The 125,506-nt window shown below is 42.7% G+C and overlaps 2 protein-coding genes across 4 annotated transcripts; one reads left to right on the top strand and one right to left on the bottom strand.

The window, feature by feature from the left end:
- The first annotated feature begins 46,634 nt into the window (after positions 1-46,634).
- Positions 46,635-54,951, top strand: SOD1 (superoxide dismutase 1). The gene is made up of 5 exons (XM_055421508.2): positions 46,635-46,804; positions 50,200-50,290; positions 52,061-52,130; positions 52,957-53,074; positions 54,523-54,951. The coding sequence occupies exons 1-5, from the start codon at positions 46,733-46,735 to the stop codon at positions 54,628-54,630; spliced, it is 459 nt and encodes a 152-aa protein (XP_055277483.1). The 5' UTR covers positions 46,635-46,732; the 3' UTR covers positions 54,631-54,951.
- Positions 54,952-57,391: 2,440 nt separating this feature from the next.
- Positions 57,392-122,406, bottom strand: SCAF4 (SR-related CTD associated factor 4). 3 transcript variants are annotated; one of them, XM_055421475.2, is made up of 20 exons: positions 121,939-122,405; positions 97,627-97,710; positions 96,733-96,777; positions 95,360-95,521; positions 92,702-92,837; positions 92,234-92,373; positions 91,452-91,628; positions 86,667-86,851; positions 86,192-86,300; positions 81,838-82,002; positions 81,124-81,209; positions 80,227-80,417; positions 78,973-79,073; positions 78,433-78,546; positions 77,458-77,614; positions 76,221-76,378; positions 74,713-74,878; positions 74,537-74,623; positions 74,187-74,378; positions 57,392-58,696 (listed from the first exon to the last, which is right to left on the bottom strand). In XM_055421475.2, exons 1-20 carry the CDS (start codon positions 121,966-121,968, stop codon positions 57,759-57,761), a joined length of 3,423 nt encoding a protein of 1,140 aa, XP_055277450.2. In that variant the 5' UTR covers positions 121,969-122,405; the 3' UTR covers positions 57,392-57,758. The 3 variants fall into 3 exon arrangements, with proteins under 3 accessions (XP_055277450.2, XP_055277459.2, XP_055277469.2); XM_055421484.2 differs by having other exon boundaries at positions 74,187-74,312; XM_055421494.2 differs by lacking the exon at positions 91,452-91,628 and having other exon boundaries at positions 121,939-122,406.
- Positions 122,407-125,506: the final 3,100 nt, after the last annotated feature.

Here is a 125,506-nt window from a genome sequence, read left to right as displayed (position 1 = left end):
TAACAGTTGACCTCTTTGTGAACAGAAGCCCTACCATACCACCTTGTATGTGACTTCCCAGTGGCTCAGTAGTAAAGAATCCACCTTCTAACATAGGAGACATGAGTTCAATCCCTGGGTTGGGAAGATCCCCTGGATGAGGATATGGCAACCTACTCCAGTATCCTTGCCTGGAAACTCCCATGGACAGAGGAGCCTGGCAGGCTATAGTCCATGGGGTCACAAAGAGTCAGACAAGCCTGAGCACACACACATATATACTTCATATACTACTGAAAAATCACAAATGTAAGTGACTTTTAGCATAAAGAATGTCAATGTCTGTAGGGATGAAAAAGTAGTTATGCTTGTATTAAAAAATAATATCCTTAATGTTTCTTTTCATAATACTGGCAAAAGAGTTTGGCCACGATTTCTAACAGCCACCTAGTTTTCTGGTATGTGTATCTCACATGAGACGTAAAATATACAGACAATACATGTATTAACTGGGAAGAGGCAGTTTCATTCTTCTTAGCTTCTCTCATTTCTGAATCTGAAGAAAATTTCAAGTGCAGTTCTGTGCATACCAAAAGAGATTGGAAACTTCTGATAAATGTCCTGTTAGTTTTCTTCTCAGATCTTTTTGTATGAAGCTAATTTTTCTTTTTTTTTGAGTAGTTCTGGAGTTATCATCAGAGGTCTAGTTTAACTCTGATAACGTCTTCATATTATAGGAATATGAAGCTGGTAGCCAGCTTCATAAGATGGGCTCTCTCTATGAATCCTTCACTTCTGGTGTCCACACATTTGTGTAGTCCCTTCTACCCTGGGCCAACCTATGTGATCAACAGACGACCGTGAACATGGTAGTATGTGGCTTCCAGGTCTGGATCATAAGCTATACTGCAGCCCTGCTCTGCTCTCCTGGATCACTGGCTCTAGGGGAGCCAGCTGCCACGCTCTGAGGATACGCTCAAGCAGCCCTTGTAAAGGCTCAAGCACAGAAGAGTGGAGACTGCCAACCTGCAGCCACGTCAGAAGCCACGACGGAAGCCCATCCTGTAACTCTGGTCAAGGCGTAACTCAAGCCCCATTTTAAGAGGAACTTTAATCCAGAAGTGCACGGCCAAGCCACTCTTGAAATCTTGAGAGATCATAAATCATCATTATTGCTGTTTTAAGCCATTTCTTACGTAAGAGGTGATTTGTCAGAACTGAGAAGGATAAAGGGCTCCCTGCCAGATCAGTAAACAAAGCTCGCTGCAACCATGAAGCCACCCGGACAGTGAGCCCTGAGGGACCTGAAGATGGAGACTAAACACTGCCAAGTCCCCCGTCACTGCGGCCACTCCAACCGTGTGCCCGAGGGGACTCAGAACAGGGCGTCCTGGGAAACAACAGGATGCTGGCCCTGGGTAGCTAAGGTGCAGATCTGAGGAATGATTTCAGTGAGCACAGACTCTTGCATCTTCCCATACACAGAAAAGCATCAAATTTTTTGAGATACCTGGTTTCCTTTAACTAACAATCATCTTTTGCTTTTCACTGTGACATCCTGGTCTTGGTCGCATAAACCGTTATATATCCCAGCTCCTCCCTTACCTCTTCCGAGCAGTCCCTCAGAGTGATCTGAGAGGCTTGAGGGCCTGAGAAAATCCACCAAATAAAACAGGATTCTCAACTTTTAGGTGGTGCGTTTTTTTCAGTTGACAGCAGGAATACATAACTAACACAGAGATAACATCAATCATGATTTTATTTTTAAAATTAGTTTTATGGTGGCAAAAGGATGAAACGAGCCATGTCTGGTGTCAGTTCCTGTGATGTGTGACTGATACACTTCTGCACTCTTACTCTGTAAGTTGTCATACCTGTTGCTCAGTCGTTAAGTCGCGTCTGACCCCATGAACTGCAGCACACCAGGCTCCCCTGTCCTCCACTACCTCCCTGAGTTTGCTCAGATTCATATGCATTGAGTCAGTGATGCCATCCATCTGATCCTCAGCTACCCCTTTCTCGTCTTGCCCGCAATCTTTTCCAGCATCAGGGTCTTCTTTAATGAATCGGCTCTTCGCATCAGCAAGCTAAAGTATTAGAGCTTCAGCTTCAGCATCAGTCTTTCCAATGAACATTCAGGGTTGATCTCCTTTCGGATGGACTGGTTGGATCTCCTTGCAGTCCAAGGGGCTCTCAAGAGGCTTCTCCAACACCACAGTCCAAAAGCCTCAATTCTTTGGCACTTAGCCTTCTTTATGGTCCAACTCTCACATCCACACGTGACGGCTAGAAAAACCATAGCTTTGACTAGACAGACCTTCACTGGCAAAGTGAAGTCTTTGCTTTTTAATACGCAGTCTAGGTTTGTCATAACTATTCTTCCAAGGAGCAAGCGTCTTTAAATTTCGTGCCCAGATATGTTTCTAGATATTGAAGACTGTGTACAATTACAAAAACATTTTTCAGTCTAAGATTTGAATTTAGGAATTACTAACACCTATATATGTATGCCAGCAAATTTGGAAAACTCAGCAGTGGCCACAGGACTGGAAGAGGTCAGTCTTCATTCCAATCCCAAAGAAAGGCAATGCCAAAGAATGCTCAAACTACCGCACAACTGCACTCATCTCACACGCTAGTAAAGTCATGCTCAAAATTCTCCAAGCCAGGCTTCAGCAATATGTGAACCGTGAACTCCCAGATGTTCAAGCAGGTTTTACAAAAGGCAGAGGCACCAGAGATTAAATTGCCAACATCCGCTGGATCATGGAGAAAGCAAGAGAGTTCCAGAAAAACATCTATTTCTGCTTCATTGACTATGCCAAAGCCTTTGACTGTGTGGATCACAATAAACTGTGGAAAATTCTGAAAGAGATGGGAATACCAGACCACATGACCTGCCTCTTGAGAACCCTGTATGCAGGTCAGGAAGCAACAGTTAGAACTGGACATGGAACAACACACTGGTTCCAAATAGGAAAAGGAGTACGTCAAGGTTGAATATTGTCACCCTGCTTATTGAACTTATACGCAGAGTACATCATGAGGAACGCTGGGCTGGAAGAAGCACAAGCTGGAATCAAGATTGCTGGGAGAAATATCAATAACCTCAGATATGCAGATGATACCACCCTTATGGCAGAAAGTGAAGAGGAACTCAACGGCCTCTTGATGAAAGTGAAAGAGGAGAGTGAAAAGATTGGCTTGAAGCTCAACATTCAGAAAACAAAGATCATGGCATCTGGTCCCATCACTTCATGTGAAATAGATGGGGAAACAGTGGAAACAGTGTCAGACTTTATTTTGGGGGGCTCCAAAATCACTGCAGATGCTGATTGCAGCCAGGAAATTAAAAGATGTTTGCTCCTTGGAAGGAAAGTTATGACCAACCTAGATAGTATATTAAAAAGCAGAGACATTACTTTGCCAACAAAGGTCCATCTAGTCAAGGCTAAGGTTTTTTCAGTGGTCATGTATGGATGTGAGAGTTGGACTGTGAAGAAAGCTGATTGCCAAAGAATTGATGCTTTTGAACTGTGGTGCTGGAGAAGACTCTTGAGAGTCCCTTGGACTGCAAGGAGATCCAACCAGTCCGTTCTAAAGGAGATCAATCCTGGGTGTTCATTGGAGGGACTGATGCTGAAGCTGAAACTCCAATACTTTGGCCACCTCATGTGACGAGTTGACTCACTGGAAAAGAGTCTGATGCTGGGAGGGATTGGGGGCGGAAAGAGAAGGGGATGACAGGAATGAGATGGCTGGATGGCATTGCCCACTGGATGGACATGAGTTTGAGTGAACTCCGGGAGTTGGTGATGGACAGGGAGGGCTGGCGTGCTGTGATTCATGGGGTTGCAAAGAGTTGGACACGACTGAGCGACTGAACTGAACTGAATATATATTACTGATAGTATAACATAATACTGATAATAATAAGTTACTAACGTCTGTAGTCTTATTAGATGACTGGTTTATTATGAAAGGATATATAACTCAGGAACAGCCAGATGGAAGAGCTGCAGAGGGCAAAACATGTAGGAAGGGCCGTGGACTCCATCCCTTCTCTGGGTGCATCACTCTCCTGGCTTCTCCACGTGTTCACTGACTCAGAAGCTTTTCAAACGCCATCCTTCTGAGGCTTTATGGAGGCTTCATTACACAGGTGTGACTGATTAAACCACTGGCCACTGGTGATCGATTTGACCTTTAACCTCCCTCGCCTCCCAGGAGGTCAGGGAGGTAGGACTTGACAGTTACAACCTCCCAACAGGTGGTTGGTTCCCCTGGCATCCAGCCCGCATCTTGGGGGCTTTCCAAATGTCACCTCGTTAACTCAGTCAGGGTTGAAATGGGTTTGTTATGAACAGCAAGACACCTTTGTCCCTCTGGGTGCTTCCCTGGTGGCTCAGAGTGTAAAGCGTCAGCCTCCAATGTGGGAGGCCCAGGTTCCATCCCTGGGTCAGGAAGATCCCCTGGAGCAGGAAACAGCAATCCACTCCAGGATTCTCACCTGGAGAATCCCATGCACGGAGGAGCCTGGTGGGCTACAGTCCACAGGGTCGCAAAGAGTCGGACACGACCGAGCGACTTCACTTTCTTTTCTTTCTCTCATCACTCTTATCACTTAGGAAATTCCAAGGGCTTCAGGAGGTTTGTCCCAGGGATGAGGACAGACACCAAACATACGTCTCTTATCATGAAGCGCAGTGTTGCGGAGACGTTCGAGGAGCAGCTGTGGCGTGACCCCAGAGCAAAGAGCGACGAGAAGGAGCTTGAGGTGGGAGGGAGATGACGAGGCTGAGGAGCAGCACAAAGCCCCTGGCTGGGAGCAGGAGAGAGCGGCCAGAGGGTAGGAGGAGGGTGGGGCAGAGGGCAGGCCCGAGGGAAGGCGAGGGTGGGACACGCGGACTCCTGCGGACTTCCTGCTGGGGGAGGCAGGAAGCCTTAAGGCCGCGGGCAGAGAAGGGGCGCTGTAAATTTAAAACCTGAAAATGAAGCGTCAGTGAGGACGTATAGAATCAAGACTCTCGTGCACCAACTTCATCCAGTCTAGAGGCGAGTGCCTCAGAACACTGGAAAGTTCAGTGTGCAGGTACCTGATCACGTATCAGGTTCGTTTCGGAGAAAGGCACAACGTAATATGTATGAGAAGGTACACCCTGGTTAGTGAAGAGTTCGCCAGAGAAGCGGAACCAACGCACATGCAGGACCCTGGTTGCAGGACCTCCCACAGATACGGAAATCCAAGGATGCTCAAATCAGTTACACAAAACGGAGTAGTAGTTGCATATAAACTCCCCACATCCTCCTATATACTTTAAATCATCTTTAGATCGGGCTTCCCTGGTGGCTCAGATGGTAAAGCACCTGTCTGCAATGCAGAAGACCCAGGTTTGATTCCCGGGTTGGGAAGATCCCCTGGAGAAAGAAATGGCAACCCATTCCAGTACTCTTGCCTGGAAAATCCCATCCTGGTAGGCTACAGTCCATGGGGTTGAAAAGAGTCTGACAGGATTGAGAGACTTCACTTTCACTTTAGATCACTTATAAAACTTAATACAATGTAAACACTATGTAAATAGTTGTAAGTACAAGGTAAATGCTAGTTGCTGTTGCACAGCAAATGGAAGTTTTGATTTTTGGAATTTTCTGGAATTTTCTTTCCTTTGGAATATTTTTGATCCATGGTTATTTGAATCCACAAATGCAGAACTCAAGGATACAGAGGCCAACTGTCATCCTATTTTTATTTGAGACCCTAGAATGAGACCTAAAATAATTGCCTTCCCAAACCATGAACTCACTATGATATTCAATCAAAAGAGGAAGTCGCCCTCCCTGCCCTCCAGAAGGGTCCAGCTCCATACTCTGAAAATTGATCATTGAAGGGAAATAATTGAACATTTATCTTGCCTTCACTTTAGGAACTATATTTCAGAGTGACCAAATAGGCCTGAATGATAACAGGCCAGTTAATAAATGAAGAAAAATCACAGTATTAAAATCACCATTTTGCAAACTCTAATAAAATAATCGATTCAGGCAACATTCATCATTAGATGAGAAAAACTTTGGGTGAAAGACTGATGGGAACAGAGTGTCAAGCGCCATGCCACAGATTACCTGCTGGTTGAAAGAGGGAAACAGTTCTTTCATGAGGAATCAGGCTTTCATCACCAGAACTCATCAAATCTTGGCACCATATTAGTAATGGGGCAGCCAGATATTTTCAGCATTTTGACATGTTGAAACACAAAGCACAAGACATCATCTTTGAAGCACCCTTACCAAAACTGTTTAATCTTTTTGTTAAGCCTGAGCAGGATTTTATGTGTAAATTACAGGTGACAAGAAGTAGCGCTGTGTGCTATGTGCGTGCCAAATCACTTCAGTTGTGTCTGACTCTGTGTGACCCCATGGACTGCAGCCCGCCAGGCTCCTCTGTCCATGGGATGCTCCAGGCAAGAATACTGGAGTGGGGTGCTATTTCCTCCTCCAGGGGATCTTCCTGACCCAGGGATGGAACTGTCTTTTATGTCTCCTGCATTGGCAGGTGGGTTCTTTACCATTAGCACCGCCTGGGAAGCCCAAGAAGTAGAGGGGACAGGCTAAATGACTCCATGAGGGAGCAACCAACTGAGTCTAGGATGTGGGACATTTCACAGAAAGACTGACTCGGCTGTCTCAATAAAACACTGGCATTTAACGAAGAAAAAGCAAGGGATTGTTCTACATGAACTCAAATCAACTGTAGTAAAGTGTTTTTTTAAGGATAATTAAGAAAATTCAAATAGAGGCTGTGTGTAAAATGGTATTAGGGAATTAATTTTCATATGTGTGACAAAAGAATTATGGTTCTGAAAGATGCTGTCCTTTTTATTTATGTTTGAGACTCTATGATGTTTGTAATTTACTTTAAAATGTTTCAGGAAATTATGTAAAACAAAATGAGAAGCAAAAAGAGGGCAAACGATCCTCAGTGAATCTAAGTGATGGATTCATTAAGCAATTCTTTGTACTTTTCTGAATATTTAAAAATCTTCTTATACAAAAGTTAAAAGCGGTCCATGGGGCTCCTAGGAAGAATAAATTCAGAGGTTTCAGGAATCATTTAACATTTGAGAAGTCACATTCAAACAGAAATTGATGGATATAATAGTTACTAATATACTTAACTTTGCAATAAGCCTGTCTCAGAAAGACTGTTTATCCAATCAAAAAAAAAAAAAATCCACCACCACCAACAAAAACTTAACAGCTGTTTGAGAGAAATTCAGGGTCATGATAGCAAACTGGTCAGGCCCTTGGTGCTCAAGAGCGGATCAGACCAGGGACCAGAAGCCTTGAGTTCTAGCCCTGGGGCTGCCAACTGCTGTTTCTTCTAACCTGAGCCAGACCTTGTTCCAAAGCAGGGAATCTGCATCTATTCAACTCTGGGAATGTTTCTTAGCCATGAACAGTGTTCCAGCACTGGGTTAGGTGCTGCTGAGGTGAAGAAAGATCCTATGAGGCTTCTCATTTGTAGAAAAAACAGAAAAGGCAGTGGGAAAGACAGACAGGGAATTTCCTGATGGTCTAGTGGTTCAGTTCAGTTCAGTCGCTCAGTTGCGTCCAACTCTTTGCGACCCCATGACTGCAGTACGCCAGGCCTCCCTGTCCATCACCAACTCCCGGAGTTCACGCAAACTCATCTCCACAGAGTCGGTGATGCCATCCGACCATCTCATCCTCTGTCATCCCCTTCTCCTCCCGCCCCCAATCCTTCCCAGCATCAGGGTCTTTTCCAGTGAGTCAGCTCTTCGCATGAGGTGGCCAAAGGATTGGAGTTTCAGCTTTAGCATCAGTCCTTCCAATGAACACCCAGGACTGATCTCCTTTAGAATGGACTGGTTGGATCTCCTTGCAGTCCAAGGGACTCTCAAGAGTCTTCTCCAACACCACAGTTCAAAAGCATCAATTCTTCGGTGCTCAGCTTTCTTTATAGTCCAACTCTCGCATCCATTCATGACCACTGGAAAAACCATAGCTTTGACTAGATGGACCTTTGTTGGCAAAGTAACATCCCTGCTTTTTAATATGCTGTCTATGTTGGTTGGTCATAACTTTTCTTCTAAGGAGCAAGCGTCTTTTAATTTCATGGCTGCAGTCACCATCTGCAGTGATTTTGGAGCCCAAAAAAACAAAGTCTGACACTGTTTCCACTGTTTTTCCATCTATTTCCCATGAAGTGATGGGACCAGATGCCATGATCTTTGTTTTCTGAATGTTGAGCTTCAAGCCAACCTTTTCACTCTCCTCTTTCACTTTCATCAAGAGGCTTTTGAGTTCCTCTTCACTTGCTGCCATAAGAGGCTCTTTAGTTCTTCCTCACTTTCTGCCATAAGTGTGGTGTCATCTGCATATCTGAGTTTATTGATATTTCTCCCGGCAATCTTGATTCCAGCTTGTGCTTCCTCCAGCCCAGCGTTTCTCATGATGTACTCTGCATATAAGTTAAATTAGCAGGGTGACAATATACAGCCTTGATATACTCCTTTCCCAATTTGGAACCAGTCTGTTGTTCCAGGTCCAGTTCTAACTGCTGCCCAACCCCCCCGAATTCTATGCAAAGACCCATTGAAGACACCAGTTAAGAATGTCTGAGCGTGAAGCTGTCCTGCTTACCCTGAAAATAGGTACAGCACTAATGGATGTATTGTTACAATCTTGCTGAGTTCAGGGAGAACTCAGATCTGAGTTTACTTGCTTATTCTTTTACGTGAATTAGTTTTGGAGCAGGAGATTCACACAGGCTCCCCCAGAATCTCCCTACAGCACAGCTATCAATCATACAGAGGAAAAAGTTTCTTTATAGCAGGCATCTATCCAAGATATCACAATGTAAACAACCACTGCAAGTGTGCAACGTTCAAAACATTAGCAGTAGGACGTACGAATATGAGATCATGTCACTCCAGACCCAAAATGCATAACCAGAATGATCTCAAGTAAATAATCAGATAAGTCCAAATTGAGGGACCCTGTATGCAACTAGGCACCTCTTCTCTTCAAAAGCATTCACACCATGACAAAGAAAGGCTGAGGAACTATCTCAGATTATAGGAGATTAAAGCGGTTGGCTATTAAATGTCTTTCTTAACCTGGGACTGGAGCCCAGCTTGAAAACAAAGGTTTATAAAGGATATTAAGTAGACAACTGAAAAAATACAAACATGGAAAATATATTACACAATAAGGCTGTATGAATATCAATTTCTTGAATTTGATGATTTTCCTGAGATTATGTAAAAGAATGTCTTTGTTCTTAGTGGATATACCCTGGATTATTTGGCTGAAAAGGGGACATATTAGACTTAACAGTTCAGCAAAAATAAGTCTCTCTGTATATGAGATACAAGGTATCAATATCAGATGCATATGCACACACATAGACATATATATCTGTACATACACAGATATATATATCCATACACACAGACATATATATCCATACACACACAGACAGATATATCCATACACACACAGACAGATATATCCATACACACACAGACAGATATATCCATACACACACAGACAGATATATCCATACACACACAGACAGATATATCCATACACACAGACATACATATCCATACACACAGACATACCATACACACACAGACATACATATCCATACACACAGACATATATATCCATACACACACAGACATACATATCCATACACACAGACATACATATCCATACACACACAGACATACATATCCATATACACAGACATATATATATCCATACACACAAAGACATACATATCCATACACACAGACATATATATCCATACACACACAGACAGGTATATCTATATACACGCAGACATATATATCCATACACACACAGACAGGTATATCTATACACACGCAGACATATATATCCATACACACACAGTCATATATATCTACACACACACATATACATATACATATTTGGAGGGAGAGAGAGAGTTTGTGAGCAAATGAGACAAAAATGTAAACAAATGGTGCATCTGGATAAAAGGTATAAAGAAGTTCACTGTCCTACAGCTGCAACCTCTTTGTGGGCTTGACTTTCTTCCAAAACATAAAGTTTAAGAGAAATTTAAAAACCCACCGTCCAGAGGCAGCTATTACAATCACTTCAGCTACTGTGACTACTGATCAACACCAGGCGCTCTGTAATTAGCTAATTGCATATTAAAAATGAGTTTCATTGTGTAATCATGGTGTTCAGAAGTGGGGATTAGCTGGAGTTACAGTGCAGCGCCCCCCCAAGTTCGAGCAGGGGATAAGAAGCCGGCCAGTCCCGTGGCCTGAACCCCTTTGAACCATCCCCCAGTGCAGGGGCTCACTGGAGGCGTTTGTTCCTGAAACTGGAGAAATGACACTGGAATTATAATCAGTGTCTACCCTGAGTGAACCTTTCAGAAAAGGAAGATTTGGAGGCTAAAGTCTTACAGCCTGGACTACATGGAACGTCGGAGGGTTGCTGGGTCAGCTTGCTTGTGAGTCTATGTGGCAGAATTCAGCCAGAGTGTGTTTTTGTCAAGACTTTCTCTTTTTTATTATTATTTTACAGCTTTCTGGAGGTGTACCTTACACATACCTCCCACTTTTAGTGAATTTTGTAAGTACACAGTCCACTGTATTCGTTTTTTTTATTTGCCCTCCCGGGTCTTATTTGCAGCACACGGCATCTTCCATCTTCACAGCGGCGTGCAGGGTCTTTAGTTTCAGCTTGCAGGATCTAGTCCCCGACTAGGGATGGAAGTGAAAGAGAAAGTAGCTCAGTGTGTCCGACTCTGTGCGACCCCATGGACCATACAGTCTATGGAATTCTCTGGGCCAGAATACTGGAGTGGGTAGCTTCTCCCTTCTCCAGGGGATCTTCCCAACCCAGGGAGTGAACCCAGGTCTCCCTCATTGCAGGCAGATTCTTAACCAGCTGAGCCACAGGGAAGCAAACAATTTCTTACATATGGACATTTAGGTTGTTTGAATATTCTGAGTTACAAATTATTCTATAATAAATAACCGTTGCAATTTTTTTGTATTGTTAGAGGTAATTGAGGATAGTACCCAGAAGTGCTATTTCTCCATCAAAGGGTAAATGCTGTGTAAATTCCTTTGGTCCTGGTCAGTTCCCCTCACAGAGGTTGGACCATTTTGTATGCCCATCAGTCATGTTGTTTGAGTACCCATTGCCTCCCAGCCTCACCACAGAGCAGTCTGTCAAGAGTTTGAGTTCTGCCCTTCAGACAAGCGACAGGTGAATTGTCACTTAGGTTGGTCTCATCGTGTGCACAGAGCTTGCAACCTTCCACCAATGAAGAGGCTCCTAAGACCTTATTTTAGAGAAATGGCTTCGACTCGGGCTCCAGGGGCTTCGTCTTTGGCCCCAACCCCTCTTTCCTCCCTGTCAACGCAGATGAGGTCAGTCAGGCTGTAGGAAATGGGACCCTCACTGCCATCACCGTCATCGTCAAAGGTGCCTAAATGTGGGAGGGCACTCCGTCCCCTGGTGACTCGTGGGGGCATTTATGAGGAGCTGGACAACCTGCCCAGCCCCTCACTTCCCCCTCAGCCCACAGCAACCTCCTCCAGGTACAGATCACCCTCCTCGTTAAGTGCCGAGAGATGAAGCTCACCCAGCAGTGAGAGGACAGTCCAGTCCAGAGACCACACGTTCAGAGCCTCAGTCCATGCCTGCAAAGAGAGGGAGCGGTCCCCAAGATGACTCACTTCTGACACCAATGGCCAGTCCAGGGGTTCATACAACCACTGTCGATAAGTCACTAGAAGGACCCTCAGAACTGGCTATTATACAGACAGTTACGGTTTATTACATCAGTCAATCAGTTCAGTCGCTCAGTCGTGTCTGACTCTTTGCGACCCCGTGGACTGCCGCACTCCAGGCCTCCCTGTCCATCACCAACTCCTAGAGTTCACTCAAACTCACGTCCATTGAGTTGGTGATGCCATCCAACCATCTCATCCTCTGTCGTCCCCTTCTCCTCCTGCCCCCAATCCCTCCCAGCATCAGGGTCTTTTCCAATGAGTCAACTCTTCGCATGAGGTGGCCAAAGTACTGGAGCTTCAGCTTCAGCATTGGTCCTTCCAATGAACACCCAGGACTGATCTCCTTTAAATGTAGATCTATATTACATTCAGATAAAGGTTAAACTCAGCCAAGAGAAGAGACACACAGGGTGGAGTCGAGAGAGGTCCCTACTTGGCGTCCAGGGAAACAAACCTAACGGAGCAGGACTCAGTGGGGCTTTCCGGGGACCCCTCCCTCCATGCCCTCTGCTTTAGCTCCTCTCCGAAGCACTAAGATAACATTGTTTGACACACATTTCTGGAGTTGTTTTTACAGATGTGAAAACCCCCCACCAAACGGACTATGTTAACTACTTGATGACCATGAGCACTTAGCCCCCAGACCTGCCCACACCTAACAGCTGGTGATGTCACCACCACCACCTGCTCTGGGGCACTGCCCCGTTACCAAGCAACCAAGCAGAGGATCCTGCATGAGCTGACTACAGACCTGTAACTCCCCTCCCTCACGTGGCCTTTGAAAATGCCTCCCTGAAAACTAGAATTGAAAGAGACACGTGTACCCCGATGTTCATCACAGCACTGTTTACAATAGCCAGGACATGGAAGCCACCTAGATGTCCATCTGCAGACGAATGTATAAGAAATCTGTGGTACATATACACAATGGAGTATTACTCAGCCATTAAAAAGAATGCATTTGCATCAGTTCTAATGAGGTGGATGAAACTGGAACCTATTATACAGTGAAGTAAGCCAGAAAGAAAAACACCAATACAGTATACTAACGCATGTATATGGAATTTAGAAAGATGGTAATGACGACCCTATACACAAGACAGCAAAAGAGACACAGATGTAAAGAACAGTCTTTTGGACTCTGTGGGAGAGGGCGAGGGTGGGATGATTTGGGAGAATAGCATTGAAACATGTATATTATCATATGTGAAATGGATCGCCAGTCCAGGTTCGATGTGTGAGACAGGGCGCTCAGGGCTGGTGCACTGGGATGACTCTGAGGGATGGGATAGGGAGGGAGGTGGGAGGGGGGTTCAGGACGGGGGACACATGTACACCCGTGGCTGATTCATGTCAATGTATGGCAAAACCAATACAATATTGTAAAGTAATTAGCCTCCAATTAAAATGAATAATTTTTTAAAAAATGCCTCCCTGAGTTGGAGTATTTTGCGTATTCGCTGCCCTGGACTCCTTGTTTGGCACCTTATGATAAATACTGAACTCCTTCATGGCAAGTGGGGTCAGTAGATTGGCTTTACTGACTGTGGGTTAATTTGCACAAAGAGTCTAACGGCTTAGAGACCACCTCTGGGGGGCTGAAGGCAAAAACCAGATCTCTCTTTGGACAAGGATAAATTCTTTTTTATACAAGGCCCTTTCCCTGTGATACATTCATACCTGCTCATGACCTTGGAGAAAGAGCCCAGCCTCTGTGCTCACGTAACCGGCATGAAGAGGAATCCCACTTGACTAGACAGCAGGATTGGGAAACAGACACGGACAGCCAGTCTGCAACAAAATGTGCAACAGACTCTGGTTATTGAGAAACCACCCCAGAGTTTTTCTCTGCTCATCCAGTATGGAAGAGAAATGTCAGTCTGACCCCACGCGGCTCCTGCGTCAGGCCCGGTCGGCCTCATTTCTGATTTGGTTGCATTCAGAACCCATAGTCGGCATCGGTTTTCAATTGGAGCACAAATCACTTTTTCTTAAAAAGGAGGCAGGGGGGGAATCCCAAAGATTAACAAGCTTCTGGCCTCGATCAGATTACCTTTCCCAGCGAGGTAGTGTTACCATGGAGACTGCCTTGCAGTCTGTACAAAAGCAGGAGTCCACATCTTTATTTGTTCCGGGACCTTGTTGACACGTGAAAAAGTCTTCCGCTTGCACCACGGACAAAGTTCAATAGATGGGGGGCCGCCTGCTGCTGCTGCTGCTGCTGCTCAGTCGCTTCAGTCGTGTCTGACTCTGTGCGACCCCAGAGACGGCAGCCCACCAGGTTCCCCCGTCCCTGGGATTCTCCAGGCAAGAGTGCTGGAGTGGGTTGCCATCTCCTTCTCCAATGCATGAAAGTGAAAAGTGAGAGTGAAGTCGCTCAGTCGTGTCCCGCTCTTCCCGACCCCATGGACTGTAGCCCACCAGGCTCCTCCGTCCATGGGATTCTCCAGGCAAGAGTACTGGAGTGGGGTGCCATTGCCTTCTCCAGCCTTACTAGTTATGGATGGAGGAGGGGAGAGGAGAGGAAGACAACTTTGGGCCTGAGGGTGCAGGGGATGGGAGGAGGGGTGGGAAGGGGACTAGGAGGGAGGAGAATACCTTTTCACTTGACCTCATAAGCTTTCTCTCCACCCTGGGCTATCCCGAGGGAGGAGGGGAGAGTCTCTTTTCTCTGGAGGTCCTCCAGCCCCCCAGTGTCCTTCTCAGGATTTCCATTCTCCTCCAGCTTTCCTCCGATAAGAAGTCAGGGCCACAGACAGATGCTTTATTCCTTCATAACATGGACAAGCAGCAAAAAACACACCCAAACCCAAAGGCCTGGATGACCAAAGCCTCGGTGTGGGCTTATTATAGGGACAAGAGTGGATTTTTACTCCTCCCCTCCACCCCACTTTCCCTCCTGTGCCTCGTGCCTACAGAGAACCCAGAGGGTTCCTCCTGGGGATAGTTTAATTATTTACTAACATGTACTTATTAATACTGAGCATCCATTACTGCCAAGCATTGGTGGGAGTGATGACGGAGAGACACAGCTGATAAAAATAAACAAGGAGTAAAAGAGTGTTGGAATGACTGGGTGAATGATTTTCGAGTGCACAGGAACCGTGTATTTAAGAAAGTGATGTTGAAAAAAAAGAAAAAGAAGGTGATATTGAGGAACTTCCCTGGTGGTCCAGTGGCTAAGACTCTGTGCTCCCAATGCAGGGAGCCAGGGTTCGATCCCTGGTCAGGGAACTAGATCCCACGTGTCACAACTCAAGATCCTGTATGCCACAGTAAAGACCCAGTGCAGGCAAATAAATAAATTAAAAAAAAACACCACACACCAAAGGACTTCCCTGGCAGGTTAAGACCTCACCTTCCAATGAAAGGGTTGCATGTTTGATCCCTGCTCGGGGAAACTAAGATCCCACATGCCTTGGGGACAAAAAACCAAAACATAAAACTGAAGCAATATTGTAACAAATTCAATAAAGACTTTAAACACACACACACACACCAATAAAAGAAGGAGCAAGCAAAGCTAAGAAGGAAGAGGGAATAAAACCTTGATTGGACTATGTAAGCCTTGAACTGAACTGGCTGAGATGTCGCTTCTACACCTTATGGTATGAGTGTTCAAAGCAGAAATTAAGTTCAATCACAGGAAAATTAATAGAGCTACAATCTTCTCTGTGCTTCCCAGGTGGCGCAGTGGTAAAGAATCCACCTGCCAATGCAAGAGACACAGGAGATGCCCGTTTGATCCCCGAGTTGAAATGGAGTGGGGGAAATGGCAACCTGCTCCAGTATTCTTTTTTTTTTTTTAAGGAGGAACTAAAAACATTTTATCTGTGTATTCAGAATCACACGCAAGTTACCTTTACAGTTCAATTTACTACATAGAAATCATTGGGGTTTTATATTTTCAGTTAAATTCTGAACTTACAGTACTGGTTTTTTTAAAAAAAGACTTACATTAATTCAGTACTTTTTTTAGCACACCAAATTGAAATACATTAAGTTCAAACTTCAGATGTATGGGAAACAGTCTTCAAATACAACACAAACATTTTGTAAAGTTACCATATCATTCACATGAGGTACTTGGAACTCTGAGTTGTTATACACAGAATAGCTCTCCTTTAAATACGGCAAAACTGACATGCCATGAAGCTCAAAGTTGTACAGTGAAGCTAAGGACTCAAAGTTGTACCATCTCTTGAAAGATTTGGCATTTCTGAACCAAAAAGCACAACATGTAAAGAAGGTTAGGAACAATTCTTCCTCCTCATTGCAGTTAAAAAACGTTGCATGGTAGCTTGGAATTTTGTACAAGACCCCACATTATACCTTGGAAAATTCCAAGGGTAATTAGATGACATATGACTGGGGTCCTTTTTCCCGCTCCAGTATTCTTGCCTGGAGAATCCCATAGACAGAGGAGTCTGTCAGGCTACAGTCCATAGGGTCGCAAAGAGTTGGACATGACTGAGCACGCATGCATGCACGCGCAATCCTTATCACGGAAGGCGAAGGCTGGGAAAGAACCATGCGTTGGGTTGAATGCTCCAGGGGTTTCCTCCAAGGCTAACTAACCCTTGTGGTGACCCACATCAGGTTGAGCATGGTGGGCTGGTGACAATGGGGACTCCAGAGTCAGAGGGACACAGCTTTGAATTCTAGGTGTGTGATTTCAAGGCAAATACTTGATGCATTGAAGCCTCGGTTTCCTCATCTGTAAAAGGGGTCTAACGAACCCTCCCATTGAGGTCAGGAGGGCCAGATGTGATGGCCAGTGGAGGCCGTTGTCACAGAGTCAGGCACAAAGGACCACAGAGGGTGGGGACAAACACACAGCAAAGGTCTTTGGTGGCCCAGGGGACAGACAGCTCAGTGGGATAAACAGGGTTCCCTTGGGTGTTCCCAGGCCTCAGAAAGGAGGAAATGCCTTTACTACCTTAAGGGCTCTTTTCTAGCACGCTCTTTTTGGCAAAAGAAAAACATCACGTTCTCGGACTACGGTTACATAATTGCTTATGTAACTGCTTAAGGGAAGCATAGCTCTACTGAAGTCTGAGATTTAACAGGATCATCTGTGATTGCTCTAAAATAAACCATTTCCAGACTTCCCTGGAGGTCCAGTGGCTAAGACTCCACACTGCAGGGGGCCCAGGTTCGATCCACGGTCAGGAAACTAGATCCCACATGCTGCATGGTGCAGCCAAAATAATAACAATAATAGTTAAAAAATAATAAAATAAACCATTTCCCCACACCAACAGGGAAAGAGCAAACCTAACAGACAGTGCAGGTGGCTCCCCACCACCTACGAGGCTCTGATTAATGGTGGCAGTTAAGGTAAACTGAAAGTGAAAGGCAAGAGTAAGCCCATCTTCTCTGGGAAGGCAGGCGATCAGAATTCTAGTCCTGGTTGGGGAGGCTTGCACAAGTCACTCACCCCTTGCTACTCAAAGTGTGGTCCACGCATTAGCAGTCTGGGCACTGGGGAGCTTGTTGGAAACGCAGAGTTTCAGCCACACCCCAGATTTACTGCATCAGAGTCTACATCGTTAACCAGATCTCCAGGGGATTTTATGCATGTTGAAGCTTGAGAAGCATTGACTTAATATTCTGAGACTTTCTCTCTTAAATGAGGGACCAGAGTGGCATTTAAACAAATTGAATATAAGGTTGACTGGCTTTTTAGAAGATAAGAAATATATATTCATAAAGAAACACATTAAGCCAGACAGTGAAAGTGAAAAGCAAAGTCTTTTTTCAGCCCAGAACTCCCTTTCAATCCACAACACTCCCCAGCTCCTGCCTTCCAGTAACCATTCTCTAAAGGTCTTCAAGCTCAACCTCATGTTCAGCCTTTCTTTCTTCCTGGCAGACTATCCACACTCCAGTCAGGCCTCTCTCTCTCTCTTTTTGTTTCATGGAAAGGCATTTAATTTTAAATATAACAGTGTGTACATGTCAGTCTCAAACTTCCAATCTAACCCCCCCTTTCCCCTATAACCATAAATTCATTCTCTAACTCTGTGAGTCTGTTTCTGTTTTGTAAATATGTTCATTTGTATCTTTTTTTAAAAAAAATTCTGCATATAAGTGATGTAATAATATGATTTATCTTTCCCTGACTTATTTCACTTAGAATGATCATCTCCAGGTTCATCCACGCTGCTGCAAATGGCATTATTTCATTCTTTTTAATGGCTGAATAATATTCCATTGTTCATAGCACCGTATCTTCTTTATCCAGTCACCTGTTAATGGATCTTTAGGTTGCTTCCATGTCCGAGCTATTGTTAACAGGACTACAACAGACATCGGGGTACATATAGCCTTTCGAAGCTAGGCAGGCTTCTCTTGAAGCCCTGTTATTTGCCTTGAGTTTGGGGGGTGGGAGTAGAAAACACCGTTTCTCCCCAAGCCAACCATGCTCTTCAAAGAAACGCTCACTCTGATCTGGCTGACAGATTCTTCACTCTCTCTTATGTTGTTTACAGGAGCATTCCAGGTCAAAAGATTGGTCCAGCTGCCTCTTAGCAAATTATGAGGGGATATACTTACATCTGTCTTTAGAATGTCAGGGACTAGTCAGCCATCATTCATATTCATGACCTGGGGCTTCAGCTGACGTTCCCAGATGGAGGTCTGCTACAGTCTTCCAAACCTGAAGGTCTGTGGATTGATTGCAGACACCTGATTTGTTCACCCACCATTTCATGGCGGTCTCTTTCTCTATTTCTTCAGTGTAATTGTGACTCAGTCAAAATATGATTTCCTTTCATGTGGGCTATTCTGGCCTCCCTGAAGGGGCTCTCCCAACATCTTGAGCTTCTAGGACTCCAGTTAGATACTTTCCATCTTTCTCCAGATTTAAGCGTCAGGGCACCTTGCGTGCATTTGTGCTCAGTCACATCCAACTCTTTTGCGACCCCATGGACTGTAGCCCACCATCCATGGAATTTCCCAGGCAAGGATGCTGGAGTGGGTCGCCATTTCCTCCTCCAGGGGATCTTCCTGACCCAGGGATCAAAACCGAGCTTCCTATGTCTCCTGCATTGGCAGGCAGATTCTTTACCGGCTGAGCCATCAGGGAAGTCAGGCTTAAGGCCAGTTTATCATCTGTGCTTCTGACCAATCAGCTGCAGATTGATTCCAACAACCCTCTTCCTTGGGTTTGATTAATCTACTAGGATGGCTAACCCTAGTGGCTTAGGGTGGGCTTCCCTTGTGGCTCAGCTGGTAAAGAATCCACCTACAATGCGGGAGACCTGGGTTGGATCCCTGGGTTGGGAAGATCCCCTGGAGAAGGGAATGGCTACCCACTCCAGTATTCTGGCCTGGAGAATTCCATGGACACAGTCCATGGGTTCCCAAAAAGTCGGACACACTGAGTGACTTTCACTTTCAGGGTGGATAACAGAACTCAGAGAAACACTGAACTCACTAGATTATCAGTGTATTATAAAAGGAAAGGGCTTCCCAGGTGGTACCAGTGGTAAAGAACCCGCCTGCCAATGCAGGAGACATAAGAGACATGGGTTTGATCCCTGGGTTGGGAAGATCCCCTGGGAGAGGGCAAGGCAACCCACTCCAGTATTCTTGCCTGGAGAATCCTATGGACAGAGGAGCCTGGCAGGCTACAGCCCATAGGGTGTCTGGCCAGAGTCGGACACGCTTGAAGCAATTTAGCGCGCACACATAAGTTGAAGCAACTTGGCACACACGCCTAAAAGGATATGAACAGCCAGATGGAAGGAAAGGCATGGGGAAGGGATGTGGAGCTTCCTTTCTAGGCATCCTTATCCTCCCCCACCTCCATGTGTTCACCAGTTCAGAACCTCTCCACATCCTATCTTTTGGAGGTTTCCTGGAGGCTTCCTTACTGAGCAGGGTTCTTGGTCTTCCCCAGTCAATAGAAACTGACTAGAGGCCAGACAAGAAATTTCGGTAAGCCGTACTGGGGCCCCTGCTGTGGCAGTGAGGAGTGAAAACAAAGAGCAGGCTCCCTTGCTTGCTAGCTCCCAGACTGGGGGCAGCCGGGATTGGGGTGGGGAGCAGGCTTGTTTCTTGTATGGGGTGAGGGTAGGGGTGTGTCTATGGGTCAGGCCAGCAGGGTGGCTCAGGCGGTCTGCCCACCCCTTAGGTGGTGCTGAGCGCAGGGGGCATGCACAGTCCCCTGCTTTGGCCCCCAGCACCAGGCTTTTGCTCTTGTTCACTGTCGTGTCCGGCTGGCTCTTTGCCGGCACCGCAGGCTTCCCTGTCCTTCACTGTCTCCCAGAGTAGGCTCCTCAAAAGTGGCAGTGGGATTTTTGGTCTCTTTGCATCTTTGGAGTCCAGAATTTGCTCCAAACCGGTCTGCTCATGCACGCAGTTATTTTTAGTCCCACATAGTTTCTTTGTATTTTGTTGCTTGAAGCAAGTTGTGTCCAGGTGCAAGCATTGCCACTCTGTAGCAGAGTCCCAGGTCTCAGCCTATCTCAGCTTCATTATATAGGCATCATTGATTAAATCATCATTGGTGACTGATTCAATCTCCAGTCCCTCTCCCGGAGGGGTCAACCTCTGATCAGTTTCTCCTGGTAACCAACTCTCATCCTTGCTGCTGCTGCTAAGTCGCTTCAACTCTCATCCTTAGGTGGAACCAAAAGTCATCTCGTTAACATAAAAAAAGACACCTTGGACTTTCCTGGTGGTCCAGCAGTTACGGATTTGCCTGCCAATGCAGGGACATGGGTTCGAAGCTTGGTCCAGGGAGATTCCACATGCTGCAGGGCAACTAAGCCCGTGGGCCACAACTTCTGAGCCAAAGCGCCAAGGGCCCGTGCTCCACAACAAGAGAAACCACTGCAATGAAAAGCCCACACACCGCAACCAAAGAGTAGCCCCCACTCCCGGCGATTAGAGAAAGCCTCGCACAGCAGTGAAGACCAAGCACAGCCAAAGATAGATAAAAAAATTTTAAATACAGTTATTAGAAAAGGACATCTTTACCTCTCTAGTCACCTAGGAAATAGGAAGGATTTTAGGAGCTCTGTGCTGGAAATGGACGAGGACCAAATATTTATTTCATTACGTTATCATACTGAACCCGTGTACAAGGCCCTGTGTCCTTGTCTTCTGAAGTAAAATGCTGACTTAAGAGTTAATTAGGTTCCCCCGGTGGCACTAGTGCTAAAGAACCCACCTGCCAACACAGAAGACATAAGAGATGCAGGTTTGGTCCCCAGGTCGGGAAGATCCCCTGGAGGATGGCATAACAACCCACTCCAGTATTCTTGCCTGGAGAATCCCATGGACAGAGGAGCCTGGCGGGCTACAGTTCATAGGGTCACAAAGAGTTGGGCATGACTGAAGCAACTTAGCAGGCACACAAGAGTTAATGATTGGGAAATATAACGATGTACTAACAAAGAATAGCTGTTGGGCTATGGAACTGGTAACAATTTAGATGACAATTCTGCAACGTAACAGAATTGCCAACTGCCAGTTCCCTGAAAGACACAGACAAAAGTCTGACACACATTCTTAAAGAGTTTTTATAGGAAGCAGACCGCCCTCCACATGAAAACTGCTGATCACAAGAACACAGACCCTAGACTGGTTGAAACCAGAAGGTTAATGACACTTGAAACCTCACTTTGATGCCAACCCATCTAAGAACTGTCCACAACTTGATCACAGTCTGCTCCTTGAGCACTATGAAACTCTTCACTACCGCCTCCAGGGTAGGTCATAGGGTCTCCAGGGTATTAGCCCACTGTGGCCCTCTTTGCCTGGAAAAGCAAGTAAAGCTACTCTTTTCTACTTTACCCAAAACTCTGTCTCCGAGTTTCTATTTGGCACTGATGAACAGAGGCCAAGTTGAGGCAACGCTGCTGTGACACAAACATACTTTCTTTAGGAAAATGCAGAATTCGGGAACCTAAGCAGCCTGTATTTTGTTTTGACACCAGTTGATTTACTTATAAAATATTTAAGGGTTTACTTTGTGTCTGGGCTTAAAGCTCAACATTCAGAAAACTGAGATCGTGGCATCCGGTCCCATCACTTCATGGGAAATAGATGGGGAAACAGTGGAGACAGTGGCTGACTTTATTTTTCTGGGCTCCAAAGTCACTGCAGATGGTGATTGCAGCCAGGAAATTAAAAGACGCTTACCCCTTGGAAGGAAAGTTATGACCAACCTAGGTAGCATATTAAAAAGCAGCGACATTACTTTGCCAACAAAGGTCCGTCTAGTCAAGGCTATGGTTTTTCTAGTGGTCATGTATGGATGTGAGAGTTGGACTGTGAAGAAAGCTGAGCGCCAAAGAATTGATGCTTTTGAACTGTGGTGCTGGAGAAGACTCTTGAGAGTCCCTTGGACTGCGAGACGATCCAACCAGTCCATCCTAAAGAGATCTGGGTGTTCACTGAAAGGACTGATGTTGAAGCTGAAACTCCAATACTTCGCCACCTCATGCGAAGAACTGACTCATTTGAAAAGACTCTGATGCTGGGAGGGATTGGGGGCAGAAGGAGGAGGGGACAACAGAGGATGAGATGGCTGGATGGCATCACCGACTCGATGGACATGGGTTTGGGTGGATTCCAGGAGTTGGTGACGGACAGGGGGGACTGGTGTGCTATGGTTCATGGGGTCGCAAAGAGTCGGACAGGACTGAGCTGAACTGAACTGAACTTGTGTCCAGGCACTAGACTGGCACCGGAGGCTTGCTGATGAGAAAAGGAGGCAAGGTCAGAGGTGAAGAAAGGCACCACACTCTGAGGTGACGTCCCATTATTTTCAATCCTGGGAGGAAAAAACTCTGAGAACTGAAAGCCTTACCTCAGTCTTGTCAAAAGATAAACTGAGGTATGTTAAATGTTTTAAGAGTTTATTTGAGCAAAGAGTAATTTGAGTCGGTCAGCATCCAATCTAAGAAACAGAAAGCATCTCTGAGGGGCCGTACAAAATGAGAGTCCTAAAGGCAGAAGGGAGCAGAAACAAGGAGGTAGTGAGGCAGGCTAGGACTTGGGACCCTTTGTGGCAGTGCTTGTACCTGGACACACCTCTCCTCTAGCAACACGTTTCAATACAAAGTAACTGTATGGGACTAAAAATAAAAATAACTGCTTGCATGAGCAGTTGGGGCAAATTTTGGAGAAAAGATTCAAAGAGACAAAAAAAAAAAAAAAAAAAACCAACTGCCATTTTTAAAGCTGTTGTTGCTGTTTAGTTGCTAAGTCAAGTTGATAATTTGGGTCTGACCCTTTGTGACCCCATGGACCTCAGCACACCAGGCTCCTCTCTCCTGGACTATCTATCCCGGAGTCAGCTCAAATCCATGTCCATTGAGGCAGTGATGCTATCTATCTCATCCTCTGCCATCTTCTCCTGCCATCAGTCTTTCCCAGCAAGAGGATCATTTCCAGTGAGTCGGCTCTTCGCAGCAAGTGGCCAAAGCACTGAAGCTTTAGCTTCAGCATCAGTCCTTCTAGTGAATATTCAGAACTGATTTCCTTTATGATTGACTGGTTTGATCTCCTGGCAGTCCAAGGGACTCTCAAGAGTCTTCTCTAGTATCACAATTCGAAAGCATCAGTTCAACACTCAGCCTTCTTTATGGTCCAACTCTCACATCTGCACACGACTGCTGGAAAAACCATAGCTTTGGCTGCAGCAAAAGCAGGGTACTGCACCGGCCCTCTGCACACAGCACTGGTGCTACCCTAACCCGTGCAGGAATCTGACAATTCCTGATTGACTAGTTAGAGATTCCATTTCCAGGAGAGCTGAAACTGTAATTAAATTACAGCTTGGTAACATGGGGCTTAACACAAGCGATTCCACTGGGGGCCTGTTGTCCACTGGGGGCCTGTTGTCTTGTTTTTAACAGCCTCAGCCAGAGGTGTACAATTTATCTTATTAGTATTTTAATAGCTAACCATTTAAAGATATAGGTAATAAAATATTTTTGGAAAATACACGAGCATGGTAAATTCAAATGGCCCAAAAGGGTGAGCAGGTAAGTCAGCACCTCCCTTCCCCAGAGCTGATAGGGGAAGTTTTGGTTTAGGGCCTGGGTGGGGGAAGGGCGGCTCCTGGTAAGCTCTCCTTTCTTCTCAGGCCTGTTCTAGATCCTTGGACCAGAGGGCTCTGGCTTGCTGGCCAGAGAAGGTGGTGGCGGGGATGAGATGAGTCCCCAGTCCCCAAGAAATGCCTTGGATTCACATATCTAACCAGCTGTTTAGGTAGGGCTGGAAGTCACTCATTGTCAAATGCTCCTGAGTGTGACACTGATCCAGACATTTGGGGTAGGGCATCTTGGAGGGGAAGAGCTAGGAAGGGGTGGGTGGGTGAGTCCCTGACGTGAGAAACAGGGCAAAAGTCTACCCCCTCCCCCACCACTCTTAACTGCAGATCAAACATTCCTGGAACATTTCAAAAAAAAAAAGATTTGCTCTTTGAAAAATCCAGCTTGTTAGCATATCTGGAACATTGTATCTCAAAAACAAAAGTAAACAGTAAGGACATTCCCCAGTCACTCTCAAACCGACTTATTAAGAACCACTTCTTCAGAACTTGCCTATTGTTCGCCACAGTGTGCTTGCCCTAAACTGAACTGTTAATTTCCCTGCTATTACCCAAACAAACTCGTTTTCCTGGTAAAATAACTAGTTCCTAACAAAACCAGACTGAAGCACTCTTCCACCAGCTGAGCTGGTGGTGTGACTTGTCTTCCTGGTAAAATTGGACTAAATTTCTCACTTCAAACCAGTTGAGTTTTTATTCCCACGCAAATGAAGAGCTTTACGAGAAAAAATATACATATACCATGCTGGTTCATGCACAACTAATTGCATATGTAGCAGGACTGCTATTAAATGCCTGATCATCTCTGGAATTATTGTGATTCTGAGTCCTGTTATATACAGCACTAAAAGTAAACTCAAAACACGCTTGTAAGAAAACCGTAAGGGGAAAAACAGTCCTGATAAAGTGGCATTTGAAGGAAAATTACTATTATTTTGAGTAATAGAAAACCAAACAGATTTTAGAGACCTTAGGTACTTAGGTACTTAGTGTGAGTTTTGTTTGAATCAAGACATGTGAGAGTCTTACAGCGATTAATCACTTTAATCAGGCTTAACCTGCAAAATTAGAATAACCAAGTGAGGATAACGATAAGACATCATTTTAGACTTTAAAACAAATTTCATGGTGTGGTTCCAAGACTGCTGGCCTGGAATGGACCCTGGTTCTAGTCCGGGTTTTGCCATTTCTAGGCTGTGATCACCTCCGGGTGTTAATTCTCAGTCTGTAATTTGGGGATATGATACTTGCCTGGCCTCCTAACACGTGCTTGTGAGTACAAAGCGGAACAGGAAGTGTGAGAGCAATTCATGGACTTGACGCTCCGTGCCAAGGACAGTTTTGTGTAGGAGGGAGGAGCTCCGGGTAGACAGATGATAAGGCTGTTGGCACGGATACCCTCACAGTGTGAAATGCCAGCCCTCTCTAGCAAAGAAAAAGTACATACCTATGACAAAACAAGCAGCTGCAAGCTCAAGTTCATAACCAAGTCAGCTCCTCGCAGTGGAGATGGGCCGGCTGCTTGTACTGGCTTGACATTGCTAGTGGCCACCTGGGCATCTTCATTCCCACCCTGAACGTTCTGTGGTGTTCTCAGGATGACTGTCTCTCCTTCCTTTGTGTACCAGTTAGGATGCTTTAACAGGCAAGTGAAGAAAACGCTTCTCAGAATGGGTTAACTGGTCACAGAGCACATTATCTTGCAGAAGAGATCCAGAAAACGGAGGGGCTCCAGTTAGTTAACTAATGGGCTAGAAAATGCTATTTTTCAGCTTGACCAGCCTTAGCTTGTTTTTACCCACATCATGTTTGCAGGATGGTTGCCCTACGACATTCAGGAGGAAAAGCCAAATTCTTTTCATACATCTTTTTTTTTTTTTAATAAAGTCATTTCTTTTTTAAAAAAAAAATATTTATTTATTTATTTCGCTGTGTTGGGTCTTAGTTGTGTTATGTGGGATCTTTGGTTGCAGCGCACGTAATCTCTAGGTATAGCATGCAGGCTTGGGAACGTGTAGGTTCCGTAATTGTGGCAATTGGGTTAGTCGCCCTGCAGCATAACACTATTAGTTCCATGTTCTATCTTAGTTCCACGACCAGGAATTGAACCTGCGTCCCCTGCATTGCAAGGCAGATTCTTAACCACTGGACCACCAAGGGAAGTCCTGGTCACAATTAAGTTCATGATATCTCTTGGATATCTAAAGATAAGAAAGGTAACAATGGACTTTCCCTTTCAACTTCAAATTCACAGCATTTCACACTGTGAGGGTATCTGTGCCAATAGCCTTATCATCTCCTGTCTACCAGTGAATCTTTTTTAAAGAAAGAAAACATTCCCCAGAGTCCCTAAATGACTGCCCCCCTCCCCACCATGTCTCACTGACCAGAACTGAGTGTCAGACTTACGGTTCTACCTCCCAGTAACATGCAGAATGGGGTGACCTGGTTGGTTTAGACAGTGTTTTCACCAGTCACACAGCTGAGGTCAGACACTGGAACAAACTCTAAGCTCTGCCAGTCTGGATGGAGAAAAGAAAACAGGGCAGTCAGGCAGGCATGCAACAGCACCCGCTGGAACTGGAAAATAACCTTTATAGTTTGGTTCAACTCTGTGTAGAGTTGAAAGGGAAGGTCCATTGTTTCCTTTCTTATCTCAGATATCCAAGTGACATCACAAACTTTACTGTGACCAAAATGAAACTACTGATCTTTCCTTTGCCTCACAAAGAAAACCCGCTCCACCCACAGTCTTCCAGTCTTCCCAACTGTCGTAAATAACAACAATCTCACGCATTGAATCGAAACCCTGGAATCGTCCTGGACTTCTCTCCTCCTGCACCCAGTATTCCAACCATCAAGCAACTCCTACTGGCCTTGCCTTCAAAACATATCCACCTTGGGGCCCAGGAAACAAAGAGTGGCTGGGAGTTGAGAGGCCACGCTCTGGTACCAGAGGGAGCATCTAGAGGCAGCATCCTGCCGTGGAACTGGGGGCCCTTGTGACGGGAAGCTGCAGAAGCGAAACTGCTCCAGGTGGCTCTGGGGACCATGGAGGGGAGCAAGAAACCAGAGCAGAAGAGGAAGGACACGGCCTCGTGGGGGCTGCAGCTGACATTCTGGTTTGTGGGCACCTGTGAGCTGCTACTCGGGGCATACCCAGAAATAGCTAAGGACACCAGGGGATGGAGAAGAGGGCTGATGCCCAACAGAGCTGGTGGCGCTTGTGCCTGGAAGGAAGTGCAAACAGCCTTTATTTCGTGGCTGAAGGATAGTCAGGCTCTTTGCTGCTATAGGTGCATGCTTTGTGGCTCGGTCATGTCCGACTCTGCGACCCCCATGGACTGTATAGCCCACCAGTCTGTCCATGGGATTCTCCAGGTAAGAGTACTGGAGTGGGTAGCCATTCTCTTCTCCAGGGGCTCTTCCCGATCCAGGGATTGAACCTGAGTCTTGTGTCTCCTGCATTGCAGGCATATTCTTTACCGCTGGGTCACCTTGGTTTTACAGGTGGGAAACTCAAATGAATACAATCAGGATGATGTTTTGAAGATATTAAACCTCTATATTTTTGTTTCCCTCTTAAATCACATTCCCTGGAAGCCTTCCAACTCCAAGTATGAGCCACCAGCCTCTTTGTCCCAGGAAAGTCCGTTTACTCCTGGAACAAGGAAGTCATGGCTTTGAGTCCAAAGACGGTTTTCTTGAGCTTTAGCACGGGGCAAACAGGCATCCTGGTTTGCCCAGGGCAGTCCCAATGACTCTCGTGATCTGGGCATTATTCTTATTAATATTAATGCATCTAACCATTAAAGGTACCCCTGTTTGGACAAATTAATTATAGTCACCCCCACCTTACAGGACAATAGTTTGAAAGATTTTTGTTGAGAAAAAGGATTTTCTAAGTTCCTTTAGCATCGATTAACAAATCACGTATCAAGTCTTCTGAAAAGATTCTAGAATTTCCCTTTAAATTGAGGGGAACAAGAAATCAGGGTAGAAGGTAGAGCAGTGGTTCTTACAGTCTGGTTAGAAGACCAGTAGCAACAGCATCACCAGGAAGCCGGTAACAAATGCACATTCTTGGGCTTCCCTGGTGGCTAAGTGGTAGAGAATCCACCGGCTAGTGCAGGAGACACGGGTTCAATCCCTGATCTGGGAAGATGCCACGTGCCTCAAAGCAACTAAGCCCATGCGCCACAACTACTGAGCCCTCGATCTAGAGCCCAGGAGCTGCAACTACTGAGCTCACATGCCACAACTCCTGATGTCTGTGCTCCACAACAGAGAAGCCACTCAAGGAGAGGCCTGTGTCCCCCAGTGAAGAGCAGCCCCCCTTCACCACAACCAGAGAAAAGCCCTTGCAGCAGCAAAGACCCAGTATAGCTAAAAAATAATAAATAAAATAAATACATGAAATTTAAGAAAAAAATGCACATTTTCGTAACTTCCCTGGTTGTCCAGTGGTTAAGACCCCGTGCTCCCAATGCAGGAGGACCTGGTTCAATCCCCGGTTGGGGAACTAGATCCCATTTGCCGTGATCCGGTGCAGCCAAATAAATAAATAAGAATTAAATAAGAAATATTAAAAAATAAAAGACGTGCACCTTCTCAGGCCCCATCTCAGAGCTGCTGAATCAGAAGCCCTGGGGATGGAGTTGAGTCATTTGTGCTTTCACAAGTCCTTCAAGGGATTCTGATGTAGCTCACGTCAGAGATCCTCTGAGGCGGAGAAAGTAAAACATGCTGTCCTTCACACGATGGGAAGAAACGGAAAGGAGAGAGGGTCATAGGCGAAGCAGCGGCATGAGCCACTCGGGTCCTCACTGCCTCTCTCCCTGTGAGTGCTGAGGTAGAAACACCTAGATGAAATGGAAGATCCTGAGAACTTTACGAACCCTAGCGGCATTCATATCACAGTGGATGGAGGAGGAATAAAGCTTTAGGAGAGGGTCCATGTGGAGACCTTCCAACAGGGCGCCAGGGCGGGCAGTGGGCGCAGAGGGTCCATGTGGAGACCTTCCAACAGGGCGCCAGGGCGGGCAGTGGGCGCAGAGGGTCCATGTGGAGACCTTCCAACAGGGCGCCAGGGCGGGCAGTGGGCGCAGAGGGTCCATGTGGAGACCTTCCAACAGGGCGCCAGGGGGGGCAGTGGGCGCAGAGGGTCCATGTGGAGACCTTCCAACAGGGCGCCAGGGGGGGCAGTGGGCGCATAGGGTCCATGTGGAGACCTTCCAACAGGGCGCCAGGGCGGGCAGTGGGCGCAGAGGGTCCAAGTGGAGACCTTCCAACAGGGCGCCAGGGGGGGCAGTGGGCGCAGAGGGTCCATGTGGAGACCTTCCAACAGGGCGCCAGGGCGGGCAGTGGGCGCAGAGGGTCCATGTGGAGACCTTCCAACAGGGCGCCAGGGCGGGCAGTGGGCGCAGAGGGTCCATGTGGAGACCTTCCAACAGGGCGCCAGGGCGGGCAGTGGGCGCAGAGGGTCCATGTGGAGACCTTCCAACAGGGCGCCAGGGCGGGCAGTGGGCGCAGAGGGTCCATGTGGAGACCTTCCAACAGGGCGCCAGGGGGGGCAGTGGGCACAGAGGGTCCATGTGGAGACCTTCCAACAGGGCGCCAGGGGGGGCAGTGGGCGCATAGGGTCCATGTGGAGACCTTCCAACAGGGCGCCAGGGCGGGCAGTGGGCGCAGAGGGTCCAAGTGGAGACCTTCCAACAGGGCGCCAGGGGGGGCAGTGGGCGCAGAGGGTCCATGTGGAGACCTTCCAACAGGGCGCCAGGGCGGGCAGTGGGCGCAGAGGGTCCATGTGGAGACCTTCCAACAGGGCGCCAGGGCGGGCAGTGGGCGCAGAGGGTCCATGTGGAGACCTTCCAACAGGGCGCCAGGGGGGGCAGTGGGCGCAGAGGGTCCATGTGGAGACCTTCCAACAGGGCGCCAGGGGGGGCAGTGGGCGCAGAGGGTCCATGTGGAGACCTTCCAACAGGGCGCCAGGGCGGGCAGTGGGCGCAGAGGGTCCATGTGGAGACCTTCCAACAGGGCGCCAGGGCGGGCAGTGGGCGCAGAGGGTCCATGTGGAGACCTTCCAACAGGGCGCCAGGGCGGGCAGTGGGCGCAGAGGGTCCATGTGGAGACCTTCCAACAGGGCGCCAGGGCGGGCAGTGGGCGCAGAGGGTCCATGTGGAGACCTTCCAACAGGGCGCCAGGGCGGGCAGTGGGCGCAGAGGGTCCATGTGGAGACCTTCCAACAGGGCGCCAGGGGGGGCAGTGGGCACAGAGGGTCCATGTGGAGACCTTCCAACAGGGCGCCAGGGGGGGCAGTGGGCGCATAGGGTCCATGTGGAGACCTTCCAACAGGGCGCCAGGGCGGGCAGTGGGCGCAGAGGGTCCAAGTGGAGACCTTCCAACAGGGCGCCAGGGGGGGCAGTGGGCGCAGAGGGTCCATGTGGAGACCTTCCAACAGGGCGCCAGGGCGGGCAGTGGGCGCAGAGGGTCCATGTGGAGACCTTCCAACAGGGCGCCAGGGCGGGCAGTGGGCGCAGAGGGTCCATGTGGAGACCTTCCAACAGGGCGCCAGGGGGGGCAGTGGGCGCAGAGGGTCCATGTGGAGACCTTCCAACAGGGCGCCAGGGGGGGCAGTGGGCGCAGAGGGTCCATGTGGAGACCTTCCAACAGGGCGCCAGGGGGGGCAGTGGGCGCAGAGGGTCCATGTGGAGACCTTCCAACAGGGCGCCAGGGGGGGCAGTGGGCGCAGAGGGTCCATGTGGAGACCTTCCAACAGGGCGCCAGGGCGGGCAGTGGGCGCAGAGGGTCCATGTGGAGACCTTCCAACAGGGCGCCAGGGCGGGCAGTGGGCGCAGAGGGTCCATGTGGAGACCTTCCAACAGGGCGCCAGGGGGGGCAGTGGGCGCATAGGGTCCATGTGGAGACCTTCCAACAGGGCGCCAGTGGGGGCAGTGGGCGCAGAGGGTCCATGTGGAGACCTTCCAACAGGGCGCCAGGGCGGGCAGTGGGCGCAGAGGGTCCATGTGGAGACATTCCAACACGGCGCCAGGGGGGGCAGTGGGCGCAGAGGGAGCTGTCAGGATAGAGAAGTCGGAGCAGTGAAATGTAGCCTCTGCTTGGTACCTGGAGCCCCTGATGTTCCTGTGGGCCCCACTGCTGGAATATGAAAAGGCTGAGTTGACCAGTGGACCAGCGGAAGACTGGGGCAAAAGGAAAGAAGAGGGGATTTGGTAAGAAGTTGGCCATAGTCAGAACCACAGATGACAGTGGCAGGACCAGTCACGCTGCAGCTGTCACCGGTCCAGAACCAGACTGGACCAGCTGCTGTGCGGCAGAAACCAACGAGGACCCTGATGAAACCACGTGGACACGAAGTGCCGCCTCTACTGCTGCCTGACCTCTGCCAACTAGATGCCTGGCATGTCTCCTAGGGCACAGCAGCAGGAAAGGGGGGAAACTGGATTTACTCAGGTGAGAGAGCACTTCCACTCTCTGAGCAAGGCAGCCTGGAGAAGACAGGAGGGGCTTGGGATAATCAACAGCCTCCCGGGGAAAGTGTCCGGCACTCATGATAAAATAATTGAGCAATTTTCTTACGGACTTTGATGAGATTAAGAGCCCTTATGGGCTGTTAGATTTACTTGAACGGTCTTGTTATGAATCACCCGAATTGCTGACCAGCAGGCTTGTGCTGAACAGACAAGCCTTTCTTGAACCTAATGTTAACAGCATTATCTAGTCACCTTTACTGTGGTTGAAAGTTTCTATAAAACAGAAATATCTGAACTGATTTTATTGGATGCCTTGATCCCCTGCAGCAAGTTTAAAATACAATTTCATGTGTGCTCATAATGAATTCATACTTGAGAAAGTTGTTTTCACATCAAAAAGAGATTGATTTAACCTAAAGCAGTAGGTTTCAAAGTGTGGGCCCTGGGCCAGCAGCATTAGTATTACCTGAGAACTCATTAAAATTTAAAATTCCTAGCTACAGCTCAGGGTTAATGAATCAGAAACACAGCGGGGAGGAAACCGACTTCTGGGTAGGGCCAAGTGAAATGGTTAGCAAATCCTTTTCCCAGAAAGCAACTATAAAGCTAGATAAAATTGACATGAACAACATTAAGGGCTCTAGAAAGTGAACAAACAGGTACAGTAGTCTGAGACATGTTTATGTTTGAAAACTGCTGAACTTTGGGTAAGTCTAGTGGATACCTGAGGCGTGCCTGTGAGGACTGCTTCCATCCCCTCCAGCCCACTGGGTGTGGAGGCCCTGCCAAGTGCTGGCCAGGCCATGAGGACTGGCACGGTGCTATTATTAAAGGGGACTCGGCTGATTTGATGTAGTGGGTAATGCCCACTTCCAGAGGCACTGTTAATAGAAGGGATGACAGCCTTTCCTTTCAAGAAATACTACAGAAACCCCTTCAGATTGAAAGTTAGTGACAACAGATCACAATTTGAATGCACAGGAAGAAATGAAAAGTACTGAAAATGGTAAATGTGTGGGTAAATATAAAAGACTATATATTTTCCTCACTTCTACTGATGTCTTTAAAAGACATAAAATTGTATAAAGCAATACTTGTCACACTATATTGCTGGGTTTATACCACATATAAATGTATATTATATGTAACTGTAATAACACAAAGGTGAGGGGAGAGAACGGAGCTACCCTGGAGCAAGGTTTCTGTATTTTACCAGAATTAGATCAGTATTCATCACAACTGGATTTTGGTAAGTTAAGATGTTGCAGTCTACAGAGTAACCATTAATAAAATAAATTTTAAAATAGTAAAAAAAAAAAAAATTAACAGAATGCTATACTAAATTTTTTTAACACAAAAGAAAGCAGTAAAAGAAGGCCAGAGAAACAGAGAAAATAGGAGACACAGAGGAAATGAATGGCAAATGTAAATTCAAACAGATATAATTACATTAAATGTGAATGGTCCACGATCCAATCAAAGAGCAGGGATAAACAAAATACAAGAGAAAAGCAGGAGTCAGTTATGTGCTGTCTGCGAGGGAACACCTTAGACTGAGACACAAACACACTGCAGCAAAAATGGCGGAGAAAGATATGCCGTGAAAACAGTGACCATAAGAGAGCTGAAGTAGCTCCATGCACAGCAGCTAAAACAGACGTTACAGCAAAAACCTACCCAGATAAACAGAGGTGTTCTAAAGTGATAAAAGAATGACTACAGCAGGAAAGCGTAACGGTTATAAATGCACAAGCCTCTACTGCCAGAGCCTCAGAAGCATGAGACAAAAGGGACAGGATCAAAAGGAGATGTCGACACAAATCGTAAGTGTGGTGAGGGTGTGAAGGGAAGGGAGCCCCCCTGCACTGTGGGTGGGAACGTGAAACGCTGCAGCCACTAGGGAGAAAAGCAAGGAGGTTCCTTAAAAAACTAAAAACAGAGTTACCATATGATCCAGCAATCCACCCCTGGGCCTATGTCCAGAGAAAACTCCAGTTTGAAAAAGATAAATGCACCTCACTGTTCACGGAAGCACTGTTTGCAATACCTAAGACATGGCACCTCCGTCCAGAGTTCATCAGGCACTCTGTCAGATCTAGTCCCTTAAATCTATTTCTCACTTCCACTGTATAGTCATAAGGGATTTGATTTAGGTCATATCTGAATGGTCAAGTGGTTTTCCCTACTTTCTTCAATTTAAGTCTGAATTTGGCAATAAGGAGCTCATGATCTGAGCCACAGTCAGCTCCTGGTCTTGATTTTGCTCACTGTATAGAGCTTCTCCACCTTTGGCTGCAAAGAATATAATCAATCTGATTTCGGTGTTGACCATCTGGTGATGAGGGTGTTTGCTATGACCAGTGCGTTCTCTTGGCAAAACTCTATTAGCCTTTGCCCTGCTTCATTCTGTGCTCCAAGGCCAAATTTGCCTGTTACTCCAGGTGTTTCTTGACTTCCTACTTTTGCATTCCAGTACCCTATAATGAAAAGGACATCTTTTTTGGGTGTTAATTCTAAAAGGTCTTGTAGGTCTTCATAGAACCGTTCAACTTCGGCTTCTTCAGTGTTACTGGTTGGGGCATAGGCTTGGATTACTGTAATATTGAATGGTTTGCCTTGGAAATGAACAGAAATCATTCTGTCATTTTTGAGATTGCATCCAAGTACTGAATTTTGGACTCTTTTGTTGACCATGATGGCTACTCCATTTCTTCTAAGGGATTCCTGCCCACAGTCATCTGAGTTAAATTCACCCATTCCAGTCCATTTTAGTTCACTGATTCCTAGAATGTCGACGTTCACCCTTGCCATCTCCTGTTTGACCAATTGTAATTTGCCTTGATTCATGGACCTAACATTCCAGGTTCCTATGCAACATTGCTCTTTACAGCCTCGGACCTTGCTTCTATCACCAGGCACATCCACAATTGGGTATTGTTTTTGCTTTGGCTTCATCCCTTCATCAGCAATACGTGAACCGTGAACTTCCAGATGTTCAAGCAGGTTTTACAAAGGGCAGAGGCACCAGAGATCAAATTGCCACCATTCGCTGGATCATGGAAAAAGCAAAAGAGTTCCAGAAAAACATCTATTTCTGCTTCATTGACTATGCCAAAGCCTTTGACTGTGTGGATCACAACAAACTGTGGAAAATTCTGAAAGAGATGGGAATACTAGACCACCTGACCTGCCTCTTGAGAAACCTGTATGCAGGTCAGGAAGCAACAGTTAGAACTGGACATGGAACAACAGACTGGTTCTAAATAGGAAAAGGATTACCTCAAGGCTGTATATTGTCACCCTGCTTATTTAACTTATATGCACAGTACATCATGAGAAACGCTGGGCTGGAAGAAGCACAAGTTAGAATCAAGATTGCTGGGAGAAATATCAATAACCTCAGATATGCAGATGATACCACCCTTATGGCAGAAAGTGAAGAGGAACCAAAAAGCCTCTTGATGAAAGTGAAAAAGTTGGCTTAAGATCAACATTCAGAAAACTAAGATCATGGCATCTGGTCCCATCACTTCATGGGAAATAGATGGGGAAACAGTGGCAGACTTTATTTTTGGGGGCTCCAAAATCACTGCGGATGCGGATTGCAGCCATGAAATTAAAAGACGCTTACTCCTTGGAAGGAAAGTTATGACCAACCTAGATAGCACATTAAACAGCAGAGATATTACTTTGCCAACAAAGGTCCATCTAGTCAAGGCTATGGTTTTTCCCATGGTCATGTATGGATGTGAGAGTTGGACTGTGAGGAAAGCTGATCACCGAAGAATTGATGCTTTGGAACTGTGGTGCTGGAGAAGACTCTTGAGAGTCCCTTGGACTACAAGGAATCCAACCAGTCCATTCTAAAGGAGATCAGTCCTGGCTGTTCACTGGAGGGACTGATGCTGAAGCTGAAGCTTTGGCCACCTCATGCTAAGAGCTGACTCATTGGAAAAGACCCTGATGCTGGGGGGTATTGGGGGCAGGAGGAGAAGGGACGACAGAGAATGAGATGGCTGGATGGCATCACCACCTTGATGGACATGAGTTTGAGTGAACTCAGGGAGTTGGTGATGGACAGGGAGGCCTGGCGTGTTGCAGTTCATGGGGTCACAAAGAGTCAGACACGACTGAGCGATAGAACTGAACTGACTGAATATTTGAAAGGCAAGCACTATACTTTAAAGTAATGCGTGAATGAAAAAAGAAGTCATGGGAACAATTAGAGAATATTTCAAACTAAATGAAAATAAAAATGTGACATACCACGTTATGGGTATAGCTAATGCAAAGTTTAGAGGGAAATTTATGGTTTTAAATATCTATACTAGAAAGAACAAAGATCTCAAATCAATAAACAATGCTTTCACCTTAAGAAATTAGACAAAAGAAAAGCAAAATAAAGCCAAGGTAAGCAGAAGGACAAACGTAACAAAGATTAGATTGGAAATCACTGAGACAGAAAACAGATGAACAATGGAGAAAATGAATGCAACCACAAGTTGGCCCTTTGAGGGGGGAGTTCCCTGGCAGTCCAGTGTGATCCCTGCTGGGGGGTCTAAGAGCCCCTAAGCCCTGTGACACAGCCAAGAGACAAAGCAAAGTCAGAAGCTGGTTCTTTCAAAATGAGTTAACAAAGCTGACAACTGCTTAGTCAGACTGAAAAAGAAAATTAGAACAACAGATAAATAGCCAAAATCAGTAATGAAAGAGAGGACACTATTACTAACCCTATAGAAATTTAAAATTTATAAGAAAATATCATGAGAAACTCTGTATTAAAAAATTACACAATTTAGATGAAGTGGACAAATTCCTTGGAAGACACAAATGACCAAAACTGAATCAGGAGAAATAGAAAATCTTATGTGAATTCTAATAAGAACCCGAATTAGTAATTAATAATCTTCCCACAAAGAAGATGGTTTCTCATCTCATTCAATGACACCAGTATTATCCTGATATCAAATAAAGACAGCACAAGAAAATAACATTATAAACATTAACAAATCAAATTCAGCAACATATACAAAGGATTGTACACTCCATTCAAATGGGATTTATTACAGGAATACACAGTCAATTAAGCATCTGAAACTCTATCAACGTACTACATTAGATACACAGAACAAAGGACACAGACCACATGATGGTTTTAACAGGTGCAGGAACACCATCTGACGAAAGCTAACGTCCTTCATGTCAACTAACTAGAAATAGACGGGAACTTCCTCAACCTGGGTAAAGGGTTTGTATGAAAAGCCTACAGCTAATATCACACGTGAGGGCGGAAGACTGAACTGTCCCCCACTACTGAGAACAACCCAAAGATCTCCGACTGTGACCACTTCTGCAACATTGTACTGGAGGTTCCAACCAGTGTTATAAGGCCAAAAATGGGAAAAGACTCGCAGAGACGTTGCATCAGAGAAGATACATAAACAGCTAAGCACACGAAAAGATGCTCAACATCATTAGCTGTTAGGGAAATGCAGATTAAAACCACAATAAGATACCACATACTCACTGGAATGGCTATAATAAAAAAATAAACAACAGCAAGAGTTGGCAAGGATGTGGAGAAAGTGAAATCTTTGCGTCGCTGATGTAGCCCACTGAAATATTGTCTAGTACTTCTTTTGAGCCAAAGTTAAAAAGCAAATCAAAGAGAAATGAAATTGTATGTCCACACAGATGTGCATACCAATATTCTTAGCAGCGTTATTTATAACATTCAAAACTCAGAAATAGTCTTATATTGGTTTGCCTGGGCTTTTGTAACAAAGTAGCTTAAATAACAGAAATTGATTGGCTTGCAGTTCTGGAGACCTGAAGCCTGAAATGAAGGTGTCAGCAGGATTGGTTCCTTCTGGGCTTTGAGAGGGAACTTGTCCCATGCCCCTCCCCTAGCTTCTGGCATGTTGGGTCCTCCTTGGCTTCGTAGAAGCACCGTCCAATCCCTGCCTTCATCTTCACACGGTGCTCTCTCTGCCTGTGTCCTAATTTCCTTTTCATAACGGCACTGATCGCATTGGATAAGGGGTTCACCCTATTCCAGTATTATCTTATATTAACTAATTTCACTTCCAAAATCCTATTTTCAAACTAGCTGACATTTCATGGGGGTTAGGACTTCAACATGTATTTTGGAAGTTCACAATTCAACAATACATAACAAATTCAAATGTCCACCAACTTGTGACTGTAAAACAATTTACGTTGTTTCCATGCCATGGAATGCTCTTTAGACAAAAAAGGAACAAGCCACCAATGATCAGCTCTGAAACACTATGCTGATAAGCCAGAAGCAAAAGACTAAATACTGTTTCCATTTATAAGAAATGTTCAGAAAAAGTAAATTTACACGGTAAAAAGCAGATTAGTAGTTGCCTAGGGCTTGGAGTGCGAGAAGGGCTTAAGCAAAAACCAGCATGAGGAAACTTGCTGGACTGATGGAAATGTTCTAAACTGCATTTTGGGAAGGGTTGTTAATTACAAAAATTTACTAAAAATACTGCTGAAGTGTATACTTACAATGGGTGAATTTTTTATAGTACGTGAATTATATAGTAATAAGGCTACTTTGGCCACCTCATGCGACGAGTTGACTCACTGGAAAAGACTCTGATGCTGGGAGGGATTGGGGGTGGGAGGAGAAGGGGACGACAGAAAATGAGATGGCTGGATGGCATCACCGACTCTGTGGACATGAGTTTGAGTGAACTCCGGGAGTTGGTGATGGACAGGGAGGCCTGGCGTGCTGTGATTCATGGGGTCGCAAAGAGTCGGACACGACTGAGTGACTGAACCGAACTGAACTGAACTGAAGGCTACTTTTTTTTTTAAAGTTAAAAAACCCCAACAAACCTCTGCGGGTGGACCAGCAATCTGAATTTTAACAAGCCTTCTAGCCAACTCTAAAGCATATTAACATCTGAGGGACTTCCCTGGCAGTATAGCCGTTAAGACACCAGGCTTTCCAAGCAGGGGGCACAAGTCCATCTCTGGTTGTGGAACTAAGATCCCACATGTCCTGCGGCACAGCCAAAAAAACAAACAAACAGGATATTAACATTTGAGAATCACTGCTCTAAAGAATCTGTTTTAACCAGATGAACTTGAGACAATGTCAGTGGTGCCTGTGTGTGTACGTATGTGTGTGCTCGGTCCTGTCCAACTCTTTGTGACCCCCATGGACTGTAGCTGAACAGGTTCCTCTGCCCATGGGATTCTCCAGGCAAGAATACTGGAGTGGGTTGCCATTCCTTCTCCAGGGGATCTTCCCGACTCAGGAACTGAACCTGAGTCTCCTGCATTTGTAGGAAGATTCTTTACCACTGAGCCACCTGGGAAGCTTAAGCCTCACCAGTTTCCTACCCAGTGTGGTAGAGAATCATGATGACAATTATATCCCCTATGCAGGTCAGGAAGCAACAGTTAGAACTGGACATGGAACATCAGACTGGTTCCAAATAGGAAAAGGAGTACGTCAAGGCTGTATATTGTCACCCTGCTTATTTAACTTATCTGCAGAGTACATCATGAGAAACACTGGGCTGGAAGAAGCACAAGCTGGAGTCAAGATTGCAGGGAGAAATATCAATAACCTCAGATATGCAGATGACACCACCCTTATGGCAGAAAGTGAAGAGGAACTAAAAAGCCTCTTGATGAAAATGAAAGAGGAGAGTGAAAAAGTTGGCTTAAAGCTCAACATTCAGAAAACTAAGATCATGGCATCTGGTCCCATCACTTCATGGGAAATAGATGGGGAAACAGTGGAAATCGTGTCAGACTTTATTTTTTTGGGCTCCAAAATCACTGCAGATGCTGATTGCAGCGATGAAATTAAAAGACACTTACTCCTTGGAAGGAAAGTTATGACCAACGTAGATAGCATATTAAAAAGCAGAGACATTTACTTTGCCAACAAAGGTCCATCTAGTCAAGGCTATGGTTTTTTCAGTGGTCATGTATGGATGTGAGAGTTGGACTGTGAAGAAAGCTGATTGCCGAAGAATTGATGCTTTTGAACTGTGGTGCTGGAGAAGACTCTTGAGAGTCCCTTGGACTGCAAGGAGATCCAACAGGTCCATTCTAAAGGAGATCAATCCTGGGTGTTCACTGGAAGGACTGACGCTAAAGCTGAAACTCCAATACTTTGGCCACCTCACGCGACGGGTTGACTCACTGGAAAAGACTCTGATGCTGGGAGGGATTGGGGGCAGGAGGAGAAGGGGATGACAGAGAATGAGATGGCTGGATGGCATCACCGACTTGATGGACGTGAGTTTGAGTGAACTCCGGGAGTTGGTGATGGACAGGGAGGCCTGGTATGCTGATTCATAGGGTCGCAAAGAGTCGGACACGACTGAGCGACTGAACTGAACTGAACTGAAAGGGAATAAATGGGCTTCCCCAATGTCTTTGCTGGTAAAGAATCTGCCTGCCAATGCAGGAGACACGAAAGACACAACCCCTGGGTCAGGAAGATCCCCTGGAGAAGGAAATGGCAACCCACTCCAGTATTCTTGTCTGGAGAATTCCACGGACAGAGAAGCCCGGCGGGCTATGGTCCATGGTGTCGCAAAGAGTCGGACACGACTGAGTGTGCGCACACAAAGGGAGTAAGTAACTACATTTTCGGTACAAACCTGAATAGCACGTGTACTGGGTCTGATACAGAGCCCACACTTTGGGTGACCCTGAGGTTCAACAGTTCAGTTCAGTTCAGTCGCTCTGTCGTGTCAAACTCTTTGCAACCCCATGGACTGCAGCACACCAGGCCTCCCTGTCCATCACCAACTCCCGGAGTTTACTCAAACTCATGTCCATTGAGTCGGTGATCCAGTAGGACCCTGGGCACTGGAGCGGATACCCCACGTCCAGGGGCAAAGGAGAAGCCCCAGCTAGATGGTAGAAGGGGCAAATTCACATTTAGAATCAAACCCCATTCCCGCCAGAGACGCACAGAAGGCTCAAACAAACCTTGCCCGCATCAGGACCCAGGGACCCCACAGAGAATGAGACAGAACTGGGTTTGAGCGTCTCCTGTGGAGGGACAGGTCGGCGGTGGTCTGCCGCAGGGACAGGGCTCTGGGTGCAGAGACTTGGGTATGGCATAACCTTCATGGAGGAGATCGCCATTAAACCCACCATAGAGCTGCCAGAACTTACACAGGACTGGGAAACGGACTCTGGGAGGGCACAAACAGAACTCTGTGCACCTGGTCCCAGGAGAAAGGAGCAGTGACCCCACAGGAGACTGTCCTGGACGTGCCTGTGGGTGTCTGGGAGTCTCTGGTGGAGGCATGGGTTGGTGGTGGCCTGCTGCAAGGTTAGGGGCACTGAGTGTAGCAGTGCACGCCTGGGCTCCTTCGAGGGAGGTCGCCATTATCTTCATTACCTCCACCACAGTTTGGCCCCAAGTAAACAGCAGGGTGGAAACACAGCTCAACCCATCAATAGCAAGTTGGATTAAACATTTACTGAGCATGGCCCCGCCCATCAGAACAAGACCCAGTACCCCCCTCAGTCAGTCTCTCCCATCAGGAAGCTTCCATAAGCCTCTTTTCCTTCTCCATCAGAGGGCTGCTGCTGCTAAGTCGCCTCAGTCGTGTCCGACTCTGTGCGACCCCATGGACTGCAGCCACCAGGCTCCCCCGTCCCTGGGATTCTCCAGGCAAGAACACTGGAGTGGGGTGCCATTTCCTTCTCCAGTGTGTGAAAGTGAAGTTGCTCAATTGTGTCCGACTCTTAGCGACCCCATGGACTGCAGCCACCAGGCTCCTCCATCCATGGGATTTTCCAGGCAAGGGTACTGGAGTGGGGTGCCATCGCCTTCTCCAAGCAGACAGACTGAAAACCACAATCACAGAAAACTAACCAATCTAATCACATGGACCACAGCCTGTCTAACTCAGTGAAACTATGAGCCACGCCGTGTAGGGCCACTCTGAGGTTCACATTTGTGTTCAAAAGGATGCATCCCTCTCAGTGTTTCCAGGTTCCTCAGGCACCCAGATGCACCCTTGTCCTGAATGAAGGTCTTAATAAGTGGCAGCTCTATCCTCCACTCTGGCACCCGAGCCCCAAATCTGGGAGCCACCCTTTGCCCTGCCTCTCCCTCACCCTGCAGGTTTGTCAGGCCCTGAGGCTGAAGGTTCCTTTTTCATTCTCTCTCCCCCATTCTCAAGCAGTGGCCTCTGACCAGGACCTTGTATCACTCCTCCCAAATAGCCTTTCTGCCCTCAGTTTCACTTCACTCTCTTCTGACCTACCCACTTGAGTATCCTAGGATCCATCTCACTGCACATAATCAAGCCCCTTCCTGATAAAACTCCACTGGTGGCTTCTCCTCTCTTTCAGTTGGAACTTACTTTGAACTGCATGTAACAGAAGCCTGGCTATGCTTGTTTAACCAAATATAAGTTTATTTTCCTTGTGGGATAGAAAGTGCCAAGGTAAGCAGCCCATTTCCAATGAAGACCATTGCCAGTTTCTTATGTAACTTATAGCAATGTCAAGTGTATCTACCATTTAATAAAAACAATTTGAAGATGTGAATGTAATTGGGCCCAAGCACACTGTTTTCAAAAACCTCCTGGGTAGTTCTAAGGTGCAGCAAGGGTCAACAAGGACTGTACCTAACCTAGGGGCCTCTGGCTTACAGTTGGGCTCTTCTCGTAGCTCAGCTGGTAAAGAATCCGCCTGCAATGCAGGAGATCCCAGTTCAATTTCTGGGTTGGGAAGATCTCCTGGAGAACGGATAGGCTACCCACTCCAATATTCATGAGCTTTCCTGGTGGCTCAGACAGTAAAAGATTCCGCCTGCAATGCAGGAGACTTGGGTTCGATCCCTGGGTTAGGAGGGCATGGCACCGCACTCCAGTACTCTTGCCTGGAGAATCCCCATGGACAGAGGAGCCTGGCAGGCTGCAGTCTATGGGGTCACAAAGAGTCGGACACAAATGAGCGACTAAGCACATGTATAAAAACATATTTTTCATCAGCAAAAGTTTTGGTGATAATCCCTTTGTGATAAGTGATGTGAAGCAGATAAAAAGAAAACTACTTATTTACTGAGCACCATGAAGGTGTAAAGGAGGAACTGCCTTGGGATTTCAGGAGAAAAAAATGGTTTTGGGAAAAAGGGAGATGAAATAAAGAAGTGCTGTGCTGTGCTTAGTGGCTCGGTTGTGTCTGACTCTTTGTGACCCCATGGATTGCAGCCTGCCAGGCTCCTCTGTCCATGGGATTCCCCAGGCAAGAATACTGGAATGGGTTGCCACGCCCTCCTCCAGGGGATCTTCCCAATCCAGGGATCAAACCCAGGTCTCCCGCATTGCAGGCAGATTCTTTACTGTTGGAGCTGCCAGGGAAGCCCGAAATAAGGGAGAAAAGGCAGGGATGGATCCTAAAAAAGGAAAAGAAGAAAAGGGTGGAAATGCAAGACTGAACAGCTGGTCTACCTTCTCACTTACTTCTTAACCAAACACTGATTTTCATGCTCAGGAATGCCAGAAGGACACACAGTAAACTGCTGAGTCATCTGCACATGAAGCAATCTGGTCCGAGGCACCCAGTCCTCACCAATCCCTACAAAATTCAAGTCTCTCTGGGTCAGCATGCCTTATCCTGACTGTTAGATACCAGCCACATGCCTGAGCTCAAGACAACCCAACCTCCTTTTGGATTCCCTCAACTTCTTGGAGATAATGACTCTCAATGGGATTTGAATTTTTCAAAACCACCTGAGTTCTCTGATCACACACATGACCTTTGGGACTACATTAGGGGGCAGGAGCACCCCAAACCCATAGAATCATGGAATCTCAAGGTCAAAATGAATAGGCCTGCCCAAGGGAGTTGGTGATGGACAGGGAGGCCTGGCGTGCTGTGATTCATGGGGTCGCAAAGAGTCGGACACGACTGAGCGACTGAACTGAACTGAACACAGGACAGGGGCAAGGGCATAAAGGGAGGCCTTTGTACCACGTGGATCTCCTTCCTACGAAACAACTTAGGAATGTGTGTCAGACCTTTATCCTTCAGGGACCCGGGAGTTTGGTGACCCTGCTTTGTGGCTGGTTTACAGTCTAAATTGTTAGCAGTTCCTCGGTTCAATGGCTAGTCTTTGTTTCTACATCTTCACATTTCCTGATCATTAACTCTTTGAAGTCAGTTCAACATACTGCGTGGGCTTCCCTGGTGGCTCAGTGGTAAAGAATTCACCTGCTAAAGCAGAAGATGGGTTCCATCACTGGGTCGGGAAGATTCCCCTGGAGGAAGGCATGGCAACCCACTCCAGTATTCTTGCCTGGAGAATCCCATGGACAAAGGAGCCTGGCGGGCTACAGTCCATGGGGTTGCAAAGAGTCAGACACGACTGAGCGACTAACACACACACACCACGCTGTTCTAGAAGGAGGGGTAAGACTCCTGTGGGAGCATCTTCTCAGCTCCACATCTCTCCCCAGGGGAAATACGGCCTAAGGAGGAACAGAACAGGGCCCTCTGAAGTGTGGGACCCCTTGCCTAGGTGTGAGGGTAGTACTCGGAATGAACCTCAGGGGCCCTCGAATCCTGCACGACACAGCTCTGGCACTGACCCAGGCTCTGTCTACCTATCTCAAAAGAGGAGGAACCCGGAAGTCAGCGACACTGTACATGGGGTAGTTTCTTGGCATGTGAACTGAAATCTGATTCCAACTTCCTGGAAGCCAAAGAAACTTTGGCCTTGGGCAAAGGCCCTTTGGCTGTGATTTGCACATTTATGCAACTTACAGGCTAACTGGAAAATGCTAGTTGAGTACAACAGTCCAAATTACAAATATGTATACTTTTAAGAGGATGATTAAAAAAAAAAGTGAACTGTATATTTGTGACAGATTACGATTTGAGTCCAAAGGTAGAATTAAATAAGTCACGTGCAGCCAAGATGTGGCTGAAGTAGTTTCTGCCTTGTTTCATTCTGACCTTAAACTAGGTCTCACTCAGCATTTCACCATCCCCACAACTGTGTGTGTGTGTTAAGTCACTTCAGTTGTGTCTGACTCTTTGTGACCCCATGGACTGTAGCCCACCAGGCTCCTCTGTCCATGGGATTCTCCAGGCAAGAATACTGGAGTGGGTTACCGTTTCCTCCTCCAGGGGATCTTCACCACCCAGGGATTGGACCCGGATCTCTTACATCTCCTGCACTGGCAGGCTTTTCCACTAGCACCACAACTAAATCCACCCTACTGAGCATTAGACGGAAAGGCAGATTGTGTTGGGAGTTCACTGGGAGATGTGGAGGATTTCAACAGAAATCCCAGCAGCCAGAGCTCTCCTCCCTTAGGTGTGTCCCTCACTGGTCCCCGTCTGGGTCTCCTTGACTCTCTGTTTCTTTTCAGGATACTTTCCCCATCTCCTCCTTTGAGTCAAGTAGGTCCAGCTCTTGCTCTCTACTTGCCTACTTCACTGGGCATGAAAAACACCTGCAGGTCAGAATTTCTCAAACTGCCAGTATCAGGGCTCCTTGGGAACATGAAAGAAAGAAAGGAAAGTCACTCAGTCGTGTCCGACTCTTTGCAACCCCATGGACTGTAGCCCACCAGGCTTCTCCATCCATGGAATTTTCCAGGCATGAGTACTGGAGTGGGTTGCCATTTCCTTCTCCAGGTGATCTTCCTGACCCAGGGATTGAACCCAGGTCTCCCGCATTGCAGGCAGATGCTTTACCATCTGAGCCACCAAGGAACAAAGGAGGAAGGTAAATTCCAGGTTCCTACCCACTGGGTCAGAAACACAGCAATCTGCAGTTTAACGAGCCTTCTAGGTGAGTGGAAAGCATGCTTCCAGAGTAAATTAACCTCATCTCTGAAAACAGTTCACTCATCTTTGTTACTCAGGCAGCCCGCTGGGGAGGGAAGAGGAAGATTCCTCTCTTGATGCCCCCTGGCAACCCCTGGTTATCAAACCATTTTGCCAAGAAAAGCATGTTTGTGGGGGCAGGGCCAGATGGTGGTGGTGGTGGTGGTGGGGATTCTCCTTCTGAGCCTAACTGTTGCAGACAAATGCACCGTGAAAAGTGTAAAAGTGAAAGTGTTAGTCACTCAGTCCTGTCCGACTCGTTGTGGACCCCACTGGACTGCAGTTAGCCAGGTTCCTCGCTCCATGGAATTCTCCAGACAAGAAGATTGGAGTGGGTAGCCCTTCCCTTCTCCAGGGGATCCTTCTCACCCAGGGAGTGAACCCAGGTCTCTTGCATTGCAGGTAGATTTTTTACCATCTGAGTCAGGAGAGAAGCAAATGCATAGTCATTGTAAAAAAAATATTTTGAGAGAACATTAGTAAAAGTTAAATTTGCATTTCCCAAAGGTACTCACCCACAGTCTCCTGTACATCTTTATAGAGATTTCTGAGCACACAAGTAAACATATTTATACTTTTCAATAAAAACCCACAGGAGTGGTTTGTGCTGTTACCTAGTTTCATGAAACGTCTTCCTTGAAGGTTAAGAAATGTATGGAAGTATGATTCGCCCGTTCTCCCCCTCTCCTTGACTGCTGGGGCAGCAGACGAAACAGAGGGATATACAAATCAATCAGTTGGTCTTGTTTTTTTTGGCATTTTCAGGTTTGTGGCCTTGCCACACAGGAAATATTCGAAAACACGTAATTCTGACAACCAAATACGTAAGTCTTATGTGTTCAGGACGAAGAAAATTGCCGACAAGAAAAGGTGAGACCCGGGACTGAGATCCACCTTCTTTACGGACCTTCAGAAACCCACAACGCAATTAAAAAAAGTGGAAACTGTTAAAAGCACCCAGCATGAGAGTCTCAACTTGTGAACCACAAAGGCGACAGCGTCAGGACCAGAGTCAGTTATCACTCATTAACATTTGCGGACAAAGGGACTTCGGATCTTCAAGGCGTGCCACGTACATAGCTCCCTGTCCCACTTTCGTGTGCCGCACTCCGCAGATCACACCCTTTCGAGGAGAAAGGCTGGGCGGTTGTTTTTTTCCACGGATGCAGGTTTTACTGCGCGTTTTCACACAGCCCCAGGGCGGACGGGGCCTACGGCGCTTGAGTGACGGGCTCCTCACGGCGCCCCTTGGCTCCGCCCCCCGGTCCGTCAGGGCCCCCCTGAGGCCCCCCCACGTTTGTGGGGCGGGGGAAAGCGCGCTGAGAGCGCGGGCGGCGATTGGTTGAGGGCCATGGTGGGCGGGGCGCGGCGGTCCGGCCGTATAAAGGTGCAGCGGCGTACTCGCCTCGGTTTTGCGTCGGCGTGTGTGCTGCGGCGTCCTCTACTCTGCTTGGTGGGGGAGTCCCTAGCGGTCCGGGCCGGAGAGCCTTTCCCCCCGAGTCATGGCGACGAAGGCCGTCTGCGTGCTGAAGGGCGACGGCCCGGTGCAGGGCACCATCCACTTCGAGGCAAAGGCAAGGGCTGGCGGGGGCGAGGGGAGAGACCCGCGGCGAGGCCGTGCGCGCCAACCTGCGCCCTGGCGCGGGAGGCCGGACCCGCCGGGCCTCTGGCCGCCCTCGCCACGCCTCTCTCCCCCGGCGCGCGGTTCGGCGGGTCCGCGGCCCACGCCCACCCCCGGGCCGCCCCCGCGCGCGCGGCCGCAAAGTGCTGAGTCACCGGGCGAGCCCGGCGGCGGGGCGAGGCGAGGCCTGGGCGGGGATGCGGGAAGGGAACACCCGCCGGCTCCTTCGTGTGTGGGGGCCCGGGAGGCAGAGAGAAGGCGAGGGAGGCGGCGAAGCGGCTACTGCGGCGCCCCTTCGGTGTCCGCAGGCCCCGACGGAGACCTGCCCTGCTTTGAGGAGGCCGTGTGGCCAACCCCTTACCCCCTTCTCGGCGGCGTCAGTGACATCCTGCGGATTCTTGAGTTGCGCAGTCCCGAGGCCTGGCCCGTCCTTGAGATCCCGGGGGTGGCGGGGTGCGGCCGGGCCCTCAGGATTCTCGTGGCATCCGTTATCCCTTTGGGGCTTCGTTTGCATCTCGAGCGCTCCAGCTCAGGGATCTGCAAACCACGCGCACAGTCTGTGCCGGGGTTGGTGTTCGTACGGCCCTCGAGCTGAGTGGTTTTATCTGTTCAGACCTTTATATTTTTGTTCTGTTTTGTTTTAATGTTTGTGTTTAAAGAAAAGCACGAGTATGCAACAGTGACCCTTTACAGAAAAGTTTGCTGACATACCCTGTTGTAGATCGTGGTCCGGCTCTATGAGGACAGAAGACGGCCCTGGTCAGAGCTCCAAAGAAACCAGAGATCTAACAGACTCCCTTGTTGGGGGGGTTTTCTAGAGAGCGATATTAATCCTGGGTGCACGGCAGACTCAGACTCACCGCATGCGTGCTAAGTCGCTTCCGTCGTTTCCGACTCTTTGCGACCCCATGGACTGTAACCCGTTAGGATCCTCTGTCCATGGGATTCTCCAGGCAAGAGGAACTGCAGTGGGTTGACGTTTCCTCCTCCAGGGGATCTTCCCAGTCCAGGGATCGAACCCAGCTCTCCTGCATTGCAGGCAGATTCTTTTCCCGCCGAGCCGTCAGGGAAGCCCCAGAGTCACTCACTGGCTGAGCTTTTTAAAAATACAGATTCCAGGGCTCACCTCCGGATCAATAACGTCAGAACCTGGTGGGGTGCAGTCTGAGATTTGCTGTTTTTAAAGCCTCCAAAATGGTTCTTAACAGTGCATGGAGGATTGAGAATTCCTGTTGATAGAGGGCAGTGGATGAGGTTGGGGAGTCTAAGGAGAGGAGGCCTAGAGTATTTCCTTTGCACGGAATTGTCATTTTTGTGCTTGGAGCATTCCTGTAAACAAATTTTCGGCCACGTGACTTTGAAATTGCTGGCAGGCCTGTTACTGCGAGGGTATCGGACAAGCCTCTGCAGAAATCATGTAGAATAAAGTGTCCAGGAACACTGAGTGAGCATGCTGTGAAGCGCAGATGTTGTGGAAAGACTGTCCCGGATCTTAGGTTGCCAGTGGGTGGAAAATTGTGTTGGCTTGTTAATCTTGAGGGAATTGTTAAGGTACCAGTGAGATTTACAGTGGTTTGTGGAAACATGAGAGGATATGCAAAGTGTCCTATGTGAGATTTATACAAGGAGAACTTAAATATTTGAGCTGAATTTTTCCTTTTGGTGGTTTCCAAATTTTCTGAAAAGGCTTTTTGACATTAGACTCAATTTTGCTCTTTTCATTTGCCAGACTCTGTTTTGTCTCTCCACTTGCCTCTCCACTGAGGAATTCTTTCCTTCCGGCCACTGAGAAACAGCTCCTGGTGTGTTACTAAGATTCAGAAGCCAGACTGTTAAACCTGACACAGCCCGGGTCCCCTTAGTTTTTACACTTTCCCTGAGCAGCTCGTATGGCCCCCTCCTCTGGGTTCTGAACCTCCATTTTGGTGGTGCTCTCTGCACCTGATAAAAGACCCTTGGGTGTGCAGATGTATAAAACTCAATAAACTACCTATTGTATTTCTTGGCTTATTGAGTGTTTAAAATTTTTGGATTAGTTTCTAGTTTTCAAAAATCGGAAACTTTCACCTCTCAATTCCAAAGTCCTAGCTCATCTTGAAAATCATCTGGAGAAGGCCCCTACTGAGGCCTAGGGTGACACTGTGGCCGTTTCCCTTCTCCCGTTTCCCTGACCTGTTTCACTCATTTAAGGTAATAGCCTGATTCCTGCGCAGGGTGTACCAGGCCGCTTGCCCTTGAACTTCTCCTGTTCTGTGCATTACCAGTTAAGTGGAGGCTTGAAAGAACCTGCTGTGTTTGTCTCTGTACTCTCAATAATATGGTGTGTTTGGGGGGATTGCATTCACATTTGCTTTTTCCAGAATTCTCCATTAAATTTTGGGTTTTTCTTTAGCTGGAGGAATCACAGTGTATCTATCTTCAAAAAGAAATACAAGAGGCAGCAGTTGCCACGTTGCTTTCCAGGAGCAGTGATACCTAGCCAGTGGAAAATCAGATCTTCAAGGACTAACACCTCTCGGCCCTGGGTTTTTAAAAAGAAACACCGTCTTGTATTCCTCCATGGTGTGGTTGCTGAGTTATGTTTCATTTTAGTTGCTAAGATCTCTGTAGCTGTGGAAGTAACTTTGATTTGTTTATGTAGTGTGCAGTACCATTACCCATCACCTTTGCAGGGATTGCAGTGTTTTTTTTTTCTTCTTCATCTGCTTCGGTGTTTTATTGTCCCTTCTTTTTGATCTCAACAGTGGAAAGGTTATCTAGGTTTCAGTGCCTGAAAAGCCTTGAGAAAACAGTACTTCTGGTTAGACTAGGATCAGCTTCCCAGTGGCAGTGAGGAGGATATTCTCTGGCTATAAACCAAAAATAGCCGTGTGGGAAACTGATAAACGTCCCTCTCCTGGGGAGTGGAGAAGAGGGACCATGGGGTAGCAAGTTAAGTATTTGCAGGGAACCTCTTTTTCTTCTTTTTAAGACAAATCTGTGTGTTTGATAATACAGCAGAGTGTCTGCATGAAGAAAGGAAGATGCTGAAAAGTATGACGTGCAAACAGTCGGGTTCACAGGGTTGATAGGTGCACATACACTTAGCCACGCACAAGCACAACCTATTTGAAGTATTTACATAATAAGAACTTACTCGTATCACACATGAATGGTTAAGCAGCTACCTGGAGGTTCACTGCTGGAAAGTGGTGGGCCTTTCTAGCCAAAAACCTTGGACACAGGCTTTTCGACTGCTGAGTTGATGTTCTTTTCACTTTTCCTGTGAGTGGTAAAGGTAACTGAGTCGTTTTCTTTGTTCAGAAGCATTTGCCCTCTCAAACTTCTCGCACTTTTCTTTGACTAAAGGGAAATACAGTCGTGGTCACGGGCTCCATCACAGGGTTGACTGAAGGTGATCACGGCTTTCACGTCCATCAGTTTGGAGACAATACTCAAGGTGGGTGCTGTCCTGGTGAGAGCGGTTCACGGTCGCCTCACCTGGTGGGATAAACCTAGTATGCATGTGCTTAGGCGCTCAGGCGTGTCTGACTCTGCAGCCAGTTGGACTGCAGCCCTCCAGGCTCCTCTGTCCGTGGGATTTTCCAGGCCAGAATACTAGAGTGGTTGCCCTTTCCTTCTCCAGGGGACCTTCCCGACCCCGGGATCCAGCCCACGTCTTCTGTGTCTCCTGCACTGCAGGCGATTGTCTACCTGCTGAGCCGTCCAGGAAGCCACCCCCACACATTAAAAACTAGCCAACAATTTTTTAAAAAGTCAATAGGACTACTCAAGTCAGCCTCCGATAAAAGTGACTGACTCATGGAATGGAAGGGGGAGTTGATACTTTTATTTTATCTTATTATGGGTTGATTATGTAAGAGTCTCAGGTGTTTTTAACAATCGAAAACAATACTGCTACTTTCTGACCTTCCTGGCCTTTGATTCTTGTGAGCCGGGGCTTGAGGGTGGGTGTGACAGGCAGGGGGTGCATTTATCATTACCCTGGAAGAACAGCTCCACAGCTCCAACACTGCAGCCTTAGTTGGGACGGGGTGGCGGGGAGTAAGATACAAACTGACGATAGCCTGTGAACTGTTGGTGCTGTGGATTGAGTTTTATTTTCTCAATTTGGGATCAGAAGCAAGTTAACAAAATTTATGGGTTAAGTTGTTGTATTTGAGTAAACTTAGTGTTTCGACCTTCTGTGATGAGAACTTAGTTCATTTTGCTGGAACTTGTTTTTAATGTCCCATAACTTGGTTCCTTTAAATAGTGATTTAAGGGTCAGATGTGATCCACTTCAACAGTTATAAAAATTCCTGGGACTAAGAGGTGGTCCAGTGGGTAAGACTCCCCCAGGTTCCCAACGCAGGGGGCCTGGTCAGGGAGAGGAGATCCCACGTGTAGGCCGCAACCCAGAGTCCACACGCTGCCGCTTAAGGACCCTGCACGCCTCAACTAGACATCACGTGTGCAGCAGCTGAGACCTGGCGCGGCCAGAGAAGAAACGTTCCTGCCTCTGCGGTGGGGGGTGACCGCTCTTTGGCTTTGCCTTACTCTGCCGCGCCCTGTAACCTGCGTGTCGTCTTCCTGAGTAGGGGGTTGGGGGCGGGGGGAGGGGATGAATGAAGCCTCTGCTCACAGCCTTTATCCATCCCCCACCCCACCGGACAGCCATCGAGTGAAGACCACGTCCCGAGAGAGCCGCCTCCGGAGTTGTGTTCTGTGTGAATGCTCTTCCCCGGTGCTCAGGAGCGCCTTGTTTACAGAGTGCAACCTGAAGTCCCCAGAGTAGTGCAGGGCAGCAGCCCTTGGAATAGGCTGCTGCTTTATATTCCACAAGCACCAAGACCCAGGCAGCAGCTGTCTGGAGGTGTGTTGCTGGGGAGACACGTTTTTCTAGTTGAGGTATCCTGTCATCTTAGGAAGCAGGATCATAATCATGGGATTTTAGTAGAAGGACCACTGAAGCTGCAGTCTTGGCCCTCTCATTTTACGGGGCCGAAGAAACCAAGCCCGGAGAAGGGTGCCGCCTTTATCAGTGTCACGCAGCAGTTGGGATTTGTCTCTTCTCCCTGCTGCTGCTGCTGTTACTGGCCCAGAAGTCACGTTGTGGGTCAGTGCTTTTCTCCAGTTGAGGATTTTAGCAATGACCAGTTTCTTTTTTAGAATTTATTTTGGAATTTTGATTCATAATTTAGCTGCCTTTTTTTTTTTTGGTAAATAGGCTGTACCAGTGCAGGTCCTCACTTTAATCCTCTGTCCAAAAAACATGGTGGGCCAAAAGATGAAGAGAGGTGAGTGACCTTAAATCTTTTTTGAAATAATAGCACTGACTTTGGGCAGGGGTGATCAGTATGGTTTACTACTTGCAGATTGTATGCTAAGATAATTGCACTTCTGCTCTTGAATTTGTTGCTCCATGTAACCCCTTGCCCCCGAGTACTGGAATGGCTTTACTCCCTGGGCTAAGGAATTGACAAATGGGGACACTGCAAATGATTTGGCTTTTGTAGCATTTATTAAATATAGAACTAATACAAGTGTCAAAGGGAACTACTACAGGAAATGTCATGAATAACAGTACTGTCAACTACTAGCAAAATTAAAACATCATTGTGAAACACTGGAAACTTTGTAGATGAAAATTTGATGTTGAAAATTCAGTGGGACTCCACTTGTATGTGTTCGTTTTCTGAAAGCCTTTCAGGAAAATATTAAATTTTAAGGACAAGGATTAATTTACGTTTGTATCAAAGGCCTAGGGGCATAACTCTTATCCATGCCAAGTATTAATAGGCATAACTCAGTAACTTAGAGTTTACCCTCTAAGTTTACTTTACCTCTGAAGTTAGGGGTGCACAAGTCTTTCCAGAGCGTTGCTTTATAGACTTGAAGCCTTGCTTGAAGAGCTGTGTGTCTAGAACATCTTGTTACTTGTTTCTAAATTTGTATGTTTTCAAAGTTTTGTCAGTATGGAAAAGTGGATTCTATTTGATTATAGAGTGTATTGATCTCTCAAGCAACCCTTATGTATCTGACTCGTCCATTTTTAATTTAGTTTATGAACTAAAGTTAGATAGATAGAAATCAGTCCTAATCCCTCTGCTTTTTCAATGTTAGGCATGTTGGAGACCTTGGCAATGTGACGGCTGACAAAAACGGTGTTGCCAACGTGCATATTGTAGATTCTCTGATCTCACTCTCAGGAGAATATTCCATCATTGGCCGCACGATGGTGGTAAGTTTTCATATAATAAGGATATGCATGAAATTTCTTCTAACACATGATCATGTATGTTTTCATGACTTCACGATTGTTAATCATGGCTTCTAAGCTTCCATGTAGATTGTACTATCCATTCAGATTAGGAAAAGCAGTTATTTTGTTGGACAGTTACAGTGAAGGTGAATTAATGATCAAGGTTGGTTAAGACCAGTTTTGCTAAGATGCAGTGATAAAGCAGATTATCTTTGATCATGTTGATTAGATCTGTGTTAGGGAAACAGAAGCTGTCTTTATTTGGTTTTTAAATGGCCAGGCTTTCTGTCACTACTGGTTTCCCCCTTGCAGTTAACCAGAGCATTTGAAATCTAAAATCTGGGGTGGACCTCGGTACCAATATTCATTCATGTCTGCAGATTGTTGTCACTTGTTTAACGTGTGGGGGGGCCGTTGCCCAAGGTTCTGTAGCACTGCATCTGGTTCCTACGAATGCCTCCTGAAGACTCCCTTTTGCCTGCCCCCAGAGGAGTTAACTTTCAGTAGACACTTCTTATCAGTTCACCCGTTTATCCTTAGAATTTCCTTCTGTAGTTATGAAGCAGAAAAGTCACTTATCAATGTTTGATGTGCTGTGCTTAGTCGCTCAGTCATGTCTGACTCTGTGCCACCGTTGGACTTGTAGCCTGCCAGGCTCTGTCCATGGGATTCTCCAAGCAAGAATACTGGAGTGGATTGCCATGCCCTCCTCCAGGGGATCCTCCCAACCCAGGGATCAAACCCAAGTGTCCCGCATTGCAGGCAGATTCTTTACCATCTGAGCCACCAAGTTGTGGCTTAATGTTTTATGAGCAAAATTTAAAAGGCTACTGCTTGAATATTCAAGATATTTTTAGGGCCTCCCCCAAGCTCAGTTGGTAAAGAATCTGCCTGCAATGCAGGAGACCTGGGTTTGATTCCTGGGTCTGGAAGATCCTCTGGAGAAGGGCATGGCAACCCACTCCAGTATTCTGATTTGAATACTCAAGATATTTTTAGGATTCTCTCTTATTTATGGGTCTGTAGTTAATTAGGCACAGTTTTTATAAGTTTATATTTTGGTCTACCTTTCCCCCCGAACCAGTTTGTACTATGAAAGAATGTCTACTCTGATATTACTAAAATTTCTCATGGTAGATTTAGCATGTGGATGCTTTGTAACCTAATTCTATGGGCTTCTTGTATTTTTTTGAGATAGTACTGCTAACCTAGTGTTTGTCATGTCTGCATCATCAAGAAAAAGCTTTGAATGGTAGTTTCTACTCTTTATTACTAGGTTAAATATTTATGTATTTTCCTACTAGTAGGATTATTTTAACATGGTATTTTCTAATACTCAGTGGTTCTTTAAAGTCTTTTGGGTATTGTTGAGGAGATGGTAATGGCTTGATAGACTTGAGTTAATCTGTTCTTAAAATTTTTTAAAGGTCCATGAAAAACCAGATGACTTGGGCAGAGGTGGAAATGAAGAAAGTACAAAGACTGGAAACGCTGGAAGTCGTTTGGCCTGTGGTGTAATTGGAATTGCCCAGTAAACATTCCCTGGGACACAGTCTGAGTCCTAGTAATTCATCTGTAATCTTGCTAGTTGTAGAAATTTAACTTGATAAGCATTTAACACTGTAAACTTAAAAAGTGTAATTTGTGTGACTTTTTTTAAATTGCTTTAAGTACCTGTAATGAGAACTGACTTACGATCACTTGAAAGATTTGTATAATTTTATAAAACTCATACGCAATTAAAATGTCTGTTTCATTGATCTCTGTATTTTGCCAGACTTAATCACATGTATATTATTTGTCTGAATTTCTTCAGTTCTTTCAAGCCTGCAATAAACATTCTCTGTGGCACTGTATTTTGAGCCTGTTGAAGTATTTAAATTGAAATTCTAAATTAACTTGATATTCATACATACAGCGTGAATAGAAGAGATTTAGTAATATCTTGATGGGTATTAACTTATCATATAGAACTTTTGTTTGAAAGTGTTTTTAAATGAGATCATTAAAATGTTAAAATTTTAGCGACTGGTAAATTTAGCAAGAATTGATGCTTTTGAACTGTGGTGCTGGAGAAGACTCTTGAGAGTCCCTTGGACTTCAAGGAGATCCAACCAGTCCATTCTAAAGATCAATCCTGGGTGTTCATTGGAAGGACTGATGCTAAGCTGAAATTCCAATACTTTGGCCACCTCATGCGACGAGTTGACTCACTGGAAAAAGACTCTGATGCTGGGAAGGATTGGGGGCGGGAGAAGGGGACGACAGAGAATGAGATGGCTGGATGGCATCACCGACTTGACGGACATGAGTTTGGGTGAACTCGGGGAGTTGGTGATGGACAGGGAGGCCTGGCGTGCTGTGATTCATGGGGTTGCGGAGAGTCGGACACGACTGAGCGACTGAACTGAACTGAAGCTGAACTTTAATCTCAAATAGGCCATTCTTTGTTAGCTTTAGGGAAGTTAAGGTGGTAACTTTAAAGTAGCTGTTAACAATTTAAGAGAGCCCTTTGATAAATTGTAAATGGCAAGTTACAGCCTTAGCGAAGAGTAAGATTTACCTACCTATCAAAATGGCACATATTCCATTTTTATAGATCCATGACTACTTAGTTTTATTTTTAATAACAGAATTTGGCACAACCTGCTTTCAGATAGGTCCTTTAAAGAAATATACCCACTGAAAGGTGGAAGCAAAGAAATGACTTGTGGGTTCTGCCTGTTTAAATACAAGATTTTCTACACCCAATTAGTAATTCAAGTCTGTTTCTCTAAATTCGTATGCCTATAAGAGAATGCTTTAAAATGAAGTGTTGATCTTAATGCAGGTCTGACAGTGGGTTATAGTTTATTATTGAAAATTGTAGGATATTTGACAGAGCAGCCAGAAATAAGCAACTGTTTTGGCTGGACTTTAGCAAGTGAAGATCACTTGGAGAGGAAAAGCTAATTTAGAAAAATAACTTGTATGTATTCAAAGTTTTAAGTTGGTGATAACCGTATGCTCACAAATTAACAGTTAAGTTGACCATCAGGTAGGGAATCTAAAAACCAACACTAACGTTTCATAAGGTACAGTTTGTTACATAAACGGACTTGCTTGTGTCCTTTAAAGCCTCAAATGTAGTTACTGCCACTTAATACTTCTGGGGTTTTGTCATGAGCAAATAATGAGACCTTAATACTTTCAGTGAAATACTGGACTGTTTTCTTAAAACCTGAACACTTAATCAGACGTGTATTTCCAGAAGCAGTTTCAGCGAGGACTTCCAAACTCAGTGGGCCAACATACAACAGGGTAAGCTTATACAAGTCTACATATGTGAAACGGGATTTTCTCTTTCCCACAGGCGGGACACCAGTTCATTGCCCTAGGTACACTCCCCCCACCACCAAGGATCTTGCTGCAGAAAACTCAAAACCAAATAAAGCAGCTTTGCCTCGGGATGAGGGTAATGAACCTGTTCAGCACACAAACTAGGGCAGTTTAGACACATATTTAAGGAGAAAAGAGCTTCAAGGCCGTAAATACTTGGGTTGTGTTAACGGCTGGTCTTTTCCTTTATGTAACTGCTTCTCTGTACTACTTCAGGTACAGGTTTGATTTCCCTTTGAATGTCTTCATGTAACAGTTCTTGGATAACTCACAACTCTTTTTACTAGTTAACCCAATTATTTTAAGGAAGAGCGAGTACTTTTCAGGGTTAAAAAGGTCAGCTTACCTCTGCTCAGCAGGGGAAAAGAGGAAACAGGCAAGACTTATAAGAAACAGTGGGGGCTGCATTTAAATTCTTAAACAGATGAGACAAAAAGCTTTTAAAGCTGCAGACACTAACCTTAATTTTCTTTCACCCTTTTCAAAAATTTAATGGGATGGTAAGAAAAGCCACCAGCCTTCTAAAGAAGCAATACCCAGGCAATAATTTATAGTACAATGGGCAATGTTGGAGTCCAATGTTCCCTTAGCAAAGAATTTTTTTTACCAATTATTTAGGGCAACATTTACCACAAAGCCAATGGGCGGGGGTCGGGGAGGGGGAGAACACCTTGATTGAATCCCAAAACTCATAAGCTTTTCAGTTAACATTAGAACCACTAACCTTTGTCTTATGATTGAAATGCTAAAAGTCAAAAATATTACAGATGAAGTGTTTGAAAATAACTACATAAAGATGTCTGTTTCTATAAAATCAACAAGTCTAATTTAGACTCTAATACAGCATTAACTGCTCAAATTTTAATGAACAGTCCTTTTCCACCTTAATGCAGTGTAGGAAGAATAGCACACATTAAAGTTTGTTACGAAAATAGAGTTTATTAAAAACATCCCTATTGTTTTCAGGAGCTTTCACCGTTACCTTGTCTTAAATTAAAAAAAAAAAAAAAATAGAGAGCACTTCTAATTACGATTTGTAAACTTTTTAAAGTCAAAACTTTTAAAAAGTTACAGCAAAAAGGGTAATATTTATTCATATTTTCAGTATTTTTTTTTTGTTATTTTGTGGCTATTTTTAAATAGAAGGGAAGCAATCAAATTGCTTACAACTCCCACCAACTACTGCGGGGCTGTGACATAGCGGGAGCAGGTATAATACAGCATCTGTACACCCCAAGCCCGACCCTCCTGTGTCACCGTCATATCGGACAGATCCCACTCTCTCTTAACGAGGAGCCTCTGCTGCTGAGCCGGGGTCCTTCTCGGGGTCGACGGATGAGGTAGCCTCAGCAGGTAACTCTTCGGAAGGATTTGCGACTGCAGGCCCAGGCTCCCCCTTAGGAAGTTCTGAAACAGTGTCTACGTTTCCCGCTTGGCTAGTGGGAGGTTCCACGGGCTTGCTGCCGCCCGCCCTGTCTGCCACCTCGGGCTTCTCCTTGCCTCGGTTTTCCTCCTTCTCTCTACGAGACTCTCTATCTCTAGAATCTCTCTCTCTGTCTCGATGCCCACTAGAGCGTCTATTCCTGTCTTCCGAGTCTCTGTGCCTGTCCCGGTCGGGGCTCCTCCTTCCCCACTCTCTCCTCTCACGGCTACTATTCTCTCGATCATCGTTACGGTTCCCGTACCGTTCCCGGTCATTCTCCACCCTATTTCCAAAGGATCTTCTTCCAAACCTTTCTTGGTCTCTACCTGAATTGAACTGCTGCTGCCTGCTGTCATTTCTGAATGGCTGTGGCTGCTGTTGAGCCGGCGGTGGCTGCTGGGTTGGCGGTGGTTGCTGCGGCGGCGGCTGTGCAGGTGGCTGCTGCTGCTGCTGCTGTGGCGGCGGCTGCCTTCCGTCTCGGTCCTCAGGACCCCCCGGGCCCGGCCCCGGGCCCCCGAGCCCTGGCATCCCGCCAGGTCTGACGAAGGGGCCGTGGGGTGGGAAGGGGCCTTTCATTCCATGAGGCGGAGGCATTCCGAAGCCCCCTGGGCCTGGTGGTGGACCTCGGTGCATCATGTGTGGAGGCATGGGCCGAGGTGGCATCAAGGGAAACCGCTGTAAGTGAGGTGGAGGCATTCCTGGTGGGCGCTGGAGTGGGATCAGGCCAGGTCGGGCACCGAGGAGACCGGTAGATGGGGCCTGGAGCCCGATGACGGGACCTGGTGCAACTCCTTGGGTACCTGATGAGGCAATAAAAATTAGACTGTAAATAAAGCAACAGGGAAGACGGCATATTCTATTTTCAGCGGCTTCCTGTGATGCTTAGAGCAAAATGAAATTGACAATCTTCCAATGTCATACTGTTTGCCAGTCTACCCAGAAGAAACTCAATGTGCAGTCCCAGCAACAATCCACGGCAAGCAGTCCTAAAGATACATTATAGTTATATACACACACCTACCTAATATAGGTAGAGGTCCAAATATGTCACACAAGGAAACAGTCAGTCAGTCAGTCAGTTCAGTCACTCAGTTGTGTCCGACTCTCTGCGACCCCATGAATCACAGCACGCCAGGCCTCCCTGACCATCACCAGCTCCCGGAGTTCACTAAAACCCGTGTCCATCAAGTCGGTGATGCCATCCAGCCATCTCATTCTCTGTCGTCCCCTTCTCCTCCCGCCCCCAAGTATCAGAGTCTTTTCCAGTGAGTCAACTCTTCGCATGAGGTGGCCAGAGTATTGGAGTTTCAGCTTTAGCATCAGTCCTTCCAATGAACACCCAGGATTGATCTCCTTCAGAATGAACTGGTTAGTTCTCCTTGCAGTACAAGGGACTCTCAAGAGTCTTCTCCAACACCACAGTTCAAAAGCATCAATTCTTCGGCGATCAGCTTTCTTCACAGTCCAACTCTCACATCCAAAGATGACCATGGAAAAAACCATAGCCTTGACTAGACGTACCTTTGTTGGCAAAGTAATGTCTCTGCTTTTTAATATACTATCAAGATTGGTCATAACTTTCCTTCCAAGGAGTAAGCGTCTTTTAATTTCATGGCTGCAATCAGCATCTGCAGTGATTTTGGAGCCCCAAAAAAAAAATCTGACACTGTTTCCACTGTTTTTCCATCTATTTCCCATGAAGTGATGGGACCAGATGCCATGATCTTTGTTTTCTGAATGTTGAGCTTCAAGCCAACCTTTTCACTCTCCTCTTAACTGTAATATACCACATTTTGGAAAAAGTATATCAAAATGTCCTGCACAGCCTTGATTAGCAGCTGTTTTACCACTCAAAATACTTGAGAAACACAATGTGCTATGTCCTAATGAGATAAAGAAATGAACTAGTTGAGCCAACTAAAACTTATTTCAGGTGTACTCTTAGAAATTTTTTACTCTTACTTTGACTTTCTACTAGGAAAAAACTGGGATCAATGACCCAGAAAATCCAGTGAAGAGGGAGGTTTCTTTGCCTCTGTGACATTAAAGTGCTTTATGGAGTCAGCGTGCAGTCACGTGCTCAGTCACGTCCGACTCTTTGTGACCCCATGGACTACAGCCCACCAGGCTCCTCTTAGAATTTTTCAGGCAAGAATACTGGGGGTGGTTTAGTCGGTAAGTCGTATCCAATTCTTGCAACCATGAACAGTATAGCCTGCCAGGCTCCTCTGTCCATGGGACTTTCCAGTCAAGAATACTGGAGTGGGCTGACATATCCTTCTCCAGGGGATCTTCCGGACCCCGGAACTGAATCCTGGTCTCATGCACTGCAGGCAGACTCTTTGTCAAGTGGAGTGGGTTGCTATTTTCCTCCTCCAGGGGATCTTCCCAACCCATGGATCGAAAACACTAATGCTTGTAAAATAAAGATCAATACAAGAACATAGAGTTTGTTTTCACAAATCTCTTTTGAAAGCACAGCATAACATGTAAACTGCTATGCCAAAATGACTGCCGCACTATGCTGAGGGCTCAGCCATTCACCTTCTATTCATTTTCCCAAAGATGGCAAGACTGATAAAAGTTAGTGCTGCTGAAAGTGACAATGACTGACTGGCCTTATTTCCTATTTACAGGAGGCATTTCACTTATGCTTCAGTGTAACAGTCAAATTCAACCCATCATGTATGATACAGAAAAGGAGGAAGGATTTGTTTCACAACTTAATTAAGTTAACAGGGATCATCATCTCTCTCAATTTATTTCTCTGCAAATACTAACATTACAACAAGTTACTCTAAAAAGGAAAATGTTCAGGTGTTATCAGAAGGCGCCGTCCACTCACGCACTGCAGAGACGTCTTTGGCAAGTTGCAGGTTATGACTATCAAGTGGCAATGGTGAGAGAAATGCTTGTGCAACACTGACAGAAAAATAACCCGAAAGCAAACCCAATGCTGTTTCATCTTCCCCCCATCCTCAACATCATGTTATTTTATGTTTACAGTTTCAATCACTTCCTCCCACTCACTTTAGCAAACATTTAAGGAAGTCCTACTAAATCCTAACAATAGATTTTCTGTATACACAATTATTACTAATATGGAAGACAAGAATTTCTACTTCAGTTTTTGCTCCTCCGAACATATGGTCCAATACTACTCTGTCAGACACAGGAACTAAAAAGAGTGGACTGAAAACGTACGTGCATCAGTTATAACTCTTAACATGAAGTTGTAACTCTTATCGCTTTACTTAGAGTACCTTCTTTTAAATGCTTAAAGAGAAACATTTGGTGAAAAAAACCTCACACAGGAGTGACCCTGGACACATGCCTCAGAAATAGGGATAATAATACCTGCTTTTTGTTGAGATTAAATGGGATAAAACACGTAAGTATGAGCTCAGAGCTTGGCACATCGTTAAGTGCTGAACTTATTATTCTACACATCTATTTTGACAGATGATAAATATCGAAACACTAAGTGTTTCACTTTGCAAAAACACTATGTTTTGTATTTCTGATCATTAAGATGTTATTAGCCTCTCCCAGTCCCCCAATATCCACCAGTTTAGAGTCAAGCAGTTTGGTAACTGAAAGAAATTAAGCTTCCATATATCAGGCCTAAGAAAATGTTAATTACCATAATGAAAAGCCACAAATGATGAACTGGATGAATGAGGCAAAGACCTCAGCCCTTCACTGACTCTTCACACTCTTAAGAAAATTCAAGACAATGAGCATAATACAGAACTTATACTCTACCTCAGAATGATATGAAATTCACAGCAAACTTTATTGATGCCATTTACTGTACATTTACTGAGACTGTACCATATAGTGAGACAACCTGGCATCTAAGGCATTTCCTTGCTCCCACTTTTTAAAGAAATCACACAGTACCAACACTTGTGGACTTTAACTCAAAACAAGCAACATAAAATATATGTACCCATGTACAGCCTCTTTCAATAATTTATCATATACAGAAGCACCTAAATAAAATTTTCCTTTCCCACCAGCTTTTCAGTTCAGTTCAGTCGCTCAACTGTGTCTGACTCTTTGCGACTCCATGAATCACAGCACACCAGGCCTCCCTGTCCATCACCAACTCCCGGAGTTCACGCAAACTCATGTCCATCGAGTCGGTGATGCCATCCAGCCATCTCATTCTCTGTCACCCCCTTCTCCTCCTGCCCCCAATCCCTCCCAGCATCAGAGTCTTTTCCAGTGAGTCAACTCTTCGCATGAGGTGGCCAAAGTACTGGAGTTTCAGCTTTAGCATTTACTCAAGGATAAAAACGATAAATGTTTACTTTGTTAAAAGACTTGGTGTGGCACATTCTAGTACCTAAGCTCAAGGGGCCAATAGCAAGTTTTAAATTACAGAGAGACGGGGAAGGGGTTAAAAGTATCTTATTATAACAAAAGAACTAAATTCAGATGAATCTTTAAGAGGAAACAGACCTTTGCAGGACAATGGGAATATTGAAGGCTTCCTCAACTACCAATTTGACAGCTGCCAAAGGCCAACCTCAATCTTTGTAGAGATCAAATGGGCAATGATTCTTTGTAAAATATAAACCCATCTCTAGGAATACATTTCTAAGTTCTTTGTAACACGCATCTGAGGGTACATACAGATTGACTTAACAGGGTTATCTTTCACAGTACATGCACCAGTTCAGTTCAGTTGCTCAGTTGTGTCAGATTTTGCGACCCCATGAACCACAGCATGCCAGGCCTCCCTGTCCATCACCAACTCCCGGAGTTCAATCAAACTCATGTCCATAGTACATGCATATATGTATTTTAATATTTATTTTGTCAAACTGGATCTTTAGTTGTGGTATGTGGGATCTAGTACCCTGACCAGGGACTGAACCCCAGGCCCCTGCACTGGGAGAGTGAAGTCTTAGCCACCGGACCACCAGGGAAGTCGCATATAATGAAACCTCCTACAAACACATTTTTTTTAAAATTTATTTTTAATTTTTGGCCATGACATGAGGCTTTTGGGATCTTAACTCCCCAACAAGGTATTCCCCAAAGCATATTTTTATAAAGAAAAAAAAAAAAAAAAAACATTGCCTAATTTATGTATCCAGCATATGTGGATATTTGTATTTGGGATTTACTTAAAATATTATACACTCCAATCATTTTCCTCTTTCATAAATAAGCTGATTTCCCTTGACCCCTTTATGGGCCAACAAAGTACAGACTCCCCTGACAGTATTTCCATAGTTCCAAATGTTGGCCTTCAAAATACACAAGTGGTAGAATTAAGAGTTTTTTGCTCACCTGTTTTGCAGTGAACAAAAAACTACTGCTTTTAATTAAAGTTACATTTAATTAAAAAAATATATCAGGGTGGTATAAGCCCCTGGTACGGTTAACAGCTGAATTTCATTTTTATTAGGAAAGGTGACGTTATACACATGCCAGTAGAATATGTAGTGAGTTACCCAGGTCTAAAGGACATTCAAAGCAATTATTCATTTTATTTCAAAGTTTGATGTGCAACATACCACGGACAAGTTTTCCCGTTACAAACGTCAAAAAAAAAAAAAAAATCACCCATATGTATGTTGACTATCTAAGCTTCTTTACACTGTTAACACATTTACTATGCTGGGGATGTTGTTCTTTAGAGGCTAAGTTGTGTCCCAACTCTTCTTCGACCCTGTAGACTGTTGCCTGATAGGCTCCTCTGTCCATGGGATTTCTCAGGCAAGAAAACTGGAGTGGGTTGCCATTTCCTTCTCCAGGGAAACTTTCCGACCCAGGAATCAAACCTGCATTGGCAGGTGAATTCTTTACTACTGGGCCACCACCAGGGAAGCACGTGCTGGGGATATAAGGACTAAAAATAATAATCTTTTCCTTCAAACAGAATATAGTCTAGTAGAAACAAATGTTAATTGCTATAGGAGATGGCACACACTAGTATGGTGACAAAAGTAAAACCGATAGAAGTTGGTGTGTATGAAAATGAGCAGGAGTCCCATGAGATGTCTGAATTAGGTATAAACAGAAGGGAAAAACATTCAGGCCAACATTAGGAAGGAAGGATATTCCGATCAAGAGGATGGCCACTTCTGAAAAGGCCCATTAGCAAGCTGAAGCAGTAGAGTGTGCTGTTACTGCAGCAGAATGTCTTTTGAATGAAAATCAAGGAGAGAAGGTGTTGTTTATTACTGAAGCAGCTAGAATCCGTACAAATATAAATCGCTATCAATTAAAAATTAGGAAAAAAAAAAGAGAGATGAGATGTGTGAGGCTGAACAAGGTGGGCTGGGGCAATCCAGGTCTTCCATACGTGATAAGGAACTTGTACTTATCTAGTGTGGTGGGAAAACCACACAGGGATTTTTAGCAGGGATGCTCCTATGCTCATTTTTGAAAGATCCCTCTTTTAGGAAAGCAAGAAGGGGGAGGAGGGAGAATGCTAGAGAGTAGTGAGGCTCTTATTTCAAGAATCCAGGGGACAGATGTGGGAGACAACTGAAAGAGGTGCTAGAGAAGGAGGAACATTTAAGCTTTTCAATAGCAGGACTGGCAGAATCTAAGAGCTGGAGGAACACAGCTCTCTGCTTTGAATGAGAGGATGGAGGCATCTGTGCAATGCAGAAACGTAACAGAAGCAATTTTTGGAGACAGATGACAAACTTCACATGGTAACACTGAGGGTTGGAGAGGCCTTAGGTACACCTGATGGAAATGTGCTCAAGAGATTGATTAAATGTATAGAGCTCAGAAGAGTCATGGTGTTAACTTATCCAGGATATGGATGAAACAAAAAAGGGAAGAATTCAGACCTGGGGAAACAACACAGTACATAAAAAACTCCAAATTTTCTAATACAGCAAGATTTTTAAGGCAGACAATTTAAATTCAAGGAGTAGAAGAAACTCATGTGTGTGTGCTAAGTCACTTCAGTCATGTCGGACTCTTTGCAAACCCCATGAATTGTAGCCTGCCAGGCTCCCCTGTCCGTGGAATTCTCCAGGCAAGAATATTGGAGTGGGTTGCCATATCCTCCTCCAGGGGGTCTTCCTGACCCAGAGATTGAACTCAGGTCTCCTGCATTGCTGGTGGATTCTTTACCGTCCAAGCCACTAGGGATGAAACTCACTGGAGTTTAAATAGCCAAGGCTATTTCCTATGTGTCAAAAAGCCCTCAACTGTTCCACAACTAAAAAACAAGTATCACAATTAAAGGAGAGATACCACTGCTTTCTATAGCAAAGATGTTGGTAATCATGGGAAATAAGAAACAAGTATGTTAAAAGGCTAAATGGGTGGTGTGGGAGGGGAAGGTTGATATGGTTGGAGACCACTGTGGACCTTGAAATCTCAGAATAAGGCTTGACTTATTTACTGTGGCAGAGACCTGCTGAATGTGTTAGTTGTATTCTTTCACAGATAATGTAAATTTAAGTTGGATTTTTTTTTTTAAAGCAAGGATTTGCTATGTGAAGAAGGAAAGGGAGGAGAGCAAGGGGAAGAAGGGCAGAGGGAACATCTGAAAAGGCCAATCAGCAGAAAGGATGGTTCTTCTGCCTCTTCTCCACCAGTCATCTTGTCTTTCATTCTACCACAGCCAATGCCTCTGGGAAGTCCTGGACTTTTCATCAGAAGCAATTTTGTTACTTCTGAATTCTCATTTTCAAGTACCCAAAACAACCGTCAATCCCACTAGGATCATGTCCCCCATGTCCACCACGTCTTTCCTTTCCTCCTTACCTGTCTTGGGAGTCCATGGTTCTCCCTCACCACGCTGCTTGGAAATTGGTTTTAAATGCAACTCTTCTACCTAATCTGCACCTGAATATGGCTGGGCACCATCCCCAACATGCTGACTGGCCTCATTTTATTTGTAACTACAATCACAAATGCTCCCTTAATCCTGGCCAGCAACTCTAATTTCCCGAGTCAAGTCACATTCTTATGCTTCTAGGTATCTGTTTCAAATGTTCCTGTTTTTCCTTAATTGTCTGCTCTTACCTGGCTGGTTTTATATAGCTTCTGGGAGGTAAAAGTCATATAGCCTACAATTCACCCATGTAAAGGGTGTAGTTCAATGTTTTTTAATATATTCAGAATTGGGCAACCATCAAAATAAATTTTAGAACAATTTTTATCATCTCAAAAAGAAACCCTGTATTCATTAACAACCATTCCCCATTCCCCCCCAACCTCCAGGCAACCATACATTCCATTTCCTGTCTCTATGGACTTGGCTATTCTGGACATTTCATGTAAGTGGAATCATACAATACGTGACCCTTTGTGACTGGATTCTTTCACTTGGCATATCTTTTCAAGGCCCATCCATGTTATAGCACGTATAAGTACTTCATTTCATTAACAAGTAATGTTAAATGGAAATGTTTTATTTATCCTAGTTGGTATAGCGTTAAAAAAAAAAGGCATTTAGAAAGACTTTTTCATCCACCCACCTACCACCAAACCTACCCTTTACCTGCACTGTATCCGTATTGTTCCGTCAGTGAACATCTGTTTGGAACATGTGTTCCAAAGGCTAAATGAAGCCCCACACTCAAACCCCAAATCTAGGCCCCCTCTCATCTACATAAGAGTATCAATCTAGCAAATCTCTCTCCTTTGTTGCATCAAAAATTTCGCCATCTCCCAGGTTTTCCAGTAATAACATGCTGGAGTTTTGTCCATCTTTTAGAAATAAAAATAGAAAAATCTCCCTCACTGTGGATCTCCCTTCAGCTCTCACCCCCATTTTAATGTTCCCCCATACGGCACATCTCCTCAGAGTAAGATGTCCAGAATCACTGTACCATTGCCTCATCTTTCATTCTCTCCTATACATATACAGGCTTTTGAACCCATCACTCCAATAAAACCACATGTCCCAAAGTCACCCAGAAGCTTTCATTTTGCTAAATCCAGTGGGCAAGTCTCAGCGCTCCTCTTTGACCCAGCAATGGCCTCTGATGGTTTGCTGTCTCCCTCCTCCCTAGGAACTTTCTTTGCTCAGCTTCCAGAGTACCTCCCTCTACTGTTTCCTAGCTCCCTGGCTGTGCCTTTGCTGGATGGAACAGTGCAGGACAGTGGGTAAAAGCACAGGTGTTGGAACGAGGCTACCTTGAATTCTAGGCACTGCCACATGGAGCTGTGACCTTGGGAAGGTTACTTCATCTCTTTATGCCTCTTACACCCTATCTACAAAATGGGGATAAAACTGTGTTGACTTCAAAGAACTGTAAGGCTTAAATGATTGATATATACAAACTCTTAGTTCTCTGTACATTTTCAACTGCTAAATGCTGCAGTATTCCTGGGCTCATCCCTCGCACTACACCCCCTCCCTAGGTAATTTCACGACTGGTGGCTATGTCATTTATATTTGCTGACAACACCAGAACTTAACTTTACCAGTTGTTTAGCTGACATCTACACCTAAATGTCAAAACATCCAACATATTTAACTTGACATCCTTGCCCTAAACCTACTCCTCTTTGAGCTTTTCCCATTTCAGTAATGGCAATTACACTACCAAATGCTCAGGTTAAAAAAAAAGTCATTCTTGGCTCTTCTCTCACGTATGTAAGTAATAGAGTCACTCTGAAGGCTCTATCTTCATCCAAAATAGTCCCCTCATTCCACTCTTACCAACTCTTGCGGTTTGCTTTCTCCAGAATTGCCACATACAATCCTTTGAAAATGGAAACCAGTTCACAACAGTGTTCAAACCTACACTTCCTGCTGCACTCCTGACTGGCCCTTGGTAACAGCTCTGAACTCATCACGGCTGCTCTTGCGATCACTTGTCCCAGCCCTAAGCCCTCTGCAATTTGTTGTCAGTATAAGTTCCCCTCCTGCCTTCTCTAAATGAGATGCTCTTCCTCTGTCTACGGGACTCTTTCCTCCTATTATTTCTCTCTAGATTACCTCCTCAGAAGCCTTCTCCAGCCATTTTATTCAAAACAGTACACTTCACATGACATTCCTCCAATCCCGGTCTCTGCTTCACTCTCTTCACAGGAATATCTTCATGTGAAATTATTAGTTTACTTATTATCTGAGTCCCCGCTACAATGTAAGCTCCAGGAAGACAGGCCTTCTCTTGTCATTCAGGTTCTCTAGTACCCAGAAGTGTGCCGGTCCACAGTAGGTATTGGGAGTAAACATGTTGAACATATGAATGCATGGTGGTGGCATAAACTGACAACTAAACTCACAGACAAGATACCTCTCGGGGCAAAAACAGTGACTACAAGGTCCAGGTCTCTCCCCAGGGCGGTCTCTTTCCTTACCTATGAAGACCTGAAATTTATTTTGAGAAAAGCTGCAATGTTCTTTCACAACCTCCTTTTCCACTCCCAGTTGCAGTTCCACCTTTTTTGATTCCAAAAGAATGCCACTGTGGCACTGTGCACGAACCTAATTCGAAATCTGTTCACACAAGGAAAAAGATATACCAGCCACTCTTATCTCCCATCAACGCCCTGAGAGCCTCTAGGCATGCAGATATATGTCTGTTGAACCACTGAAAGCTGTCTTTTTTCTTTCAAACTACAGACCTGCAGGAAATTGAAATAGTACAACCCAAACATGTATCTCCTTTGCCTAGATTCACCAATTAATAACAATTAGGGCATAATTATTTTGAAGAGAATCCCAGGTGATTCTTCTAGCAGGTACTGTGTTGGGAGCTGGGGAAAATGAAAAAATGAGCTAGTTTTCAAAGAATGAGAGAAAAAGCACATGTTAGATTGCATTATACATTACTACACCAAAAAAAAAAAAAAGGTATGGTAGCAAAGACTTAAAGTTTCAATAATGTATAGTGTAAGTACACTAAGACGTATATCTATTTTTAGCATGGCATAGGACATGAAAACCCTAATTTTAAATGAAAAAAAAAAAAAAAAACAGAAACCATTATCTCTTAAAAATGACTTCTTGGTTTTCGTTTTTTGCAAAATAATCTACAATAAGGTTTAGTCAATTTTCCTATAGATCTTTTACAGTTGTTTTTTAGAATTTCAGTTTGTATACGAAAGCATAACAGGTGTGACTTAAGAGCTGTGCTATTGGGTCAAGAAGTCTGGGGTATACTGGTAATCCATCACTGAATGAGATCATCCGTAATTCTCAGTGTTATCTGGAAAAAATCTTACCTGCAATTCTTCATATCCTTGTCTATCAAAAATCAATCTAGAGCCCAGAGTTTCTGTCCCTCCCACCTTCCTTAGGCCCCAAAAGCTGTCAGGTTTAAATTAAAGAGAGACTCTTTAGGTTGGAGTTCTGCTGCCTAGAAGGTGCAGACAGAGATGGAGATAATGTGATAAGCACCTTTCACGTTTTTGTGCAAGACTTTCCCAAGGTTTTGTTTGAAGTGCTTCACCTTCGAGAAAATATAGTATATTCATGTATAAATTCATACCCAAAGTAAGTATTTGTTGTGGACTGATTACTATTAATCATTCATTGAACAATGTTTTTTATACAGAGTTGAAAGAAGCACTGTGATGAATATTTTGGAAGCATTTCTAAGTATAAAACACTAGTGGAATAATACAATGCAATATTTAGAGTACCAATTCAAATATTTTAAAGCTTTCAAAGAACACTTTTATAGGACAAAGGAACATTTGGTAGACCCCTCTAGGTTATAATATAACCAACATCATAACCAAGTCTACAATAAACAAAATTAAAATGCAAAAAGTATTTTAAAAATTACCATGAAAAAAAATATTGAGAATTTTCTTCAGGATTCCTTTAAATGTTATTCACACTAGTAGATTGGTGCTCTAATGTTCTAATTTAAAATATAAAAAATGACAAAAAAAATCAAAATTCTGGGGAGAAAACTCTAAAGCTAAGTGAAATCACAACTCAAAATATCAATTTTAAAGTTCAGTTGACCCCTGAAAAACACAGATTTGAACTGTACGGACCCACTTACACACTGACTGCTTTCCCAGTAAATACATACTACAGGGTACGCAGTTGGTTGAATCTACGGATGTGGGACCTTGGTTACTGAGGGCCAACTATAAAATTAAAAGTGGATTTTCAACTGCACGGGAGTTGAAGCCCCTAATCCCAGCACTGTTCAAGAATCAAGTAGAATTACAGAAGTTGACAATAAAATTGTTCATCTTCAAGACAGTATTAAGGTCACAGCTACTGCATAAAAGCAAATATACCTGTTTAATTTACAAACCAATTTGGTCTACATAGTTCTTGACGTGTTCAAATTTTGGAAAATCAAATGCCAGGCAAGGAAGTGTGAAACATCAAGCACAAAAGGCATCATACTGCTGTCTAGCAACTCAGCTTGTAGTCTGCTGATCTGTGACTTGTGCTTTAGAGAGCTTTGGTAACAAATATTATCAAGAAGAAGCAATCTTACACATACCCAATTCTTACTTATAAAGTTTACCATCATTTATAGACTGTGACAAAACTGAGGAGAATCTCTGTATATTAATCATTAATGAATGTATGTACCTGACAAGAGAAGAGACTAATTTTCCACAATAGGAATGAGTCTGACTTAGCTTAATTTCTTCCTTGAAAAGATATTTTGGATATGCTGGTAACACAATAGATATGTAACACAAACAAACATTTTTTTGTGTGTATTTTTTTTATTGTTTGGAACACCAAAGTAACCCAAATTTCACATTACAATGAAATTTTAAATAAGAATATGTTGTACATTGTATTAGAGATACATGTTATACATAAGTTTGGAAAAGTAATAAATACATACACTTATACAGTAAAGAGAATGTACTGAATTGCTATCATCTTTAATATTCCTTCTCTTCTAAATGGTCAACCACTGTAAACTATTAACTTTTATGAAATGACCACTGCTCTAGCAAGCTATTTGGGAGTGTGAGGTATTTAAGCACAGATTCCTTTAAAATCAAGTAATGAGTTATTATTGTGCATCAAATAGTTTTTATGTTTTCAGATTATCAGTTACTAAAACAAAAATCTCTAGAAGATGCAGGTGGTTCTCTACAAATCTGGTGGTGTGGGCTACCTCAGCCCAATTCCAGAAACAGAGAGTCATCACTTCCAAACTAACACCTACACTTAAGTCTGATCATTCAGAAAACTCTTTAAACCAAACCATCCTTAAAGCACCCCACTGCCTCCTTCATAACCAAGGCCCATAACAGAATTTTGGAAGATCTGTTGAACATTTTACTGGCCCCTCTAGTTTAAAAATATCATCACCACATTTCAGAAATTAAGATCCAAGAACTCAGTTAACTCTCAAGGATATATTTACCTTTCATTGTAAGAAAACAATTTGAGTATCACTGATAGGAAAAATACAGATACCATATCATGCTATTTAAATGAAATGCCATTACTATGTAACTAATACACATTTTCTCACTAAGCCATGATGGAACTTCTATGTATGTGAACTTATCACCTGTTTTAATATACTGTAAAAATATCTGAGGCAACCATGCCAAGATACATACTTTCCTAAAAAAGCTACTTCTACTGCTGACAATCAGAACAATTTAAAATAAATTATTGCTACAGTAACATAATTTTAGAATTTCCAAGTATAAATACTCTTCCTTATTCTAAATATTGTCTATGATATTTCTTACCTGTAATAAGCACCCACCATTCACTGAGTGCCTACTTTGCGACAGGCCCCATGTCAGCTGTTTATATATGTTTATGATAGTCCAACTGAATCACCCCAACACCCTGGTTTAACATTTTTCTTTCTTTTCTCACAGATGAAGAAGCTGACGTTTAGTATTGCCTCCCAGGCTTAAACTTTTCTGTATAGTGTAATGTTGCTTTTTATTATCATAAGAGAAAGCATTAGAGCACCAAGAGAAAACAGGAAAACACCTTAGTTCTTTCTAGTCTTCTGTTTCGTGGTTGACATCAACCTACTCACTGATCCTTGTGCACTACAATGTTGCATGTGACTACTGTATTCCTTTATCAAAACGATGGAATTGTGATCAGTCTTTTGGCTAAATCCTCCTTTATTTGCATATACATTAAAAAGTCTCATTTTTATAAAAGTCAAAATTCATGGGATACTCTTTTCAAGATTTCTAATCGAAGGGAAACAGAAGTCTATTTTTTTCATGATTCAAATAAAACTACTGCATTTTACTTAAAAGTGCTTATTTTAACAAAACTGTTCTTATTTTTATGCTATATCAGATTTTAACCTTTCCAGACCTGGAATAACCTTCATTTTCTAAATTTTTTGTTTTAAAAGTTAAGGACAAAGATCATCATCAGGGGTGAAGTATAAATAGCCCTACACTGAAAAGCATCCATCCATCCACTTACATAATAAATGTTCCTCTCTCATGGTGCTTCCAGTCTGGTGGGTGGGAGGAGATGGACATCTAAGCAGGTATGTTACATAACAAAAAATGCTAAGAAACTTGATTATTTTTCTAGCACTGACTAGCTTTGATTTGTTTTGTTTCACACATTGGCTGAGAGTTAAATTACACATTTCAGTAGTGATGAGAAATTAAGGGAAGAGTTTCCAAAGCCTAAATGTTAAATAAAAGGCAGGTTGTTTATTCTTGTTTTTGGCTGTGCCATGTGGCTTGTGGGATCTTGGTTCCCAGCCCAGGGACTGAAAAAAAAAGCCTGGAATCCTAACCATTAGGCCACCAGGGGAACTCCCTGGGTTATTTATTCTTGAAGGTTGTTCAAAAGTAGTAGTTATCAAAGTCTTAGAGATGATGAAATCTTTTCACTGATTTAATGAATTTACTAAACCCAGAAAAAAAGCACAAATGCAAGCAAACAGTCTCAGGTGGCCTAATATCCATGGACACCAGAGTAGGAAATTTCATTTCAAAGAGAATTTGTAATCAGGGGCATGGGTGTGGGGTGAGGGAAAGAGGGTGATCAGAAAATTCTACCCAACTTAGATTCACTGTGATTCTTGTATAATCATCTTATTACAAATATGGGGGGGGGGCACGGTTTGTTACAAAACTGAGATCCAAAGATACTGAGGTTTCCTGGCTCCCAGTCTACTACTGTTCCTTCTACTATGACTTTCATCAGGGCACAGACATCTTAAGCAACTTCCCCATCAAACAAATCATTTTGCATCATTACAATGACTACTGCTACATTACTTGTGACAAATTTTAACCATAAATCCTCTTTTACTATTACCCAGTCTGTGTACTAAAAGAAATAAAAATCAAGTTTATTATTAGCCTAACTTTAGTCTTGGAGAGGGTAGAAGACAGCATGCCATTTAAAACAAATTAGTTTTTATTATAAATGTAGTACACGCAACAAAGTAAAATTTCCAACAGTCCTGAAAACTGCAGGTGAAAAGTAAAAGTCCTACATCACAAACCAATGTCCCAGAGCCCTATATCCCAGGAGTATAGGGCTCTTTCCTTAAAAAATCTAAGATTAGGAAAACAAACATTTGTGCACAAACACACACCTTTAAAAAATACAATGGGTTCAAAGGATTGAAAGATTACAATAGTAAGGATAAATTAACTACCCATTATCAGAATCAAGTGTTAATTATAGTTAGCAATACCACTTCAAATATAATAATTTGTTATAGGATCACTGTAACAAGTATATGGCATATTCATTTAAATTCAAGAAAGCAAGGGTAAAGCCTCTTAAAGATGTGAACAATCTAAACCACACTTCCTTGGATCTTAGAAGTTGAGTTGCGGGTAAAGAATACAACAGGTTAAGTCTTATAAGAGAAACTGAGGGGTCAGTGGAAAAGCACTGCCTCAGGCTATGCAACTGTCACTCAGGTAACAAAGCCATTTTATTGCAATGTATCAAAGAGAGTCTCTTTGCCAGCCTACAGAGAATGCTATCAATGTCCAGAAATTTTAAATACATAAAAATTAATCCAGACAGGAAAAAAAACCTATGCTGCTTAAAAAAAAAAGTCTGTATCTTAGTATGCCAGGATATCTGGGGTTTTGTTAATCATGGATTATGTACCAATTCCTGTTCATAGAGATTAATCTGATCACTTTTCTATACCAAATTAAGATGTGCAAATCCAAACTTTTATTCAAGACAGAGAAACAAACATGATTTCATTTTTGAGGCTGTCTCTTAAGGGTAGGCTTGGTGAAGACCATGTACATATATTTAAAAGAAAGATCTTCCTCCAAGGAAAACAGCCTCAGAGAATAATTTACCAAAATGAACACTATTTCTAAAAAGCCTAACTTGGGCAGGGGAAAGAAAACTAATGATAAAAAAAATGAACTTACCAAGAAGTGAAACAGGCTGGGTTACAGGAGGGGTAGGCAGATTCGTGGGTGCAGCAGGTGGCACAGCAGAGCCATACATTTTCACACTGTCACCAGACTCGGCGTTTCCTCTAGCCCCAGACACCACTGTTGGAATGGGATTTCCAATAGATAAGTCTTTTGTAGTGTCTTCATTTATACCAGCGATAGTAGCTAAGGAATATAATTACATCAACATGTGAAGCTGAATAATTAATTATCACCCCGGTTAACATTCTTTTGCTATACTACAGAATCTATTACTGGTCCATTCTCCCTCTTACTCCCAAACTCCAAGAGGACAAGTGAACACAAAGGAAAAACATGCTTACAGTTTGGGATGCTTATTGGTGGAGTGTGAGGAGGAGGAATGGAAACTGGTGGAGTTATAGGAGGTGGGGGTCCAGGAGGAAGAAAACCTAGAATTAAAAAAACAATGCCAACTTAAGTTGTGTCACTTTATTTCAGGCTCTTAAAAGAGAGTATCTTCTCAAATAACTTAGTGTACCTGGTGGCAAATGCATTGGGTTGAATCCTGGGCGCAGAAACGGTGGTGGAGGTGGAGGAGGAGGAACACCAGGCCCAAAGCCTGGAGGTGGAATTCCCAAAGGCGGCGTGAAAGCAGGTGGCTGGAGAGCACCAACCACAGGAGGCCCTGGCTGATGTGGCGGGACCTAGAAAGAAACAGAGGGAAATGAAGCACATGTCTAGCCACCCTCTCACTCATACAGTGGGTAGAGACAAAGAAAATACCTTATTGAAAAAACCACAATCTCTAAATTGTGCTTATTATGTGATACACTTATTAGATAACATGTGGCAATCTGTACTCACTCCAAAACAACCCAAACTACATACTTTCCCTCCTTTCTAAAAATTCTGGGCTGCTTGCTCCATGTGGCTTGCAGGATCTTAGTTCCCCCACCAGGGACTGAAGCTGCAACTCTTGCAGTGGGAGCATGGAGTTCTAACCACTGAGGTACCAAGGAATTTCCAGAAATCACAGTTTGCCCTCTACTTACCAAAGCAAATACCACACTGTGATTCACCATCACCTATATTGGTGTTCTGCCAGAATATTAATGTTAAAAAATGTCTCACGGTCAGGTCAATTAAGTTTGAGGAATACAACTCTACGAAAAGCGACCAGGTAATCTGCACTTTAACTGTGATTAAGATCACAGTTCCTGGGGTCAAACTGCCTGTTCCCCCTTTTAAGTCATTTTGTGACCCTGAGAAAGCGACTTACATTACACTCCCCAAACCTCAGTTCACTTATCTATGAGATGGAAAAGTGCCAGCCTCAGATCATTATGGAAACTAGAGAGTAAATAATGTTGAGTGCTAATGCCTGGCATTTAATACATACCCAACACTTTAGCTGTTGCTTAAAAAAAAAAAAAAAAAAGGATCAATCTTAACAGATTAGTCAGGTTTCTTTAAATGAGTGCTGACACACACGAAAACCTGCACTGGAAGGTTATATCCAAAAGGTCGCGTCAAGAGTGCCAACTTGGGGAATCCATTTATAAAATATCACAGCCAAAAATGTACCAAAGCATGTACTTTTCTCCTAACGTTGCGAAAAATCAAAGAAGCTAGGCAACCCAGTTCTGAGATAGTTTAGACTTATCTTATTCAGTTTTAATGTGAGAAACTGAGGAAAGAAGGTACTGAAAGAAAAGAAAAATCTAGTGGATCACACATGAAAGTATGCATCTAGTACTTCTAATTCTTACCAACACATTAGTTACTTAGCTCTTAACATGTAGCAGGAAAATCACATTTCAAGTCAAAAAGTTTATGAGGTAATAAGATACTGAATAATCTGGGCAGTTGTAAGGCAAAATGAAATTTACTCTGGTTTTTGAAAGTATACCAATATGTAAGAAATTAATATGCACATCTATGTACTCACATCTTTTGACTATGAATCTAGACATACATCAACAGTAAGATTTAGAAAGGTATCTTTTAGACACTTAAAAGCTTCAACAATGCCCTAAATACTTTTACCTGTGGAGGCGGTACTGTTATAGGTGCGGGAACAGGAATAGGAGGGACAGGCACAGGTAGAGGTTTAGGTATGGGTGACACTGGTTCTGTGTGTGAGGTTTCGGCTCCTCCATTTTGAGCAACTTCGTTTTCATGCTTCTTGGGAATTCCCTTCCAATCTATGAAGAGTTAAAGAAATGTAATCAGAAAACTCTCTGATTTTAATACCATCAACATTAAAAAAAAATCATTTCTGGGTTTAAAGATATAAACTGAAAATGTAAGCCTTTGTTACATACATATATACATACATAGATACACATATGCAACAGTTCTATTTTTTATTATTCCCGTTTTATGAGAGAGGAAAACAAAGTCACACACTGGGCAGAGGCAGAGATGGAATCCAACCCAGACACATTTGGCTCTTAAGTCTCTGTTCTTAACCACAATGGTGGAGGAGGGGGTCTTTGCATCAAAGACCCTGGGAGGGAGGAGCAGAGTTCTTTTCATCCTGGACCAGAGACTCCCAGAACACCTGGAGCACAGCAGACCTTCAACAGCTGTCTGCCTGAACAGAAGCCTAGCTCTGTCCTTACGTGAAGGCACCGTGCCCGTGCAGGGAAGCGGTGCTGGCTGGGGAGAGTCCGGCTCAGCACTCCTGGATGAAGGTCTTTACTGTGTGAAGCATTGGCTCTGTGTTGCCACGCCATCCTGTGCGCCTCTTTGTCCTGCTGTCTATCATTCTCCTGGTCATGTCCCCAAAGGCTGGCATTTTCCCCAATGAAGACTCCACTATCAATCTGGCATTTTTAATAACCAGGCTTCAAATAACTGCGTCTCCTCATCTGACATGTTTACTTTTGATGGCTTCTCTGGACATTTAAACATTTTCAAAGAAACTATTATGAAGCAGTAGATCTTACCATCAATGTTCAGTTTAAGACTCATCTGATCTGTTAGGTTTTTACACTGAAAAAGTCTACTTAAGATCCACTTAATATTATAATGAATAATGAACCCCACAATCAGTAGTTATTTGGGTCTGCATCTCTCCCACTAAATATAAGTTGCATAAGGGCAAAGGCCACATATGTCTTATTCACCATTGTTCCCTTAGTTTATAATGGAGAGACTAGCACCCACATAGCGGGTATTTGAAAAATCTCAAGAAACAGTTCCTAAAGCAAAGAATAAACATTTGTCGTAGTACTACCAAGGAAATAAATACATTAAAAAAAATTAAATACTACTTTACCTGGATTAAGAGTATCACTGTCCAACATCCCTCCTTCACAGAAACTCTCCAGTTCTTCAGGCTTGACTTTGTCCCATGGAATATAAGTAACACCAAGTTCTACATCCCAATACTGCTTATAATCTGCCTTTATTCCTTTGTTTAGGGCCCAGGCAATCTAGTTCAACATTTGTTAAAACATAAAAAGGAAGGGAGAAGAATGTTATAAACGGAGAGCTAACTGTTTCCCATGATGCCAATCACTCAGACTTGGTCAGCAAGGGAACAATCTGGCCTGGCTACCTGTGGGGCTCACTCAAAGTATCTTTGGCACCAGGAATCTGGTTACCCTTTCATCCCACTCTTGTTTGTCCTAGAAGGAAATCTGTCAACGACCTTTCTCACTCTTCCAATCACCCCCAACCCCTAACCCAGACAGCATAAAACTAAGAGAAAAGGGAAAAATTTATCAGGGACAGGCTGATTGGGCATAAGAAAGTAGGGAACACTTTTAAGTCTTGGGTACATCAGAATTACTCAACATTAGACAAAATCCCTTTGCAGTGAAATCCAAGGGTAGAACAGTGTGTTGGGACTTTACGGAAACACTGACTCTGGCCCCTCAGAGAATGAACACCCATGCACCTCTATCTTTCCCTCTATCTTCCGTGATTATTTTTCAGTTAGTTCTGAGATGGCAAACTTTAAAATGTGAAAAATACAACATTTTTTGATAACAAGATAAAATATTTTACAAAATGACATTATGTTTGAAACACCAATTAAATACTTTCATGAACCTACCTGCCCTTAAAAAAAAAAAAAAAAAAGGACAAAATTCTACCATATACCTAGCGTTTAAAATTTTAGGAGATAACCTCTTAAAAAAAAGATGCACATGTAATAATACTCCAGTGTCCAAAACTACAGTTTTTAAAAGTCTCATAATATATGTTACATTTTTTAAGAAATGAATTATAAATGATAAAACAGTACCTTTATGGATTTCTGGTTTACTTTGTAGTTCCCTCGGCTCAGTTTCTGCAGGGCACGATAAGCATCTTGCCTATGAACCATAACAATATAGGCACAACCTCTGGGAGGAATCATCTGCTCCAAAAGATTTTAATATTATAAAACATGATAAAACCAAAAAGTAACAAGATATAATATTAAGCAGTCAGTTCCAACAAGCCCAACTCCAACCCCCTGCACCCTCCAGAGTCTGTGTTCTATAACTGCAGTTTAAAAAAATTTGAAAATTGATGGTTCCAGTTTAGTCTCAACTGCCAATCATCAATAATCTACAGCCCCAAGCTTTGTTACATAAAGTCATTTTTAGAAAAAGATTTTAGATTAAATGTGTTTATCCAAAAAATGTAGTTAAATGCTAAACAAAAACTTAGAACACCTCAATTCCAGTGACATCTTCTACAAACCTAGACCAGTTTTAACTTAGGTCTCAAGTCCTTAATTTCACAAAATAACATTAAACACTTCTATCTACTGTCGTTAAGAAATTTAATAAATACTCACATTAATTGATTCAATTGGACCAAACTCTTCTAAAAGACTGGCAACGTCCTGCTGAGTAGTCCTTTTGTCCAGTTGTCCCACCCAGAGTGTAGTACTACAAACTTAAAATAAAATGATAATCATAAAAATATACACATTCCATACTGAGCAGCGCTGTACTTTACATGAAAAAAATCATTACAGAAGACATGCATGAGTTACACTATGATACCCACAAACAAAGCACCACATGTGCTACGGCTCAACTGATCAGTCCCATAAGACTCTTTTCGATCCCAAGGACTGTAGCCCACCAGGCGCCTCTGTCTATGGAATTTCCCAGGCAGGAATACTGGAGTGGGTTGCCATTTCCTCCTCCAGGGGATCGTCGGGACCCAGGTTTCCTGTGTTTCCTGACACTACAGGCAGATTCTTTACCACTGAGCCACCTAGAAAGCCCAAAACCCCAAAACCTCATATAAGTTTAAAAAATTCTAGAAAACTACAGTAGTACTTCCTTTTGGAACCAGGATAGTGAAAGGTAAACCGATGAGGTGGGAAAAAACTGGTCTTTTGAAGACACAGCTGAAGATTTCATCTATGGAAACAGTTGGAGAAGCAGCATTTTGCCCACGATTGCCCTTGGCAAGTGAACAAAGGAGTTAAAGCCTTGATCCCAATGACCTTGATCACCAACCAATTCACTGCTTTTGTTCACTGTAAGTAGCTGTCCCTTTTCAACTGTCAAGTATAATGATTTTTGTTTCATTCTGTGTCCTAGATAACAAGCCCTGCAGAGTCAGAAGTTTTATATATGCCCAAGTCATATTATCAATTAAAATCTCATTAACAGCTATAGAGTTACATCAAGAATATCTACCACACATTATTAAACATATTCTAAACACATCACTAAATTCAGGAGATAATAATGCAAGCTAACACATCCTATAAATTGTGTATTTTTATAAAAGTAAGAGGGTATTAGTTGTTTTGGAGGGGAACCCCCATCTTTCTTCAATGTGTAGAACTAGTTAACAACTATATTTCATACATCTGACTCAAGACACACTATTACTCATCACTGTTAGTTTGGCTCATTTTTCATTGCTGCTTTACAACCAGTTACAGGTACAAAAGCAAATCTAAAGGTATACGCTGAAGCACAAACAGATAAGACCCAATAAAGCAGTATTTTGCTAACTGGTTACAAGCATTTAAAACTCATGACATGAAAAAAAAATGCAGGAAATGTGAATATAAATGTTCACTTACCACTTGCGGTTTCTGCTTTGATCTGAGGAAGGCCTTTTTGTCGGCGCTCTCTTTCCTTTTCTCGATCTCGTCTTTCTTGGGATCGAGACCGAGGAGAATGTCGGCGTCTATCTCTGGACCGAGATCTAGAACGTCGATGCCGAGACCTTCGAGATCTAGAACCAGATCGAGATCGTCTCCTTTTCGGTGACCTAATATTTTCAGAAGGACAAGGGAGAATGGATTAATACATGGAAATAAAGAAAACTTCAGCACGTGTTAATTGGAAGAAGAAAAAAATACAACTAGGTAATTTAACGTCCAATATGTAAGAATTTGTAAGATGTGTAAGCATTTGACAGTTGGGAATTCATTTTAAGGATGTTTAATATGCTCAAAGTTAGAAAGCACATATATATTATAAACGAGATAAGTTTGCTAACTTATAAAAGTATCTCTCATCTTTGATACCTCTAGTACTATTTTAAATGACATCTTTGTAATGAAAAAGCTAATGTCATCACAGAAATATACGGTGATCGCTATTCTCTGTCTTCTCAGAAAAGTCTTTTTTTTCTGTAGTAATTAAAAATATGAGATCTGATTATAGTATTCCTTAATTTCTTACCACTTTTTTTTTTTTGGCTTGATAAACTGGTAAAGGAACTTTCAATACATAAATCTTACAATTCCATGCATATCTGTAAACAGGCATTGGAGAAACTCAGAGGGAAAAATATTGGGTAAGATGACTTAGCTTTTTTAAATTAGTATGTCTCCTGCCCCCATTCCACTCATACATACAAATATACCAAGTATTATTTTATTAATCCCATACATCTGAAAACAAACCAACTTGATTTAAATACTAAGTCTCTCAAAACATGAACATCTGGATTAACATTTTCTATAAGCTACCTGGATGCTGATCTAGATCTTGACTTTCTGTGATCAGATATGTGCCGCTTAGCCTCTTGAACACAAGGTTGTTCCACTTCCATTTCCTTTAAAAAGAAAAACAAAATACAAAACCCATCATTAAAGGAGAAAATGGTAAAAAGAGGCCAAAAGCTCACAAAATGCTAAATTACGAATCTCCTGCCCAGAAAGTTCTCTTTTGATTACCTGAGACCTAATTACTAGCTTAATGATGACTAGGCATGAGTGGGAAAAGGTTTTTCATATGGTTCACAAACTTAGAAGAAATACTTATCTACTTCTGGAAATTATTTTCTGAAAGCTAACATACTGTGTTAACAAACCATCACCTAAAGCAGTGAATTAGGCACTGTTCTCCAGTGTTCTTGCCTGGAGAATCCCAGGGACGGGGGAGCCTGGTGGGCTTCCATCTATGGGGTCACACAGAGTCAGACACGACTGAAGTGACTTAGCAGTAGCAGCAAGCATTCCATACTCTATCTCAATCCTCATGAACCCTATGAAAATTTATGGTATTATTATGTCCGCTTCCCAAATGAAACAGTTAGGTTCACAGAGAAGGTGAATATGTGCCTACAGTTAATAGTCTTTCTTCATATTCACAACTGAAGACAGAAAGCCAACAAACAGACAGGAATCTGCTTATAAATCAAGGGAACCAAAAAATAATCAGCAACCTGAATGAAGCTTTACCTGATGTGCCTTCTGTGTAAGTGGCTCACTTTGTGCCTGAAAGGAAGTTTGGAAGGGCTGCTGCACAGCTGGAGTTGGAGGAATCACGGGCTGAGCCATGGGAGGAAACGGAGGTGTAGGAAGAAGGCCAAAGCCTGGCATTTGTCCATTAGGAGGAAGTGGAACCTTGTTTGTTTAAAAAAAAAAGTGTATGAGCAGATTTTAAGTAACTGCTACCAAAAATAATTTTTTAAAAATTTGAGTTAACTTTATATAAAACTAAAACGTCTTCAAAAAATTTTGATCAGGGAAAAATTATGACATTCAACCATGACTGACAATTTCTACAAATACAACAATTTTTATCCAAAAAAGTTGTTTATATCCAAGAACACAGCTTAAAAATCCTACAACTCATTTTAAAATTAACATACATATCAGGTTTTATAATTTAAAAACAGACCTTCATTTACATGAGTAAGCAATGGGACAGACTAAACTTAAACTCAGAGGTACTCTATTGCAAATTTTCTCTCTTCAACTTTAAAGGCAATTAGGCTTTAGGGGAGGAAAAGTATTTAGAAGCACTGACTTCTAAGTTTGTTTTAAAAATTTTACTCCAAGGGGAGTTTCAGTCAACATGCCAAGGCTGAATATATATATATATTTTGGGCTGAAATAACATAATAATGAGAGTATTATGTCACAATCTAACAATTTTATACACGTTACATTCTAATGCCAATACAATAGAAAGTATAATTGTAATGTCACTATAATATAAAAAGGCAGTCTTTCTAAATTATTAATAAACTATCAAAAATTGTTAAACATTTGGAATTAAGTTCACAGGTTTTATATGTATTTTAAACAGGCTGATAAAATATTTTTTAAATTTCATCTATTAACAAGTCATAGAGTTCTGTCAAGAGAACACATTGGTCATAGCAAACACTGTCTTCCAACAACACAAGAGAAGACTCTACCTATGGACATCACCAGATGGTCAACACTGAAATCAGACTGATTATATTCTTTGCAGCCAAAGATGGAGAAGCTCTATACAGTTAGCAAAAACAAGACTGGGAGCTGACTGTAGCTCACATCATGAATTCCTCTATTGCCAAATTCAGACTTAAATTGAAGAAAGAAGGGAAAACCACTAGATCATTCAGATATGACCTCAATCAAATCCCTTATGATTATACAGTGGAAGTGAGAAATAGATTTAAGGGACTAGATCTGATAGATAGAGTGCCTGATGAACTCTGGACGGAGGTTCGTGACATTGTACAGGAGACAGGGACCAAGACCATCCCCATGGAAAAGAAATGCAAAAAAGCAAAATGGCTGTCTGAGGAGGCCTTACAAATAGCTGTGAAAAGAAGAGAAGCAAAAAGCAAAGGAGCAAAGGAAAGATATAAGCATCTGAGTGCAGAGTTCCAAAGAATAGCAAGGAAAGACAAGAAAGCCTTCCTCAATGATCAATGCAAAGAAATAGAGGAAAACAAAATAGGAAAAACAAGAGATCTCTTCAAGAAAATCAGAAATTCCAAGGGAACATTTCATGCAAAGATGGGCTCGATAAAGGACAGAAATGGTATGGACCTAACAGAAGCAGAAAATATTAAGAAGAGGTGGCAAGAATACACAGAAGAGCTGTACAAAGATCTTCATGACTCAGATAATCACGATAGTGTGATCACTCACCTGGAGCCAGACATCCTAGCATTTGAAGTCAAGTGTGCCTTAGGAAGCATCACTATGAACAAAGCTAGTGGAGGTAATGGACTAACATATGAGCTATTTCAAATCCTGAAAGATGATGCTGTGAAAGTGCTGCACTCAATATGCCAGCAAATTTGGAAAACTCAGCAGTGGCCACAGGACTGGAAAAGGTCAGTCTTCATTCCAATCCCAAAGAAAGGCAATGCCAAAGAATGCTCAAACTACCGCACAATTGCACTCATCTCACACGCTAGTAAAGTCATGCTCAAAATTCTCCAAGCCAGGCTAAAACAATACATGAACTGTGAACTTCCAGATGTTCAAGCTGATTTTAGAAAAGGCAGAGGAACCAGAGATCAAATTGCCAACATCCGCTGGATCATGGAGAAAGCAAGAGAGTTCCAGAAAAAAATCTATTTCTGCTCTATTGACTATGCCAAAGCCTTTGACTGTGTGGATCACCATAAACTGGAAAATTCTGAAAGAGATGCGAATACCAGATCACCTGACCTGCCTCTTGAGAAATCTGTATGCAGGTCAGGAAGCAACAGTTAGAACTGGCCATGGAAATAGGAAAAGGAGTATGTCAAGGCTGTATATTGTCACCCTGCTAATTTATATGCAGAGTACATCATGAGGAACACTGGGCTGGAGGAAGCACAAGCTGGAATCAAGATTGCCGGGAGAAATATCAATAACCTCAGATATGCAGATGACATCACCCTTATGGCAGAAAGTGAAGAAGAACTAAAGAGCCTCTGGATGAACGTCAAAGAGGAGAGTGAAAAAGTTGGTTTAAAACTCAACAACCAGAAAACTAAGATCATGGCATCTGGTCCCATCACTTCATGGCAAATAGATGGGGAAACAGTGGAAACAGTGGTTGACTTTACTTTTTTGGGCTCCAGAATCACTGCAGATGGTGATTGCAGCCATGAAATTAAAAGACGCTTACTCCTTGGAAGGAAAGTTATGACCAACCTAGACAGCATATTAAAAAGCAGAGATATTACTTTGCCAACAAAGGTCCATAGTCAAGGCTATGGTTTCTCCAGTAGTCATGTATGGATGTGAGAGTTGGACTATAAAGAAAGCTAAGTGCCAAAGAACTGATGCTTTTGAACTGTGGTGCTGGAGAAGATTCAAGAGTCCCTTGGACTGCAAGGAGATCATCCAACCAGTCCTAAAGAAGATCAGTTCTGGGTGTTCACTGGAAGGACTAATGTTGAAGCTGAAACTCCAATCCTTTGGCCATCTGATGCAAAGAACTGACTCATCTGAAAAGACCTTGATGTGGGAAAAGACTGAAGACTGGAGAAGAAGGGGATGACAGAGGATGAGATGGTTGGATGGCATCACCAACTCAATAGACATGAGTTTGGGTAAACTCTGGGAGTTGCCGACAGACAGGGAGGCCTGGCGTGCTGCAATCAATTGGGTCACAAAGAGTAAGACGCAACTGAGCGACTGAACTGAACTGATCAACAAGTCACTAAATCGCAATGTCAGTTTCATATGACCAAATACAAGCATATCTCAAGATATGATGGATTCGATTCCAGACCACTGTAATGTGAATACTGCAATAAAGTGAGTCACATGAATATTTCGGTTTTCCAAAAGCATTTGAAACTTATGTTCACACTTACTGCAGTTCAGTAAGTGTACAGTATATCCAAATAAAACAGTGTATATGCTTTAACTAAAAAGTACTATCTTGCTGAAAAGAAATGCCAATAATCATCTGACAACCCATGGTTGCCATAAACCTTCAATTTGTTAAAAAAAAAAGTGCAGGATCTGTGAAAAACAAAAAAACAAGGTATGCCTTTATATATAATGGATTGAACATGATACAGATAAGAAAATGAATATATTCTAAAAGAATGAATATATTCTAACGCTTTTAAAATTAACTCTAAAAGGAGCATTTCCCAAAGACCGGCTGTACAACAGAATCGTCACATAATTAAAATAAATAAAGATTCTCTAAGATTGACTATAGCACCAGAAGTCTAGGATATGTATTTTTTAGTATGTTCCTCCAAATGAGATGTACAGTCAAATTTAGAAAACTCTGAATTAGAGGATTTATTAAAATAAATCCAACAAACAAACTTAGTGTAACTTCCTGAAATTCTCCAGTATGATGTCTTCCTTACCTTATACTGCAGATTTCAAACTATATTCCTGAATGCTGAAGAGCTGAAAGCCCTCTAAAGCAACAAGTCACACAACATTAATGGTTAAGACTGTGCCCCCAATGCAGGCAGCACAGGTTCAACCCATGGCTGGGGAACTAAGATCCTGCAATAACAGTGTACCACAAAAATAAATAAATAAAAGGGAAAAGGGGCAGGGGGGAAGGCTTCTCAGAAGGCAAAAAGTTGTATAACTAAATAGGTCAGTTCCTTAAAATAGAACAATCTCTATTTAAATAAAAATACCTATTAAATTATTAGCAAGAATATTTAGCATCCTTGTTTTAATTAAAGCGAAAAAGCAACTCAAATCAGTTATGTGCTTGACAGCTTTTAGTACAGCTTAAGGACTATTTAGCCACCCACACAGCTAAATACTACTACTCTGGGAAGTGCAACACAGATGTGCTAATGAACACATCTTCAGTAATTAGAAATGCCTCTACCTGATGGTGCACTGGATCCTGCTGCACTGCCATCATTCGAGGCGGAAACTGATCCATGTTCTGATGTTGGGTATATGTTGGTTGCGGCATGCCATCTCCAGGAAACCCACTAAAAGAGATGAGCAGTCTTCTTTTTACCCATTCAAAACCACATCGTTCTTAGCCACATTTACGCTACAGAAACTTACAGAATGCTGTTCAGGAGTTGTTAACAATCAACTTTTTACGGAATCATTTATTTATTTGCCTATATTAACTTAAAAACTCGGCATTATTCCCAAAATAAAAAGTAATTTTTTTTATTGTAAATCTGACAGGATCCCCTCCCCATTCAGAAGAAAGCCCCAAATACCACAATGTTTAAAAGAATTTTAGAAGACGCTATATGAAAAATGACTGTTATTAAGTGTTACTTGCACTATGCCTTGTAATGACTACCAACGTTCTATCTGCTAAGGAATCGAAAGAGACATACAAGGGTGCCTGTGGAGGAGAGGCAGTGGGCGCAGCCACAGAAGGTGCAGCGGTGGCGGCAGGCGTAGTGGACACAACAGCGGCAGGAGCAGGTGTTGTGGTGGCCGAGGTGGCAACAGCATCTTCTTTCTTAGATTCTTCCACAGCTTCTGGCTCATCATCATAATCAAATCTATCAAGTAGCTTCTGCAAGAGGTATGCCAATATTCTGTTTTAAAATTCAGGTTGTGATTCACTGCACAAAAAAACTTTATAAAAACAGACATTCACCATCATCTATAATCTTGCTATGCTGTGATGTACAATTTCATCTTCCCACATGCCTCTTAGGAACTTTGGCACATTGACAATTTTTACACAAATGCCATTCTGAAAAGACCCTTTTAAAAATGGTTTTTCTTCCAATTCTAAATACAGTGTTTCTTTTTATTTTCTATTTTCTATATTATAATTAATTTAGCAGTAGAAAGATTTTACAAAAACATTTTCCTAGACTAAAAACTTTGCAAACATGAAAATGAGTATACATTTTTGGTCAGCTTTGTAAAATGTACAAAAAGAAAGACCATCTTATCCAATCTTATAAATATCTACTTATAAATTCTGCTCACTCAAGAATATGAAAAAAAGAACGGCACAGACAAGGCTGCAAAATCTACCTGTGCCCTTGCTTCTTTCTTAAAACTTCACAGCTCACCTTTTACCAGAAACTTCCATTAAAACAAAAACAGAAAGCAAAAAACAATCAGTGTACTCCACAGGATCACATGTCGAGAAGAGTCATTTGAAATATGATTACATTTATTCAGAATAAGGAATCAAAGTATTGGGCTAGCCCAAAAGCTTGTTCGGGTTTTTCCCTACAATGTTCCACAACCACTACTTTTTGTTTCGGTAGATTATACACAATACTTCATCACAAGAAGCATGCCATGTAGATACAGTTTCCTCTTCTTACAGACAAGGAGACTAAGGTCAGGTAATTAAGAAACATAACCTAGACTGTACAGTTATACAGAGTAGAGTCTAGATGTGGACAGTGGTCTTTTTTTAACCTCAGTCCTCTGCATTCCACAAGGCAGTCTTTTCTCTCAGGGTATGATCTTCCCGTTCATGGATTTCCGATCTCAAACTCCTAAATCTGTGTTGTTCTGTGATAATTCTGCCTGGAAATTCTGGTTCTACTTTACTGGATAACAGATTTCTAAATTGCTTCTTTCTTCATAATTCTGGGCCACATAATTAAAAGTTCTGATTATAATCGAGAAATCCAACATGGCCCAGGCACCTTGCTGCTTTATGCACATGAGGGTAATTTAACCCTCAAGGCAGTTAAAAAAAAAAAAGGTACTACCATTGCTCTTTTACAGAGGTGTACAGTGAATATTTAAGTAACTCAACATCAACAGAGTCAATGACAGGAGCCAAAATTGAAACTCGGGTCCAGGGCTTCCCTGATGGCTCAGGGGTGAAGACTGCCTGCCAGTGCAAGAGACACAGGTTTGATCCCTGGACTGGGAAGACTCCATATACCATGGAGCAGCCTGTGTACCACAACTAGTGTGCCTGTGCGCGAGAGACCGAGAGCTGCAGCTACTGTGGCCTGCGTGTCCTAGAGCCTGTTCTCCACAAGAAAAGCCAGCACAAGGAGACTAGGGGGTAGCCCCCACTTGCTGCAACTAGAAAAAGCCTGCACAGCAACGAAGACTCAGCACAGCCAAAAATAAATAAAATTTAAAAAACAAAACAAAAAAACTTAGGTTTAAACTATGTACAAAAACAAAAGAATTCTCTGCAGTTTATTACATATAGACATGTTCCTTAAAAGTTTTACAATTCATACCTATTGCTTTGGGAAAACATCTGAAGCAATTAAAAAATTTAACTGAGCCCTACTATCTAAAAAGATATTTCTGCTGCTTTTAAGGAAACATCTATGAAGCAGCTGAAACAGACAAGCTGTTCCCAGTCAGCTGTTTGACTAGCTTAAAATAGACCTTTTCCGTCAAAAGCAAAGCACAATTCCTTTTTCTAAACTTGATGTAACTAACAAACATTGATCAATCCACTTACAATAAAACACTGGGGGAATTAGTTGCAATTCAAATGAACAGCAAAATTTGAATGACATTGCTAGCACTGCTATTACTCAACATTTTTTTTTTTTCTGGAAGTCCTAGCTATTAGACAGTAAAAAAAAAAGAAACAGATCTAGATGTTGAAGGGGAAAAGTCAAATTTAGCAGACTACAAAATCTGAGAGTACCAACTAGAAAAAACAAGATAATTTACAAGATAACATAAAAATTCAATAGTTTCCCTCGACAGCATCAACTGGGCTTCCCCGGTGGCTCAGCACTAAAGAATCCGCCTGGAATGCAGGGGCCATAGGAGGTGCCGGTTTGATCCCTGGGTTGGGAAGATCCCCTGGAGGAGGAAATGGCAACCCACTCCAGTATTCTTGCCTGGAGAATCCCATGGACAGAGGAGCCTGGCGGGCTAGGATTGCAAAGAGTTGGACATGAAAGTGTTATGAAACACTAAACATGAAAAATGAGTAAATTATCTAAGAATAAATGAAACAAATATAAAAAAAATCAGAAGATTCTATATAAGAAATTATCAGTACTTCTTAAATTAACTTGTAAATTCATAAAAATTTATGCCAACACTCAGCTCATCTGGAAAAGCAGGCTGTGATGGTCAACTGTATATGTGCGAACTTGTCTAGGTTACGCTGTCCAGTTGTTTGGTCAAATATTAACCTAGATGTTGTTCTGACGGTATTTAAAAAATGTGATTAACAGGGAATTCCCTGGTGATCCAGTGGTTAGTACTCTGCACCTTTCACTGCTATGAGCCTGGGGTTCAATCCCTCGTTGGAGAGCTATGATCCTGAGAGGAGCAGCAAAGAAAAAGAAAAGTGACTAACATTTAAATTAGTGGACTGTGAATAAAGAAACACCTTCCATAATATGGGTGTGCCTCAACCAATCAGTCAAAGGCCTTATAGCAGGGTTTCCCAGAGATGGCATTCTCAAGACAGCAACAGGAAAACCTTTTGCCTTGCAGAATTTAGACTCCAGACTGCAGCATTAACTCTTACCTGGATTTCCAGCCTGACATGCTAACCTACACTTGACAACTACATGAACCAATCCCTTAAAAAAAATCCCCCCCCTCCTCTTTGTGCGTCTGTGCCTGTAACTGGTTCTGTTTCTCTGGAACATACCAATTCACATGCCCAAGAATAGGCAAAGAACGTTTGAAAAAGAATAAAGGCAGAAAACACATCTAGAAATGAACTGTAAGTTGCAAGTGTTTAACCTGCTATGATGCCAAAATAAACACAGATACTAGTGGGACAAAATGGTATCTAGAGACAGATACAGAAAAAAGTGTATGACAAAATTGTGAGGGAGAACTGGCTATTTCCAAAAATACAAAGGTTTAACTATCTTGAACTATGTGCTAATGTAAGTTCTTGATATATTGAGACAAACATAAAAAACAGAAATATAAAACTACTAGGAGAAATAGAGAATTTTTAATACAAGTGGGGAGAATTTTCCCAATCACAACACAGAACAGAAGACTAAAAAACAAAACCACAGCACTTAACAATTTATGTTTACATATGCAGAGGAAATAGGTCTGAAAAACCATACACAAATCAGTGGAACTGATTTCCTTTTTCACTTCAGAACTTTCCGTATTATCTGCATTTCTTCCCCCTAAAAGCATGTACTTCTTTTGTACTCAAAAATTTTAATCCAACCTTCTTTTACTCAGTAGTCACTCATAAATCATATAGATAGAATAACAAGCAGTAATTTCCATATGGATTCTTAATATTAACTACTAGCAACAGTTACTGTATCTTAGAATGCTAGAGACATATTTTAGAGATGATTAAATTAAAAGATAGTTCTTTCTAGGATTATCAAACTTCTGTGCTTTTTGTACTGCAACTCGTAAAATGAAATTAAATTTTATACAGTCATATAGAGACAAGACACAAACAGGTAAGAGTGGAGTTGTTTAGGCTAACATTTCAACAGAAAGTTTTGAGCTGTGCATTTTCAACATATCTACACCCTTAAGTGGGAGCTCCTTAAACATAACTAAGGCCCCAAAGAGAAGTTTGAAGACACTAAACCAACCTAAACTCTCATATTATAGATAAGGTAACTAATGTTTTCAACAACAGAAAACAGAAAGCAACTTAAATGTCTTTCAACAGGGGAAATGGTTAAACTGATGTGTCCATGTAATGGAATAATCCTCATGAGCACTCAGTACATGTATAGATTTACATCTATTAACCTTAATAACAACCCAGAGACGTGAGGATTAAGATGAAAAATAAGCCAGTTAAAAACAATGTGTATATATATATATTTATGTATATAGATTAAAAATACCTATTTTTATATATGTATATACACACACAAACACACAGATACATAATGACCAAAAAAGAAAAGACTATATCCACAGGAAATCAATTCTGAAAAGATATACAGCAGAATGTTACAGTAGTTATCTTTGAGTAAGGGGGTTAATGGTGAATGTTCTGTTTCCTTTATACTGTTTACTTTTCTCTTATATTGAAAATTTTGCAATGAGTATATATTACATTTATAACCAAGAATAAGAATCAATGTTTTGATGTCGAGGGGGAAAATCCCTCAAATAACTAAATGAACAATCCAGGTAAGTCAGAAAAGGGTTAACTTCTACAGAGTGATATAAACAATGGGATGGGTTATGTGAGAGAAGCATACCTTGTCAAATGCAGTTTTTTGTTCAGGTGGGGGGAAAGCAGCTTTTTGTTCAGGTGGTTGTGTAGGAGCTGTCTTTAACTGAGCTGTGATAGCCTGAACCTGAGCCATCACGGCATTGTCAATGGCGGGAGACTGTGGTTTTGGAGGCTGTTGAAAAGTCTGAAGGATCTGCTGAAGCTTAAAGAATGGGAAAACTGATAAACCACACAACAAAGGATAATCATAGTATCAAAAGTTAATTCGCTAAAAAAAAAAAAAAAAATCTTAATGGTGAATCCAAACAGCATAGGCACGGAGGAACTTGGAAAAAGGAACCAACCTTTTAGTATTGGTTAAGTTTATCGTGAATGAATGTATCAGGGATACAATGTGTCACTTAAGGTTAAAAGTATATGCTGATGATGCCAATGGTAGACAATGATGGTCAGAGAGAACAGAAAATACACTGAATTGTGAAAAATGTATATATGTTTTCTAAAAAAGTGTAAAAAAAAATCATCTCCATTAATCCACATAACTTTGTAACTGGCACTGGGAGCAACTCCACCACCCTTAGAGCTCTGCAGTTCTCTCCAAAGGGGCACACCATTCCTCAGCGTGCTGCTCCCGTGCTTACCTTTCTCACATTTCCCTTATTATCCTTGTGAATCTACCCTCCTCACAAAGGCTTTTCCAGTAGATATATTCCCTCCTCACAATGTGCTCATTAACCAGGAATGTAAAATAAGAACTGACAATAGTACCTAACTGCAAACTATTAAATCTTTGGATAGACAGTTTACCTGTTGACCTTGAGTTGTCTGAAACAGTTGGGCCACAGCAGCAAAAGCATCAGAGCTGGGCAACTGTGGTACAGTTGGTACAGAGTTTGCAGTGGCTTGTGGGGGTTCAGAAGAAACTTTAACTGGAGGTGGAGGTGAACCTAAAAAAGAAAAGATCATTAAGGCCTCAGAAAACTTTTAACTCATAAATATTTCCTTTAAACTCCATTAAGCTTCTTTACTAAAACAATACTCCGTTCAGTTTAACATACAGTAAAAAGTACAGATTATGGTATTACAGCCTATACTACAACAAGCACTGAATACTTTTATTAGAAATAATAATGATGGAAAGAAAACTTTATCTTCCAAGATGTAAACTCAAGTTTCCTTCTTATAGAAAAATTCCATCACTATAAACAGATTCCAAACATTTCATGTACAAAAAATGATACAATTCTCTAACCCCACAGACACACCTGACCTTACCTTCATTATTAGTAACATTTTCTGTTACTGGAGCAGCATTACTGGTTCCTGCTGCCATGTCCAAAAGAGGCTGAATAATTTCAATTTTGAATACTCCATTTTTTTGCCAAAGGTTCAATACACGAACTATTTTACTCTGTTATGTGAAAAAATATAAATATACAATAAGTATTAGCATAGATAATTATACCTCTTATGAAAAAAGAGAACAAAACACCACAGACTAACATTTCCATGCTATACCTGCTTCATAAATAGAAAACAATCTATCATCAGAATTACAGCCTCATTAAACTACTCTAACTGGCCTTCCTTCAGTAGTGTAATCCAGGGTAAGAAACAGGGAGAGGAAAATAAAAACAAAAAATTAACCTAGAGAATCAAAAGAAATGCATTAGAATTACTTGAAATTTTCATATTTATGATTACAGTTCAGTTCAGTTCAGTCGCTCAGTCGTGTCCAACTCTCCGCGACCCCATGAATCACAGCACGCCAGGCCTCCCTGTCCATCACCAACTCCCGGAGTTCACTCAAACTCATGTCCACAGAGTCGGTGATGCCATCCAGCCATCTCATTCTCGGTCGTCCTCTTCTCCTCCCGCTCCCAACCTTTCCCAGCATCAGAGTCTTCCAGTGAGTCAACTCGTCGCATGAGGTGGCCAAAGTATTGCAGTTTCAGCTTTAGCATCAGTCCTTCCAATGAACACCCAGGACTGATCTCCTTTAGGATGGACTGGTTGATCTCCTTGCAGTATAAGGGACTCTCAAGAGTCTTCTCCAACACCACAGTTCAAAAGCATCGATTCTTCTGCGATCAGCTTTCTTAACAGTCCAACTCTCACATCCATACATGACCACGGGAAAAACCATAGCCTTGACTAGACGGACCTTGGTTGGCAAAGTAATGTCTCTGCTTTTTAATATACTATCAAGGTTGGTCATAACTTTCCTTCCAAGGAGCAAGCGTCTTTTAATTTCATGGCTGCAATCAGCATCTCCAGTGATTTTGGAGCCCCAAAAAATAAAGTCTGACACTGTTTCCACTGTTTTTCCATCTATTTCCCATGAAGTGATGGGACCAGATGCCATGATCTTTGTTTTCTGAATGTTGAGCTTCAAGCCAACCTTTTCACTCTCCTCTTTCACTTTCATCAAGAGGCTTTTGAGTTCCTCTTCACTTTCTGCCATAAGGGTAGTGTCATCTGCATATCTGAGGTTATTGATATTTCTCCCGGCAATCTTGATTTCCAGCTGGTGCTTCTTCCAGCCCAGCGTTCCTCATGATGTACTCTGCGTATAAGTTAAATAAGCAAGGTGACAATATACAGCCTTGACGTACACCTTTTCCTATTTGGAACCAGTCTGTTGTTCCATGTACAGTTCTGACTGTTGCTTCCTGACCTGCATACAGGTTTCTCAAGAGGCAGGTCAGGTGGTCTGGGATTCCCATCTCTTTCAGAATGCTCCACAGTTTATTGTGATCCACACAGTCAAAGGCTTTGGCATAGTCAATGAAGCAGAAATAGATGTTTTTCTGGAACTCTCTTGCTTTCTCCATGATCCAGCGGATGTTGGCAATTTGATCTCTGGTGCCTCTGCCTTTTCTAAAACCTGCTTGAACATCTGGGAGTTCACAGTTCACATATTGCTGAAGCCTGGCTTGGAGAATTTTGAGCATGACTTTACTAGCGTGTGAGATGAGTGCAATTGTGTGGTAGTACAATAAAGAAACCAAAAAATTCAGTTATCTAAGAAGAGTAAAATCCAGGATGATTTTAATAGTTAAAATATTTAACACAATTAACTGGCCTCTAATTGCTAGGTAAATTGTTTTGTGGGCTACCAAATTTGAAGGAGATCCAGAGAAAATGTGTTATTCATGGTTACAACTCTTATCTCCTACTCTAGGAATGAACTTTTCTCTTGTACATCTTTCCCACAAGAACATTCCTCCAAGAATATAGAGAATCCATAACACACAAATTTATATGTCATTTATTATACAGGGTTTAGTCTTTGTTATTCTGAGCTTACCAGTGTATTTCTATCTATTAGTCTAGTTTTTTGTCTATGTTTTTCTATCTTTTTATAGTACAGAGTAAAACCAGCTACAAATGTGAGGAATTAAATACAGTAGTCTGATTGCTAATGAATATAATTTATACTTCAACATCTCTATATGATGGGGAAAGTCAATGATTGGTCCCTTCCTTCTGGAATAAACAACAATTTGAGATAAGCACTGTCCTCCTCTACAGAAGAATTTCTTTACCATTCAGTCACAAGAAAACTTTCTAATAATGCTTTCTTTAAAGATGATGCTCCTTTTGTATTTCAATAGTACAACATTTCTGAAGGACTTCACAAGAAAATAGATATGACTACTACAGAAAAAAACTGGGTTTTGTTTCAAGTTCACAGAGCTCACTATGTGATTACCTTCCTAATAATACAGTAGGTTTTAAATACCTAATATACATTTAAGAGGAGAAGGAAATGGCAATCCACTCCACTATTCTTGCCTTGAGAATCCTATGGACAGGAATCCATGGGGTCACAGAGAGTTGGACACGACTGAGTGACTAACACACACACACACACATACATTTAAGAACAGAGTAAGAATACAAGTTTAATTTAAAAATTATAAACTATACCTTATCTTCAGATGGACAAAGATACAGATATTGGAATGTGGCAGTTATGTTTTTAGAGAATCTTGGCCCAAAAACATCTTTATCAGTTCCAAACTGATGACGAGACTGTCGTACAATTGAGTCGATTACATATAATCCTGGAACCTTGTATTCTGGTTTACACTACAAAGATTAAAGATGGAAAGTCAATACAAGAAAAGTAAATCACAATCTGACACCCATTAATCTCACTCTTATGAAACTATATATCCAAGGTTATTTCTATAGAAATAACTACTTAAGTTATTAATTTAAATAATTAAATAACTACGTAAATGTTAAATTCTCTTATTGGCTAGCCTGTCAAGCTTCCCACAGGCCTGTAGAGAACTACCATTCTCGTGATGTTTCAGACTCCCAATATTTTACTTTTTTCTGATCCCTCTGTCCTCCCCCTCTCCAACTTCCTAGAATCAGCATTACTTTATCAATTCCTAAGCCACCTCCATACAGATCTACTTATTATGGAAAAATCTACTCTCATTCATCCTGCTCAAAAAAATAACTTTTAACTTTTAAAATTATAAAAAAGCCAATTTTAACCAAAATATTAATTTCAATTCTATTGAAGTACAGTATGAGAGAAACAAAACCCAAAAGGCCAAGTCATTCTTGGCCTTACAAATTGACAAGATAAAATGAATAGACAGACACCTGCAAACGTTTCTGGTGGTACAACCTATATGAAAAATAATTTAGCAATAAACACAAAGCCTTGTTTGATCCAACAACCCTATTTCTAGAAATTTATAACTAAGGAAAACAGACTCCATATTTCCAATGCAGGGAGCACACAGCTTGATCCCTGGTTGGGGAACTGAGATTCCACAAGCCACGTGGCATGGCCAAAAAAGTTAAAAAAAAAAAAAAAAAAAAAAGGTACAGCTCTAGGTTAGGGGAGAAGACAATGATGTCTAAGTCTCCTTTCTCAGTCCTTTACTGACACAGACATGTGCTAATGTTACATATGTTATAAAACAACATATAACTGTAGAAGTGAAAAGTGGTTTAATTATGATGGGAGAAAGGGAAGTTGAAAACACCAGAGTGATTTCATTTGAAGTACTCCAAGATGAGTTAAAAGTCAATAGAGTCATCAGGGAAATGGGGAGAGAAGGCTCAAGCAGACAAAAAACTATTTCGAATCCTGACTCATAGTAAGTACTCAATCAACAGTACTGCTACACATTTTTGTTTTGTTATGAAACAAAAAAACAAGACTTCCAGTTATAACTTTTCTGTAGAGTGACTTTAGAAGTAATTATTCAAATTACAACTCACAAAGTAAATTACAATACTGATCATAAGTAAAATGAGGTAAAATGGATAGTTACCTTTTTGATGAACTTTTCTACTATTTGAACCACATGCTTATAAAGCTGAAAAGAACAAAAAGAATATCATTATCCAACTAACACACTTTTCTGTTCAATACATTTCCTATAATTAGAAAATACCTAAAACCTCAAAATTTGTACAATTTGAATAATTCTCAAGGTAATACTGAAAGAACCCTGGTAAATAATCCATAGTCAACAACTCAAAAAATTCTTTTAACAAATTAGAAAGAAACTACTAACTATAAAACAGAAACTACAAAAATCCACCAAAAGATTCTTTTCTTAGATTTTTAATCAATAAATCTTCATAAAACAGTTTTTCAAGTGACTTTATGGGAGAGAGAAGACAATGGAATTGGAAATAAATAATGCAGTTTTTAAAGAGACTCACTTCTTTAAAGTGTGATCTTGGGTAAGACATTCAATTTCATGAAATCTGAAGTTTTAAATAAAAATAAAGCTAATACTCCACTGATCTATTATGGTAAGAATTGAATAAAACAAACAACAACAACAAAAACCCTCTGTCATTCTGCTCCTTACTTCAATGAGTTCAACCTTTTTTTAGCACCACACATAAGGTAATTAGTAAACTGAACTGAATCATTTCACAATGTACATTTGCATCAAACCGTGTTCTATTACATACTACTAAATCTGTCAACTATACCTCAATAAAGTTAAAAAATATGAAGAGGAAATACAACAAAACAGATTTTGAAATATGTTACAATGTAGATGCATCATACAGTTATTATTATGTACTTTCAGCAAAACTTAGTGCTCTTTGACTTAGGCCTGAACTACTTCACAATATGAAACCTCAAATTTAACAATAATATTTTCAACATTTTAAAAACACTTTCCAAATTAATATATTTCTTTTACCTTTATAGCTTTAATAGCAGCTTTTGTGATGAGAATCATCTTGGCTCGAGAGATGGGAGGTTTCATATCCATAAGTGAAAAGAGCTTAAAAAAAAAAAAAGTTTTAATTTAAAGTAAAATTAGAGGTTTACCCTTCATTTTGACAAATACATTTGTAACTAAAAGAATAATAAAATTTTTGAAACTAGGTTTAATAATTCATCTGGTAAAGAAAAACCAAGAGCTTTCTTACATACTAGCATCACCACTTTGAAAACAGAATGGGAAAAGATTATGCTAAAATCAGCAAAAAAGGGGGAAAAGGTAAAAAAATTGACAAAACCTATAACAGAAAATTTATAAAACCCTACTGAAGAAACTCAAAACTGATCTGAATAGAAACAAACACACCATGTTCCTATACTGAAAATGGCAATACTGTGACTCAATATTTAATATTTCAAATCCAAACCTCACTGAGATTTTGGAGGACTTCAAATAATTCTGATGTTCATTTGGAGATACACATGTGTTACATCAGGTAAGAAATTTAACATGTCATTATAAAACTTGAATTCACAACTTCTTTACTAGTCAGGAATAAAAATGACACCATATTTAACAAATTTCACTACAGTAAATCCAACAATCAGGGAGTCCCAGGAGATGAAACGACACAGGCACACTCCTTTCCCCTGAAGTTTAAACCCAACCAAGATATGAGACCCCGTAAAGAGTCATAAAGATAAAATTCTGACATTAAGAAGTTTATATCTAGTTTCTTAAAATCTTGTTTTTGTTTTAACCACAGGCATACATACTCTTCTAAAAATACATTTTGAATAAGTTTCAGGGCTTTCTAAGCATTATCAATCTTACATGAATCATATTTCCATTTCTCTCCAGCTAATGCTGGAATTTCAAATATGGAACCCCTAAGACATAGACCATCTTTACCTGACACCTACTAAGAAGCTACCCTAAAGAATGAAAGTCTCCTTTTCCAGAATAAATAGCCCTACCTGTCAACAAATACCCTGGCAACAGAATTTTTGCAGTTTTTAAAAACTACAGACACAATGGGACCATAGATAGCGGTAACAGTAATTTTTTAAAAAGTATGCAATGCAAGATATGACCAATGTAAGAACCAAAAATGCACTCTGTTTAAGCAGAGAAAGGTAGAATTTTTTGATAAATAATACAAAGATGAATTTGAGTAAACTCTGGGAGACAATGAAGGACAGGGAAGCCTGGCATGCTGCAGTTCATGGGGTCACAAGAGTTGGACATGACTTAGGACTGAACAAGAACAATACTAAAATACAGAGAATGGGAAAAACAAAGATACTAACAGAGACTGATTTTTATAAAAAGGCATTATCTAATTAAATAAGGTCATGATTCTTTATTTCCAACACAATAAAAATTCTCCGTGAAAACAAATGCTCAGTAGTTGAAAAACAACTAGAGACAGTAATCTTTAAAACTATATAAACCAATGAGAAACTAAGAAACGATTTAAAGCATTTCAACTCCAATACAAACTGAAAAATATATGCAGCACACATTTTATAAAAGGGCATATTCTGCCCATTTCTAAGTTACAAAAGCTATTAAGACAGTTATTTATTACTACAGTTCTATTTCCTTTTCTGAATCTTAAAGCAGAGAAACAGGATACAAAAGTTTATACACAATCTTAAGAATGAGTAACAGCGAGAACTACTTTTCTGGCCATTAAAAGTTTAGAGAATCATATTTCTCTGAAGCCTAAGCCAGCACGAATATTCATTTAATGTCCCACATTCTTGATTATTTCTACAGTAAGGAACTCCCCATATTAAAAAAAAAACAAAACACAAAAAACCCAGCCAACTGAGGAGACAAGACAGGTGAGTGTTATCTTCTGATGAAATGTTCTACAGTTTATATTTAAATCATTTATCTTAAAAAATTAAAGTACAGACTATACCATATAGCATACTGGGAAAGATTGGGGGCAGGAGGAGAAGGGGACGACAGAGAATGAGATGGCTGGATGGCATCACCGACTCGATGGACATGAGTTTGAGTGAACTCCGTGAGTCGGTGATGGACAGGGAGGCCTGGCGTGCTGTGATTCATGGGGTCGCGGAGAGTCGGACACGACTGAGCGACTGAACTTAACTAATACCATATAGCAGTATAACTATCACTCAGGCAATAAACCAGCAAGAGAGCATTCGAGTGCTACCATTTAAGAGACAGACAGAGGAAGGGTATTTATTCCACTAAAAAAGGCACAACTCAAGAAAAGAAGAAGGAATCAACACTAAGTGCCTAAGTATAAGGTTCTACTTAATCATGTTACTTAATCATATAACAATTAACATAGATTGTCACAGCTGTTTTGAGCTGATACCCAAAAGGATTACATCTGCTTTCAAATGATTCCCAGGGAATGTGTCTGGACTACAATTTGTTGATTGTAAAGCTCACAATTCTTAAGATTATCAGTTCAGTTCAGTCGCTCAGTCAAGTCCAACTCTGCGACCCCATGACAGCAGCACGCCAGGCCTCCCTGTCCATCACCAACTCCCGGAGCTTGCTCAAACTCATGTCCACTGAGTCGGTGATGCCATCCAACCATCATTCTCTGTCGTCCCCTTCTCCTTCTGCCTTCAATCTTTCCCAGCATCAGGGTCTTTTCCAGTGTGTCAGTTCCTTGCATCAGGTGGCCATAGTATTGGAGTTTCAGCTTCAACATCAGTCCTTCCCATGATTACTCAGGACTGATTTCCTTTAGAATGGACTGGGTGGATCCCCTTACAATCCAAGGGACTCTCAAGAGTCTCCTTCAACACCACAGTTCAAAAGCATCAATTCTTCGGGACTCAGCTTTCTTCACAGTCCAACTCTCACATCCATACATGAGTACTGGAAAAACCATATAGTCAACTCCTTATACAATGCTGCTTGCTGTAAATACACGCAAAGACCATTAACTATGATGGAGAATGCAGGCAAACTATCAAGTAGGCATCTGTGCTAATCTCTCTCTCTATATATAATGCATTGGTTCAGGGATAACGATGAGACATACTGAATTTAACTTGGGATGCCTACTGAAAATCCAGGCAAAGCTTTCGGCAGCCTGGAATATGGATCTTGAAAAAGCAGAGGTCCTGCTAGAAATCGAGAGGCTACAGAATCTAAACCATGAAGATGAGTAAGAAGGGAACAAAGATAAAACTAACTACAGTATACCAAATATTTCAACATGGCACAGAAAAGGGGGTGACACAAAGGAACACCAGGACAAATGCCAGAAACTAAACTTTTAATGTTATAGTTTTTTTCATATGGCCTGACTAGTATTACATCATGTAAAATGCGAGGCTGGATGAAGCACAAACTGGAATCAGGATTGCTGGGAGAAGATCAATAACCTCAGAAATACAGATGACACCACCCTTATGGCAGAAAGCAAAGAGGACCCGAAGAGCCTCTTGATGAAAGTGAAAGTCACTCAGTTGTATCCGACTCTTTGTGATCCCACGGACTGTACAGCCTGCTAGGCCCCTCTGTTCATGGAATTCTCCAGGCCAGAATACTGGAGTGGGTCACCTTTCCCTCCTCCAGGGGATCTTCCCAACCCAGGTATCAAACCCAGGTCTCCTATATTGTAGGCAGTTTCTTTACCAGCTGAGCCACAGGGAAGCCCAAAAGTGAAAGAAGAAGAGTGAAAAAGGTGGCTTAAAACTCAACATTGAAAAACCTAAGATTATGGCATCCAGGCCCATCAATTCATGACAAACAGACAGAGAAATAATGGTAACAGTGAGAGACTTTCTTTTCTTGAACTCCAAAATCACTGCAGATGGTGACTGCAGCCATGAAATTAAAAGACGCTTGCTCCTTAAAAGAAAAGTTATGACCAACCTAGACAGCATATTAAAAAGCAGAGATATTACTTTGCCAACAAAGGTCCATCTAGTCAAAGCTATGGTTTTTCCAGGAGTCATGTATGGATGTGAGAGTTGGACTGTAAAGAAAGCTGAGTGCCGAAGAATTGATGCTTTTGAACTGTGGTGTTGGAGAAGACTCTTGAGAGTCCCTTGGACTGCAAGGAGATCCAACCAGTCCATCCTAAAGGAGATCAGTCCTGAGTGATCACTTGAAGGACTGATGCTGAAGCTGAAACTCCAATACTTTGGCCACCTGATGTGAAGAAATGACTCATTTGAAAAGACCCTGATTCTGGGAAAGATCGAAGGCAGAAGGAGAAGGGGATGACACAGGACGAGACGGTTGAATGGCATCACCGACTCAATGGACAGGAGTCTGAGTAAGCTCTGGGAGTTGGTGATGGACAGGGAAGGCTGGCGTGCTGCAGTCCATGGGGTTGCAAAGAGTCAGACACGACTGAGCAACTGAACTGAATGGCTAGTATTATCATCTGCAACTGGGCAAATGCTCAACAAACATCACTAGGTGCAGCATTCTCTTTGCTACTACACATCTGCATTCAGAATTAATGCGATCTGTCAAAAAACAAACAAAAAGTGTCAAAGCAGCCACAGAAAATGATGCAATTCTCTTATACAGGATAATAGCAGCACTAGGCCCCAAAAGGTACAAAACCTCCTTAGAAAGCCTTAGTAAGAAAAACATACTTGCCAGCAACAGACACAAGTTTGTTTTTTTGTTGTAATCAGTTGAATGACTATTAGAAAACCTCAACATGAACACTGTCCTGCTGGGTGCCTGATATACAAAGTATTCTAAAAATTATGAAAAAAAATCACTCACAATGATTCCTAATATCAATAAAGAACAATTTCAAATTTGGCCCATGACACTGTAGAATTCATAGGGTTTGAGGGTTAGTCAAAATAACATGATACTCTGCTATTTATTGACAGCATAAACTTTGATAAGTTTAGTTAAACTGTTCTGAATTTCAATGACGTATGAAAAAGAGGATAAGTAATATTCACTTCACTTCATAAAACTGTTAGGATTAAATGAGTTAATGTATATAAATCTCTTGGCCTAGGTCTGACACACAAATGGCTCGGTAAAAAAAAAGTACATAATGCCCTGGGAATCTTAACGCATATCTCAAGTTTAAGTTTTTGTCATGACTGAAGGTGTCAGTGGTTCAGTTATATCCAACTCTTTGTGACCCATGAACTGTAGCCTGCCAGGCTTCTCTGTCCATGGAATTCTTCAGGCAAGAATACTGGAGTGGGTATCCATTCCTTTCAGGGAATTTTTCCGACCCAGGGATTGAACCTAGGTCTCCTGCATTTGCAGGTGCATTCTTTACCATGTGAGCCACCAGGGAAGCCCAATTTTTTATTATGGCTTAGCATAAAAACTTTACTGTGTTACATCTATTATTCAAGTGCTGTATTTGGAGAAATATTCTCTATACTGAAAACTTAGCAGTATCAAAAAGTTTTACAGCTGTATAGCACCTCAGTACCTAATCTAGTATTCATACTAAATTCAGAACTGCTTTCACAATATATCTGGCAGGTCCCATGTTAGTTGACAGGCTTATTAACTCATAACTAATCAGCTCCAAAGGTTACAGCTGTCGTCTTTGTACTGACCCCAAATCTCCCTTCTGATAACCTTCCCTTTCTTTTCCTGCTCTAGTTCTGCCTCTGGAGCACAGAACAATAGTGATCTTTCTCATTTGAGAAAATAAACATAACTAAGCATGTTTTCTTATCTGCTTCAACTATTAGCCAAATGATATGATTTCTAGATCTGACTACACTGGCTAATTCCTTTTAAAAGTATGATAAAACAAAATAGAGGGCCTGGATATATTCCTGAGGAATCGAGTGGGTTGTCTTCTGTATCAGTTTCCTCTTCCTGCAGGAACACATTACCACAAACTCAGTAGCTTAAAACAACACTGTTGGAATTCATAACCTCATTAGTCTGAAATCAAGGCATTGGTGGGCTGCCTTCCTTCTGGGCACTCTAGGTCAAAATCTATTTCTTTCCTTTTCTAGGCAAAGGGTGCCTAAATTCCTTTGGCTCTTCCGTCTTCAAAGCTGGCAGCATAGCATCTTCTGTCCTTCCTTAGCCTCTGCTTTCACTGTACATCACTTTCTCTGACTTTCATGTCTCTCTCATTTAAGGACCCCTGGGGTTACACTGGGTTCATCCAGACAACATGGGACAATTAACTCAACTCAAACCCTTAATCACATTTGCAAAGTCTCTTTTGCCAAAGGTTCTAGGATTCAGAACATGGTCACTCTGGGGTAGGGGAGATCATTTATTATTATTATTTTTAAAAATACTGCTTAGTTGGGGCTTCCCTGGTGGTCCAGTGGATAGAAGTCTCCCCACCAATGTCATGGGCTCAATCCCTGGTCTTGAAAGATCCCATAAGCCTGTGCTCCACAACAAGAGAAGCCACTGCAATGAGAGGCCCACATTCTGCAATCAACAGTTGCCCTCCCTTGCCACAACTAGGGAAAGCCAATGAAGCAATGAATACTCAGAGCAGTTTAAACATATAGTGCTCAATTCACTATTAACTCATATATAACCAACTAAAACCCTCAGACTGTTTCACTGCAATCTCTTTCAAAACTAGAACTTCGTGTTGACTTTATGTTGGTTTCTTCCAGTCCTTCAATCTACTTAGGTGGTCTAGAAATCACTTTCTGTTTTCAACGTAGCAGCTATTCCAATTAGTTTGTAACTTTTATGAATCTGCTATACCCATGGCTTTTTCCAACAGCACGGTTTTTTAAAAATTAGAAAGACCAGGACCTATACTTGCAACTTGTAGGAAGACTTTGATATTCCGTGGACCCTGACAGTTAGTTAAAATTCACTTAACAATACTCTCAACTTATCAATATTTTTTCTAATTTATTCAAGATGAAACCATGACAAATAAATGAAATATTTGGAGTCCTCACTAGATGAAACACACTTTATGAAAGAAAAATGTTTAATTTGGTCTGTGAGAATCTGTTCTAGCTCCAGGTGACTAGAAATCTCTAGGCAGAATCTCTTTCAATGAGATACTTACCCCATCTTATCCTCTTAAACTTCCTATAATGAATTATAGTTAAGATATCTAGTATTCCTTCCTTTGCTATTATGATCTCTGTGATGACAAATTCTGCCTTAAGCTCCTGTTATTAACAATTAATTACAAAGTTTAAATAAAAAATTTGGATGCTTCCAAAAATACATACACATACTCACAGTAACAGGCTGGCATTCAAATCTCCCTTCTGACAGACGAAGTTATCAAAGTGTTCAAGTCTACAATCTCCCTCCCTCTTTTGTTCATTTGTCTCATCAAAATCTGATACATTGGCTTCAACCAAATCAAGAGTTAAAGCCAACTTAACTTAAATGTTTACTGGTAAAATATACTTTATAAAAACACACATTAAATTTAACAAAAGAAAATGTAGGGGAAAAATCTTAAAATGATCTCCACAAAGATGCTTTGTCCCTCTAATTAATAGGCTGAAGACAGCTCTATAAAATACTTACTGCTAGAACAATCAGGTAAGAGACAGTTTACAGACTCTTCTTACCTGGCATTTCATTTTATGCCTTTCCAGAAGCTTTGTCTGAGCTAATTCTTTAACACTGGGCACTTAATGTGACCGTGTGTATGTATGTATGCGAGACAAAGAGGCAGAGAGAGCGCGTTGGGGGTGCGGGTGGGCAGGGAAGGAAAGAAGAGCTACAAGCCAAGCATGTTAGACAAGTACCATTATACCACTCTACCCTAAAGCAGAATTCTGTGCATGAGTTAATAACAAACTCTGAGAGATACAATAAAACTTGAAACTGTACAGAGAATAACAAGTAGAGCCAGAAACTAATTAATAAACATGGAAAAAAATGTTCAGTCTTACCAACAGTCAAAAAAGTACAAATTAAGACAATGAGATACAGTTCACTTATGTATCTAATGGGCATGAGTGTATATTAGCAAAGAGCAAAGAAAGCACTCTGCTGATGAGAACTAACGGGCAAGTTTCAATTTCAGAGAGAAATCTAAAGCTATATATATATCAAGAACTCAAAAAGTCTGTGTTTTTTAAACCAACAATTCCACTTTTAGAAATTTATCTAAATCAGATGTTCCCCAAATTCCCAAGATGGCTTTTAAAATCAGAAAGTAATTCATGATATTAAAAAGATCTGGTAACCATATCCAAACACAAGTGGAAGGGGAAAAAAAAAACTGACATACTCTAAAATGTTAAAGATATTTAGTGGGATATTTTCTTACTTAAATTTACCTAATTTGCATTAGTTCAAAAATAAATAAATTAAAATTCATGGGTTAAAAATGGAAAACTTTACATTTGTGCCTGAGACACAGAAATGCATTTCTCCAACTTGACTGTAAATGTATACGATCATCATTAATAGGTACAACTTGTCTGTGGAGTAAACCGTATCTTTGAAGTTAACACATATGTTTAAATTAAGGCCTTGTAAATCTCATATAACTTTTTAAAACTGCTAAATCAAAATTTTTAAAATAAACATAAAATCTGCCATTTAAAAATCTTTATAACTGAAGCCTTTGTGCATAAAACCCAAAACTGAAAAAATCAATTAAGTATTTTTTTTACATCTGTGCATTAAAACAAGCATCCCTTTAATCACTGATATATGATTTTTGTTGTTTTGTTTTAGTCACTAAGTTGTGTCTGACTCTTGTGACCCCATGTACTGTAGCCCTCCAGGCTCTTCTGCCCACAGGATTTCCAAGGTAAGAATACTGGAGTGGGTTGTCATTTCCTTCTCCAGAGGATCTTCCCAACCCAGGGATTTACTCCCATGTAAGTTATATTTACTTTCCAGAGAGTCAAATCCTTTGAAACACAAATATTTAATCAATTTTCCAGCTGGTTAAAGGAATGTATGGAGATAAAACAGGTCTGGCACTAATATATAGTATGTCTAATAACAGGGCAAATTTATATGGCTCTTTAGATGAGAAAAAAGAAATTACACAGTTCCTCTGCTCCTACGGAGCAGGGTCTTTACTTAAACACTACAAATCATTCTCCTTATTTCTCTATAAGGTTACAAACCAGGTATTTTTATAAACAGCAAAGCTGCAGATACTGTTCTCAAATTTAAAGAGTCTTAAAATTATTCATACATACTCCTTTCTACATTTCTTTACCTTACTCTTACCCACAAACTCACCAATTTTTCTCCTGGTCCAGAACCAAGAGAAATGCTTTACAAACAAACGCAAACATATACTTGCTAAATTATATATGAAACCACTTTCAAGTTAACTACTTATGTTTCTATGTGCATCATGAAAATAGAATATAGTAATATAGCAAACAGTAGTTTAAACTTCCTCTCTATTTAATTATATCACCAATCCCTAATTCTGCTACCATTTGCTGCTGCCAGAACTAATTTTCCAAGTAGTTAATTTCTGATGGACTCACTCCACAAAGTATGCCCTAATTTATTCTTCATGTAAGACTAACTCCCTTACAATTTCCAAGGGTCTATCCTTCAATTAAACTTTTTACTTTAGAACCAAGGCTGCTGCACCCCCCGACGTCAGGCCTCTTACTAGTTTACTAGTGGAACGCCCTCAATTCCACTTACTAGGTTATTTTTTATTCCTTACCTCCATTTTGATTCACTGAATTGCAATCAATCCCGAACTCCTTTGTCTGCATTTGCTCACGAAATAGGCCAGGATTTGATCTCTGCAAATGCCAAATATTCTACCCATGCCATCACTCCCCACTTTACTACCACAGCTGCCAGGTTTCAAAAATGCTTTTATTGTGCCTCACTAAGTAAACTTTGTGTCTACCCAAAGCTGGCTATCAAACATTTTAATGAATTAAACAGTTCCTTCCAGACTAATTGAACAAATAAAAACTGGTTCCAGGATATAAAATCATTTGATTAGAAGAAAAACATTATCCTATACATTGTATGTTTTATCCATATCTACTTTTCTCCCCACAAAGTTGTAATGACTAGATCTATACACAAGCATGGGAATAAAACTGAAAAGGTTAACATTTTTAAAATCCCCAATCAATTAAAAATTTTAATTGTGAATATAAATTAGCAAATGAAATATAACATCTAAAAAGCATATCTTAAGCTTAAAACACTGACTGCATCTATTGCATTACTGTAGATGACTTAAAAACTCCCAAACATCATCATTCTTAAACTCTGGCAAATACTTCCACAAATATACATTACAGTGCTCTTGCTACTTTGAATCAAATATACAAAAGTTGTTTGGGGAGCCCTCTCCCTTCATAAACAATACAACAGACAAAAATGAGCTGCTCAAAAAACTTCAGAGCAGTACTGTGGGACTGGACTCAAGCAGCCTCTTAACAGTTCTTAGTCAAATCACACCATCCCTTTCAGCTTCCTTACCTCTAAAAGAGAAAGAAAGGTATATTTAAGAAATATATAGAATATATAAAACAGAAAGAAAGGTATATATAAAATATAAAGAAAGGTAAATATAAGACACCTAACCTGTATGCTAGTATCTAGCTGGGAATAAGCAAATGCAAGATTCATTTACTGCCCTTCCCTTGAACTGTCTCTGCTGGATTACTTCTTAAAATAGCATGTAAAAACTAAAGATATCCTTTCAACAAACTTATGATTCAGGATCAACAAAACAACTTGCAGAGCCACTCAGCAGCTAATAGATATTGTTTTCAATCTAACAGACAATCCAATCAAGCAATAAAATAATGAAAATGGTGTTAAACATAACTTTTCTGTGTTATTTTTAAAAGAGCTGAGATATAATTCATATACTATAAAACTCATCTCTTTAAAGATTGCTGGGAGAAATATCAATAACCTCAGATATGCAGATGACACTACCCTTATGGCAGAAAGTGAAGAGGAACTCAAAAGCCTCTTGATGAAAGTGAAAGAGGAGAGTGAAAAGGTTGGCTTGAAGCTCAACATTCAGAAAACAAAGATCATGGCATCTGGTCCCATCACTTCATGGGAAATAGATGGAAAAACAGTGGAAACAGTGTCAGACTTTGTTTTTTTGGGCTCCAAAATCACTGCAGATGCTGATTGCAGCCATGAAATTAAAAGACGCTTGCTCCTTGGAAGGAAAGTTATGACCAACCTTGATAGTATATTAAAAAGCAGAGACATTACTTTGCCGACCAAGGTCCGTCTAGTCAAGGCAATGGTTTTTCCCATGGTCATGTATGGATGTGAGAGTTGGACTGTGAAGAAAGCTGATCGCCGAAGAATCGATGCTTTTGAACTGTGGTGTTGGAGAAGACTCTTGAGAGTCCCTTATACTGCAAGGAGATCCAACCAGTCCATTCTAAAGGAGATCAATCCTGGATGTTCATTGGAGGGACTGATGCTAAAGCTGAAACTCCAATACTTTGGCCACCTCATGAGACGAGTTGACTCACTGGAAAAGACTCTGATGCTGGGAAAGGTTGGGGGCGGGAGGAGAAGGGGACGACGGAGAATGAGATGGCTGGATGGCATCACCGACTCTGTGGACATGAGTTTGAGTGTACTCCGGGAGTTGGTGATGGACAGGGAGGCCTGGCGTGCTGTGATTCATGGGGTCGCGGAGAGTCGGACACGACTGAGCGACTGAACTGATAAAACTCATTTCTTTAAAGTGTACATCTCAGTAGTTTTTGCTATATTCAGAGTTACAACCATCAACACTATGTAATTTTAGAATTATTTTCATTATACCTCAAAGAAATCCCACACCCATTAGCAGTCATCCCCATTCCTCCTCCATCCCCTCATGAAAAACCTCCTTTCTCTCTCTATAGATTTGCCCATTTTGGACTACTTCATATATTAAAACAAAAACCCCGACTTTATAAAATATGCTCTTAGTCAACAATTTTTAAGGTCTTTTTAAAAGATCTGAACATATCTCTAACTGAACCCCAAACTTGGCTGCCCTTGATAAAGTAATTTATCATTTAGCAACTTGTAATTACAGTGGACCAGTTCATATGTGACCATTTATTTAAAGAATAGTTTTCTGAAAACTTAAAAGGGTATTACCATAAATTTCCCTATTATAGGCTTTCTATAGAGTATTCTAATTCTACATCAGCTAAGACTAAACTCTGACAAAAGAAGGATTAAAGTGGAGTATTCATGATAAAGGGCATAAAGATATACAGGGGATACTGCAGAAGATTTACAGACTATAGCATTAGACAGTTACTGCTCTCCAGTGTAACAACACACCTAGAATGCAAGGAAAGAGAGGAAAACAACAGAATGGGGAAGACTAGAGAGCTCTTCTGGAGAAGGCAATGGCAAGCCACTCCAGTACTATTGCCTAGAAAATCCCATGGATGGAGGAGCCTGGTAGGCTGCAGTCCTTGGGGTCGCTAAGGGTCGGACACGACTGAGCGACTTCACTTTCACTTTTCACTTTCACACATTGGAGAAGGAAATGGCAACCCACTCCAGTGTTCTTGCCTGGAGAATCCCAGGGACGGGGGAGCCTGGTGGGCTTCCATCTATGGGGTCACACAGAGTCGGACACGACTGAAGTGACTTAGCAGCAGCAGCAGCAGCAGAGAGCTCTTCAAGAAAATTAGAGACACCAAGGGAACATTTCATCCAAAGATGGACAGAAATGGTGTGGACCTAACAGAAGCAGAAGATATTAAGAAGAGGTGGCAAGAACACACAGAAGAACTGTACAAAAAAGATCTTCACGACCCAGATAATCACGATGGTGTGCTCACTCACCTAGAGCCAGACATCCTGGAATGTGAAGTCAAGTGGGCCTTAGAAAGCATCACTATGAACAAAGCTAGTGGAGGGGATGGAATTCCAGTTGAGCTATTTCAAATCCTGAAAGATGATGCTGTAAAAGTGCTGCACTCAATATGCCAGCAAATTTGGAAAACTCAGCAGTGGGCACAGGACTGGAAAAGGTCAGTCTTCATCCCAATCCCAAAGAAGTGAAAGTCGCTCAGTAGTGTCCAACTCTTTGCAACCCCATGGACTATATAGTCCAGGGGATTCTCCAGGCCAGAGTACTGGAGTGGATAGCCTTTCCCTTCTCCAGGGGATCTTCCCAACCCAGGGATTGAACCGAGGTCTCCCGCATTGCAGGCAGAGTTTTTACCAGCTGAGCCACAAGGAAAGCCCAAAGAAAGGCAATGCTAAAGAATGCTCAAACTACCGCACAATTTCACTCATTTCACACGCTAGTAAAGTTATGCTCAAAATTCTCCAAGCCAGGCTTCAGCAATATGTGAACCGTGAACTGCCAGATGTTCAAGATGGATTTAGAAAAGGCAGAGGAACCAGAGATCAAATTGCCAGCATCCGCTGGATCATCGAAAAAGCAAGAGAGCTCCAGAAAAACACCTATTTCTGCTTTATTGACTATGCCAAAGCCTTTGACTGTGTGGATCACAACAAACTGTGGAACATTCTGAAAGAGATGGGAATACCAGACCTCCTGACCTGCCTCTTGAGAAACCTGTATGCAGGTCAGGAAATAACAGAACTGGACACGGAACATGGTTCCAAACAGGAAAAGGAGTATGTCAAGGCTGTATATTGTCACCTTGCTTATTTAACTTATATGCAGAGTACATCATGAGAAACGCTGGGCTGGAAAGCACAAGCTAGAATCAAGATTGCTGGGAGAAATATCAATAACCTCAGATATGCAGATGACACCACCCTTATGGCAGAAAGTGAAGAGGAACTCAAAAGCCTCTTGATGAAAGTGAAAGAGAGTGAAAAAGTTGGCTTGAAGCTCAACGTTCAGAAAACTAAGATCATGGCATTTGGTCCCATCACTTTATGGGAAATAGATGTGGAAACAGTGTCAGACTTTATTTTTTTGGGCTCCAAAATCACTGCAGATGTTGACTGTAGCCAGGAAATTAAAAGATGCTTACTCCTTGGAAGGAAAGTTATGACCAACCTACAGAGCATAGTAAAAAGCAGAGACATTACTTTGCCAACAAAGGTCGATCTACTCAAGGCTATGGTTTTTCCAGTGGTCATGTATGGATGTGAGAGTTGGACTGTGAAGAAAGCTGAGAGCTGAAGAACTGATGCGTTTGAACTGTGGTGCTGGAGAAGACTCTTGGGAGCCACTTGGACTGCAAGGAGATCCAACCAGTCCATCCTAAAGGAGATCAGTCCTGGGTGTTCCTTGGAAGGACTGATGCTGAGGCTGAAACTCCAATACTTTGGCCACCTCATGCGAAGAGCTGACTCATTGGAAAAGACCCTGATGCTGGGAGGGATTGGGGGCAGGAGGAGACGGGGACGACAGAGAATGAGATGGCTGGATGGCATCACCAACTCAATGCACACAAGTTGGGTAAACTCCAGGAGTTGGTGATGGACAGGGAGGCCTGGCGTGTTGCGATTCATGGGGTCGCAGAGTCAGACACGACTTAGCGACTGAACTGAACTGAACTTAACTGAGAGTGGACCAATGGGAGAAAGGGCAGGGACCCAGAAAGAAAGGGACCCAGGGGCAGGCAAAAAGTGGGTGAATTGTCTTTAAAGACTTACAAAATAATAAAACTGTTTGAAAACTGTTTTATCATCACCAAATACTAGCAATTCTAAATGATATCAGGGATAAAATATTCCTGCCCCTAAAATATTTGGTTGACTGAGATTCTTGTTTTTCAGGATAGCCTGTACTTTCCTCAGGTTCATTTTACATCTCCAATTCTGCAGTTCCTAAGTGTATATATTCAAATGTTTAAAGAGTACATTTAAAGTATGATAGCTGTTTGCAGTTCTTCATTCCTGATATATCTTTTTTCTGTGGTATAAATATTTATAAACAGCAGAGTGAGTCTTAAAGAAAACACAAAGCTTGATGATCCATGAATAAAAATTATGGAGAATGCCATTACACATAATTTTAAAGAGGTTCATCAATGACAATAGAGACCTATATAGAAACTGTGGGTGAAAATATTTTAGTGAAAATTTTTTGACTGATAGTACATTTGGAAATCACTAATTGTTATTAGATAGAGAAGTCGTATCCAACTCTTTGCAACCCCATGGACTTAAAGCCTGCTAGGCTCCTCTATCCGTGGGATTTCCCAGACAAGATACTGGAATGGGTTACCATCTCCTTCTTCAGGGGATCATCCTGACCCAGGGATCGAACACACGTCTCCTGCATTGGCAGATGGATTCATTACTACTGAGTCGCCAGGGAAAGTCACTAGAATCGATGTCAAAAAAAGACATGGGTAGTATTTTATTTTCAGAATTTATTGTGAAGTGAGTTTTTCCTAAATTTCTGCCAAAGGTAACTTTATGTTTAAGATTTCCCAACTATTGTGTATCTGCTGCTACACATACAACCTTTAGTAAATAGAATTAATGAGAAGTGTTCTTCAACCACTTACGGGTGGAGATAACACTACTAAATCTGCCTATAACTGTCTACTGAACTCAAATACTGTGAAGATTAACACTGACAATCATTTGACAAATATGCACAAGTTAAGACTTAAAAGAAACTGAATTATTACTCATTACTGTGATAGAGCAGTATGTAGGTAAGATTTTCTACATATAACAGAAAAGTATTAATGAAATTTTAAAACATTAATCAATTATTTCTTTGTTGTAATATTTACTTGTAACTAACACGAGGTTCAAATTTCTTTCCTGGTCAATTTCATGATTATATTTGAAAATAATTTTGTTGTAAAAGAGAAATTAAGCTTAAAAAAAAAAAAAGACATAAGTTCTCAGGATGTCAAATATGTTAGGTATCCTACTGCCTACAGTCTCCTCCACATGACCCACTTGGATTTATACCAAAAATCATGAATTATCCAAACACTAATTTTAACTTTTAAGGGGTGCCTGTATGACCCTCCACTTTTCAAGAGCCCTGCTATTTCCCCCATCCCATCTGAACCTTGGCTTCTAATTCTTAAATCCCCTTCAGAGTTTCACTGGATTTCTTGCTGAATTCACTACTAACCTATACAATGCTTTCTCAATATTATCAAAGTTTCTATAAATACCTATGGCTTCATAAGCACCAATAAAGAGTCCTAACCTCATGCGACGAGTTTACTCACTGGAAAAGACTCTGATGATGGGAGAGATTGGGGGCAGGAGGAGACGGGGACGACAGAGAATGAGATGGCTGGATGGCATCACCGACTCGATGGACATGAGTGTGAGTGAACTCCAGGAGTTGGTGATGGACAGGGAGGCCTGGCGTGCTGTGATTCATGGGGTCGTGGAGAGTCGGACACGACTGAGCAACTGAACTGAACTGAACACAATAAAATGTTAATTGATAAACCATGCTAATATTGAAAAGGATGAAGGTGACTGAAGCATAATAAATTATATCATTTCAGCAATCTTCTAGTTCTCAAAAAAAAAAAATCACCAACAGTACATTGTTAATTACACTTAATATTAACACTGAAATGCTGACATGTCTCTTCTAGACTAAGCTCACAACGGAACTTGGTAAAACCTGACCAAATTTAACTATTACCAACACTATCAAAACTTCAATTGTTAACAGGTGCTTATCCTATACACTACCTAATAACATAGTACAATTTGTTTTTAGCGTATTGCTAAAAAGTTGTTATGGTGTTGCTCTGAAGAGATTCTGCATGTTATCTCAACAAACGTTATCACAAACTTCTAAAGGTTGATCATTTACGTAACAATGTTTTCCCTATGTTATCAAAGTATACTTGAAATGAGTTTTAAACATATGCAGATTATCTGCAGAAAAATTAGCTGTCATACAACTAAAAAAATAAAATAAAATAAAAAACAACCCCAATCAAAAAATGGGCAAAAGACTTAAATAGATGTTTTTCTGAAGAAGATAAAACAGATGGCTAATTGGCACATGGAAAGATGCTTAACATCACTAATGATCAGAGAAATGCAAATAAAAACTATTACAATGAGGTATCACCTAGCATCATTCAGAATGGCCATCATCAGAGTCGACAAATAATAAGTACTGAAAAAGGTTTTGAGAAAAGGGAACCCTCTTATATACTGTTGGTGGGGATGTAAATTGGTGCAGCCACTATGGAAAACAGTATGGAGGTTCCTTAAAATACTAAAATAGAACTACCATATGATTCAGCAATTCTATTCCTGGGTTTATATCTGGGGGAAAAAAACACCCCTCTGATTTGAAAAGATACCTGCACCCCAATGTTCCAGAGCAGCACTGAGTGCCCACCAACAGGTGACTGGCTTAAGAACATGTGGTAGATACACACAGAGGATCTCTGTTGCTGCTGTTGAGTCACCCAGTTGTGCCTGCCTCTTCCCGTAATGGAGCACTGCTGCTGCTGCTAAGTCGCTTCAGTCGTGTCCGACTCTGTGCGACCCCATAGACGGCAGCCGACCAGGCTCCGCTGTCCCTGGGATTCTCCAGGCAATAACACTGGCGTGGGTTGCCATTTCCTTCTCCAATGGAGCACTGCATGTATATAAAACTGAAATACTGTCATTGACAGCAATGTGGATGCATCCAGAGAGTGTTCAGTGAAATAATAGAAAAGTACTGATATCACATATATGTAATCTAAAAATAATTCAAAGGGATCTATATACAAAACAGAAACAGACTCGCATACAAAACAAACTTATGTTAACAGAAAAGGAGCTAGAGAGGGGAAGGGACAATGGATACTACAAGATACCAGGTATCTCTGTAATAACATAATAATAATGGAATAGAATTTGGAAAAAAAGAAAAGCCTGGAATCACTATTCTGTACACCTGAAACTAACACAATATTGTTAATCAACTATATGCCTGGAATGCAGGAGACCCCAGTTCGACTCCTGGGTCAAGAAGTTCCACTGGAGAAGGGATAGGCTAACCACTCCAGTATTCTTTGGCTTTCCTGGCAGCTCAGATGGTAAAGAATCCACCCATATTACAAGAGACGTGGATTTGATCCCTGGGTTGGGAAGATCCCCTGGAGGAGGGCATGGCAACCCACTCCAGTATTCTTGCCTGGAGAATCCCCATGGACAGAGGAGCCTGGCAGGCTACAGTCCTTGGGGTCGAAAAGAGTTGGACACAACAGAGCGACTGAACACATAAAAAACAAAAACAAAACACTTCCACAAAAACCAATGGCCAACTTGTCAACTTTGTATCAGGTACTCCCCCCACCCCGTGAATTCTGTTCCACAAGATTTACAAGCCAACTTTTCCATTATTCCAATTATTCTCCGAATCATTTCCTTATCATATGTTCATGTTTTTTCTGAAACAAAATTCTAAACAAAATGATAGACTAGGGAGTGGGATGCTTTCAACAAGAACATCAGTGATAAATTCTGCTACAGAAAGCTCTGAAGAGCCAGCTTTATTCCACTCATCATAAAGCCAGACTTCTACTATTGTCAGAGATAAGCAAATCTCTGCGAGTCAAGAAGGAACGTAGGAACAAAATTACAACTAACTTTTAATATCCCAACCCCTGTTATAAATAGCATAACACAGTCAGATGAGTCATGAGAAACCTCAAAATTTACTTCTGTTGCCCTGGTCTGATACATCTCTTCGATACAGTTAAGAACCTTGTTTCAAATCTTTGTCCACTTCTTTAGACAGACCTCTCAGAGAGCAAGGGAATGATCAAAAACAACCAGATTAACACTACAGGTTAAAAAAAAAATAGTGAAAAAGGTACTGTCATCATATGATCTAAAGTCTAGAAGACAACCATGCCAGTAATCAAGAGGTAAAATACAGAACAGTTTACATAGAACAATTTCCACTGGGACTAGGAAGGGTGGCAAACTCCCTAATGAGATGTGGAACTCAATTCTTCTTCAGAGTAATACATGGTTCAAGACTGACAACCTAAGTGGTTAAGGGCAGAAATGTCAACTCATATGTTAAAAGTACTCATAAAGTTTAATTTGTCTGACTTCAAAGATAAACAAAAGGGACTTCCTTAGTGGTCCAGTGGCTAAGATTCCGTGCTCTCACTGCAGGGGGCCCAGTTTCAGTCCTTGTCAGGGAACCAGATCTCACATAATGCAACTAAGGATTCACATGCTGAAACTAAAAGATCCCATATGTCACTAACACCAGAAGCAGCCCTCCCCCCCAAAAGATAAACATAAAAGCACTCGTTTTCTTCCTGCACTGTAAAGTACCATTACATGCACACCATCTCTAGTTTTAGTTCTTAAAAAGTAACTCTAGGATGGAGAGGGGTGGGCAGGGCTGTCTGACTTCCTTTCAGGGGTCTGTGAGGTAAAAACTGTTTTCATAGTAATGCTAAGACATTCTTTATCCTTAATCCCACAAGTATACAGTGGGGTTTTCCAAAGGCTACCTGACTTGTGTAACAGCTAGAAACTGAATGAAGTATATACAAGAATTCAAGTTTTATTAAACCTAAGTTTAAATGAGATCTTCAAACAGATAAAACCATGTCATTCTTCTCACTAGGTTTTTTTTGTCTTGGAAATATTATTTTTCATTAGAAATGTCATTTACGATAATACAAAACAGGTTTATTATTTTTAAATAAATCTGTTTCTTGGTTTGCATTTCTCATACAGTAAATATGAAGATATAACCCATAGATACAAAAAGTCTCTGTGGTCCTTAACTTCTAGAGTGTGAAGGAGTCAAAATCCAAAGTTTGAGAACAGCTGTCTGAGAGAAACTTATACAGAGACATGCCTGAGAAAGTTCATTGATTGCAGTGTCTGTCAGTAACAAATAAGAAACACACGTTTATCAACTGGGGAACCAGATAAAATTCGGTTTATTCAAATGATAGAATACTAGACAATAGAATGAACTATACAGTTCTTAATATACAGCATTAATAATTTTTACACACAAAACATTGGGGAATATATATCAAAACAGATTTTATACACACACACACAGTTTAGGGACCACAGAGATTGATACTAAATTCATTACCTGATTGCTTCTGACTGGCGGGTTGGTGGGGGGGTTGAGGGGTGGGAAAGAGAGGAAGGGAAAATGTCATAATATTTTATTTTTTAATTAAAAACACCTAACAACAACTGTCAATTTTTGTAATATCCTCTGCACTTTTTTCTTCTTTAATTAAAGATCTTAAAATCACAGATGCTGCAAAAAGAAAAGTGAGGATGAGGTAAGAGTTATTCTTTTGGATTTAGAGCAAACAGATTAAAGGCTAAAAATGCAATCAATGGATTTAAAAATTCAAATCTATAATCTTTATCCATGTAATGAACCTTCACAATAAGGAGTATATAAATATAGAACACAATTAAGTGATCACTGATTTTTAAACTCATCTTTCCATTCTTTACAACACTTAACAGTGTCTTGCCATGAAAGTTCTCTCAAAAGGTCTTTAACCTTACCTTTACCTAACCTTACCTCTTTTTCTGTATCACAGATACATACTTTGACCTGTGCTTCCGATCTGTCCCCTTCCTTTCATCAATAATTCTGTTCTAAGTTAACCAATCCCTGTAGCCACTTGAACTATGCATTTTTGCACATCCCCTCCCTCAACATGCTCTAGCATCTACGCCCATCTAATAAAGACCAGAGCTTGAACACCACTTACTTAGGTTAAGACCTTATATATACACTATATATATAAACATATCAAAGGGCTAGCACCAGCCTCTACTACACTGTCAATTGCTCTTTCTTCCCTTCATCCTTGAAGAGACTTTTCCCCAGAACACCTTACAACCAAACTTCTAAAACAACAATGAATCCCAAAACACCCAACTACTTTATATTTGCTACCTCTTATCCGTATCTCTCCCATCACCATAAACTACAGATCCCATAAGCTCGAAAAATTTTGTGGCCTATTCCCTTGGTATTATATAAAATATTATCTTCAGGCAGTAATTAAGATGGGACCATCTGTATTTAAACCTCAGCTCTGCCATGAACTAGTAGTATGCCCCTGGATGAATGACTATTCGATTTCTTTGAAATCGAAAATCAGCTTTCTCATCTATAAATGGACGTCTATGCAAGGTTGAAGGAGTATTAACTTCGATATGTATATACAAAACACCTCACATGCTATGCTGCTGCTGCTAAGTCACTTCAGTCGTGTCCGACTCTGTGTGACCCCATAGACGGAAGCCCACCAGGCTCCCCCGTCCCTGGGATTCTCCAGGCAAGAACACTGGAGTGGGTTGCCATTTCCTTCTCCAATGTGTGGAAGTGGAAAGTGAAAAGTGAAAGTGAAGTCGCTCAGTCGTGTCCGACCCTTAGCGACCCCACGGACTGCAGCCTACCAGGCTCCTCCATCCATGGGATTTTCTAGGCAATAGATGCTTATTATTAATTCATTTTGTCTCCCCCTCTCAATTTTCTCTAGGGCAATCTGAGAGTGACTCTCTGATGTCTTCCTCCAACTCTTTGTTGCTTTCAAGTTTGAGTCCAATATGATCAACTGCTGGCCAAAAATTTCCACATGATTGTTTCACTCAAACACAAACTGTTCAAAATCAAACATATTTCCCCCTCCACTAAATATACTTTTGATGACTGCTTGATGTGTCACCCCTCTCCCAGAGCTTAGATGTCCAGGGCAAAAGGTGCTTATAAATTTACCAGATGTCAAATCCACAGATTCTTCAGGTCCACATCCTTCCCCTCCTCTCTACTCCCTTTATAGACATGCCAAGTTCAGATTCTACTTTCTTCTCCCACCTCAGTCCCCAACCCACCATGTTTCCCCAAACCTCTGCCTTCTATAATACATACTATAAATCAAGCAGTATTTTGACTATATTACTACTTCCCTACCTAAAACCTTCAATTTACCCATAGACTGGGAAAAAAAGAAAAAGGAATTCAAACACATTAGGCAGACTTGAAACTTGTCAGCCCCAAAGTACCTTATCCACTCTTTCAGTAGCTTCAGGAGTCAAACTACTGTTCCTTATTTCTCACCAATGTTGCCTTTGAATTACTTTTCCTACACTTTCGGAAATTCTGAGACTGACACTCTCTTCTCCCAAGTCTCATGCCCCACCACCACCCCAAAGTACTTTAAAAGGACCCCAAAGTAAATTGTTCCAGCGCACATTAAAGTTACTTGTCTAAGTTTTGTGTCCTCTATTAGTTTAGGCTCCTAGGGGGCAGAGATCCTCAGTAGCAGTGCCATCCTAATTAGGACACAGCTTTACAGCTAGGCAGGCTCTCAAATATTTGTAAAATGAAGACTTCGGAGATTTAAGGTTACAAGGAACTAATCACTAACATTTTATGAATGGGGAGAATTAACTGAGAAGCATTACATCAAGCAGGAACAAGGAGATGGATTTTGAAGTCAGACTAATTTCTCCAGAAGAATGTTTCTGGGGAAGAAAGTTTGGCAGAAAAGAGCTGGAATTGGTAACATACACCTAACATAATACAGTTAATAAAGACTAGGAACGGAAATAAAAATTATTTAAAGAGTAAAATGATAGATGATAGGAAAATTCTCACTTTGTACATTTTAAAAGGTTAAAATGCCATTTTTCTTTTTTCAAGAAGACACTATCATTCCTAACCTTGATTTTCAAAGTAAAAACTACTGATCACATTTTCCCAGAATTAACCTAAAATACTTTACTTAATAACGTGCTTAATGTCCATAATGCCTCAATCATAAGTAAATAATTCTGATCTAAAGAACTTTAATGCTAAAACCACTCCTCTTTGTTCATTGAAAACATCCAGAAAGTTTTCATCTTGAGAAAGAAATGTACCTATCTTTTAAAAAATTGGGTCATTTGTATAAGTTCTCATTCATTCAACAAGTTTTTTCCAAGCATGTGCTATGAGGAAGCAAAGAACAGAAACTCTCCGCCCTCATGAAGCCTACATTCCAGTATATTTTGCCTTCAGGAAACAAAGTCAACTTCCAATCCTGAAATCTTTGGGGCATTATCACAAACTCCCTAGCTATCAAAAAAAATTAGGAAACACTATTTCACCATTTTGAAAATAGGCAATACTGAACTTAGAAGACACCGTCCAACTTTCTGTATCCATCAGTTAAAGGCAAATCATTTCTAGGATAACTGACAAGGCAAGGAACGGCCCTAACTGCAGTGTTACTGGAGGCACTACAAAGTGAAAGTTGCTGCACCCTAATTGTTACAAGTGAAACTACAAAATCACGTTGTGCAGGGTGCACCAAGTCATCAGCGCGGTCCCAAGACATCTAGCACTGCCATATCTGTTTTTTTCGGTGTTGGGTTGTTCGGCGGTATTTGGAAAAGGAAGATAATTCAACTCAATTTATGCGAATTGTTGCCATTTTGTAGGTACGTTTGAAATCAATGGTCAAGACCCCTCCCCCTGAAATGGATTCTGAAAAATAGAACCTGCGGACTCGACGCTTCAAAAACAGCACCTGGAAGGTTTTGAAATAAAACCAGAGAGCTTTAGGGTGGCAGGCAACTTTATTCCCGGTTTTGGGAGATTTTTCACATGTAAATATTTCCAAAGAAGAGAGCCAGGGATTAACCAACCGCGAGGAGGATGCGAGGGTGGGGGGACTGGAGGCCAAAGCCGGCTTTCTAGCGGTCTAAGGCGGAGCAAATGTTGCTCTCTCTCATTCAACTTTTTAGGTGTCACGTTGGGGCCACGGAGCCCGTAACAGGGTTGAATTCACGACTCGGGAGGGTAAAGAGCCCCGTCTATTAACTCCATCTCCCAAGTGCAGGAATCCCGAAGGGAGGAGGAATGAACACCCTCAGCAACTCCTCCCGGACCCGAGATCAGAGTCCAGCCGCCGGCGCGCCGAGCGGCCCGAGCAACAGGAGAAGCCCAGGCCACCGCTCTGCCGGCCCCACGACCGGCAGATGCTCCCGGCTCCCCCACCCCCAACCCAGGCCCGCCCGCGCTTCTTTCTTAGCCCCTTGCGGGCTCCCGGCACTGCGAAGCCAATAACGGAGCAGAGGGAGAGAGCGCCCGGACCTGAAAAGGGTGGGGGGCGAAGTTAAAGGCACGGGCGGCCGTCGCTCGGCTGGACGAGGCCGGAAGGGGGCGAGAGGGGGCAGCCTGAGGTCGCCGCCCGGGGGTGGGCGGTGGGGGAGGGGTGTGGGGTCGGCGCCCGGGCCGCCGCGACCTCCCCGGGCCACACAGGCCCGCTCCGCGCAGGCCCGCCGCCCCGGAACCGCGGCAGGAAGCGTCCCCACCCCGGCCCAAGCTTTAAACCTCAGGCGGCGGGAGAAACGACGGCCCGGCTCCCCCTGGCAGGCCCCCGGCACCCCCTTGTCCCGAGCACCCCTCACCTCTTGGTTGAAGGCGTTGACGGCGTCCATGTTCGCGCTGCGGCGGCGGCGGCTGCTCCGGGCCCGCCGGTCACATAAGACCTCGCGCCGCGGCGGAGAGGAGCTGGGGAGCCGGCCGGGCCTTGAGGGGCCGGCAGGGGCGACGAGCGGCGGAGCCGGAGGCCGGGCAGGAAGAGGCTGCGGCCGAGGCGGCGGGGCAGGCGGCTGAGGCTGAGGCAGAGGGGTGGCGGGCCCCTTCTCAGTCCCGTTCGGAGGATGAGGAAAAAGAGGCGGCAGCGGCGGCGGCGCTGGGCTCCAACATGTCCGTTCGGTGGCGGCGGCTGCGCTCTGCGTCTCGCTGACACGGCCCCCCGCGCCCTCACGCACTGGCCCGACCGGCGAGCGGGCGGGCCTCTCCTCTGCCTCTCGCCAGCGGGATGGCGGCAGCGACCCGAGTCCACGCCGCGCGGGGCACACTGGGACGGCTCCGGCCTCCCAGCGCTTCCTGTGCCCGGCTCCCGCCCCGGCCCGCCCCGCCCCCGCTGGCCACGCCCCCGCCCCGGCCCGCCCCGCGCGCGTGCGCGCGCCGCCCGCCCGGCCGCCGTCGCGTGACGCGGGGACGCCGAGCCCTCTCTCGCCTGCCGCCGCCTCAGGCCGCGGAGACGGCCGGGCGCCTACACCGGGTCCCCGCGAGGGGCGCTGGAGAGTGCGGGGAAATCTCAGGGCCGGGAAGCTGGCACGGATCAGGCAGGCGGACACGCGCACCCCTGCCGGACGCGGCGCTGCCCGGTGCGTTTCTGTGTGCCATCCTGCTCAGGCAGGCCGCGCACCCGTCGGGGGACTCGGAGCCGCTTGCTCTCCGCCGCCTGGAACAAAGGGCTCAGGCTTTTATTTTTTTTTAACCTCAGCCCGCTGGGCGTGCATTTGCGGGCTCCCGGCGCAGCCTCTGCCGATCCCGTCCCCTGTCTGCCCTGATGGTACGGGTTAAATCTGCTCAAGCTGAAGCCCCGAGAAGGACATGCAGGCCCTGGACGTCCACGCAGGCCTAAAGGGAGCCCTGTACCACCGGCCGCGGGAGGAGTGGATTCGCTTACAACGCGTTGTTTCCTTTTCGGTGGCCACACTGTTCTGATTCACTTCCCTCGCAACCTTACTGTCAGCCGGGCGCCGTGCTGGGTTCTGGGAATATGGAAATTAAAGGATAATGTCTCTTTCTGCAGACAGCTCGTTTTAGTGGGAGAGGACAGGCGAATGAACAGGTAATAACAAAGGCATGGTAAATGTTAGGGCAGGGACCCTGGGGAACAAAGATACTCGTCTGACTGGAAGTCCAGGAAGGCTTCTTAGAGGAAGTGGCATCTTCCTATAGCTGGAAGAAGCGGCCGGAGTGGTTGAAGAAGGCACTATGGCCTGACTGAACTTGCTGAGCACGGTGGCATTAACTCAAGGAGAACCAGCTGGAGTTTAGAGAGTGCCAAGGACTGTGACCAGGCCCTGAGCAGTCTGTGCCCTTCCAAGGAGTCTGGGTTTTGTCCCCAAGGGCGCCATTGAAAGGTTTTGAAAAGGAGGGTGGTGTCCAGTGCGCTGTTTCAAGACTACTGTGTAGAGTAGGAGTGAGGTCAGGGAAAGAATAGCCCGAGCGCCAGGAGATGCTGAGGGTTTAAGGTGGTGGAACAGAGGAGAGACAAGGTCAGATACCTTATGAAGGGGTAATGGATGGGCTGGGACAGAACGATTGACCTTCAGGAAGAGGAGACATCAAGGAGGAAGCTCTAGGTTCTGGCTCAATGAAGTGCATGGGTTTATTGTTTCATTTATTATATATATATATGTATATATTTTAATTTATTTAATTGGCATTCGGGGTCTTCATTCCAGTATGCAGGCCTAGTTGTGCGGGGGCATGTGGGACTGTAGTTCCCACCAGGGATCGAACCTGTGTCCCCTGCATTGGAAGGTGGATTCTTTTTGCTTTTCATTCTTTATTGTTTATCTTTCACGTGTGTATTCCTGCATTCGGAGAAGGCAATGGCAAGCCACTCCAGTACTCTTGCCTGGAAAATCCCATGGATGGAGGAGCCTGGTAGGCTGCAGTCCATGGGGTCGCTATGGGTCAGACACGACTGAGCAACTTCACTTTCACTTTTCACTTTCTCACATTGGAGAAGGAAATGGCAACCCACTCCAGTGTTCTTGCCTGGAGAATCCCAGGGACGGGAGAGCCTGGTGGGCTTCCATCTATGGGGTCGCACATAGTTGGACACTACTGAAGTGACTTAGCAGCAGCAGCATGCCTGCATGCTAAGTTGATTCAGTCCTGTCCCACTTTTTGTGACCTTGTGAACCATAGCCCTCCAGGCTTCTCTGTGCATGGGATTCTCCAGGCAGGAATACTGGAGTGGGTTTCCATACCCGCCTCCAGGGTATCTTCCCATCCCAGGTATTGTGTGATATAATTAGAAGGCATGTGTGTGCTAAGTCACTTCAGTTGTGTCCAACTCTTTGTGACCCTATGGACTGTAGACTCCCAGGGTCCTCTGGTCCATGGGATTCTCCAGGCAAGAATAGTGGAGTGTTGCCATTTCCTATCCAAGGGATCTTCCTGACCCAAGGGTTGAACCTGCGTCACTTATGTCTCCTGCACTGGCAGGTGGGTTCTTTACCTCTAGCACGACCTGGGAATCCCTATCTGACATGCTAGTCTGTGTTATTTCATTTAATCTGCTTAATGGACTTCTGTATGATGTGACTGTAGGTAATTTCCCTGTTTTAGAGTTGAGGCAGTGAGGCCCAGTTAACTACCGGACCCAAGGCCAGATGATTTCCTTCCGGGGCCTGTGGAGTTTGAGCTGCCCTTTGGGGCAGATAAGTGAAGATGTCTAAGAGGCAGCTGGGTAAACAGTGGAGTCAGGAGAGATGCTGAGAGGAGGCGGAGATCTGGGAGTCATTAGTGCACACAGTGATGGGAGGAGCTGAAACAGACAAGGGGAAAGGAGACTGGGGACTGAGCTGTGTGAGAGGAGGAAAGCTGGAGTGAGGAAAGGCCGGGGAAGAATACTGCAGGAGAGGCCAGCCTCTTCTGATGCTGGAGTTAGAAGTCAGCAAGGTAAAGATTGGAAAGTACCTGAGAGCAATGGGGACCTCAGCAGGAATGTGGGCGGGAGTGGAGAGCCGAAGCCAAACTGACATGCGCTCAGCGGAAGGCCGCAGGAGGCATTTTACAGTCTTGACTATGAAAGCAAGTTTATAAGGGCTGCAGGGAAGAGCTGCAGGGTGAAGGAAGACTGTGCTTGTTTCTTTTAGGTTGTGAGAAGTGCACTCTTAATTCTGTTGACGGAACAAGCAGAATATTCTTTCAGGGCCCATCTGGCCTCTACTTCATTTCAGTCCGTTTTTTATCTCTCAGTTGAACTGCCGTTATGTTTTTTTAAACCCATTTGGCTTCTGTAAGTAGGGCCGTTGTGTTAGAAAATACAGTTCTTAGAAGGTCTTCCTCTTGGCTTTTCTGGATATTCCATTGTCTACCAAAGCCTATCCAACACTCCCACACCATGTTTCCAGTCTACGGCCAGGGGCCCAACCCAAGTTT

Source organism: Moschus berezovskii, chromosome 1, assembly GCF_049115385.1.
Source record: "Moschus berezovskii isolate FMDL1 chromosome 1, NW_MosBer_1.0, whole genome shotgun sequence".
In the NCBI taxonomy this organism is placed as follows: Eukaryota; Metazoa; Chordata; class Mammalia; order Artiodactyla; family Moschidae; genus Moschus; species Moschus berezovskii.
Note: the sequence above shows the minus strand (reverse complement) of the source record. Positions and strands in the feature narration are given on the sequence as shown.

Bases quoted from the DNA above. Each gene is read 5' to 3' on its own strand.
- SOD1 (XM_055421508.2), top strand. From the start codon at position 46,733: ATGGCGACGAAGGCCGTCTGCGTGCTGAAGGGCGACGGCCCGGTGCAG. The intron at 50,291-52,060 runs GTGGGTGCTGTC...TTTGGTAAATAG, and splicing joins GTTTGGAGACAATACTCAAG to GCTGTACCAGTGCAGGTCCT. The intron at 52,131-52,956 runs GTGAGTGACCTT...TTTCAATGTTAG, and splicing joins GGGCCAAAAGATGAAGAGAG to GCATGTTGGAGACCTTGGCA.
- SCAF4 (XM_055421475.2), bottom strand. From the start codon at position 121,968: ATGGACGCCGTCAACGCCTTCAACCAAGAG. The intron at 79,074-80,226 runs GTAAGTGAACAT...TTTTATTTTAAG, and splicing joins CAAAGCAGAAACCGCAAGTG to TTTGTAGTACTACACTCTGG. The intron at 78,547-78,972 runs GTGAGTATTTAT...CTTTTGGAGCAG, and splicing joins GTCCAATTGAATCAATTAAT to ATGATTCCTCCCAGAGGTTG.